We start from the raw sequence: 121,950 nt of genomic DNA on the forward strand, positions 1-121,950 counted from the left end.
TTTTGAAACATGGCCTCGCCAAGTTGTTGAGGCTAGCCTTGAACCAGTGATCCTCTTGTCTCAACCTCCAGAGTAATGGGATTGCAGACAAGCACCAGCACACCCGGCTACTATCTTAACCGTTTCTAAGTGGACATGTCGGTAGTACTGGTAGAACTGGGTGTGGTGGTGCACACCTATAATTCCAGTACTTGGGGGGCTGAGACAGAAGGATCGCAGGTTCAAGGGCAGCCTCAGCAACTTAGTGAGCCCTTATTTCAAAATAAAAAATAAAAATAGCAGGGGGGGTAGCTTGGAGGAAGAACATCCCTGGGTTCAATCCCCAGCACCTCCCCCCAAATTCAGACTGTAAAAAAGACTTTTCCATATTCCCAAACTGAAATTTTAATCCTATTAACAACAAAAGCCCATTCCTCCTCCCCCACACCTGAGAGCCACTTCTGTTGCTCCGTTTCTACGGATTTGATTCCTCTAGGGACCTCACATAAAGTGCTGCTGGACAACAGGTGCCTTTGGTAACTGGTTTATTTCACTCAGAAGCCAGTCTTCATTGTATATCTACACTGTAGCCTCCTCCCCCTCCTCCTCCTCCCCCTCCTCCTCTTTCTCCTCCTCCTCCTCCTCCCCCTCCTCCTCCCCTTCTCCTCCCCCTCCCCCTTCTTTCTCTCCTCCTCCCCCTCCTCTTTCCTTTCTTCCTCCATACTGGGGATTGGCCCAGGGGCATTTTACCTCCCAGCTACATCTCCAGCTTTATTTTATTTTTATTTATTTATTTTTGTGGGTCTGTCTGGGGATGGAACCCAGGGGCATTAGACCACTGAGCTACACCCCCAGCACTATTTTTTATTCTTTATTTTGAAACAGGGTCTCACTGAGTTGCAGAGGGCCTCACTAAGTAGCTGAGGCTGTCTGCGAACCACGATCCTTCCGTTTCAGTCTCCCAAATGCTGGGATGACAAGCGTGTGCCACCACGCCCGGCTTATTTTTATTTTAAAATAGAGTCTCACTAAGTTGCTGAAGGTCTCACGAAATTGCCGAGGCTGGTCTCAAACCCACGATCCCCCTGAATCAGCCTCCCAAATACTGGGATTACTGTCACATGCCAGTGCGCCTGGCAGAATTTCCTTTTAAAGGCTAACGTTCCATCCTGTGGATAGACCCTGGCTGTTTATTTGTTCGTCCGCTGCTGGGCACTTGGGTTGTGCCCATACCCTGGGGATTATAACAACATTGCTGGGAGCTTGGGGAAGAGAGATACTATTTCAAACAGCTAGTAGCAAGCGGAGGCTGCTGACCTGGGTGTCCGCTCTGTGCTGAGCCCGGCACAGGCCCTGGAGGTGGGGAGGTTTAGAGACCGCGGCTGGGAGCACACGGCCTCCCTCCTCTCGCACACAGCCCCTCCCTGCTTGGCGCACACCCATCCACAAGCGCTCCGCCCAAGGACGCCCGTGCAGCCCCGCTCTGCTCACGCGCGTCCGTGGGGCCTCCTCCGTTCCGGGCTGCCATTCCGTTGGCACCAGAGGATTTTCCTGCCGCCCAAACAGCAGATGGGCAGGAAGCAAGGCTCGAGCGCCAGCCAGACGAACGCTCATCTGCCGGGCACAGAGACGGGCAGGAGAGCCCGTCACCGATGTGCGCCACCTTCTTCAGACATCACCCTCCTCCCGCGCAGGACCGGGAACCTGGGCCACGCACCCACAGCCGGTGGGGCCAGGGTCAGGGCCGAGTGGGATTTTGTGATTTCTTCTTAGTTTCTCTCCCAGCTCCCAGGAGCCTTGGGTTCGGGGCCTGGGTTAGCTCTGCCCAGCCCTGGTGGTCACAGCTGCGTCCTGAGGTGGGCAGCCTGGCCTGGGCGGCAGGTCCACGTTCTTAGGAGCACGGTTTTGTCTTCTCTTCCTGGGCTACCAATTCTCAACTTGTGACTGCTGCCTCACAGCCACAGATAGTTGCTTTTGTTCCGGCCATCAAACTTGCATCCCAGCCAACAGGGCTGGCAATGCAACCCAGGGCCTCTCGTGCTAGGCAAGTGCTTTACACTGAGATTCACACTCAGCCGTCTCTCTCCATGCATACCAGCTGTGCCGAGACACAAGCCACCTTAGCCACTTGCTGAGGACCTGTTTCAAAATAAAAATTTAAATGGGCTGGGAGAATAGCTTAGAGGTAGAACGCCCCTGAGTTCAATAACCAGTACCACAGGAAGAAAGAAAGAAAGAAAGAAAGAAAGAAAGAAAGAAAGAAAGAAAGAAAGAAAGGGAAGGAAAGAAAGAAGGAAGAAGGAAGACATTGATTTCCAGTGGCACCTGTCCAGTGGTTTTGGTTTGCTCACAGAGCTCAGTATCTCTTGCCACAATTTTAGAACATTTTCAGTGTATCTTTTTCTTTTAATTTTTTTTTTTTGTACTGGGGATTGAACACAGGGGTGCTCTGCCTTTGAGCTATGCCCCCAGCTCTATTTTATTATTTTTAGTTAGAAACAGGGCCTCACTAAGTTGCAGAGGGCCTCACTAAGTAACTGAGGTTGGCTTCGAACCTGCCATCCTCCTGTCTCAGTCTCCCCAAGTGCTGGGATTAAAGCATGCACCGCCACGCCCGGCTTCTTTTAAATTTTGAATCGCTGTATTAACTGACTGGTCACATTGTTTTTTCGGTGAACTCCCCAGGGCGGCAGACCTCCTCCACCCAGCCAGGCTCTGTGCAGGGTGCCACACGCTTGCTAACCCATCAGATGAGTCACTGGGTCCCCGCAGTCACTGTGGCACCTGGGCATCCGCGGGGCTTCCCTGCGCCTTGGGCTCCTCCTCTGTAGAATGAGGACAGGAATCTTTGCATCCCAGTTGGGGTCAGAAGGAGCCGAGCAGTGGTCCGTGGTTAGCAGTGTCTGGCACTGGGGACTCAATCATTTCTCTTTCCTCCCCCTCCCTTGCAGAGCATGCTTCCACGCGCGTAGGATTCCTGACTTGGCTCCCTCTAGATCCCACGGTGGCAGGTGCTGCCGGAGGGTCTGCGATGCCTGGAGCTGCCAGCAGGAGTCGCCCCACGACCACGACAGGCTCAGAGAACCGGGAGCTAGAGATGGCCAGCTGAGCGGAAGAGCTGGAGGCTTGTTGAAAGAGTGGGCAATCTAGTCAAAAGGATTCCTTTCCTGGCACAAGCAACCAAAGAGGAAGATACACTAAACTTCATCACAATTTGAACCTTTTGCCTAGTATGGTGGCACATGCGTATAAGCCTAGTACTTGGGAGGCTGGGACAGGAGGATCACAGATTGGAGGACAGCCTCAGCAATGTAGCGAGACTCTCAGCAACCTAGGGAGACCCTGTCCCTGTTTCACAACAACAACAACAACAACAACAACAACAACAACAACACAACAACAACAATAGCAACAACAACAACAAGTTCTGGAGTGTAGCTCAGAGGTAGAACACCCTTGGTCCAGTACTGAAAATAAAATAAAATAAAACCTTTTAGCTGGGTGTGGTGGCGCACTCTTGTAATCTCAGCACATGGGAGGCTGAGACGAGAGGATCGCAGGTTCACAGCCAGCTGCGGCTACTTAGTGAGGCCCTCCTCAACTTAGTGAGGCCCTGTTTCAAAATAAAGAATGAAAAATAGGGCTGGGGGTGTAGCTCGGAGGTAAAATGCCCCTGGTTTGATTCCCAGTACCAAAAGAAACAAAACAGAACAAAACAAAAAAACGTTTTGAGAAGACAACCCACAGAATAGGAGGCAATATTTGCAATCACATAAGGCATTAGTAGTGGTGCAGGCCTGAATCCCATACTGAGGAGGCTTTGCCGGGAGGGTCGCAGGTTTGAAGCCAGCCTTGGCAACTCAGAGAGATCCTGTTTCAAAATAAAAAATAAAAAGGGCTGGAGGTGCCGGGCATGGTGGCGCACGCTTGTAATCCCAGCATTCCGGAGGCTGAGACCGGAGGATCTGGGTTCGCGGACAGCCTCAGCTACATAAAGGCTCTTTGCAACTCAGTGAGACCCGGTTTCAAAATAAATAATAAAAAATAAAGTTGAGGGTGGGGTCAGGTTCAAGCCGGGTGTGGTGGCACATGCTTGTAATCCCAGTACTTGGGAGGCTGACACAGGAGGATCTGGGTTCGTGGACAGCCTCAGCTACTTAGGCCCTCTACAACCTAGTGAGACCCTGTTTCAAAAATAAAGAATAAGCCGGGTGTGGTGGCGCACGCTTGTAATCCCAGCATCTGGGAGGCTGAGACCGGAGGATTGCGGTTCACGGACAGCCTCAGCTACTACTTAGTGAGGTCCTCTGCAACTTAATGAGACCTTATTTCAAAATAAAGAATAAAGAAAAAATAGGGCAGGGGGTGTGGCTCGGAGGTCGATTACCTCTGGGTTCCATCCCCAGAACTGCAAAAAAAAAAAAAAAAAAAAAAAACACAAACTGGGCTGGGGGTGTAGCTTGGAGGTAGAACGGCCCTGAGTTCAATTCCCAGTACCACAAAAAACAAACAAAAAAGAATAGCCTGGGTTCCGTCCCCCGCCCGCCTCACAACCCCTCCTGGGCCTTGGAAAGCGCTGTCGCAAGTTCATCGCCGTGACTTGCCATATACAGCCGTGGCCGGGGAACGTCGGAATCGCTCGGAGGGGAAAACAGAAGTCGCTCCAGCAGAGGCAGGCCGATGCTCAGTGTCTTCTCCTCTCTGAAGTCATGCCTTCACCTGCTCTTCTGACGTGTCTTCACTAGGCTTCTGGCCCTTGCCAGCTCTACCGTATGTTAGAACAAGTGGGCTGAACACCGGGCCTGGTGGCACGCACCCGCGATCCCAGCGCTTGGGAGGCTGACATGGAAAATCACAGGCTCGAGACCAGCCTCAGCAACCCAGCGAGACCCTGTTCCAGAAGGAAAAATGAAACAGGGCCTGGGGAGGAGCTCAGAGGTAGAATGCTCCTGGGTTCAATCCCCAGTACCGCAAAAAATTAAAATAAAATAAAAACGTAAAATCAGCTAGGGTGCTGCTCTTCTGGATTCTACCCCCCCCCCCACACACACACATACATGCACACACAGTAGCAATGCTGCCCTTGGGGTTCAACCCTTTTTCTTTTTTGGTAGTGGGGATTAAGTTGCGGATGGTCTCGCCAAGTAGCTGAGGCTGATCTCAAACCTGCAATCCTCCTGTCTCAGCCTCCCCGGCACTGGGATCGCAGGCGTGTGCTGCTGGGTGTGGCTGTTTCCACACCCTTTTCTCAGCTAGATGCCTGCCTTTTAATCTTGTGTCTTAAACTGATTATTTATTTACTTTGTGGCGGGGTCTTGCTTAATTTCTTTTTTTTGAAGCAAGGACTTGCTAAGTTGCTGAGGCTGGCCTCGAACCTGTGATCCTTCTTTCTCAGAAGGATATGAAGTGGAACCTCTGGGCTATACTCCCAGACCTATTTTATACTTTATTTGGGAACAGGGTCTCACTGAGTTGCTGAGAGCCTCACTAAGTAGCTGAGGCTGGCTTCGAACCTGCGCGATCCTCCTGTCTCAGCCTCCCAAGCGCGGGGATTACAAGCGTGCGCCACCACGCCTGGCCTCACTTTGTTTTATTGGGCCAGTCTTCCCTTCCCACATCCTGTACCACGCCTGCTCTCCTGTACTCGTGTTCAGAAACCCACCTACAAATCTGGACAAGGCTCACAGGCAACCAAGTCCCACGGGCCAAACTACGGCCTGTCAGATGGAACTGAGTCTGCCATGAACCACCGCTCACGTGGGCAGCGAGCCGCTCCCTTCCTCCTCTGGGCCTCAGTTGTCCCACCCAGTAAGAGGGCAAAAGGTCCAGGTGGGGACCCGAGGCGCTCCCGGGAGAGATGCGCTGAGCCCCTCCGCACCGGCCAGCTTGCTCTCCACGGCGTCCGACCTGGCCTGGCCTGGGCTCTGCCTACCAGCCTTAGGCCCAACCTCCAGGTCCTCAGCCGCAGGAGCAAAACCACTTCCTGATGGGAAAACAACCAAGGTGGGGGGTGCTGTGGGCTGGGGACCCGGAAACCCGGTCCTTCAGTTCTTTATTTAAAACAAAGTATGCAGAAGCCGGCGTGGTGGGCACGCTTGTCATCCCAGCATTCGGGAGGCTGAGACAGGAGGATCGCGGTTCGCGGACAGCCTCGGCTACTACTTAGTGAGGCCCTCTGCAACTCAGTGAGACCCTGTTTCAAAATAAAGAATTAAAAGTAAGGCTGGGGGCCGGGCGTGGTGGCGCACGCTTGTAATCCCAGCGCTTGGGAGGCTGAGACAGGAGGATCGCACAGGTTCGAAGCCAGCCTCAGCTACTTAGTGAGGCTCTCAGCAACTTAGTGAGACCCTGTTTCCAAAAAAAAAAAAAAAAAAAAAGATCTGGGAGTATAGCCCAGAGGTGGAAAGCTTCTGGGTTCCACCCCCCGCCCCCAGTACCACCAAAAAAACAAAAACAAACAAACAAAAAAGTAAGGCTGGGGGTGTTGCTCGGTGGTAGAATGCCCCTGGATTCCATCCCCAGCGTCGCAATAAATAAATAAATAAATAAATAAATAAATAAATAAATAAATAGAAGAAAAGGACTAAGGGTGTAGCTCACCCCTGAATTCAATCACCAGTACCCAAAGGGTCACTGCTGCGGTTTGTTGATCATAACTTCCTTCTTGGATCTGCTGTTCACGTGGAATCTCCAGGAGTGGAGGTTCCTATTCCCACGACCCTGCCTCAGCGGGTGAGTGTTGACTGAGCGTGAGGGCTACAGATAGCACGTAGCGGCGCTTCTGGCGTGCCAGGTCGTCCGGGGGTCTCCCGGGGCCCTGTGTGGGGAGCTGTTCACGGAGGAGCAGCCCGAGGCTGGGAAGGGAAGGCCGGCGGGTGACTCAGGCAGCCTCCGCAGGACAGCCAGCGCCCCTCTTCTGAGACCAACCCCCAGCCCCGGCCTGCTTATCAGACAGCTCAGGGCCGTCCCCGGAAACGAGACCCCGGGACTCTGGAAGCACAGAACTCAAAGGAGGGAACGGTAACAGAATGTCATTTGTGATGAAACGCTCTGGCCCTAAGGACACACACACAGACACACAGACACACACAGACACACACACACACACACACATGCACAGGCAAATGCTCCGGTGTGCATTCCAGAGCACACTCCTGAAGGGATGGGGGAGAGAGAGCCCCTGGGATTAACCCAGAGGCTTCTTACCTCCGAGCTCTCCACCCAGCTCTTTTTAAATGTTTTTATTTTGGATTAGGGCCTTGCCAAGTTGCTGAGGGCCTCACTAAGCTGCCTAGGCTAGCCTCAGACCTGTGATCCTCCTGTCTCAGCCTCCCAAGTACTGAGACCCCAGTACTCACTGTGTTTAGCTGCCTTTGTGACTTTCCACATCAACAGGTGACTGGGCCTCTGCCCCTGGCGAGCTCTGACACAGCTCTGGACACAGGTTTAAGTTCTCTCCCGCCATTGTCCCGACAGGAGCTGGCTGGCAAGCCGAGGGCTCCCAGTGTGCCTTTAGTCCCCGATTTTTTTTTTTTTTCCACGAACAAAGCTGCACCTTTTTTCATGTGTTGGAGCCACGAGTGTCTTTCTCGCCTGTCGAGTCCCTCCTTCTCTCCTTGTCTCTGGTTTGCTGGTTTCTTGTGCCCTATTTTTATTTATGTATTTATTTTTTGCGGTAGTGAGAATGGAACCCAGGGGCATCCTACCTCCAAGCTACACCCACAGCCCTATATTTTATTCTTTATTTTGAAACAGGGTCTCACTGAGTTGCAGAGGGCCTCACTAAGTAGCTGAGGCTGGCCGCGAACCGCGATCCCCTGGTCTCCGCCTCCCGAATGCTGGGATGACAAGCGTGCGCCCCACGCCCGGCTTCTTGTGTTTTATTTACTACCACCCTTCTGTGCTTTATCGGTGGTGTCACCGTGAGGCAGAGTCCAAGTGGGCTGCGGGCTAACTTTGGGAGCAAATATGTGTGAAGTAAACTTTGATCGGGCGCGAGTTCTGTGCTGCTGGCTGTGAGATCCATGTTAATGAGCCGTTCAGAAAGGACAAGAGGAATTGGCCGGTCTGCAGAGGAGGCTGATGGAGGCCCCTCCCCCGTAGAGGCCCCTCCCCCGGAACAGTGGCTCTGTGTGTGCCGCAGTGAAAGATAAGAACAGACAGGAGCTGGGCGTGGTGGCGCACGCTTGTCATCCCAGCATTCGGGAGGCTGAGACCAGGGGATCGCGGTTCGCGGACAGCCTCAGCTACTTAGTGAGGCCCTCTGCAACTCAGTGAGACCCGGTTTCAAAATAAAGAATAAAAAATAGGGCTAGGAGTATAGCTCAGAGGTCCAATGCTCCTGGGTTCCATCCACAAAACCAAACACACACACACACACACACACACACACACACACACACTCAGATCAGACTACATACATTGTATAGAAAGATAGAACTCGCTTGGGAACCATGTGTCATTCTTAAAAGTCTTGCCTAGCTGGGCGTGGGGCATGCACCTATAATTCTAGTACTTGGGAGGCTGAGACAGGATTACAGGTTCAAGGCCAGCTTCAGCAACTAAAAGAGGCCTGCAGCTTAGTGAAACCCTGTTTCAACATAAGGTGAGCGTGGTGTAGCTCACAGGACTAGAAAACCAAACAAAACCCCAAAAACAATAAAAAAAAAAAAAAGGCCGAGGGTATAGCTCAGACGAATAATGCTTCTGGTGCAATCCACAGCACCACAAAACAAAATAACAAAACCAAAAATAAGAGAAAGGGCTGGGATAAGCTCAGAGATAGAATGCTGTATAAAAAGAAGGAAGGAAGGAAGGAAACGAAATTAGAAATTAAGCTGGGTGTGGTGGCTCATGCCTGTAATCCCAGTACTTGGGAGGTTGAGAAAAGAGGATTGCGAGTTCAAGACCAGCCTCAGCAACCTCGTGAGACTTTGTTTCAAAATAAAAAATAAAAAATGGGGTTGTAGCTTAGTGGTGGAGCAACAACAGGTTCAACCCCCAGAATCTCCCCCCACTGCACACACAAAGGCCTCCCTACTTAGATTTAGAAATTGACACACTTTTTTTTTTTCAGTACTGAAGATGAAACCCAGGGGCATTCTACCTCCAAGTGACACCCCCAGCCCTGTTTTTGTATTCTTTACTTTGAAACAGGGTCTCACTGAGTTGCAAAGAGCCTCACTAAGTAGCTGAGGCCGGCCATGAATTGCAATCCTCCTGTCTCAGGCTGTAATGCTGGGATTACAAGGGTATGCAATCATGCCCAGCTAAATTGACACTTTTTTTTTTTTTTTTGGTGGTACCAGGGGTGGAACCCAGAGGCTTTCTATCTCCGGGCTATACTCCCAGACCTATTTTATATTTTATTTGGAAACAGAGTCTCACTAAGTTGCTGAGAGCCTCACTAAGTAGCTGAGGCTGGCTTTGAACCTGTGCGATCCTCCTGTCTCAGCCTCCCAAGCGCAGGGATTACAAGCGTGCGCCACCACGCCCAGCTTAAATTGACACTTTTTCAGTGATGTGGGTACTAGGGATTGAACTCAGGGGCATTCTACTTTCAAGCTATATCCCTAGCTTTTTATTTTTTGTTTTTAATTAATTGATTTGTGTGTGTGTGTGTGTGTGTGTGTGTGTGTGTGTGTGTGTGTGATACTGGAGATTAAACCCAAGGGCATTCTACCTCTGAGCTACATCCCCAATCCTATTTTAATTTTTTGGTGCTAGGGATTGAATCCACAGGTGTTCTACCTCTGAGCTACACCCCTAGCCCTATTAAATTTTGAAACAGGGTCTCACTAAGTTGGGGAGGGCCTTACTTAGTTGCTGAGGCTGGTTCTGAACCATGATCCACCTGTCTCAGCCTCCCAGTTACTGGTATTATAGGTGTGTGCTAAGGGCCCCACTGGGTTGCCAAGGCTGTTCTGGAGCCTGCAACTTCCCAACAGAAATAGAGACTTTTGAGGGGGGGCGTGGTGGCGCACACTTGTAATCCCAGCATTCGGGAGGTTAAAGGATCGAGGTTCGCGGCCAGCCTCAGCTACTGAGTGAGGCCCTCCGCAACTCAGTAAGACCCTGTTTCAAAAATAAAGAATAAAGATAGAAAAGATAGGGCTCAGAGGTAGAATGCCCTGGGTCCCATCCCCAGTACTGAAAAAAAAGAAAGAAGAAAAGGAAAAAATTAAAAAAGAAATAGAGATGTTTGTTTCATCTCCTAATCCCTGGCCCCAAGATCTCTGTATAGCTTCCTGCCCACCATGCTGTATTTTTTTTTTTTTTGCAGGTCTGGGGATAGAACCCAGGGGCATTCGACTTCCGAGCTACACCCTGCCCTATTTTTTATTTATTTTTGAAACCGGGTCTCACTGAGTTGCAGAGGGCCTCACTCAGTAGCTGAGGCTGTCCACAAACTGCGATCCTCTGGTCTCAGCCTCCTGAATGCTGGAATTACAAGCGTGCGTCACCACGCCCAGCTAGCACCATGCTATCTTGACCACAGTAGGTCCAACAGGTGTCTGGCCAGGCAATGATGGCTGAACCTGCTGGAAAGAAAGCCCGAAGGCAGGCCGCGGTCTCTGCTGAGAGGAAACGCCTTTCTTGCATTCACATGAAGGGAGATTCGCCCCGTGGGCTCTCCTGGGGATCTGATGCTCCAACTGCCAGCTGGCAGGGCCCGCTGGGTGCAAATTAGAAACTCTGGGCAGAGAGGGCGCTGCCAATCTAGAGCTAAGTCAGCCCCCTGGGCTGGAGGGCGAGCCGGCGAGCGTGCTAGGCAGTGCCCCGGGGTGGGGGGAGTGTGGGCGCTGCTCAGGCGCCCCCTGTCACTGCCGCTCCCTTGGGGACCACCCTCGCGGGCCTCTCACTGACCTCCACAGCTCCCCCTGCAGTGGGGAGCCCAGATCCCGTGTCTGGTGGAGGCCATGGACTTGCACTTGGTGGCCGTCCCCCTCTTTATGGGCAGAGTGAGGGCGAGGAGACTGGGGTGTTCCTGCAAAAGTAAGAGTTTTCTCAGGGTGACCCGCAGAAGTTAAGAGGTCTCCAGAGCTTCTGGGCTGCTGAGGTCTTGCAGGGACTGGTCGGCCGTTCTCTCAGGGTCCTGGGAGGTGGGTCCATCTGTTGTCCCGTTCACTGGTGGGAAAACCGTAGGTCAGAAAAATCAAGAAACCTGTCAAAAGCCACAGCCTGAGGGCAGTGCTGGGCTGGGATCAGATCCAGGAGCCTCCCGCTGACCCCTGCAGCAGCCCACTGTTGGGGACTTGTCAGCGCCCCTTTTTCCAAAGACACAGGCCGGGGTCCAGCTGGCCGCCTCTCTCCCAAAGCATAGAGAGGGCACCAGGCGGAAGTGAGCAGGGTGGCCGCGGGCGAGCCTCTCTCCGGCCTGATCTGCCACGCTGGGTGCCCTGCGCTGTGGCAGGAGCTAGAAACAGCACCTGTCTGGCCAAAGATGACCCGCTGTGTGGAGCTAACATGGTTGGCTTCCTTTTCCCGTTGCTGAATGCTTAGGCGGGTTATAAGGCGCCTTGTGGATGACCCTTCGTGGATGTCTTCCTGTGTCACTCTCTGCACAGCAGGTCAACGCATTTGTGCTGTTTCTCCAGAAGGAATTCCTCACTTCAACAGGACGAGCAACGTCGACTCTCGCTCCAGTTACAGGCTGCCTTTCAGAGAGCCTGTGCCAGCCTGCGTCGCTGCTTCCAATTAAGGGCAGCGGGATAAGAGGGTGGCTGTGTGTTGAGCCAGACTGCAGGCGTTCTCGGAGCCGGGAGGAGAACTTCCACTGAGATCAGCACGTGAGCCAAGCCGGGCTTGAGGGAAACTGTGACTCACCTGTGGGTCCACAGGACAGACCCTGGAGAGAAGCCTCCCAGGACCCGGAGCTGGCCAGGAGGCCTGCGGACGCCCGGCCAGCTTCAGGCTGAAGACCCTCCGGGGCTCACACTTGCTGGGTGTGGCCCCTCTGTAGCACATTCCCACCTGCTACGCCCTCAGGGTGATGCTTCAGGCCCTCAGGAGGTGTTTCTCCAGACTCAGCTCAGCACCGTGCCTGGGAAGTGTTGGCTATACTTTTTACCACTATCATGGTGAGCAGCAGGACGTGGCAGGGCTCCACCTCTCCCCAGACCAGCACACACTTCAGAGTCTTGAAATCCCGGCTGCAAGGCCTGGGCAGGAGCTACCTGTGAGGTTTGAGGGGGCTGGTCTGTAGAAGCCAGGGCAATGGTGTCCTCCGTGAGAATCTCAAACACCTGCTCATCCCAGGGCATATGAAGCAAAAGAGCCAGGTCCAACTTGAAATAGGATCTATGATATTATATCCCACGTGTACTTCACCAGGCAAAACGAAATAATAACTCCATGCTCAGGAGAAAAAGATCGGAAGTACATCATGGTTTAAAAAAATTAATACGAGCCAGGCGTGGTGATGGCGCATGCTTGTAATCCCAGCATTCGGGAAGCTGAGACCAAAGGATCGTGGTTCATGGACAGCCTCAGCTACTCAGGGAGGCCCTCTGCAACTCAGTGAGACCGTTTCAAAATAAAGAATAAAAAATAGGGCAGGGGATATAGCTCAGAGGTAGAATGTCCCTGGGTTCCATCCCCAGACCCGCAAAATAAATAAATAGATAAATTAATTAAATTAAAAAAATAAAAAAATAAAAAATAAAAATTATATACGTTGGCTGGGGACAGTGGCATATGCCTGTAATCCCAGTACTTGGGAGGCTGAGACAGGAGGATCACAGGTTCGTGGCCAGCCTCAGCAACTCAGTGATGCCCTTCCCTTTACTATTTAGTGAGACCCTATTTCAAAATAAACAAATAAATAATGCCGGGCGTGGTGGCGCACGCTTGTAATCCCCGCGCTTGGGAGGCAGAGACAGGAGGATCGCGCAGGTTTGAAGCCAGCCGTGCTGGCTTAAGAGACCCTGTTTCCAAAAATAAAATAGGTCTGGGAGTGTAGCCTGGAGGTAGAAGGGCTTCCAGGAACCCCAGTACCACCAAAAAAAATAAAAATAAAAAATAATAAACGAATAAATAGAGCTGAGGCATAGCTCAGAGGTAGAATGCCCCTGGGTTCTATTTCCAGTACCACCCACCCCCAACACACACACACACACACACACACACACACACACACACACACACACAAAGTGAATGTAGCTCGGCGTGGTGGTGCACGCTTGTAATCCTAGTACTTAGGAGGTTAAGTAAGAAGAATTGCAGATTCGAGGCTAGCCTCAGCAACTAAGCCAGACCTGTCTCAAAATAAAAAATCAGAGATGAGAGTGGATCTCAGATACAGAATGCCCCTGGGTTCAACCCCCAGTTGCCCCTCCCTTCAAAAGTAACTGTCTAGTATGAGGGGGCTCCGGCACCCTAGAAGTGGTGTCTCCTCCTGTGCCATCCAGCCCGCCTGCCCCAGGCCGGCCAGTGGGCAGCTCCCATTCCAGTGGGGAGGGAGACCCAGGGCTGGAAAACGCTCTGACCTGGGTGAACCATCCACCTCCAGGGCACAGAAGCCCCAGCACTAGAGCCCCCGGCCCCCGAGGTGCCCTCTGCTCTTGGCCACCCGTGTTATCGGTCCTTGGTCTTGCTCCATCCTTCCTCGGGGCTCAGAGGGGCCTCCCCATGGCCCCTGGAGCGCCCTCCCCTGGACTCTGTTCTCCCAGTAATGACCTCACCTATCTAATGGCTCCACCTGCTGGAATCCCAGAGCCTGCTCCCCAGGAATCGCCCCAGGCCAGAAAGATTCCTGGTCCAGTAGCCCCTTTGTGTGGACTCTAGGGCTGGCCTAGAGAGTGAGTTCCCTATCCTGGGAGGCAAGCAAGCAGGCCTGTGTGCCACCCGCCAGCCTGGGGGGCCCTGATTTGTGGGTTCAGCCATCCTCTGTGCACACGCACGAGTGCGGGTGGACAGTAGCTTTGGGCATTGGTGAGAATGGCTGGTCGTCTCCTCTGTCACCAGGCTGCCGAGGTGCCACCTGCCTGGCCAGGTCTGGACAAGGGTGCCCTTTATGGAACTGACCAAGCCCAGGAACAGTCGGCAGCTTGTATCTGTGGCTCTTTTCTGCTTGGGCGGGTTCTGTTCAAACCCATCCGCAAGGGAGATGTGGGATTCGGTGGTATAAATGGGCAGGGTGCCAAAGGCCCTGCTCAGCACTGCTCAGCCACCTCTGGAGGGAAAGTCCTGCTTTGAGATGTTTGCCAATTTCCTTAGTGTAAACAATCCCAGAGCTGACCACTTCAGCGGCACCGCAGGCTAGCATCACGGAGCTGGGGGCTGGGAAGAGCCGGGTGCGCTGGCCTCGGTAAGCCACCTTCAGTGTGCACGGGAGTGGTCTGCCAGCACCAGCGGGGCCAGAGGAATCGTTGGGTTGGGGTGGCACCTCTTCCTTCTAACGGGGGCATGGGGTCTGCTCAGCCAGCTCTGGCACATGAGTGGCTTTGTTCCAAGGGCCTCAGGGCCCAGAGCCCATGGACACCCCTTCATCTCTGCGGATTGAGCAGCTGGGGTCTCCCCTGGGCCCTGGTTCCTCCTGTGGAAGTGGGTCTGGTGACTGTGTCATAGGGCAGTGGAGACTTGGGTGAGGGTGGGGCGTTGGCTCAAAGCAGTGCGTGGGGCAGGACTCACACGTGAGGACAGTGGTGGACGTGGTCCAGCCCTAAATGGGGTGTAGAGATGCCCACCTGTAAAAGCTGAGATGTGCGAGGGGACGCTCCCCAGGAGGGGTGGCAGGAGAAAACTGGTCCAGGGGTTTCTGGACGCCTCTTGTGACCCATGCAAGCCACCCCGGCAGAGCCTGCTTTCCACCGGAGCTCTGGGCTTTGGGGGGATTTGCTTAACTGAGGTTGGGATGTGCGGATCACTGCCTCTGCCTCCCTGGGTGAGGCCAGGCTTCGGGGATCCCCTGGACGCAGCAGGCAAGAGGGACACTCCAGTCCCACCTGTGCGTAGCCAGGAGCTGGGTTCCTTCTAGCCTGTGCATTCTGTCCTGGCACGGGTTCCCAGGTCTGACGCCCGGCTCCAGCACGGTGAGGCCAGGAGGCTGCGGCCACCTCCAGGGACGGGCAGCGGGGGTCCCCAGGTGGCCGCGCCAGGTGGGCGTGCCAGGCCCCGCCCCGCGCCGGCCCAGGGGCGGGGCGAGCGCAGGCCACACCTCCCCGCGGCCCGGGGGGCGGGGCGAGCGCAGGCCACACCTCCCGCGCGCCGGGCCGGAGCCGGTGCGGGAGCGGAGGCGCGCGGAGCCGGCAGGATCTTGCACGCGGGAGCGCGGTCCCGCAGAGGGAGGCCCGGCCCGAGGGAGCCGCGCGCGGGAGCCAGCCGAGCAGCACCGCGACCCCCGCCCTCGCGCGGACCCCGCCCCGGCGCGGATCCCGGCGCGATCGGGGACCCCGGCCCCGGAGCTGGGCCTCGCCCGCCTCGCCCGCCCCGGCCACCGGGCCGCGGGCATGGACGGCGCCCGCTGGCCCTGTGAGTGCGGGCCCGCCCGCCGCCTTTGTGTGCGCGCCGAGCCGCCGCCGCCCCCTCCCCGCGCCCCCCGCGCCCCGGCCCGCGTCCTTTGTGGCCCTGCCCGGGGCAGCGCCAGCCCCCAGCCCCCCTCCCGGCGGCCTCGCTCCCGGCGGCGCCCCCCCCGCGGGCCCTCTCCCGGGCGCGGTGACAGCCCGGCCGCCCCCCCGGGCGGGCCGAGCCTGCGGCCCGGCGGCGGGGCAGGTGCGGGCCGGGCTGACGCGGCCCGTGTGTCCTTGGCCCGCAGAGATGGACGGCGATGGCGGCCGCGGAGACGCCCCCGGCGCGCTGATGGAGGCGGGCATGGCGGAGCCGCGGGCGCGGGCGGCGCGGCCGGGGCCCCAGCGCTTCCTGCGGCGCAGCGTGGTGGAGTCGGACCAGGAGGAGCCGCCCGGCCTGGAGGCGGCGGACGCGCCGGGCGCGCAGCCCCCGCAGCCCCTGCAGCGCCGGGTGCTGCTGCTCTGCAAGACGCGCCGCCTGATCGCCCGGCCCGCCGCCCCCGCCGCGCCCGCGCCCGGCCCCCGCCCCGCCGCCCCCGACGGCGGCGCCCCCCCGGCGCAGGAGCCCGCGGCCGCCGGCCCCGCGGACGCCGCGGACCCCGGGGCCCAGCCCGAGCCGGGGCGCGCGCGCCGGGATGCGCCGGAGGGGGAGGACGACGACGAGGACGACCTCAAGGCCGTGGCCACCTCCCTGGACGGCCGCTTCCTCAAGTTCGACATCGAGCTGGGCCGCGGCTCCTTCAAGACGGTCTACAAAGGGCTGGACACCGAGACCTGGGTGGAGGTGGCCTGGTGCGAGCTGCAGGTGAGCCGGCCCGCAGGTGGGCTCCGGCCGCGTCCTTGGGCGCGTCCTTGCGCGGGCCGGGGCGCTGCCCGGTGGGTCCCTCCTGCCGTGCGGGTGGGCGGCGCCCGGCGGGCCAGGTGTATGGACTGGGCGCCATTCTGTGTCTGCGCAGGTGAGGGCGGCTGTGATGGTTCCTACTAAATACCCTAGGGGTGTGTGTGTGTGTGTGTGTGTGTGTGCGCGCGCGCGCACGCGGCTGCTGGGGAGGGGCTCTGGAGCCTAGTGGTCTGTCGGGACTCCGTTCCTTGCTGAGTTCTCCTAACCCACCTTACGGGTCCAGGGGACCCCGGGCTGTGCAGGTGGCCGCCTTGTGCAGGCTCTCTGGGGTAGTTTGGAAGCTCCCAGCGGCCCTTAAATTAGCACCTCCCTGTGTCCTGCAGGGTGCAGGTGTGGCGGCCTGCAGGTGTTACAGGGGCGTCCTCTGACCCAGGCGTCTGTAACCCAGGGCTGGTGCGGGGGACCTCGGGCCCTCTGGACAGGCCCGTTGCCTGGTGAATAGCCAGCCTGCCCAGGGCCCAGTTTGTTGGTAAATGGGACGAGAGGAGTCTTAAAACCAAGTGGTGCGCAGTGCCGGTGGGTTTTTCCTTTCCGTCTCTCTAGATGCGGAGGTTCTGGGCTTGCATTTTTCATAACCTTGCCCTCCGCCTGCACTAGCTGTATCAGCCTTGGCCCTGGGGGATTATATAAACGGCAACGCTAGTCGTCCGGGCGGCCAGCCTCGGGAGAGGAGGCAGCTCCTGTCGCAGGGGGTGTTCACAGGCCCCCCCCTGGTCGGGAGGGGCAGCTGTCTGGCAGAGAGTGCTGGCTGGAGGTGTAAACCTACCCCGCTGGCCTGTAAAGTTAGCCGGCCTTCCAGGGCTGACGCAGGCTGGGCGAGCTGGGGCAAGCTGGGTGCCAGGGCCGCAGGCCACTCCGCAGGATGCCTGTGCTTTTGGCCCAGCCATGGGATTCGGTTGCTGCGTCCTCCAGCCCCCGCGGGGCGACCTGCGTGTGCGCAGGCTGGGCTTATTTGGTGTCATCAGTCCTTCTGTGAAGACAAAGAGCTCCAGATATCTCGCTTTCCCCCGTCCTTGCCTCTGCCGCGGAGATGTGGCTTCATGGGGCTGGGCAAGTCCTCTGGGGTCCTTCAGGAGGGGCAGAGGTGCCCCACGAGGAGCGCCCCTCCCTCCCTCCCTCCTGCCCACAGGTTCCAGGCCTAGAATGGGCAGGTGGGTGGGGCAGGGGCTGTGGACCTGAGCCGGCGGGTGGGAGAGAGGGCCCTGGCAGGGAAGGTGGTTCTCGGTTCTGGAGAGTGGCGGGCGCTCTTGCCAGAGGACCCGCATGGCTCTCTGAGCCCACGCTGGTGCTGTGGCCTCGAAGTGGCACTGTGGCAGGGGGGTCCAGGAGGAGGGCTGCCGCAGACCCAGGTGACTGAGACCTCAGCGTCTGGAGCCTCTGGGTCTGGGGGGCGTGGCGGCTGCACAGGACTCTGGGAGTTGTTAGCGCTCCTTTCCTTTAGGGAAAGCAGTCTTTTGCTGTGGGGCTGCTGTGGTGGGCAGGGCTGGCCTCCGTTCTGGGGCTCTAGCGGGGAGTGAGAGGGTCGGGCTAGATTCTGGCAGGGAAATGTTCCCCATGCCTCCCCCAACAAGAGATACTGTGAATGGCGCCCTCGGCTGGGTCCTTCCCCTGCCCAAGCTGGTCTGAAGGGTTTCACATGACAATCATTCTGGGCCGGCTGAAGAGATGCCCCTCTATTGGGAATCTAGTGGGGACCCTCCTGATGCACTAAGAGGAGGTGGCAGGGGCATGCCTGGCGTGGGGTGGTGCCCGGGCCAGTTTTGTGTGAAGGAACCCCCCCAAGGGGCACCTGGGTGGTGCGGGCTGCAGGGACCCTACAATAGACCTCCCTGGGTCTGGATCAGGGCCTGGGAGGGGACGTGGGGTCCCTAAGGGAGTGGCCGTCCAGGTGGGGTGCAGGGCCGGGCCTCATCAGCTTCCATGATGCAGAGAGACTCCTGGGTGGTGGAGGGGTCAGATGGGCACCCTTGGCCAGGTGTGTTGGCTTCGTGCCTGGGGTGGGGGTCTTCTTTGTGCACAGTGGGAATATTTCTGGGCATTGGGCAGGGAGCTCCTGGGGACCCTGTGTGGCAGAGGGAGGGGCCGCCAGGCTGCTGTTTTTAGTCGGGGAGCTTCGCGGAATTCCGACACCCAGAATGCTTTGCAGCGATGGCCTCCTCTGTTTACCCAGATGCCCGGCGGGCAGCTGCGCCCTATTCCCGCCCTGGGGGCTGGGGGCTTCAGGCCCCGTGGCCCCCTGGAGATGGTTCTCTGCCAAGGGGTGACAGGGTGACAGGTGCCGGCGGTAGGCCTAGTAACTGTGGCTCAGGGCCATCTGATTTCCTTCAGTGACTTGTGTTGAAAGGAGGGCAGCGCGTGCTTACCTGCACCCTAGGGCAGCTGGGCGTCCCACCTTCGAATTCTCCAGGGTCCAGAACTGACACCTGAACTGGCTTTTCCCTGGGAGGACGCCCCCGAAGAGTCTTACCTTGCTGCCAGTTATCTTCTTTTTTTTTTCTTTTGCGGGTCTGGGGATGGAACTCAGGGGCATTTGACCTCTGAGCTACACCCCCTGCCCTATTTTATATTCTTTATTTTGAAACCGGGTCTCACTGAGTTGCAGAGGGCCTCACTAAGTAGCTGAGGCTGTCCGCGAACCGCGATCCTCCAGGTCTCAGCCTCCCAAATGCTGGGATTACAAGTGTGCGCCACCACGCCCGGCTCACCAGTTATCTTCTGAATGAACTTTTAGTCCTCACGCCAGAACACTTGACAGCGGTAGTGAATTGAAGTTAAAGCACTCGGAATCCCGTACCCTGTCCTTCCTCCCACCTGGGGGCCTCTGGGGCTCCCTGTTGGCTCTGGGCGTGACTGCCTGCCTTACACAGCAAGCCTAGCTCCTCTGAGGATAGACTGGGCCCTGCCTGGGCCTTGCCCTGCCCACCTCCTCCACTTTTATTTTTATTTATTTATATTTATTTACTTATTTTTTGTGGTACTAGGGATTGAACCCAGAGCATTCTGCCTCCAAGCTATGTCCCCCGCCTTTCTATATTTTTTTTATGTTTGAATGGGGTCTTCCTAAGTTTCTGAGGGTCTCACTAAGTGACCTGTGATCCTCCTGTTTCAGCCTCCCAAGTAGTGGGATTCCGGGTGCTCCCCTGCCCTGCTTGCAGTGGGGGGTGGAGCGGTTGGGATATGGTCTGGCTTGAGGACAGCGCGGGGCTGGTGCGGGGGGCCACAGGGCAGTGGGCGAGTGGCCAGGCTCCCGCTTCCCGTCACTGCCCTCCTGTGTGCTGTTACACTTCCTGGTCTTCCTCGCCCCTCCTGGCTCTCTAGGTAGCCGATCGGCCCCCCATGTGGCTCAGAGCCTCCTTTTCCACTTGCTGGACTGGGGTCCCCGAGAAATCAGCCAGCCAGAGCCGTTGTCTGGGAGTCTGTGGGCAGTGGCCGCGGCCTTTCCTGGTCCTCTCTGCTCCGGTCGTGTCTCCTGGCACTGGGGAGGTGTTGGTACTAGCCCCTTTCCTCAGCATCCCGGTACACAGGTCTAAGCCCCCTCCTCCCGCATCCCTGCCTCCCACAGAACTCTGCTTTGTGCTCCCATTGTAGGGCTGGGACCTATGTCTGCCAGATGGCCGCTGGGGCCCTGTGTGGGCACGCAGTCCATCTGCCTCTAGAGCCGTGTGGTCCCTGACCCTCGCTCAGCTCAGAGCATTTGCCACTGTAGGAGGTGGGGGTGGGGGGCTTCTCATCCCACCCCTGCCCCGGGCACCTGGTCCCAAGGGCTGAGGGGTGGCGAAGGCCATCTCAAACAGCCTCGTGTTCCCAGCGCACGCCCCAGCCCCATACCTCAGCCCCTCTGTGGTGCGGAGAAGCAGGCTGTCCTGTGTGGCCTCAGAGGACGGCCCTGCGCCCCACAACCCTTCCCAGGCAGCCGGGCTCTGTGGCTCCATGGCCCTCGCAGGGAGGCAGCAGAGTCCTGGGCCTCTGGGCCTGCGAGTAGCACTGTAGCACTGCCGGCCTTGTTCAGGAGGCCCGGCTGCTGCTGGCCTGCTTTCAGCCCTGCTCCTGCCGCTGTGGGGACGGGAGGGGGAGGTGATGGCACTCCCTCCCAGGGACAGGACGCTCTGAGAAGGCTCAGCACGATTTGGCTGCAGTCACCTCCCTTAAAAAAAACAAAACAAAAAAAAAACCTCGTAGCTAGGTGTGGTGGCGCACGCTTGTAATCCTGGCATTTGGGAGGCTGAGACAGAAGGATCACCGTTCACAGCCAGCCTCGTCTATTTAGTGAGGCCCCTTGCAACTCAGTGAGACCCTGCTTCAAAATAAAGAATAAAAAATAGTGCTGGGGGTGTAGCTTGAAGGTTCCACCCTCAGTACCACACACACACACACAAAAGTATCTAAGCACTAAGTACTGCCGGGTGCTGTAATTTGAAGCCACCGCACGGCGGCCGGAGCCCGTGTTCTGGGGAAGAGGCTTCTGCTCTGCGCGTTTTGGGTTTGGCGAGGAAGGTTGGCACTGGCCGCTCTCCGGGCCGAGGAGTTGGCTCTTCCGCCAGGTGCAGGGCTGTGTGTGCCCAAGCTGGCCAGCGAGGATGGCCAGCAGCCCGAGCTGCACCTCCCTCCTGGATGCACAGGGAGGCCGGGCTCTGTCCCTGTTGGAAGCCCCTGCCCCCGGCAGGTGGCCGCGGGGTGTCCATGAGGCCAGCCCTGCCTCACATGGGAGGGCCACGCGGCTCGTGCCGCATTTTGGCCTGCCGTCCCAGGCTGGTGTTGTCTCAGGCCTGTGACCTGGGAGGACAGCTGGACAGGCCTCCTGCAGCACTGGCCGGAATGTTCCGTGACCACGGCCTGTCTGTCCCCAGATGTGGCCAGGGCAGCTGAGGAGCCATGTCCTTGATTTTACTTACAGGACGCCTGGGCAAGAGGGCCAGGGGATAGCCTGAGACCAGGCGGCCTGGACATGGTCACAGGAAGGCCGGATGGGCCAGAGACGGGGACCCGCGGCTGGGGACATGCCAGGCGCGTGAGGCCGAGGCCAGGAGCACTGGGCCAGGCGTGGCTGAGGCATCGTTGTGTGGTCAATCGAAGGGTGGGCAGTCCCTGAGGCTCTTGACCCCAGGTTTGTTACTCTAGGTGGGCCAGGCTTTGAGGATGAACTGCCGGCCAGACGAGAGTGTCGAGGGGAGGGAGGGAAGCCAGGCGTGGCCGCACATGCCTGTCGTCCCAGTACTTGGGGGACGCAGGCAAGAGGATCACGGGTCCGAGGCCAGACTCAGTAGCTCAGACCCTGTTTCAAAAAAAAAAAAAGAGCCAGCGTGGTGGCGCACGCTTGTAATCCCCGCGCTTGGGAGGCTGAGACAGGAGGATTGCTCAGGTTCGAAGCCAGCCTCAGCTACTTAGTGAGGCTCTCAGCAACTTAGTGAGACCCCATTTCCAAATAAAATATAAAAAAAATAGGTCTGGGAGTGTAGCCTAGAGGTAGAAGGCCTCTGGGTTCTATCCCCAGTATCAAAATAAAATAAATAAAATAGGGCCGGGCCTGGTGACTCGTGCTTATAATTCTAGTACTTGGGAGGAGGCTGAGACAGAAGGATCATCGATTTTGAGGACAGCCTCAGTAAGTAGGAAGACTCTCGGTAACCTGGTAATATCTTATTTCAGAAGCAAAAATACAGGGAGAGGTGAGGGTGAAGCTCAGAGGAGGAATGTCTCCGAGTTCAATCCCAATACCACAAAAATAAAATAAAATAAAATAAAATAATATAATATAGGGTGGGGGTGAAGGTCAGAGGTAGAACGCCCTTGGGTTCAATACCCAGTACAAAAAAGGAAGGAGAGGGAGCCTTGTTCTGGAAAGTTCAGTGGCCAGGCGGGGCAGGATGGTGTGCTTACTGACTCAGTGGGTATTTATGGAGCCTGCCTCTAGCTCCAGGCCTGGGGTGCCCCAGGGAACAGGCCCTGATCCCAGGAGACAGAGGAGGAGAGCATGTCAGGGGTCCCTGGGACGCCAGGGTGGCCGGAGCCTCCCTGCAGGGGGAGGGTGAGCTGCTGGCGCAGGAGGCAGAGGAGCCCGGTGGGGAGGGGCGCTGGGGTGCCGGCCTCACAGGGGGGCCGCACGTGGCAGGACCTGAGCGTCTGAGCAGAGGCGGGCGCAAGCGGGCAGGTTGTGGCAGGGCTCCGTGGCTGCTGTGGGGACAGCCGGAGGGTGGGGAGGGAGGGGCAGGGCCAGGAAGGCCAGACAGACTCTACGTGGGGGGTCTGGGGTGTGCTACAGGTTGGATGCAAACCAGAGAAGTCCGGAGGCGGGGCGACAGATGTGGACTAAAGCTGGCCATCCTGTAGGGAGCCGTGGTCCTTGTGGGGCAGGGCCTCGCTGGCAGAGCCTGCTCCTGGGAGTCTGCGTGGGCAGCCTGGGAGCAAGAGGAGGTCCGGGCAGGAGGGAGGACCTGCCCAGAGGGAGTGCCTGGGTGCAGGAGGGCGCCCTATGGGGCCACACTGCTTCAAAGAGGACCCATACAGGTGGGGAAACAGCCCGTTTTAGGTGCTAAGTCAAAGTGGGGCAACGGGCTGCCCACAGGGACTGTGCCCTCCTCTGAAGTCATCTCTGTCCTCACCCCCTGCGCCCTGCTGGCCGCAGTGAGCACAGAGTCTGGGCAGGGCTGGCCCTCTGGGCTTGTCCTCAGTCTGTCAATCGCCTTTCAAAGCACTTGGACACTTCTGCCCCCGTGGGTGTCTCTTGCAGCCAGGCCGGAGCTGAGGTCCCCAGGGTCACAGCGCTGGCTTCCACCAGCACCATACTGTCTCGTACAGGTTACTTACTGACTTGATGGAGGAGGTCTGGGTCTGCTTTGCGGTCCGCTTTGGTTCCATGGTGGTGGCAGGACACTGGTGTCTGCCTGCGGTGCTAGAAGGGGGCCTGGGAGCCTTGCAGCCAGGCAGCGCCCCCCCCCCCCAAAACTCCTGACCACCTGGGCCCTGCACACACAGCACGGGCCTCGGGGCCTCCTGCATTCCCAGTGGCAGCCTTGGGGAGGTGTGTGCTTTTTTTTTTTTAATTGGGGATGGAACCCAGGGACATTCTACCTCTAAGCTGCACCTCCAACCCTTTTTATTTTTATTATTTATTTACTAATTTTCTGCGGTACTGGGGATGGAACCCAGGGACATTGTACTTCTGAGCTACACCCCCAGCCCTATTTTTATTCTTTATTTTTGAAACGGGGGTCTCACTGAGTTGCGAAGTGCCTCACCAAGTAGCTGAGGGCGTCCCTCCGTGATCCTCCCGTCTCCGCCTCCGGAATGCTGGGATTACAAGTGTGCACCACCACGCCCGGCTATTTTTAAATTTTGAAGCAGGGTCTTGCTAAGTTGCTGAGTCTGGCCTTGAGCCTGCGATCCTCCCTAGGATTGCGGTGTGCACAGCACGCCCGGCGAGGTGCCAGTCTTTGTTTACCTGTGAGTGCAGGGTGGGGGTGCTGGCCAGCTCTACGGCTGTGAGGACTGTTAAGAAAAGCCTTCCGCTGGAGACATGGTGGCCTGCGTATCGCTCTCCTCTCCCCTCCTGCAGCGTAAGCACTCCTAAGTGGTGCCCAAGGGAAACCAAGAGCAGGTTGGACCTGCAGGGCTGGCTGCGGAGCTCCCAGGAGCCCCTGCGCTGGCCCTGGCTGCACCTCCCTCTTGGCAGCAGAGCCTCCCGACCTGGGTGCTGTCTTCTTATCGCTTCAGCTGCAGATAAGGGAAGGGGTGTGAATGGCAGCAGCTGGGATTTTTGCAAAGCAGGTTAGGATCTGCCTGTGACCACTGACAGCTGGGCTCCTGCCTGGGTGGAGAAGCCCTAAGCGGGGAGGTGCTGAGGTTGACCCCCTGACACCATTGCAGGTGTGCCTGTTTCAAATCCAGTGGTTTCTGGAGGGCTGAATTCTAAGGATTTCCTGGAGTATTTGGTCACTACCTCTAATTTAAGTTAGTTTTAATTAAATATATATTAAGGCTTTTTTGGGAAAAAGAATAAGAGTAATTGAGACAGTGTGGTGCTGGCGGAAGAGCAGACAGATAGATGAATAGCACAGAATAGAGAGACCAGAAATAGACACATGCAGTCAACTGATGTGTAATAAAGGAGCAAAGATATTTCAGTGGCGCCAGGACAGTCTTTTCAACAAACGGTGCTGAAAGAACTGGACACCACATGCGGACACCGGAGCAGGGTTGGTGTGTGGCAGGCGGTAGAGCACTTGCCTAGTGTGCACGAGGCCCCGGACTCAGTCCCTGGCACGTGGGGTGGGGGTCTAGACACATACCTCCACCCTTCACAAGTTAATTTGAAATGGGTCGCAGACCTCAGTGCAAAAGGTAAAGCCACAAAACTGCTGGAGGATAGGATGGGAGAAGCCCTAGCAGACCTTGGGTTTGGCCTGTTAGCTACAGCGCCAAAGGCACAATTATTCATAAAAGAAATCACTGATAAGCTGGACCTCAATAAGACGACAAACCTGTCTATGAAAGACACTGCTAGGGGAATGCGAAGCAGGCCACAGCCTGGGAGAAAGTGTTTCAGAAGACATGCCTGAGAAAAGACTCCTTTCCAAAACACACGAGGGACTCTTGAAACTCCACACTAAGAAACAACCAAATAGCGAAAAGTAAGCCAAAGATGGGAAGACACCTCACCGAAGATGTATCCAAATCGCCAGTGGCACCTGGAAGGATGCTGGACATCAGATGTCGCAGTGAGATACCTCTAGATTTCTGTTAGGATGGTCAAAGCCCACGGCACTGGCAGCATCCAGTGCTGGTAGGGACGCATCAGAGCATGGAGCCCCAGGGTGTGGAGCACTGTAGTGGAGCACCAGAGCATAGAACACTGGGGTGCAGCACCAGGACGTGGAGCACCAGAGCATGGAACACTAGGGTGGAGCATCAAGACATGGAGCACCAGGGCACAGAGCCCAGGATGTGGAGCACCAGGACATGGAGCACCAGGGTGTGGAGCACCTGATGCTCTTGTCAAGGCTGGTGGGGATGCAGAATGATACACTGTTTCTCACAGAATGAAATGTTAAGCTGGTCATGGTGGTGCACACCTGTAATCCTAGTGCTTGGGAGGCTGAGCTAGGAGGAGCGCAGGTTTGAGGCCAGTCTTGGCAACTTAGCAAGACCTTATTTCACAATAAAAATTAAAATGGAGCTGAAAGTGTAACTCAGAGGTAGAGCTTCCTAGTACCCCCCCACGTCCATATCGAGATGTAATTCACATACTGTGTGTGTGTGGGTGTGCGTGTGCGAGGGATTGAGCCCAGGGGCATTCTACATCTGAGTTACACTCTCAACCCTATTTTATTTTTCATCTGGAAACAGGGTTTCACCTAGTTGACACCAGACTCACTGAGTTGCTGAGGCTGGTTTTGAACCTGCCATCTTCCTTTCTTAGCCTTTCAAGTACTGAGATTACAGGCGTGTGTACTGTGCCCAGCTGATATGCATTTTAATATATCTAGCTGGATGTGGTGGCACTTACCTGTAATTCTGCTATTTGGGAGGTGGAGACAGGAGGATCAGAGGTTCAAGGCCAGCCTCAGCAATTTACCAAGACCTCCAGCAATATCACAAAACCCTGTTTCAAACTAAAAAGGATTGGGGGCAGAGCTCAGTGGTAGAACACCCCTGGGTTCAACCCAGCACCAAAAAAATGAGTTTTTTTTTTTTTTTTTTTTTTTTACCAAACAGTCCAGCAATCTCCCTCCTTGATATTTACCCCAACAAGAAACATTGAAAATATGTTCACATAAAAAACCTACACATGGATGTTTATAGCGGCTTTATTCATAATTGTCAAAACTTGGAAGCAACCAAGATGTCCTTCAGAAGAGAAACCCATCCAGACAGCGCTAAAAAAGAGAGGCGATCTCAAACAGAAGGGCGGAGGAATCATAATGCAGATGAAAGGGGCCAGTCTGAAAAGGCCCCTACGGTAAGGTTCAACCAGGCGACATTCTATAATCGGCAGAATCACGGAGGGAGAGGAAGAGCCGCGGCTGCCTTGGGGAAGGGAGGACAGAGGGAGGAAGGGAGGACCCCGGCTCGTAAAGGCAGGGCGAGTATCCTGTTTGGTGCTTTACTTGAGACTGTGTGCCATTTTCATTTGTAGGTATATAACAGCAAGAGTAATCCTAATGTAAACTATGGACTTCAGCAAATAATAACTGTTATCTACCTGGCGTTGGTTGTAATAAATGCGCCTCTGCAGGCAAGCCGTTAACAGCAGGGGGCGGGGGTGTGGGACTGTGGGGAGCCCTACGATCTGGTCAACCCTCCCCTAACCTAGAGCTTCCCTTCAACTGCTGGACTAAAATAAATAAATAAAGAGTACGGCCACACCAAAGAAATTTGCAGAAATGAGAAAGTACCGCCTATAATCCGAGTGATTGTGATTGCTTTTATTTTTGCATTATCACCTTCTAGTTCCTGTCCTCACGTATGTATAACTTCTAGAAACACAGTTGCAGTCGGGCTTGGTGGCACAGCTGTAATCCTGGGACTTGGGAGGCTGAGACAGGAAGATCGCAGGTTCAAGTCCTGCCTCAGCAACTTAGTGAGGCCTTGTTTTAAAATAAAAAATAAGGGCCGGGCGTGGTGGCGCACGCTTGTAATCCCTGCGCTTGGGAGGCAGAGACAGGAGGATCACGCAGGTTCGAAGCCAGCCACGCACGCTGGCTTAGGAGACCCTGTTTCCAAATAAAAATGTAAAAATAGGTCTGGGAGTATAGCCCAAAGGTAGAAGGGCTTCCAGGAACCCCAGTACCACCAAAAAAACAAAACAAAACAAAAACAAAAAAATAAAATAAAATAAAAAATAGGCCAGGCATGGTGGCTCACACTTGTAATGCCAGCATTTGGGAGGCTGAAACAGGAAGGATTGTGATTTGCAGACAGCCTCAGCTACTTAGCGAGGCCCTCCACAACTCAGTGAGAGACCCTATTTCAAAATAAAGAATAAAAAATAGGGCTGGGGGTATAGCTTGGAGGCAGAATGCCCCTGGGTTCCATTCCCAGTACTGCAAAACAAACAAACAAACAAACAAATAAAAAAATATATATGTAAGATAAAGAGAGCTGGGGTATAGTTGAGATGGGAGGATCGCAGGTTCACGGCCAGTCTCAGCAACTTAGCGAGGCTCTCAACAACTTAGCAAGATTCTGTTTCCAAAATAAATAAATAAATAAATAAATAAAATAGGGCTGGGGGTGTAGCTCAGAGGTAGAATGCCCCTGGGTTCCATCCCTAACATTACCAAAACAAAGCAACAACAAACCCAGCTATGGTTATGAGGTATCACAGCTTTTAAAAATCTACCTTTTTAAAGCTGCTGGCTTCGGGGGGAGGCTGGTTTGGGGGCACTGGCCCGGCTCTCTGGATTCTCTGCAGAGACGCCAGCTTGCCCCTGCTTTGGGAGCCTGGCAGAGTGGAGGAGCCCCCTGGCCACAGCAAGGAGGCCTTGGGTCAAGGCCCCCTTGGGGTTTCTGGGGCCTCTGTGTCCAGTGGTGTTGGTGCTGTCGTGAAATGGGCCTGGCGTGCGCCGGGCCGAGGTTTGGCCATGTGGCGGGCAGGAGCGTGGTCCAGACAGGAGCATGGGGCGTGCTCATAGCGAGGCGAAGGCTCAGGCCACGGAGGGGAAGCTAGGTTCTGAGTCCCGTGGGTGCAGCCCCGGCTCCAGGAGGCAGGGAGGCCCAGGGCCAGACCTCTGGGAGGCTGAGGTGTCAGCCAGGGCAGGGGCAGGGAGGGAGCTCCAGTTTGATGGAGAATCTGGGTGCTGACACCCATGGATGAGCCCATGGACCTCAAGACTGTTTTCAGAAAGGAGAAAAGAGACCCAGAGGGGTGGCTCATGTCCAAAGCCGTGTAGCCAAACAGTGGCGGGAGGCACAACCTATGGCTTCTCTCTCCCCTGTGCTGTTGTGTGCTAAGCGTTCAAGGGTGGCTGTAGAAAGAAGGGGTGGTCACTAGAGAGGTCAGAGGAGAGCAGACCAGACAGGCATGTGCTTTAAACCGCCCATGCTGTGAAGCTCGGGGCGGGGGGAGGCACTGGGTCTCCCCCACCTTTCCTTCAGTGCGCATGTGTCCTGTGGGGCCTCGCTGGACCCTGAGGAGGAGCGTGTCTGTGGAGAGTTGCTGTCGGTAAAGATACTCTCAGCCGCGTGCTGTGGTACACGCCTGTAATCCCAGTGCTTGGGAGGCTGAGAGAGGAGGATTGCAAGTGTGAGGACAGCCTCAGCCACTTAGCAAGATCCCAAGATTCTGTTTCAAAATAAAAAGGGCTTGGCGGTAGAGTGCCCTTGGGTCCAATCCCTGGCATCAAAACAAAAGCTTCCCACGAGGCCTCTTGGCACCATTGCAGTGAATGGGCCGCTGCAGCGGGGCCCGTTGTCTTGGTCTCGGGACCCCACCCGTCTCGAGCCCCATCTGCCCTCCCCAGGTCTTTGTGCCCCTGTTCATGGTGGATGAACCAGTGAGCCAGCTGTGCTGAGCGGTGCCAGCCTTTGATGCCACAAATCTCGAGGACCCTGGAGGCTGCACAGCAATGCCCGTCTCTTCCTCTCTCTCTTAAACTCTCCTTACCTGTGTGGACGGTGTGTCCCCAGTCTTGCTTGATGCCTCATGGCAGCCGCAGCCTCAGGCACCGACCAAACCAGAGGCAGGGTGCAGGTGAGCAGTTGGTTAGGTAGGAACCCAGCGGCCAAAGGCCCATTTCTCCAGCACCCCCGTCCATATGTCATTCCATAAAGGAAGGAATTTTCCAGCGGCCCTAGGTCTGTAGTCAGAGCAGGAGCCTGTGGCCTTCCCAGCTGCGGGGTATCCGGGACAGCTCTGCTGGGATAGCTGGTTCTCATCTGCGCTGGGCACTGTGGTTCCTGCTGGTAGAGGGGTGGCAGAAGCCAGGCGTGGTGGCGCACTCTTGTAATCCCAGCATTTGGGAGGCTGAGACAGGAGGTTCGCGGGTCGCGGACAGCCTCAGCTACTTAGTGAGGCCCTCTGCAACTCAGTGAGACCCTGTTTCACAATAAGGAATAAAAGTAGGGCTGGGGGTGTAGCTCCGAGGAAGAATGCTCCTGGGTTTCATCCCCAGCACCACAAAAAAAGAAGGGGTGGCAGGCTGCGGGCGTGGGTGGCCTGCTGTGTCTGTCTTGGATAACTCCTTCCTCTGGACTTGCTGTCCATGTGCAAAGGAGCCCGCCTCTGCCTGCGCCTGCCGCCCAGACAGCACGGTGGGTGTGCCTGGTGTTCCTCCCGCCCTCGCCCGGAGCCCCCGGAGCCCCGGCTTGGCCCTTCCCTCCTGGGTGGCCTGCTCTCGGCTCTGCCCCCACCGCCCCTGCCCCGAGCAAGCTCCCTCCTCCCTCCAGTGTCCCTCCTTGGATAACTCCTCCCTCAGGTTGCATACCCCAAAACTGTGTGTGTGTGTGTGTGTGTGTGTGTGTGTGTGTGTGTGTGTGTGTGTTTTACTGGGGATGGAACTCAGGGGCATCCTACCTCTGAGCTACACGCCCAGCATGTGTGTGTGTGTGTGTGTGTGTGTGTGTGTGTGTTTTACTGGGGATGGAACTCAGGGGCATCCTACCTCTGAGCTACACGCCCAGCATGTGTGTGTGTGTGTGTGTGTGTGTGTGTGTGTGTTTTACTGGGGATGGAACTCAGGGGCATCCTACCTCTGAGCTACACCCCCAGCATGTGTGTGTGTGTGTGTGTGTGTGTGTGTGTGTGTTTTACTGGGGATGGAACTCAGGGGCATCCTACCTCTGAGCTACACGCCCAGCATGTGTGTGTGTGTGTGTGTGTGTGTGTGTGTGTGTGTGTGTGTGTTTTACTGGGGATGGAACTCAGGGGCATCCTACCTCTGAGCTACACCCCCAGCATGTGTGTGTGTGTGTGTGTGTGTGTGTGTGTGTGTGTGTGTGTGTGTGTGTTTTACTGGGGATGGAACTCAGGGGCATCCTACCTCTGAGCTACACGCCCAGCATGTGTGTGTGTGTGTGTGTGTGTGTGTGTGTGTGTGTGTGTGTGTTTTACTGGGGATGGAACTCAGGGGCATCCTACCTCTGAGCTACACCCCCAGCCCTATTTTCTTTCCTTTTTTGGGGACGGGGTACTGGAGATGGAACCCAGGGCCATTCTACCTCCAGGTATACTCCCAGACCTATTTTATATTTTTATTTGGAAACAGGGTCTCGATAAGTTGCTCAGAGCTTCATTAAGTAGCTGAGGCTGGCTTCAAACCTGCGCGATCCTCCTGTCTCAGCCTCCCAAGCGTGGGGATTACGAGTGTGGGCCACCACGCCCAGCTCACCAGCCCTATTTTCTTTTTTTGGTGGGGGGGTTCTGGGGATGGAACTCAGGGACATTCGACCTCAAGCTACACCCCCTGTCCTATTTTTTATTCTTTATTTTGAAACAGAGTCTCACTAAGTTGCAGAGGGCCTCACTAAGTAGCTGAGGCTGTCTGTGAACCGTGATCCTCCTGTCTCAGCCTCTCGAATGCTGGGATTATAAGCGTGCGCCACCACGCCCGGCTCACCAGCTCTATTTTCTATTCTTTATTTTGAAACAGGGTCTCACTGAGTTGCAAAGGGCCTCGCTAAGTAGCTGAGGCTGGCCGCAAACCATGATCCTCCTGTCTCAGCCTCTTGAATGTTGGGATTGTAAGTGTGTGCCACCACACCTGGCTATATTGGTGGTACTGGGGATGAAACCCTTCTACCACTGGGCTACACTCCCAGACCTATTTTATATTTTATTTGGAAACAGGGTCTCTTAAGCCAGCAAGACTGGCTTCGAACCTGCACGATTCTCTTGTCTCTGCCTCCCAAGTGTGGGGATTACAAGTGTGGGCCACCATGCCCGGCACCCCTGGCTATATTAATTAATTAATTATTTTTTCAGTACTGGGGATGGAACCCAGGGGCATTCTACCTCTGAGCTACACCCCCAGCCCTATTTTTATTATTTATTTTGAAGCAGGGTCTTGAACCTGCAATCTTCCTGTCTCCGCTTCCCAAGTACTGGGTTATAGGCACGTGCCACCCCCTGGCTTTCCCCAGTGTTTTTATTTTGAAAAACTTAGCCCGACGGAGCAGCCAGAGTTGCTGGCTGTGTCTGCCTCACCACGTCTCCATCGTGGTCACGCCAGTTCTGACCGTTCCTCTGTCCCCGAGTCCCGGAGCAGGCTCTCCCGACAGGACGAGGACACAGCGCTGCGCTCAGGACGAGCGGTGAAGTCCCGTCGGCGTGTCGGCGCCGGGCTGTTCTTCCCAGTTGCCTGTCGTCATTTGAATCCCGGGTCAAACTCGCCAGCCGTCCGCTTTTTATTGTTGTGTTTTAACTGTTCTGCTCTGTCTTCTGAGGGCGCGGTCTCTTCCCATCGGGGACCCTGTGTGGGCCTGTCTGACATCCGTCCCGCCACGCCAGTCTGTGCCTGTCTGGTGCCAGGGCTGCAGAGGTGTGGTGCGTGCTGGTGGCAGAGGTGAGCCGCCCGCCCCTGCAGGGCCAGAAACAGCTGGGCTAGTCCTGTGTGCGCTCGCTAAGTTGCTGAGGCTGACCTCGAACCCGCAGTGCTTCCATCTCAACCTCCCGAGTACTAGCATGACGAGTGTGCCACCACACTCATTGGCCCTTTCTGAGGGAGCGCAGGCCGTGTGCAGTGGCCAGCCCCACTGGTGCAGGGCCACAGCCAGCCTGAGGAGGCTGTCCTGGTTCCAGCCTTAACCTCGGGCTCAGCTGTTTCAAGCTCACCTGTTGGCGCTGCCAGGACTGTGTCCCTGGGTGCTCTGAGCTGCTGGCTGGAAGACTTTGGCAGAGGGACCATCACCACGTGTCCCTGTGGGGGCTCTGTGGCTTTCTCAAGCCTCCGGGGGGTGGGGAGTGTCTGCAGTGTGCACCCACCTGCTAACGTGGGCCCATCATAGAGGAGGAAGCTTAGGCTCTCGGAGCCCAGGGCTACCCTGGGAGCTGTCCTGTGTCTTCACATCACAAAGCCATCTTGCCAGCAGGTCCGCTGACATCTGTCCAGACAGGTCTGGGAATTTATTCTCTTTACGAGGCTTGAAGCTTGGCAGGGTGGCACCTGCCTGTAATCCTAGTACTTGGGAGGCTGAGACAGGAAGATCACAGGGTAGAGGCCAGCCTCAGCAACTTAGTGACACCCTCAGCAAATTCACAAGCTTGCCTGCCTCCCCCTCCTTTCCCCTTCCCCTTCCTTCCTTTTCTAGAGATTGGAACCTGGGGTGTTCTACCTGGAAGCTATACTTCCAGCCCTTTTTATTTATTTATTTATTTATTTATTTTGGTGGTACTGGGGATGTAACCCTTCTACCTCCGGGCTACACTCTCAGATCTATTTTATATTTTTATTTGGAAACAGGGTCTCTTAAGCCAGCGCGGCTGGCTTCGAACTTGCGCGATCCTCCTGTCTCCGCCTCCCACGTGCGGGGATTACAAGCGTGCGCCACCACGCGAGGCTTTATTCTTTATTTTGAAACAGAATCTCAGAGTCTCTGTCCTTGCCAAGGTACACCCTCTTCCTGTTTCAGCCTCCCAAGCACTGGGATTACAGGTGTCGACCCCACGCCTGGGTGAGACCCTGTTTCAAAATCAAAAGGGCTAGGGATGTAGCTTTGAGGTACGGATGCCCTGGGTTCCAACATGCCCTGTACCAAAAAACAGACCACCCAGAACAGAACAGGCTTGAGCAAGATTGTAGGCTGGCATCCCTGGAGGGAGCATGGCGAGGTGGAGAGCGAGGAGGAGCAGGTCCCCGCCCCCTTCAGCCGGGAACACCGTGGTAGGGTCCCGGACGCCTGTGCTTGTCCCCCGCCCCTACCTCAGAGCCGTCAGGCCCTTGCTGGGCGAGGTCCCCACTGCTGCTCAAAGAGCCCCGGAGGTGACAGAGGCAGAGGGGGTGTGGCCAGCAGCTTGAGCCCTGGGCCTGGCTGGATCTGCCTCCCACTCCATGCAGGGCCGCCTTTGCCCGTGTCATCGGTGTTTGGAGACAGGCCTGGCCCGGTCCTCCTTTCCGTGGCTGGGTGGCCTCTGCCTAGTGTGCCGTCCCTGTGAGAGTGGTGGGGAGCGGGGGGCGCTGCCCATCTTAGCCCCTGGCCCCCAGCAGTAGGCCATGCTGTACCCATAGATGGTCTCATGGGGACCATGTAGACAGTGCGGGCTACGGGGACAAGTCCCTGCCCCGATGTCTCAGAGCCGAAGGCTCATTCTGCCCGCCATGCCTGTGGCCTCCTGGACCCAGAGATGGTGTTGGGGCCAGCAGCTGGGGCTGCCGGCGCCATGTGCCATCTGGCTAAACGGCCTTTGCAGCCAGGTAATCCCAACATCCAGGAGGTTGAGACTGGAAGGATCGGGATTCACTGACAGCCTCAGCTACTACTTAGTGAGGCCCTTTGCAACTCAATGAGACCCTGTTTCTGAGCGAGGACACGGTTGCTCCAGGCCTCTGTCCTCTTGGGCCTGCCCTGGGTGGGCGTGGACAGGACATTCCAGTTGCCCCTGGCATGCTGTGGGCCTCGGTGCCCTGGGCCCTGGCCTGTGTAGGGCAGGCATGCTGCCGGAGCTCTCCCTGGGCTGCGCTGGGCTCCTCTCCCTGTCCTGGGGCTCTGGGCTCCTGTGGGCTGGGCACTCACTTCTGTGCTCCCAGGAGGCTGAGCATGGAGGCTGGCCTCTGCTCACCCGCTGGGGCCATCTCAGGGCAACAGGGCCAGGGTCTCTGGCTGGCCCCGCCCTGCCCTGGTGGGATGTGGAGTTCTGCACCACCTCGTGGGAAGGAGCCTCACCTCCTTGGGCAGCCTCCTACCTAGCTGGCTCACCTGCGCCTCCCCCTCTGGCGTCTGAGCGGCCTGTCAGCCTCTGTAAATATTTGATGCCAGCAGTGATAGGAAGACAAAGGCCACCCTGTCTCCAGGGCGGTGAGGTGGTGACACTGCGGCATCCCAGCCCTGCCAGCTGCTTCCGGGGCCAGCAGGAGAGATGGGTTTTCAGGTGGCCCTTTGTGCTGGCCTGTGTGGGGCCTGGCGGGGCTGAGCCGCAGGCGCCAGGTCGAGCGGTGAGGTCTCAGCAGGCTGTTTTCCTTCCGACTCCTCCTGGCATGCAGCTGTGCCCCCAGGCGCAGGGAGGAAGGGGAGATGGGGCAGTCCCGGCCCTGCCAGCTAGGCTGTCCTGCGGACCCTGTGTGCCTGTGGAGAGCCCCTCGAGGGGGCTTGTGGAGGGGCCCCTTGTCCCCTGGGCCCAGGACACTGGCCTTGGGAGGGCAGGCATGTGTAGTGGAGGGCCTGGCGGGTGGTGCTGGTATGGTTCTTGCTGGAGGCTGGACTCCAGGGTCCGGAGTGATTAATGGTCATTGCGGTGGGCAAGACCTCCACAGTTGAGCGGCTGTCAGCAGCGTTCCCTGGGGGCTTGGGGACACCCAGGCACAGGGAGGTCCTGTCTGCTGCACATGGTAGGGCAGCTCGTGGGAGCAGGCTAGGCTGCCCTTGAGCTGCGGGAGTTCCTCACGGGTGCCCTGGGCCGAAACGGCTTTGCCCACAGGACCACGTTTGATGACCTTTGTGGAGCTGGCCTCCCAGTGGCGGCTGTTGGGGTTGGGGACAGGGCCCTTTGGGGTTTCTGTCCGCATGGGCACCCTCGAGCCTGGCCATGGGGTGGCGATGCCCCTGCTGGAGGGGTTGGGGCTTCACGGGGGCCGCGGTCTCACCAGGCTGGAGCCTGTGCTGTCTTCGACTAGACTTGAATTAGGACCTGAGGGGCCTGGCCGCCGAGTGTTTGGCCCAGGGAGAGGTGCGTGGTCAGGGGCTGCGTGGAGAGGTGCCCGGCGAAGGCAGTGTGGAGGGGCTGGGGGTGAGCAAGGGAGGCAGCCTGTCCTTGAGACCTCGTGCAGGGAAGGGGCCTCTGCCCTGTGGGAGGTAAGGACCCTGAGGTGGGGGCGTTGTCCTGGGACTCCCTGGGTATGTCCCATGCCATCCCAGCGGTCCTGGTTTTTGGGGGCCTGGAGGGCAGAGTCAGGAGGGGGTGTGTGCCTGGGGGAGTTAGGGTGAGGGCACTTCGAGCCCCCGTGTCGGAGGCGGCTGGGAGGAGCAGAGTGCGGCCCCTTGGGCTTGGGCTTCCCCCCAGCGCACTTGTCCTAGGTAAGCGGCCCCTCACTCTGGCCCGGAGAGCTGAGTGTGCGTCTGGAAGGCCACTGTGCAGTGGGGAAGGCAGGACAGCCTGCAGGCTGCGGACAGAGGCCCAGCAGGGGAAGGTCTGGAGCCGTGTGGCTTAGGACGCACGCTGGGATGGGTGTTGGGATGGCCGACCGCTTTGGAAGTGTTCTGCTGTGCGCTGGAGAGGCGGGCCAGGTCTTCCTGGTCAGGGGTAGAAGGCTCTTGGGGAAGGCATAGAAACACAGCACTCTAGAGCGGGAGAGGCAGAAGTCAGGGGACCCGCTCCCCCTCCCCAGCTGGGCACTCGGAAAAGTAGAGACGGAAGTCAAGGCCCTCTTGGCCTTGTACGATGGAGCACACAGCTGCTCGCTGTGGCGCCTGGGCAGGGTGGCTTCCGAGGGCCGGGGCTCAGTGTCTGAGGCAGCGCCTGGCTCGGATTGGAGGCAGGAGCTCCTGGGGCTGGGCTCTGGAGACTCAGGCTCCATTCTGTACGTGAAGCTCCATTTTTCCAGCCAACTGCGGGGCCTGGTGTGGGGTGGCCACAGGAGCCAGCTCCGAGCCCCCAGAGGCAGGTGAGAAAGGTGAGGTTGGGCCATGGGCGGTGCCCGGAGCATGGGCTGGCATGCTCCTGAGGCCAGTGAGAAGACTGCGGGAAGGTCTGCGCCACCCGGAGTCAGGAGGCCAGCGGGGTGGGTGCGGGGAACCCCGGCTGGGCTCTGGCTGGGTCAGGAAGGGCGGGTGGGGTGCAGGGGACCCTGTGCTGGGCTTTGGCCGGGGTGTGAAGCAAACTCTGACAGGTGGGGGCGGGGTCCCGGTGGGCTGCCTCTCCTGCGCCCTGGGAGACAAGCAGACCAGCTTTTCCCAGACCAGGAGGTGTGGCCTTGCGGGACCTCCCCTTCCCAGGCTCAGCACAGACCTGTCCCTGAGCAGATGGCCGCTGTATCCCCAGTCAGCCGTGAGGCTGGGCTGGCAGAGCCCCAGCTCTCAAGGGCAGTTGCCTGTAGACAGGGCCTAGGGCCTGGGTCACCTGCCCCACACCCGCCTGCCCCCTGGCTCAGGCTGGCTCCTCTGTGCCCCCCTCCGCACTATCCCCTCTGACCTCTGCCCCCACCCACCAGCCAGCCCCCTGGCCCTCCCTGGCTCTGGCTGGAGCCCCATCTCCTTGGCAACCATTGCTGCTGCGGCCGCAGTCCTGCGGGGAGGTATTTTTGGCGCTGCGACGGATCGTACTTTATCTTTGGTGTTGACTTTTCCTCTTACAGTGACACAGAGCTGGTCAGCTGGAGCGGCCTCGCCTGGGGCCCTTTTCCGTGGTACCCGTGGATGCGCGGGCTCCGATAGGACGCCGGTGCTTTCTGGTGGTGGGTCTCAAGCCCCGTGGTGCCAGAGGCCCTGGGCAGCTCTAGGCAGGGGTGGGCTGGTGAACCATGGCTGTGCAGTGACGGTGGACCAGGCTGAGCGGCGGGCTGTAACTCTGCCCACGACCCATATTCTAGAGGAGGAGGCTGGTGTGCAGGTGTCCCCACGGCACGGCACACAGGCCCCAGGCTTCTCTGGTGTCGCCTGCTCACGGCTGCCACGGGCACAGTCTGTGTTCCCCCCTACCTGGGGCCACTCCTCAGGGCTGGTGGTGGGGTTCAGTGGATGACCAGGAGGGAGGGGTGCGGCCTGGCGCTTCTGAGTCACCTTCAGGGACTGGGTGTTCATGGCCCGGGTGGCCAGGGGATGCCTGCCGAGGCCCGGGGTGTGCAGCTGCCTAAGTGCTGGCCACAGCACCCCTGCGTCCTCCTGCAGCAGGGCCGGGAGGAACGGTGGTCTCTCAGAGGTGTCTGGCGTCGGGCCTGGGCAACAGCTGTTTCCCTAAGGCCGACTTGCCTCCCGCCTGGCTTTTCCTTGGGGCAGGGTGGGGTGCGGGGCAGTGAGCCCCATGTCCAGGGAGGGCGGTGCTGCACTCTGGAAAGGAGGCCCTCACCCTCCCCTTTGCCTCGTCTGTGCAGGGTGCTGACTCCTGTCTTGCAGGGGCCACGGAGCTGCTCAGAGCCCACTCCTGCCCCTGGATAACCCGGCCTGGGAAGCCCTAGGCACCCGCCCAGCAGTGCCTAGGGCTTCCCAGGCCGGGTTATCCAGGGGCATCCCCAACACACCGGGAAGCAGAGGTGCCAGACACACCTCCCACCTGCCCTTAAGTACCCGGGTCTGCCACCCCCGCCCCTGGCAGGAGACGGACCTCCCCGGGGGGCATGTGGCTGCTGCTGTCCAGGCCCCGCCCAAGGCTGCGGTGATTACAGGGCAGGCTCTTCAGTGGCCCCTGGAGCAGCCGCAGGAGGCGGCAGGTAGTGGACGCCGGGGGGAAGCGTGCAGGCTTTGACTTTTACGGAATTGGTTATTCTGTCTCTAGTGAGCGTATTGGTGCGAAGCCGAAGCCATTTATAGAGCAGATGCCAGAGGGAGTACTTGAGGAATTAAACTCCATGGTAACCTCGCCGTGGAAACGCAAACAGCCTCTCGCCGCCTGCCCGCGGACACTGGCTAGTGTTCTGTGGTCCTGGCCGGTCAGGCGCCTGCGCGGCCCCGGAGGATGCATGCTGGCGGCTTGCCAGGCGCCGGCGGCTCTGGGTTTCACCGAGTTCAGCAGATTGCAAAGAATTCAGGAAAGAGAGGAAGGAGAAAAGCCCCGGGGAACAGGGGCCCCGTCCTCGCCCGCAGGCAGCTCACCCTCAGGTGGGGTTTGGGTGTGGAAAGCGCCCGGCTCTGCCCACAGCGCACCTCAGTGTCCACGGCCTGTCCAGGCCTCCGGCACTGCTGGGGACCCTCCCCCACCTTTTCTTGCTGTTACACAGCCCCGCCGTGATGACGCTCAGACGCTTGTACAAGCAGCGCGGTCTTGGATGGCTCTCCCCAGAGGAGCCCAAGGTGCCACTACCAGGTGAGCGCAGGCTGCTGGGATGTGCGTCCTTGTCCTGGAGCCCCATCAGAAGAGGTTCTTTCTGCCGGAAGTGGCATTTTTGGGTTAGCATGTGCTGGTGTGGGGCCAGCTCCCTCCCGGGTGGCACAGGGTCCACAGGGGCCTTGACGGGGGCTGGGCAGGCTTTGGCATCCTAGTCGTGCCAGGCTCTTGGAAGAGGCTGGATCTGGCCGAGGGTGGGGCGTGCTGGTCCCTGCGCCCACTGGCTCGCCTGCCAGGCGTGGGACAGGATGGCCTGAGGAGATGCAGGCCGCCCCCAGGCCTCCCTCCCGGCACCTTCGTGTGGAACACCCTGGGATTCCTGGTGTTGGGGAAATCTGTAGGCTTGGGTGGCCTTACTGCGGAGGATAGCTCCGCGCAGGTGGTGGCCCCCAGGGCTCATGGGCTCGCTCAGGCGCCCCCCATCCCTGACCCACTCGCTCGCCCATTTGCTCCTGGTCTCTCTTCCTCACCCCCTTTGCCTGCGGTCACCCGCTCACCACTCACTGGCTCATCGTGCTCTCGTCCGTCACACGTCCATTCACTGACTCCTCCTCGCTCACACGGTACGCCCTCACGCATTGTCATCTCCTTCGTCCGCGGGTCTCCCCCGCTCCCCCACTCATCGTCTCCCCCGCTCCCCCACTCATCGTCTGTGACCCGGCCTTACTCCTGCCTCGGCCTTGCCACTCTGTCTCCCCAGTCATTAATTCCCAGGGAGCCCACTGACCCGCTCACTCGTTCACCCTATTGTTCGCCTGTTCCCGCTGTGACCCGCATCCCGCTGTTCTGGAGAGGCTGGCCTCTGCCTGACAGACACCCCACCCTCTGTGGAACCTCCCCACCTGGGGGGCGGTGGAGAAGCACCTCACAGGGAGGGCACCAGCCCAGGCTCTTGGAGCGTGGAGGTGGCTCCGGCATCAGCTGTCCCTAACGCGTCCTTTCAGGGAGAGTGCTGGGTGCTGAGTGCTGTGCCACGAGCCTCTTCTGTTCTTGGGAAGGGTGCCGGTGCTGCCCTCTTGGGGGTGACCACAGTGGCCGGGGCTGTGGGGAATGGCCTCAGACCTGCACAGCCCCGCGGCCCCGCTGTGTTTGCAGATGTATCTGCTCTGGATGAAACGAGCCCTCTCGGACCCTGGGCTTCGGGCATTTCAAGTTTCCACTTAGAAAGTGTGTTGTGAGCTGGGCGTGGTGGGCACGCTTGTAATCCCTGCACTTGGGAGGCGGAGACAGGAGGATCGCGCAGGTTCAAAGCCAGCCTCGCTGGCATAAGAAACCCTGTTTCAAAAATATAAAATAGGACTGGGAGTGTAGCCCGGAGGTAGAAGGGCTTCCAGGAACCCCAGTACCACCAAAAGAAGAAGAAAAAAAGAAAGCGTGTTGTGCATTCTTTCGCGACGTTTTCAGAGCAGTTGGAGATTACAACGTGCGTCCTTGACTTACTAAAGTTTGATGTGAACTAGCACATCTGCCAGGCCCTGGGTGATGACGTCGCAGGACACATGGACTCTGCCTGCTCCGTCCTTCACGCTTTTTGTTGTGTGGTAGGAAACTTAATCCTCCATCTGTTCTATACACCACGTGACGTTATTGTCCTTTCATATAGACAGTGTGAGAATAGCCAAGCCTTTGTCCTTCCCATCGCCTGCTTGCTTTATTTTTTCACTGTGTGTATGTATGTATTTCTTAACTCTGCTTGTGATTGAACAACCCAGGGGTATTCTCCCTCTGTGCTATATACACCCTCAGCCCCTTTAATTTTTTTTTTTTTTCAGTACTGAGGACTGAACCCAGGGCTATTCTACCTCTGAGCTACACCCCTAGTCCTATTTCTTATTCTCTATTTTAAAACAGGTTCTCACTAGGTTGTGGAGGGCCTCACTAAGTAGCTGAGGCTAGCTGCAAACTTGCAGTCCTCCTATCTCAGACTCCCAAGTGCTGGGATTATAAGTATCTGCCACCATGCCCGGCTCCTTTTAATATTTTAAAGTTTTGAAACAGAGTCTCAGTAAGTTGCTGAGATTGGCCTTGAACCCTTCATCCTCCTGTCGCAGCCTCCCAAGTACTGGGATTACAAGCGTAAGCCACAGTACCCAGCTTTTATTTTATTTTATTTTATTTTGGTGCTGGAGGTTGAACTCAGGGACATCTATTTCTAAGCTACTTTCTCAGGCCTTCTTATATGTATAAAATTTGGTGGTACTGGGGTTCCTGGAAGCCCTTCTACCTCTGGGCTACACTCCCAGACCCATTTTTTACATTTTTATTTGGAAACAGGGTCTCCTAAGCCAGCGCGCACGGCTGGCTTCAAACCTGCATGATTCTCCTGTCTCTGCCTCCCAAGCGTGGGGATTACAAGCGTGTGCCACCACGCCCGGCCTATTTTTTATTTTTTATTTTTTTATTTTTTTTTATTTTTTATTTTTTGGTGGTACTGGGGTTCCTGGAAGCCCTTCTACCTCTGGGCTACACTCCCAGACCTATTTTTATATTTTTATTTAGAAACAGGGTCTCCTAAGCCAGCGCGCGCGGCTGGCTTCGAACCTGCGCGATCCTCCTGTCTCCGCCTCCCAAGCGCGGGGATTACAAGCGTGCGCCACCACGCCCGGCCCTATTTTTTATTTTGAAACAGGGTCTTGCTAAGTTGCCAAGGCTGGCCTTGAACCTGCAATCCTCCTGCCTCAGCCTCCCAAGTCCCAGGATTATAGGCGTGCATAAGCATGCAACGCTCCGTAGTATTTTTCTGAGCTTTCTATTGAAGTCAGCGGCCAGTCTACTTGGTGTTCCTTTGAAGGCAGTATGTTGCCCCGTCCTCTGGCTGCTTTTAAGATTCTGGCTTTGTGTTCAGTTTCACAGAACTTTTAGTTGTAACATGTCCAGGTATGGTTTTCTTTGTATTTAATCTACTTGGGGTTTGTAGTATTTTTTAAATCTATAGATATCTTTCGTTAGTTTTAGTAATGGGGACTTTTTGTTTTTATTTTTAAATTATTTATTATTATTATTATTATTATTATTATTATTATTATTATGGTACTGGGGATGGAACCCCAGGGGCACTCTGCCTTCGAGCTACACCCACGGACCTATTTTTTTAGCCTTTTTATTTTTGAAATAGGGTCTCACTGAGTTGCGAAGGGCCTTGTTAGTAGCTGAGGCTGTCTGTGAACCGCGATCTTCTGGTCTCCACCTCCCAAATGCTGGGTTTACAAGCGTGTGCCACCACGCCCGGCTAGTTTTTTTAGTTTTTGAAACAGGGTCTCACTGAGATGCGAAGGGCTTCGCTAAGTAGCCGAGGCTGTCCACGAACTGGGATCCTCTGGTCTCCGCCTCCCCCCCAATGCTAGAATTACAAGCGTGTGCCACCGTGCCCAGCTTGCGAGTTTTTATTTATTTATTTTTGATACTAGGAATTGAATCCAGGGAAATTTTACCTCTGAGCTACAGTCCAGACCCTTTTTATTTTGAAACAGGGTCTTGTTAAGTTGCTTGATTCTATGATCCTCCTGTCTCAGCCTCCCAAGGGCTGGGATTACAGGTTTGTGCCACCATACCTGGTAGGGAATTATTTTTTTAATATTGCTTTGGAGTCAGTGTGGTGGTACGGTACATACCTGTAATCCCAGTATTTGGGAGGCTGAGACAGAGGATTGTACGTTTGAGGACAGCCTCGATAACTTTGCAAGATTCTCAGTAACCTAGGGAGGCCCTATTTCAAAACAAAACATGAAAAGGGCTGGGGCTGTGGGGATGTAGCTTGGAGGTAGAATGCCCCTGAGTTCAATTCCCATTACACCATACACCATACACACACACACACACACACACACACACACACACACACGCACACACACACACACACACACTGATGTATGTATACACACATGCATAAATGTGTGTGTGTGTGTGTGTGTGTGTGTGTGTGTGTGTGTGTGTGTGTGTGTATTGCTTTGCTAACATTATTTATACCCTCTTTTTCCAGATCTCTTTTTACACACAGGTAGAACTTTCCCCACTGTCCTCTATAAGACTCTTACTATCTTTTATGTATTCATTAGTTTGTGTTTCAAGCTGGGTATTTTTTATGGCCTATCTTTCAGTTTGCTAATCTTCAACTATGTGTACTCTGATAATACACCTATATACCTAATTTTCTTTTCTTTTCCTTTCTTTTTTTTTTTTTTTTTTGGTGGTACTGGGGTTCCTGGAAACCCTTCTACCTCCGGGCTACACTCCCAACCTATTTTATACTTTATTTGGAAACAGGGTCTCTTAAGCCAGCGCGGCCGGCTTCGAACCTGCGCCATCCTCCTGTCTCCGCCTCCCAAGCGCGGGGATTATAAGCGTGGGCCACCATGCCCGGCATTATACCTAGTTTTTAATTTTAGTTTTTAGTTCTGAATTTCCATTTCAATCTTTTACTTCATAGATTTCAGTTCTGGTGAAATAATTCTTCTTGCTATCTCTTTTCTTTCTTTTTTGAGAGGGTACTGGGGATTGAACCCAGGGGCATTCTACCTCTGAGCGACGTCCAGTCCTTGTTGTTGTTGTTCAGAAACAGGGTCTTGCTAGGTTGTTGAGGGTCTTGCTGCATTGCTGAGGCTGTGCTTGAGTCTGCGATCCTCCTGTCTCAGCCTCCCGAGTATTAGAATAACAGGCATGTGTCATCACACCTGACAGCTATCTATTCTTTTGACCGTATTCATTCTAATTATTTAAATGTCAGTGTTTGATAACCATCATAATTGAATCATCTAGGAATTTGTTGTTATTGGGTGTTTTTTTCTTCTTAGGTTTTTGCCATTTGGTCTCATCTCCTTGTCTGCTTGGTCATTTTTTACTCATATGTTTAAAACTTATTAAGATGTTTGAGACTAGGTGATTTTATTTTTCTATAGAGGTTTACGTTTGTTTCTAGGAGTTAGAATAAGAGCAGGTCATCCTAGTCTTGTCTGGAACTGAGCTGACGCGCAGCTGTGCTTCACCTTTCCGAGGACTGCTTTGCTCTCTTTTAACCTCGTCTCCTAGTGCTTAGGTTTTCTGTAAGATTTGATCTGAAGGCCCGCGTGCTCCCTAGGCCGCTCTTCTTTGATAGACTGTGGTCTCTGGTTTTTGACTCCCCAGACCTGTTAGGGGGTTGACGTTTTGCCCAGCTTCTGCTCTGCTGCTTAGCGCCAGTGCTCCAAGGTAGGCCATCCTCTAGAAGTGGAATGTGAACCACATGTATAATTTTCAGCTTAACAGCCACATTAAAAGCATAAAAAGACCAGGTGGAATTAGTTTTAATTATATTATCCCAAACATTTTCTGCCAAACATGGAGTCAGCGTAAAATTTTCAGTGATATCTAAGAAATTCTTTGTAAGCGACACTATGTCTTTGAAACCTAGTGCGTGCTCAAGGCGCACCCCGCTTGGACCAGCCTCGTCAAGCATGCACTAGCCACGGGTGCGGTGCTGTTTGGGGCCGTACACTGTAGGGGGGCAGCAGCATTGAGTGTGGGGCTTCTGTGTTGCTAGGAGGGTCCGAACCGCGACAGCAAGATGAGCGGAAGCCAGGTGTGATGGTCATGGGTCGGGGCCCAGTAATCCCAGTACTTGAGAGGCTGAGTCAGGAAGAGTGCAGGTTTGAGGCCAGTCTTTCTGCATCAGCTGAATGCAGGCATACAGGGTGCCCCCACCGGCACCCGGGCCCCACGCAGGCCCCGCTCTGCCCAGCACCCAGTTCTTCGTGGTTAGGGTGTCATACGCTACCACCTGGTGTTGAAGGGATGGGCCCAAGGGGTGTTGCTGTCACCCTCCAGGGCTGAGGTTCAGGCTGCAGGGCTGAGGGGTCTCAGTGGTTTACAGCGGCTCCCCAGGGGTAAATGAGCAGCTCAGGCCTTGCAGGGGCAGCCAGGATGTGAGGGCCAGGCATCCTCCTTCCCGTGTTCTGGACCCTCAGCAGAGAGCGCGGTGACGACGCATGTACACTTGTTCATAAGAAAGGCAGCTGGGCTGCTGGAGCCCATGTGAGCCTTGGACGTGGCCTGGCCGGCTGCGTGGCCTCCACCCGCCACCCGGTGCCACACCGGCGGGGCCTTGCAGGGCGCTCCGAGGACGAGCCCCTCGCCAGCCATGCACGCAGGTAGATCACAGTGAAGCAAGCAGCCGGGCCCTGCAGCACCTTCCGGCCTCGCTGGGCAGTGCCGGGGCCCTGTCCTGGCCACAGAAGGTGGCCTCGGCTGGCTTCCCTCCTCACCGCCCAGGCAGGGCCCGTCCTGTTCCTTCGGGGAAGGCTGTGGTCCTGTGGACACCCAGGAAAGCGCTGTGCGTAGCTGCGCCCTCCTCAGCGGCCGGCTGCTCACAAGCATCTCCCCACACCCCTGCGACACCGCGAGGCCGGGGGACGGAGCGGGCTGAGCCCCCTCCCTGGTCCCCTGTCACCCCAGCCCTCTTCTGTCTCGGCCTTCAAGTCCCATGCCCTGGGCCTGCCTCTTGGCCACAGCTGCCCGGGTCCTGATGCGGCGTGAGGGATGAAGGCTGCGACCTCTGTGTGCTTGGAAGGAGAGCAGGGGGCCATGCGGTGGTCCAGACTTTCTGTGCACTCTGCTTGCGACCGTAAAGGTGTTCTTAGAGGCACTGAGCGCGAGCCAGAAGGTGGCAGGCCGCGGGGCTCTTCTCTCTCGAGATGGTTACGATCTGCCTGTAACTGGGAAAGAGCTTCACGCAGCTTTTTAATTTTTTTTTTTTCCAGAATTGGGGATGAAACCCAGGGACATTTATTCTACCTCTGCCTCTAAGTTACACCTCCCAGCCCTATTTTTTTATCCTTTATTTTGAAACAGGATCTCACTGAGTTGCGGAAGGCCTCTCTAAGAGGCAGCCTTGCTCATTTATTTATGAAATGGCTGACGGGTGGCGTTTGGATTCCATGGGACACGTTTCAGAAGCACTGAAAGTCAACACTGCCACATGCTGGAAATGGAGAGGGGCCTGGACCAGGCTGCTCCTGGCGTCTGAACCCCTGGACTTACTGTTGCCCTAAACCCAGAAGTCATTTACAGTAATTAAGGCAGGATGAGTTAGTGCTTTGGGGTCACATTAGAAGTCAACATAAATGACTTACACCGCAGCCCAGGCGGTCCTCCTGTGTGGGGCACCTGGCTCTGTCTGTGTACGGCTGACTGGGGCCCCTGGGTGTGGGGCTCCGGGGACGTCAGTCCCTTGTGGCTTTTGAGAAAGCAAAACCTTGAGTCATCCGACTCCTGTCTCCTCCCTCCCCTTTGGAGCAAACAGTATTACTTACGAGAGCCGTGAGGGGCCAGATACAAGTTTCAGTTTCCGCCTCGGAGAAGCATAAACCTCCTGGCACTCTTGACAGAGAAGAGTGAGAGTCGGAAGTGCCCAGCTGGCGACTCGCCAGTGAGCCCCGTCCTCGGCCGCGCCCCCTGTGGCGGCAGCATCCTGCCCTGCGATGGTGCCGGGCGCGTGGCGCCTGTCTGCGGCTCCTCAGGGCCACGTCCGGGTTCCACTGCTCTGATGTGGGGCAGTGGGAAGCCCTCTGTCTGCTCAGGGTGCCTTCTCTAAAACGAGGGCATAGAGCCAGGTGTGGTGGTGCACATCTGTAATCCCAGTGCTCAGGAGGCCGAGGCAGGTTGCAGGATTGAGGCCAGCCTCAGTGACTTAGCGAGATGCTGTTTCAAAATAAAAAATGAAAGGGCTGGGTGTAGCTCAGTGGTAAAGCATCCTTGGGTTCAGTCCCAGCATTGGGCACGCGCGCGCGCGCACATACACACACACACACACGCGCTCACGCACACCACTGGTTGGAACCACGTGGCCAGCTCTGCTGTGGTGTGGGAACTCCTAGGACAGCGCAGCAGACAACGCCGGGTTCCACCCACAGTGAGGGTTTCAGTCTCGGGTGCTTTGGCGTCTCCTCTGTGGCCATGCTGGTGTAGGGCAGGCCTTGAACGCCAGAGCGTGGCCAGCCGGCCTGCTGCCCCAGCCTGAGGCACCCATCGTGAGGCACCAGGGAGGCCTGAACTCCTGCCTTCCCAGAGGCCCCACAAGCCGCGGCCCTGCCCCGGCCCTGCGCCCCCTGTCGCTGGCTTGCCTGCTTCCTCGGCTGTCCTCTGTCCCCTGAGGTTCCTTCACAGAGCTTTACCCAGCAGCTTGCTGTCCCCGCCCCCCGCCCAGCACCCTTGCCCTGCCTGGGCTTCCAGACCCCAGAGAGCAGTGAGTGGCTTGCAGACTCCCAGCCGGGGTGCGCCCTGTTCACATCCTCAGGACTGAGCCGGCACAGTGGCATGCGCCTGTAATCCCGGTACAGAGGAGGCTGAGATAGGAGGCTGGCAGGATGAGGCCAGCCTTAACAACTTAGCAAAACACTGTTTTGAAAATAAAAAATAAGAAGCCGGGCGTGGTGGCACACGCTTGTAATCCCCGCGCTGGGGAGGCAGAGACAGGAGGATCGCGCAGGTTCAAAGCCAGCTGGGCGCACTGGCTTAGGAGACCCTGTTTCCAAATATAAAAAATGTAAAAAGAGGTCTGGGAGTGTAGCCCGGAGGTAGAAGGCCCCTGGGTTCCATCCCCAGTACCACCAAATAAATAGATAAATAATAAAATAAAATATAAGAAAGGCAGGAGTGTAGCTCCGAGTAGATTGCCCCTGGGTCCATTCCCAGTCTCTCCCACACATGGAAGCACGGCCTGAGGCGTGTGCCTACAGGGCTGCTGGGCCCCGGGGAACAGCGGCATGCCCAGGAGGGGCGCAGAGGAGGCGGCTCTGTGCGCACTCACCCTGGCTGCCGACCCTGGCTGTCTCCTGTCCCGGGGAGGTTGGGACTTTCGGAGTCAACACGTAATGGCGCGACTACAGCGGAGAGGCCTTGGGGCCACAGCCCCTCCGGCCGGGGCGCAGCACCCCAGGACCAGGAAGTGTGACCGTGGCGGCCCTACCGTCCGAGCACCGCCAGTGGGGCTGCTCCGGCAGCACTGTGGCCCCGGGTGCGGCAGGAGCCAGCAGCAACCCCTGGTCCTCGACTGCCGGCCGGCACCAAAAGCAGCCTGCCGGATGGGACTCAGGACCAGGGCTGTCCTGACCGCCTGGCCATGTGGCTGAGCAGCCCCTGCCCGCCCAGCAGCTGCTGTCCTGACCCGCCTTGGGGTGCTGCCTTTAACTGTCTGACTGTCTGTCACCATCAACAGGGAGCAGGGCTTTGTGGATCCGGCCATCGAGGTGGGCAGAGGTCTGCACGGCCCCAGGCCCCTGGGGGCGGCTCCACCGAGAGGTGGGAGATCAGGTGCTTCTGAACCTCCCAGTAGAGGACTCACCTGCCGTGGGGGCAGAGGACGGACAGCAGGGTGTCATTTCGTCTTGGGGCTGACCCTTGGACCAAGATGTAGGGTGATTGGGCAAGCCTTGGGAGGGCCCAGTTGCCGCTTTGAGGACGCACTAACTCACCCTTAATGACCAAGCAGCAGCCAGGCATGGGGGAGCATGCCTGCAGTTCCAGAACTTGGGAGGCTGAGGCAGGGGGATCGCAGATTTGAGGACAGCCTCAGCAACTTAGACTCTCATCAACCTAGCGAGAACCTGTTTCCAAAATAAAAATAAAATAGGGCTGGGGGTGTAGCTCAGAGGTAGAAGGCCCCTGCCCTGGTTCAATCCCTGGTCACACACACACACACACACACACACACACACACACACACACACTGGCAGAAGTGGCTCTGGCTGTAGGTGACCTCCGAGTCTCCTTCCAGGCTCATTGTACTTTGAGCTGGGTATAGAATTTCCAGTGGGCACTTGAGGAGGCCTCCCCGCCTCGTCAACTCAGCGTCCTCAGAGAGGCGTTCTTCTCGGCTGGCTCGCTCTTCTGCACACAGGACTTGCTGTCAGGCCTGAGGACCCCAGAGTTTCCTTGGCACAAGCTTGGGGGCCTTTGGTATTTCCCCTTAGCTGGCCTTGGCAGGCCCTTTTCCCACGTGGTTCTTCCAGTCTGGGGAAACCCTGTTCCGCTCCGTGTCCTAAGGTGATTCTTTCTGCCTCGAATGTTCCACTTTTGTTTTGTTTTTTTCTCTTATTTGGTCTTTGTTTTTGCTTTTATTCTGTTTTACATTTGAGAAATTAGAATATAACTTCCATCTAGTGAAACACACATGCTATTTTTTTCTTCTTTTGGTACTAGGGATTGAGTCCAGAAGCAATCTGTCTCTGAGCTATACCCCCAACCCCTTTCTTTCTTTCTTTCTTTCTTTCTTTCTTTCTTTCTTTCTTTCTTTCTTTCTTTCTTTCTTTCTTTCTTTCGATGAAACCCAGGGGCATTCTACCTCCGAGTTATACCCTCTGCCCTAATTTTTATTCTTTATTTTGTTTATTTATTTATTGTGGTACTGGGGATGGAACCCAGGGGCTTTCTACCTCTGGGCTATACCCTCAGCCCTATTTTATACTTTATTTGGAAACCAAGTCTCACTAAGTTGCTGAGAGCCTCACTAAGTAGAGGAGGCTGGCTTCGAAACTGTGCAATTCTCCTGTCTCCGCCTCCCAAGCTCTGGGATTACAAGCATGCGCCACCACGCCCCGCCTTTTATTATTTCTTTCTTTCTTTCTTTATTTTGGTGGTACTGGGGTTCCTGGAAGCCCTTCTACCTCCGGGCTACACTCCCAGACCTATTTTTTATAATTTTTTATTTGGAAACAGGGTCTCCTAAGCCAGCACGCGCGGCTGGCTTCGAACCTGCGCGATCCTCCTGTCTCTGCCTCCCAAGCGCGAGGATTACAAGCGTGCGCCACCTTTTATTCTTTATTTTGAAACAGGGTCTCACTGAGTTGCAGAGGCCTCACTAGGTAGCTGAGGCTGTCTGAACCGCGATCCTCCGGTCTCTGCCTCCCGAGTGCCGAGTGCCGGGATTACAAGCGTGCGCCACCACGCCTGGCCCCTTTTATTTTTGAAACAGGGGTCTTGCTGAGTTCCCAAGGATCTGGCTAAGTTGCTGAGGCTGCTCCCACCCTGCAGTCCTCCTGTCTCAGCCTCCCGAGTGCTGGGGTTTCTCATGTGCGTCATTCTGCCCAGCTGGCATAGGTCTTCAGTGTGGAAGCTGATGGCTTTTATAAACGCACACGCAGGTGTGGGCCAAGTTCTTGGCACTGGCTTCTTCCACTCCAGAGGCAGCCACTGGCCCTTGGGCATCCTCGGCCTCTTCCCAGTCCCACGTGTCGGGGGTCGCCCTGGACTCGCTCCTCTCTGGCTTCCTCCGTTCAGCTTGGTGCTTGGGGTTCACCGCGCACTGTGGGCGTCGGGTTTTCCTCGCACGGTGGAGTTGTAATCCCTCGAGGCTGGGGCACCACGGCTTGGTTTGCGTTCACCTGGCCACAGTGTTTCATGTCCTTGCAGGTGGGGCTGTGCCTGTCTTCCTAGACCTGTTCCCTTTCTCTCAGCTGGGCCTCGGAGCGGATGCTGGGTGCAGGGCAGGTGTGAACCGGCCAGGGCGCCTCCCAGCAGCAGTGTGTGTGCTGGGCTCTGTGGATCTCAGCAGGGCAGGAGACGCAACGATCAGCCTTTCAAATTAAGCCGTCAGAGCCGGGCGTGGTGGGCACGCTTGCGATCCCAGCATTCGGGAGGCGGAGACTGGAGGATCGCAGTTCACGGACAGCCTCAGCCATAGTGAGGCCCTCTGCAACTCAGACCCTGTTTCAAGACAATCTAAATGAGGGGATGGGACGGGGGAAGGGAGGGGCGGGGAGGGAAGGGGGTGGGAATTGGGTAGGGGTTAAATCGGTGATGTGTACATGTATGTCCACACAAGTTTTTTACCCCAATATGATGTATGAACATAATGCACCAATAAAAAATTAAAATAAAATGAAAAAAAAAGACTAAAAAAAATAGAGCTGGGGGTGTAGCTCAGAGGTACAATGCCCCCGGGTTCCGTCTCTAGTACCACACACACACACACACACACACACACACACACACACAATTAGCCCTTCAGGGTGGGTGTGAAGGGGTATTCCACTGTGCTTTTATATTATATTGGTATTATTTTTCTGGTACTAGGAATGGAACCCAGGAGCACTCTACCTTCAGGTTACACCCCCAGCCCTATTTTTTATTCTTTTTTTGTTTTGGTGGTACTGGGGTTCCTGGAAACCCTTCTACCTCCGGGCTACACTCCCAGACCTATTATATATATATGTATATATATATATATTTTTTTTTAATTTTATTTATTTTTTTTTTGGAAATAGGGTCTCTTACGCCAGTGAGGCTGGCTTCGGAACCTGCGCAATCCTTCTGTCTCCACCTCCCAAGCGCAGGGATTACAAGTGTGCACCACCATGCCCAGCTTTATTTTTTATTATTTATTTTGAAACAGGGCCTTACAGAGTTGCAAAGGCCCTTACTAAGTAGCTGAGGCTGTCCACGATCCATGATTCTCCTGTCTCAGCTTCCCAAATGCTGGGATTACAAGTGTGTACCACCACGCCTGACTTTATATTATTAGTAGTTTTTTTAAATTTTGATTTTTTAAATTTTTAATTTTTTGGTGTTAAGGATTGAACCCAGGCACATTCTCCCTCTGAGTCACACCCCCAGCCCTATTTTAATTTATTGACTTAGAAACAGGGTCTCCTTCTGTCTTAGCCTCCCAAGAACTGGGATTGCAGACGTGGGCCACGGGGCCAGGGTTCAGGGTGGTGTGGTCATTTCCCCAGGGACTGAGGGTGCTCGGCACCTTCTCTGTGCCATCTGCCAGTCTGTATCTTTTTTTTTGTTGAAGTGTCTGTTCACATTGTATGTTATTGTTGAGTTATGGAATTTTCTAGATTTAGGGTCAGAGTCCTTTCTCAGAGATGTATAGGAAGAATGTTTTTTTTTTTTTTCCTCAGCTTGTGGCTTGGCTTTTATTCTCTTAGATAAATAACCATATTAAGGAGAGGACCATGTTTCCATTTAATTATCTCCATTAAAATTAACTTTTCTGAGCTGGGCGTGGTGGCACATGCTTGTAATCCCAGCATTCGGGAGGCTGAGACAGGAGGATTACAGGTTGGAGGCCAGCCTCAGCTACTTAGTGAGGGCCTCTACAACTTAGTGAGACCCTGTTTCAAAATAAAGTTTAAAAAATAGGGCTGGGGGTGGAGTTTGGAGGTAGAATACTTCTGGGTTCCATCACTAGTACTGCAAAAAAAAAAAAAAAAAAAAGCCTTTTTGAGGAAGGTGAACCTAGTTTTAATTTACAAGAACTCTTTGCCTGTTTATCTGTGTGCGTGTTGGGGGTGGCATTGGGGATGGAGCCCAGCGGTGTTCTACCTCTGAGCTACAGCCCCAGCCCTTTCGATTTTTAATTTTGAAATGAAGTCTCACTAAGTTGCTGAGGCTGGCCTTGAACCTGCAGTCCTCCTGTCTCAGCCTCCCAAGTCTTGGGATCCCAGGCGTGTACCCCTGTGCTCGGCTGGACGGTTCCTTTTTAAACAGGAGCGTGCCAAGTTCTTGGGTCTTTTGGGCTCATTAACTAGAGGGGCTCTGGGCGCTGCTGCTTGGTCCAGGCTGGCTCTGTATTGGCTCTGTAGGTAGTGTCTGAGCTCCAGGGCGGAGCTGGAGGTTGCTGGGAGAAGGGCCCAATGGGCGCGGCCACCGGCTGGGATGGACCTCCCTACCAGAGGGCTCCTGTCATGACCCTACAAGCGGCTCTCCTCTCCAGATTGGGGTGTGGCCTGCTGTCCTTCTGGAAGGGTCTTGGTCTGTGGTCCCTTTCGTCCCAACTCTCCCACCATCTACCCAGATCCCCGGCCTCTGCCTCCCTGGATTCCGACGCTGCGTCCTGTGTTCTGGGTGCTTACGGTTTCCTGCTGAATGCAGTGTCTGTTTTCTCACGGTCGTGGCGGGAGGAGGACGGCATCGCCTCGCGGGCCTCTTGGACCAGGGCCAGAGGTGGAGACCTGTGAGCCGTGCTCGTCCTGAGCGCCCGGCGCTAGGAAGCCATGGAGGGTTTGGGGAGGGGAGGGCCAGGCCCCGTGGGCTGGCGGCAGCAGGGGTGAGGCAGGGCCGGGCGTAGGGCGGCGGTGGGGCTGGGCGAGCTGCCCAGCCCACACACCTGCTTGGGGCCTGCGTGGTGCTGTTGGCTTGCTCCTGTTTTGAACTTCGGGCCGCTGGGTTAGTTCTGCCCACCGGAGGCGGGCCCGCCCTCCCGCCTGGAGGCCCAGGTCGGGTGTGGAGACTTCTCCTCCTGCCTCCCAGCTCTGGCCCCTCACCAGCTCCTCTGGCTCAGTCCCCGGCCTCGAGTGCTTCCTCGGGGCTGTGTACATTTGCAGCAAAGTGACACTTCGCTATTTTAACCAACTCAGAAAGTAAGATCGCCGAGGACGTGAAGGCCTCTGAGGAGTTTTTCTGGAAAGAGTGCATAGAATTTGGCCATGTGGACTGTGGGTGTCTCTGGCTTCCAGGACTCTCTGCAGGGGTCCCCGTGCGGAGGCTGCGCCCACCAGGCTGTGGGATCCGAGGGGTCCTGGTCCACCTGTCGCTCTGTGGGGAGGGAGGAAGGTCTGGTACTCTGGCGGGGTGTTGCCGGGATGTGCGGCCTCCCCGAAGCCTCATCCCTCAGCCATCCCCAGCCCAGGCACCTGCTGTCCTTCCTGTCAAAGAAAGACGCAGAGCAAGGGCCGGAGCTGCCCACCTCCCCGCCTGTCTCCCGCTCCAGGACCGGAAGCTCACCAAGCTGGAGCGACAGCGGTTCAAGGAGGAGGCGGAGATGCTCAAAGGCCTGCAGCACCCCAACATCGTCCGCTTCTACGACTTCTGGGAGTCCAGCGCCAAGGGCAAGCGGTGCATCGTGCTGGTGACAGAGCTCATGACCTCGGGGACGCTGAAGACGTAAGTCCACGCCCCGGGGCCCGAGTGGGGTCGTGTGGCCAGGGGGCAGTGGAGCCATGGGCTGCCTGGGGCTGGCCCAGCTGACACTGCTTCAGCCCCCTGCCTGTTGGAAGTGTCCTGTGGGTGACAAGCCTGTGCCCTCGGGCCCAAGGGCAGCCCCTCTCCTAAATGAGAAGAAGCAAAAGAAGCCCCTCTGGCTTCCTGGGATGCAGGGAACCATCTCTTCTCGGACAGGACCCCCAGCGAGGTGGCTCGGCTGTCGGCCCTGTCTGGGGCCTCGCTCTGGCTGCAGGGCTGTTTCTGCCTGGGCACAGGCCTGCCATGTTCCCTTGGCTCAGAAGCAGGCTGGGCGGCACCGGGCAGAGTGTGGTGAGGGGTCAGGAGTTTGGTGGCCGGGCCAGCCTGCCAGCCCTCCCCGAGGCCTCGGTCTGCACTGTGCGGACGCAGGACCTCCCTGCTGGGTGACCACAGGCTGGGCTTGGCTCGTCTTCTGACCGCGTGGCCTCAGGCAGGAGCCCCGTGCCCCCCCCCCCCCCTCCCGTCTCACGGGGCAGTCTCACGGAGGCGTGCCTGGCCTCGCCTGCTGCTGCCGTGGGGGACACCTCGGAGCCTGGCTCGCAGGCAGCAGTGGCGGGAGCCTGGCCTTGACCTCGGCCCTGTTGTTCCTCACCCTCGTCCAAAGCCCGGCAGGCTGGGGCCCTGTCCTGCCGCAGGACTTCTCTGCTGACCGGACACCGTTTCGGGGTGAGGTCAGGACTGCGCTGGGCACAGCTCCTTCCCGTATTGGGGGATGCAGTGCGGGGAGTGAGTGGAGGGCCCGGCCTACTGCCTGCTCGGGACTGAACCCGGCTGACTGGCCCCGGCCTTCCTCTCTCCCCGCCGCCCCGCTGAGCGTGTGTGCTCCGCCCTCCAGGTACCTGAAGCGGTTCAAGGTGATGAAGCCCAAGGTGCTGCGCAGCTGGTGCCGGCAGATCCTGAAGGGCCTGCTGTTCCTGCACACCAGGACGCCGCCCATCATCCACCGGGACCTCAAGTGTGACAACATCTTCATCACCGGGCCCACCGGCTCCGTCAAGATCGGCGACCTGGGCCTGGCCACCCTCAAGAGAGCGTCCTTCGCCAAGAGTGTGATAGGTGAGCCGCGGGGTGCCCCGTGGCCTCGGCGCGGGGCCTCGGGCCGGGCGTCCTGGCTGGCCCTCCCGGCCTCACCAGGCCTCGGGCTTTGGAAGGTGATGTGAGGAGGGGCTTGCGCAGGGCACAGCGTGGCTCTGCACGCCGGGACAGGAGGGGGGGTTAGTGAGGCCGTGGTAACGGGCACAGCAGCACGGTGGGCGCTTGGTCTTGGGCTTGGTGAATCCACGCTCTTGGGCATGTCTGGGGCAGGTCTTCTTGGAGGCGAGCAGGCCCTGGCGTCTCCAGGAGCCGCTTTGGCTGAGAGGTGTTTTTAGAAAGCGGTATCGGCAGTGGCCCTTTGCACACGGGTCTCTGGCGGCCCCGGGGTGGGGGTGTCGGGCAGGCATCAAGCTCCTTCCTAGTGGAGTGGGTGGTACAGGTGGGGAGAGCGGGCCAGGCTGCCAGTGGCCCTGGGCAATGTCTGGGCAGGCTTGCAGGGTTTCCCCTGGGAAGTGACTCCTGACCTCAGAAAGCGGTCAGCTTGCCTCAGACACGAGCCTCGGGGCAAAGTACAGCCACTGCGGGAGCCGGGGCCTCCCCTAGAAAGAGGCAGGATGTGGGGTGGGGCGAGGGGTGGGTGGAGCGAGGCATCCCCTGCGGGCTGCGCTCAGCCAGCCGTGGGCTCTCCGTCCTGCATCACCCAGCTCTGCTCAGCAGGGCCCAGGAGGCCTGGATTGGAGGGGCTGGGGCCACTCTCGGCGCAGGCTCCCGGGGTGCTGAGCGACTGGCTTGTCGTCCGCAGCAGGGCCAGGGGCTGGGGAGGGGTGTGGGCAGGTAGGCCCCCAGGCCTGCTCCCAAGTGGCCCGGAGTCCTGGGAATGGTCATCTCCCCAGGTGTGTTAGCTGTGGTGGCATCTGCCATCTGTCCTGCTGGAAGATGCCCCAGGTACTGCGGGGCACTATTTCTGCCGGGGCCACGTGGCCGTGTGAGGGGTCAGTGGCCCCCGGCTGGTCTGGAAGGGGAGTGTCCCAGCAGCCCCCACTGCTGTTACCCGGGTGTGGCCGCGTGAGTCTCACGCTCTTGCCCTGCGTGTCGCTGGTTTGCGTGTGTTTCCCTGGAGCTGCCGGGGGCCTGATGGGATGGGGATGTGGTCTGTGCCTGCAGAGGTGGTCATGGTAGCAAGCAGAGCCCACCCAGAGGGCTTCCTGGAGGTGGTGATGGTGCAGCCAGGCCCAGTGGGGAGTGAGCAGAGAGAGGTCTGGGTGGGCTAGAGTCATTCTACGGAGGGCTGCGGGCTGGCCCTGGCTGGGCTGGGTGTGCCTGGCGGAGGGGGCAGGGGAGGGTTGTGGATACTTTGTGGCGCTTACAGGCAAGCATGCTGGGGTTCACCTTGCTGGGAGAGAGGGAGGAGGCTCCGCCTGTCCAGTAAGACGTGGGCCAGGCCCAACCGTGTTGGTTAAGTTTTGCTCTAACATAAACCATGACCACAGCTGGGGCTAGGAGAGAGGCTTTGATTCCATAAAAGAAGTCATGTATCTTTCAGTCCAGACCCAGAACTAGGCAGATCCTAACAGGGCACTGTCACAGCTATAGGAAACTTTAACGGCAGGGCAGGGACCCGCTCACAGCTGCTAGGTCCAGGTCCCAGCCCTGCTCACCAGGGAACCAAGACGCCTCAGAGCCACACAGCCACCCCACTTCTGTCAAAAAGCAGAAGAAAGGCCCGGGCGGCCCCTCTGGGCACTAGCCGGCCCTCGGCAGGTGCCCAGTGTCTGACACCACGGCTGCAGGGACGGGCGGGGAGCTGGGGTCTGGAATCGCCACCTGGACCTGTGGCTTGTCTGTAAGGAGCTGGGTGCAGGGGGCAGGGCGGGGCCCCTGTGGGCAGCCCTGTGGCAGATGGTGGCCCACACGGCAGGACAGTGGGTGGGACTGTCCACTGGACACACACGGTCTACACTGAATATGAAATCATTGAATATCTTCACCGGATATGAAATCAGATTCAGTGACCACAGAGGGAGAGGAGAGCAGAGTGCTTCAGCACCTGAGTGTAGGATCGAGCATTATCGGGGTCTACTGGGGTCTCTCTGCCAGGCCCGGAGCTGGCTTGGCCCCGCCAGAGCCCACCCCCCAGATCCAGGTCTGGTCGACCTTGGGGTATTTCTTACAGAGCACAATCCTCAATCCCTGTAGGTCTATCCCAGAAGACATGGAGCCTGGAGACCCTGTTGCCTTCGCCGGGCCCTAATGCCCAGATGATGGGGGGGGGGTTCCTGCAGGGGCCAGGGAGTGGCAGCTCCACTTCTAGTTTCTAGTCCAGCAGCCCTGGGGGCTGGGCTGTCTCCAGACTCCTCCCCATGGTGGGCGTGGCCAGGACACGGAGGATACGCCCCCCAAGACTCTTGGCCTCCAGCAGGAAAGGGCTTTGCTTTGGAGGGCTGTCATGACTGTGTGTTGTTCCACAGCGCTCCTGCAGGTGGGCTCATGGGGCTCCGCCACTGGTGGAATTGAGGTGACCCTGGGAGGCAAACTTTCTGTAGCTCGGAGCCACGGAGTCCTGCATCTCACTGTGTGCTGATTGGCCCCTGGCGGGCCCTCCTTAGTGGTGTGTGTGTGTGTGTGTGTGTGTGTGAAAGCGTGTGTTGCATTGCCACCAGTCCAGACTCTGAGCCATCATCTGTGTCTTTTGTGACTGCGTCCAGCCCAGCCTAGGCAGGACAGTCTGTGCCAAGTTCTGGGATGGAAAGAAGCTGAAAGATGTTAACTTAAGAATTACTTTAGTTGTGCGTGGTGGTGCACACCTGTGATCCCAGTACTTGGGAGGCTGAGACCGGAGAATCGCACTCTGCGGCCAGCCTCAGCTACTTAGTGAGGCTCTCTGTAACTTAGTGAGAGCCTGTTTCAAAATGGAGACTAAAAAAATAGGGCTGGGGGTGTAGCTCAGAGGTAGAGTGCCCTTGGGTTCCATCCCCAGTACCGCAAAAATAAATAAATAATAATAATAAATACTGGTGCAAAGCGGGCGTGGCTTCATGCCTGTAATCTCAGTATTCAGGAGGCTGAGACAAGAGGATCACAGTTGCGAGGACAGCCTCTGTAACATAGCAAAGACTCTCAGCAATCTAGTGAGATCCTGCTTCAAAAAAATCAAAAAATGAAAAGGGCTGGGGGTGTCGCTCACAAGTAGAAAGCCCCTGGGTTCAATTCCCAGCACCACCCTCATAAAAACAAATTATCAGCGTAAAACACTGCAACATGATCACGCGGTACAAAAACACAAGCGGACAGAAATCCCTGGTGCCAGGAACCTGTGGCTCGACTCGGCCGCTGAGGCGCCTGATCGATCCTTCTGAGTTCTGCATTCCCGCACAGGAACTCCTCCGCCCTTGAGCCCTCTTCACCCACACGTTTCTGGTTAAACGCATGCTGTGTGTTCGAGTGAACGGATGAGTTAGAGAAACCCCGGTGCATTCTTTTTATAGTGATTCATTGATTTGTCTGATTTTTGCATCTGGTTTTTGAAAAAGCTGGAACGTTTTAATAAGTCTTCTAAAGGCAACAAACACACAGCTCTCATAAGCAAGCAGACTCACCCTGAAGCCTCTGATCTTCCTTCATTGCCTTCGGCTCAACATTCATTGGACCCATTTTAATAAAAGATGGGTGTGATCACTAAAGTGAAAACCTATAGCCGGGCGTGGTGGCGCACGCTTGTAATCCCCGTGCTTGGGAGGTGGAGACAGGAGGATCGCGCAGGTTCGAAGCCAGCCGCACTGGCTTAAGAGACCCTGTTTCCAAATAAAGATATAAAAATAGGTCTGGGAGTGTAGCTCGGAGGTAGAAGGGCTTCCAGGAACCCCAGTACCACCAAAAAAAAAAAAAAAAAAAAAAAAAACCTATAGAAAAAACGTAAACTCAGAAGGCAAGGAAGTAAATGCCAAGGAGATCGGCTGTCGGGGTGGAGGCCCGTGGCTGGTGTGGGGCTTTGCACAGAAGGCCTAGAGCAGTTTTTATTGTTAATTTTCAAGCCTGTCGTGAGTTCTGCGTCCTTTGGGATTCCGTGCAAGCGCCGTTTGGCGCCGCGTGGCCAGCTCGCCATGCCCGTCAGGGTCTCTTTGGGTCTTCCCGCGCTTCTGCAGCTCCGGGCAGCTCTGGGTGACCACAGGTTTTGTCTGCTCTGGAGTGTCCGAATGCTGGCCGGTCCTCAGGGGCCGAGAGCCCCGCAGCAGTGAAGACAGTGTGCAGGGAACGGACGTGGCCCCTGGGGAGCCCCGAACTCAGCCCTGGTACTGTGAGGTGCAGGTGGAGGAAGTTTTGGGAACTCCTCGGGGTAGAGCACACCTGAGCCCCAGGAGCGGCGCTGTGGGGCCACAGGACAGACGGGCGGGGCTGTGAGGGGCTGGCGTCCTGGGCACAGGCTCCCGGCATTCTGAGCCCGCGTCTGTTGCTCCTGGTACAGGTACGCCTGAGTTCATGGCGCCTGAGATGTACGAGGAACACTACGACGAGTCAGTCGACGTCTACGCCTTCGGCATGTGCATGCTGGAGATGGCCACGTCGGAGTACCCCTACTCGGAGTGCCAGAACGCCGCGCAGATCTACCGCAAGGTCACCTGTGTGAGTGTCCCCGCCGCGCCTCTGGGAAGCGGCCCGGGGAGGGTGTGGGCGGTCCTTCGAAGTTAAGGCTCTTACAGGACAGGAGGGCAGGTGGCCACCTCGCGCGTGGGGAAACTGGGGCTTGGCCGGGTCTGAAGGTCTCTTAGCAGAGGCGGTGCTAATTACCAGGCTCCCTGGGTGTGCTTAGCCTCGGAGGCCTGGGATGCCAGGGAGACTGAGGCTCAGGGCTGTGGTCCCTCCAGAGCCCCCTGCCAGGCGGAGCTCAGGTGCCCGTCCCCTGAGGACCGGCTCTGGGCTGCCCGGGGCTGCTGGCTTCCCCATCTTCGTCTTCCTTATTTTGGAACCACGGTCTGTTTTCCCTTTCACCAAACCCTCACTACCAGCCAGGCATGGCTCTAGGCGGGTGTCAGCGCTGGACAACAGCCTGGGACCTTAATCCCTGTTTTGGTGTCACTGCAATTTCTGAGTTGATCCGACAGCTTCAGCTGTACAAACAGATCGGCCTCGTCTACCCTCTGCGATGGCCCCACCAAGAGGGGAACGAGAGAGAGCAGACAGGCCGAGTCTGCGCCGCCTCTCCTTGGCTCTGGGGGGGCCAGGAGGCCTGCCTGCAGAGTGGTCCCTGACCTTGGCCCAGTGTCGCAATCCCCGGAGTCCTCCTGGCCCCTGCCAGCCAGGGAGCACTCCCCTGCCTGGGCGTGGTGCTGCTAGCTCGGTTCTGTTCCGGGTATCCGTGTGTCTGGAGGTGACTTCTGCAGGGAGCCGTGGGCTGGGCCCCACAGTTTCGCCCTGAGCCCGTCTCCAGCTGAGCCCTCTTTGTAGAAGTGGCTGGCTGTGAGTTCTAGGCTGCCAGTCACCTGGGTGTCCTGAGCGACTTCTGTATGGAGGACAGGGCTGGGTGGGGGCAGAGTCCTTGGCTGGCAGCTCGGAAGCGCCCCTATGGGAACAGAGTTCCCCACGGGCAGCCGGGGAGGTCTGCAGAGGAAGAATGTGGGACTCAAGGGGTGTAGGCTGATCTCAGGGAGCACTGGTGTGGTGTGAGAGATCACTGGATTTCTGGTGCTGTCTGTTCACTGGGCTGTGGGACTGGAGATTGCCCAGGGTCAGGGCTAGGCCTGCTCCTGGCTCTGGACAGTTGATGCTGCTGGGCCAGAGCCTCTGTCCCCAGCCAGGGACCCAGCAACTGGACTTGGTGGGCACCTTGCCTTTCCTCTATCTCTTTGGAAAAATAGAAACTTTGTTTCTTAAGATACAAAAAAAAAAAAAAAAAAAAAACAGGGCATGATGGCACACAGATCTGTAATCCCAGTACTTGTCAGACTGACACAGGAGGATGCAGGTTTGAGGTCAGCCTCAGCAACTTAACAAGACCCCTAAGCAATTTAGTGAGACCCTATTTCAAAACAAAAAGGGCCCCATGACTCAGAGGCAGAATATCCCTGGGTTCAATCCCTAGTACCAAAACAAAACAAAAACAGGCCAAGGCTTTTGAAGCGAGCCTTGTTGAAGAAGGAAGAATATGGGTGATTCCCTCAGTGAGCATAAATATTTTAAAATGAATTTCCTCCCCTATCCTCCACCACGCCCCGCCCCCAGCAGATTGCACACGGGCCTGGCTGGGCCCTGCTCTGAGATGCTGCGCCCGCTGTGGCCTGTGTCTGTGGTCCCTCTGCATGTGGCCACTGGCTGGCTGAGGAGTGTCTGGCCTCAGACTGGCATCAACTTCCCTTGGCTGGCAGTGGTGACCACAAATAGTACCCTTGCTCCTGGAGGAGGGGGTGTGGGGAGGAGCCCAGGGGTGGCTAGAAGGATCTGGCTCTGTGGGAAGCGTCAGGTTGGCCTGACTTCTTCCCTGAAGACAGGCAGGCTGGCGGGCTCTGCAGCTAAGCTCTGTTCCACCCCTGTCCAGAACCTGATTGCTATATTTGAGGTGTCAACCCCAGGATCAAATTCTGCAGCACACCCAGGGAGGCTGCCTCCTGTGTTGTTGCCAGGGTGACAGTTGTCATGGAGACGGGGACTGGGGGCCTCAGCCCTGGTGGCTGCCGCATGCTTTGACAGGGGCAGGGTAACCCGAGCAGGTGCCCTCCATTGAGAGGCCTCAGTGGCAGGAAAGCGGGCCACGGCTTCACACAGCGAGGAAGGAGATGAAAGGTGGCGGCGGCGGCACCACACAGCTGCCCGTTCAGTCCCCCGCGTCGTCCTGCTCGGGGCTGAGCACGCCGCCTGGGTGGGCAGCGTTCATCAGCGCTGGGAAATCTCCCGCCAGCGTTTCCTCCGGTCTTTTTTTCTGTCCCTCCCTCCATCCTGCCCTCCTGGTTTTAAGTGTGTCATGTGCTTATTATAACCTTGACGGTGTCCCACATTCTAAAGAAGCGGAGCGGAGCCTCGGTGGCCATTTCGCCCTCTGTGCCTCGTGTCCAGCAGATCTCACACTGCAGCCACGGAGCCTGTCCTCCCCTGTGATCTGCGGCTCGTTCGCTCCAGGGGAGCTCTCAGACCTCCTGGTTTTCATTTCTAGTACAACTCACTCTTTTTTTTTTTTCTTTTGTATTGCCGAATTGAACCCAGGGGCATTCTACCTCAGAGCTATAACTCCAATCTCTCTCTTTTTTTTTCTTTTTTTTTTTTTTTTTTGCAATACTGGGGATGGAACCCAGGGGTATTCTATCTGCAAGCTACACCCCAAGCCCTATTTTTAATCTTTCTGTCTTTCTTTTTTTGTGGGTCTGGGGATGGAATTCAGGGGCATTCGACCTCCGAGCTACACCCCCTGCCCTATTTTTGATTCTTTATTTTGAAACAGGGTCTCACTAAGTTGCAAAAGGCCTCACTAAGTAGCTGAGACAGTCCACGAACCTCGATCCTCCAGTCTCAGCCTCCCAAATGCTGGGATTACAAGTGTGCTATTTGTTTTTTGTTTTGGTCTGTGTGTGTGTGTGTGTGTGTGTGTGTGTGTGTGTGTGTTTTGGTGGTACTGGGGTTCCTGGAAACCCTTCTACCTCAGGGCTACACTCCAAGACCTATTTTATACATTTTAATTTTTTATTTGGAAACAGGGTCTCTTAAGCCAGCAAGGCTGGCTTCGAACCAGCGCAATCCTCCTGTCTCCGCCTCCCAAGTGCAGGGATGACAAGCGTGCGCCACCATGCCCGGCTTTATTCTTTATTTTTTTAAACAGAGTCTCACTGAGTTGTAAAGGGCTTCACTAAGTAGCTGAGGCTGTCTGAGAACCGTGATCCTCCAGTCTCAGCCTCCCGAATGCTGGGATTACAAGCGTGCGCCACCATGCCTGGCTCCAGTCTCCCTTTTTAAATTTTTTATTTTGAAACAGAGTCTTACTAGGTTGCTGGGGCTGCCCTCAAACCTGTGATCCTCCTGTCTCAGCTTCCTAAGAACCAGGGGTGTACCACCATACCCGGCTTGACTATATAAATGTGTGTGTATATGTATATGTGTGTGTGTGTGTGTGTGTGTGTGTGTGTATTTAAAATCCATTATTCCTGTTCCTTGCTGTGTGCACAACTATAGCCCATTCCAACCTACCCAACCTGCACGCTGTTCCAGCTCTTGTCTCAGTTGACTGGTCCGAGGCCATATTCTCCTCCCTTCCAGGGCTGTCTATTAAGTTTTTTTTTTTTTTTTGGTGGTACTGGGGTTCCTGGAAGCCCTTCTACCTCTGGGCTACACTCCCAGACCTATTTTTACATTTTTATTTGGAAACAGGGTCTCCTAAGCCAGCGTGCGCAGCTGGCTTTGAACCTACGCCATCCTCCTGTCTCTGCCTCCCAAGCGCGGGGATTACAAGCGTGCGCCACCATGCCCAGCTGTCTATTAAGTTTTTTTAAATTTTTTTTTATTGGTGCATTGTAGTCATATATCTTAATGGGACGCAAGATGGTGGGGACATACATGCACACACCGCCCAGTTAGCCCTTGCCCAGCTCCCACCCCGTTCCCTGCCCTCCTGATTACTAAGTTGGCTGGGTGCTGCGCACTGGACACCTGCATCACTCCCGCTCTGCGTCCACTCTGGGAATGGCTCTGCCTGCGGCTCCCGCTGGTTCATGCTCCACCTGTGACACTGACTCCGCCCTCACGGTGTGGTCGAAAGCAAAGACCGGAGAGGCCCACGGCAGGCATCTGGGCTTTTATTCTGCGATGCTTCTTCATGTCCAGAACGCTGCCTGTTCAACTCCACCCTCAGCTCCTGGAGACCCAGGCTCCGCTGGCATCTGTGCGTCACTCTGGGACCTGCCCCAGCCAGTGAGCTGGACCGGGGGGACCGCCACACAGCCCCTTCCTCGGAGCCCACGTCCTCCACGACCCAGTGTCCATTCACTATATTTTGTCCAGTTTCTTTCTGGTTTGTCCAGTGTCAACCCAAAGTTAGTTCTTCTCTCGTGCCTGGAGCGGGTTTCTCTGTGCCAGGGAGGACATGATGCCTGCCAGCTCCCAAGTGGCACCTGGTGACTCTCTCTTTCTCTCTCAGGGCATCAAGCCAGCCAGCTTCGAGAAAGTGCATGACCCTGAAATCAAGGAGATCATTGGGGAGTGCATCTGCAAGAATAAGGAGGAAAGGTGAGTCCCGGGGCCGTGCTGGGCACGGGGTGTTTCTCCAGCTGAAATCAATCCAGCTGGCGCTTCGAGCCGCATTCCGGGTGAGGAGAACTTCCCAGGCCAGACGGGCTGGGCCGGGCCATCTCGACACCAGGCCAGCGAGGCCAGGTGGGCAGTGCTTAGCCCCACATCCTTCTCTGCCATCTGAGAGCACATTCCTGCCCCATCCTGCAGTGTGCAAGTGCCAGGGCCTCCCTCGGCCCTTCTTTTCTTTTTCTCTCTTTGTCCCTAGAAGTTTTACACTTTTCTAGGATCTTAGTGGATGCCTCCATGCCTGGGCCCCCCAGGTTCGCCTTGGCCTGCCCTCTCTTCTTAACTCCAGGCTGTAAAGTTTACACAACTCGCTGTCCAACCCATCTGTACGCAGCATGTCTACCTCAATCACCCCGCAAGGCCAGCTCCCCATCTCTGCAGGTTGGACAGCCAGAAAGTTGGGGTGCCTCTTCAGCTTTCTTCTGCCCAAACTAACTGGGTTGCACCCACCCACCCAGTAAAGAGGAAGGGGCTGACGCTCAGACCCACACAGTGTCTCTGCAGACGGGGTGCCCGGGAAGCCAGACACGGCGCTGTGCCGTGGGGGCCCCTGTGGGAGGATGGCGCAGGGTCAGCGCTTGGAGATGCTTGATGGGCGGCCCAGCCTGTAGCGTGCCAGATGGCTGCTCCCTGGGGAGCACCTTCTTCAGCGGGGGCCTGGCCTGGCCCCTTCCTCACCTCGCGGCCTGGCCCCTGCTCGGCTCCAACAGACTCCTCCTCCTACAGGGCACCTCTGCGGACCTTGCCACTGCAGGGAGGCCCGAGACCCGAGGGTGGGAGAGTGGAGGGGTGGCTTCTGCCTGGGATTCCACCCAGAGCCAGGTCTCTCTTGCGAATGGCATCTGTAATCCCAGTACTTGGGAGGCCGAGACGGGGGGGATTTTAGGTTTAAAGCCAACTCACTGATGTTCTCAGCAACTTAGAAGATCCTGTTTCAAAATATTTAAAAACAAACATGATTCGGGAAGATCGGCTCAGATCTTATGTGTTAATTCCCTCTCATCGTCTTGGAATTGAGGAACGCTATTGGGTGCTGCTTTTGGGGCAAAGCCAGCCGCGGGTAGTGAAGTGAGAGCCGCGTCCAGCACGGCAGCGTCCGTGCTGAGGTGTGCTGCTGGGCTCGCACGGCCCCTGGAAGCCTGGGGGATGGAGGCCTATTGTGCTGAGCTGCCGCCCTGGGCGGCTGTCCCCCAGGTACGAGATCAAGGACCTGCTGAGCCATGCCTTCTTTGCGGAGGACACGGGCGTCCGGGTGGAGCTGGCGGAGGAGGACCATGGCAGGAAGTCCACCATCGCCCTCCGGCTCTGGGTGGAAGATCCCAAAAAGCTGAAGGGCAAGCCCAAGGACAACGGTGCCATTGAGTTCACCTTCGACCTGGAGAAGGAGACCCCGGACGAGGTGGCCCAGGAAATGGTAATGCCCATGCGTGTGTCTGCAGCCTGCCGTGCCGGTAACGGGGCTCAGAGAGGCTGTGGGCCAGTCTGGGTGCAGGTTAGGGACCACGTGGCTTCTCAAGGTGGGAAGGTGTCCAGAAGGGGTTCTTCCAGCAGGGCTGAGCCACACTGGCCGGGGCTGGGGGTGTGGGCAGCACGTGAGGGAGGGTCTGGGGCCTGTGAACCGTGGGGGAGCCTTGCTCGCCCTGGCCGAGCTCCTGCCAGTTTGTTCCAGTGTGGTGCCTTTGAGTTTGGGGTCTTTGCATCTTCTTTCTGGGGGAGGAACTCTGTGGGGTTGTTGGTACTTTCCACCTGGATGGTGCGGGGAGGGCTGGGCCCTTTCCTTCTCTCCTGCCCCACCCCGCCCCACCTGTCTCTGCCTGTGGGCGAGGAGGGAGTCTGGGCTCCACGGGAGTGACTCCTGTCTGCCTAGGGTGTTGGGCTGTGCTGGGCCTCAGGAGTGAGCCTGGAGCCTGCTCCAGGGTCAGGGACGGAGCCAACCAGCACCGATGGGGAAAGGCGCAGTCTAGGCAGGCCCAGGTGAGAGCAGGGTCCATGCTGCCTGCAGGTAGTGAGGAGAGGTAATAATTGTGCAGGGTGCATGGTGGGGGCTGAGGGGCGGGACCCTTTCTAGACCTTCAAGTGCTGGGCTAAACCATTCTGACTTAGTTCTCTAGGACGACACTGTCCCAGATGGCAGCCCCAACACACATGTGGCTACTGAGATTTAATTAGTTTAATTAAAATGTACAGCACTTCAAGTACCTACTGCCGCAGAGGGCTACTGGCTCATGTCTTGAACAACACAGAATCTCTGCCATCACCGTGCCCCGTCAGGGGCACAGCCTTTGGCCAAAGCGGGTTAAGGGGGCTCTGTGGACAGGAGAAGGGGGTCACAGCCTGGCCAGGTTAGGGCTTGTTTGCTGGGCCCTGTGGGCACTCGATGCCCCCAGAGGCACAAACACGGAGCCTTGACTGGGGAGGGCCTGTGTAGGACCCAGAGACGGACAGATGTCTGCGATGTAAGTGACGAAAATGAACCAATTTAGACATCATTCTGGTCAGCATTCTTGCAGCTATAATCTAAAAGATTGACCATGCAACTTAGAGGAAAGATTTATTTTCTTGCAGTTTGGGGCTCAGTCCACGTGAGGCTGGGGACCTCGGATCACAGGACATGGTGGTGGTGGGAAGCGGAGGGGAGGAGGGGAGCACAGGGGCTGAGCTCTCACATCATGGAGGCTGGGAGCCAGAGCGAGCAGGGAGAGGAGGAAACATTGTTCTAATCCCCAAGGCCACACCCAGGGACCCACCTCCAGCCACACCCTACTGGCCTGGGTCACCACCCAAGTAAATCTATTCCAATGAATTTATCTACTGCTGCTATTACAACCCTAAGACTCAATACATCAGCTCCAACATTAATAAATGAGCTCCTTAGGGGGCATTTTATATCTAACTATAACAGACATAAACAGATGGACGAGAAGGACATGAGCGGCAGGGAAGTCATCGCGGGGCAGGCCCCACGGTCAGGAGTCCACAAAGACCTCTGGTGCTGTGGGTCTAAACTGCAGATTAGAAAAGACTAAAAAATAGGTCTGGGGTGTAGCTCGGAGGTAGAATGCCCCTGGGTAAATAAATAAATAAATAAATAAATAATCAAGCCACTCAGATTTTGTGGGAAAATGGAGCAGTAGCTTGGCGTGGGTGCCATCAGCTTGGCCTTTTTTTTTTTTTTTTGCCACAAAGGTGTCTGTCCCTTTTTCCCTTTTAATTCCTTTTTTTTTTTTTTTTTTTTGGTGGTGGTACTGGGGTTCCTGGGCTACACTCCCCGACCTATTTTATATTTTTATTTGGAAACAGGGTCTCTTAAGCCAGCGAGGCTGGCTTCGAACCTGCGTGATCCTGCTGTCTCTGCCTCCCTAGTGCGGGATTACAAGTGTGTACCACCACGCCTGGCCTTTTTAATTCCTTTTAAAATAAGCTTCTCACTGAACATAGCCCATCTGTTGAGAATGTCCATAAGTCATGGGTGCCCCGAATTGGAAAAGCGGCTGTACCCCTGAATGGGGTTAGGAAGGCGGTTGGGGGCACCCTGCGGGGCTGAGTGCTGTGGTCACCCCAGCTCCACGAGGCTCCGATGGAGACGCTGCCTCGCAGTGGCACCATGGCGGGAGTGTGGGCCCCAGGAGCTCCTGCTCATCCACCCGAGGGCGATTCCTCTCACCCCTCAGTGGGCACATGTGCAGGAGGAGTCTAGGTCATGCATGGAGGTCAGGCTCCTGCAGCCTTGAGGCAGGGAGGGGAGTGGGTGGGATGGAGTTGTCCTGGGCTATTGCTCAGGCTGAAGGGCTGTGCTAAGTTAAGGGCTGTGGGGTGAGCTAAGGTCCTGCTGGGAGCATGCCTCATGCCGTAGCTGCAGCTGCAGGCTAGGGTGCTCCTGGTGCACCAGGGCCAGGAGCAAAGAGACACCTCCCGGACGGCTCCGCCTACCCCCTGACGATGGCTGAGATCACAGTGAGGGTGGGTGATGTCCCACTTTGGGATGGAGCCCAGCCTAGTATTCTGGGGGAACTGGCCACCCTATCCCTCTCAGATGCTGTGAGTGGCCACCTGTGTCCCTGAACCAGCCCACCCCACCTGGCTCACCTCTGGTCACATCCGTTGCTGTGTTTAGATCTGAGGGGACCTGTTAACTCTGGGCTTCCTGGAGCCCGCCATGCTGCGGTCTGCGCCAACCATATGTGGTACACAGAGGCATGTGTTCAGTATGGCCAGGCAGAGTCACTACGCACCTGGTTCAAGGGATCGCACGCATAGCCATCCGTGTCTCCAGGAGCTCCTTGCTGCTCACCAATGCAACAGAGCTGTCCCCCAGGCTGGCGTGGGGGCACACACTTGTAATCACAATACTTGGGAGGCGGAGACAGGAGGATCGCAGGTTCAAGGCCAGCCTCAGCCACTTAGGTCCTCAGCAACTTAGATCCTATCTCAAAATAAAAAAATAAAAGGGTTAGACTGGGGGTGTAGCATACAGGTAGAATACAACCTAGGTTCAATTCCCAGCACCACCAAACAAGTAAATGAAAAAATAAAAAGGAGGTGCAGAAGTTAATTTTGTTTCTTTTACAAACTTGTCCGTTGCCTGTTTGTCCTGAGAGACTTGGAATAGAGCCTTGGCCCTGCGATCCTCCTGTCTTAGCCTCCCAAGCCTGCGATTGCATGCGTGCACCAACACATTCACACGCCTGCTTCCCTGAGTCTGCTGTGTCACATTCGAGCCAGGGCATTTAGTCACAGTCCCCGTTCCTGTCACCCACAGCCCGACAGAGTCTCCCTGAAAGGCCAGGACTGTGTCTGTTCCGTGTGAGGGATTCGGGAGTCAGGTGCCGCAAGACAGCCTGGCATGAGAGGGGACGCCAGGCTCAGCACAGAGGCTCAGGGTGGGCCGTGCACCCCGAGAACCCAGCAAGTGCATCCTGAATGCCTGGGCCCTGGCCAGACCTCAGCCCCCGGCTTGGCTTGGATTCCCTTGTAGAAGGGCCATGCCCCAGCCCAGATGGGCCGGGCCTTCCTCCCCGGCTCTGCACCTCCCTCCTGCTGCTCTTCCAAGTAGAGAGCACTGTGGATGGAGCCGGCACCTCAGCTGGTCGCTGGACTCGCAGGCCATGCCCCTGTGTCAGTCCCAGGGGGACCTGGCCCAGGACCTCTCCTCCCCCTCCGTCTCCTAATACGCCCTCCCATCATGAGACATGCAGTCCGTGAAGTAGCTCGACCCTGCACAGGGGCGCAGGTGTCCAGGATCCCAGAACATCCTTGACACCTCACACTCGTGTAAGGGGCTGCCCGCATACGGCACACTGCTCCCAGGGAGGGGTTAAAGGCAAGACTCCAGGGACAGGGACCCCAGAGGCGACTCTGAGTCCCCCATGGGCATCTCCAGGAGGGGAGAGGATGAAGAGCAGAGAGAGGCCAAGGGAGGGTGGGCCTTGCGGGGTCCCGGGCAGCCTTTGGCCTGCAGCGACCTCCAGGAGGCCCCTGAGTGTGGGTAAGCTCTCCAGCCACCCTTCCTGGACCTTTAGAACTCTCAGTAATGGGACATGCCACACAAGGCCCAGAACATGGCCGCATCCTTCCCCACTGGGGGTGGTAAATAGCAGTGTCTTGAGAGGAGAGAAAGGCCGGGCCACACAGAGGTGGCATGACCAATAGGCTCCAGCTGTGGTGGTACAGAAGAGACCACCAGGGGTGAGTTATTTGTTCTGGCAGCTTCCAGCCAGGTGGGCTGTGCATGCACAGAGGCGGGCCGTCTGCCCGGTATGACCCAAGCTTCCCTGGGACTCCCCTGGCACCTGCCCCAGGCCTCAGCAAGCAGGTGGCCCCAGCTGCGGGGGCTGCCACTCTACCCACACTGGTATCCCTCAGGCCCGTCGCTCTTCAGCCCCTGTGAAGGGCCTGCGGTTGGAGCCTGGGGTCCCTGACAACAGCCATTCCTGCCCTGAGCCTGGCCCCTCCACCAGAGCAGATGGCCCGCTCCCCGGGAGCTGTCTTCCCAGGTGGGCCGGGGCCGTCCAGCTTCCCAGTACTTATTTCTCTGCCTCCAAGGATGCAGCCCAGTGCTCTCTATTCAGCAGGCGTTCCTCCACGGATGAGCTGCCTACTGCTTCCTAACAGATGACCCCAAATATCGTGTTTGAAATGTTCTAGCCAGCACGGCCCCCAGGTCGGAGTTCAGGAGGCTCAGAACCCCTGTGAGCACAGGCGGGCTAGCCAGGGCTGTGGGCTCAGCCCCGACTGGCTCTCATAGTAGGGGATCCCAGTCACCTGCTGGGGGCACTCTGCAGGGAGCAGCTTATGACGGGGCTTCACCTGGAGAGGGAGGGAGACCATCCCACCCACGGCCCTCCATACTGGCAGGGCAGCGGTCCCACAGTACCCACAGTGGCGCGCGCGCGCGCACACACACACACACACACACACACACACACTTAGCTGAAGCCTGTTTCAGCGTGACTCCCAATTCGCCCCGAAGCTGGGTGATCACTGGTGAGCTGGCCGTCACATGCTGAGCGGGACCACCTGCGGGGTTCCTGAGGAGAGCCCCCCACCCCAGTGCAGGCAGTACAGGCGTGTGGGGACAGCCCGTCCTCACACTGACGACACACTGCCTTTGCAGATCGACTCTGGCTTCTTCCACGAGAGCGACGTGAAGATTGTGGCCAAGTCCATCCGCGACCGCGTGGCACTAATCCAGTGGCGGCGTGAGCGGATCTGGCCGGCGCTGCAGTCCCAGGAGCCCAAGGATTCGGGCAGTCCTGACAAGGCCAGGGTTCCGCCCGTGCCCCTGCAGGTCCAGGTGACCTACCACGCGCAGGCCGGCCAGCCTGGGCCGCCAGAGTCGGACGAGCCCGAGGCCGACCCGCACCTCCTGCCGCCCACGCTGCCAACCAGCGCCACCTCCCTGGCCTGTGAGTATGAGGAGCGGGGCCTGCTGCCAGCATGCCCCAGCGCCCCATGGGGGCCACCTGGAGGGCAAAGCCCAAGTCCCTTCTTAGGGGCCCCGGGCTTGCGCTCTGCGCTGTCCTCCTGTAGCCGGGCGTCGCTCCTCCCTGCTGGTGGTCCCGGGCTCCGACTTGAACCGTGGCTTGCTTTCCGTGGGGCCCCCGGGCACATCGTGATATTGGGAAGAGAGTACGTCCCGGGGCAGTGGGGCTGGCAGAGCCACCAAGTCCTTGAGTGTGAGGGTGGTAGGTGGGGTGCAGGGAGGTAGGCTCTCCCTTGCCTCCCAGCGAACCATGACCAGAAAGCTCCCTGGGCGTCCAGCTTCGCAGGCCAGGGGAGTTAAACTCGCCCTGCCCGGGGGTTCCAGCGAAGGAGGACAGTCCCCGCTTTCTGGGGGGATGTAGGGTGGGCAAGGTGCTGTCACCCACTCCCCAGCAGGGACGTCTGTGAGTGCTGCCATGTGGCTCAGGGTGTTGGCCACCAGGATTATCCATCCCTGATGTCTCTGTTTCGGTGGGGTAATCTTTGAGATCTTTGTACGTCTTCAAGGGGACGTTACCAATGAATCGGGAGTCACTTTATCACTTTAGATCAGGCTTCAACTAATACTTCTGTGTGTGCGCGTGTGTGTGTTTCTGAGGACGAACCCAGGGATGTCCCATACCCCAGCCCTATTTTATTTTTTTACTTAGAAACAGAGTCTTGCTAAATTCCTGCATGCTGGCCTCAAACCTGCAATCCTCCTGTGTCAGCCTCCCAGGTACTGGGACTGTAGATGCATGCCATTGCTCCTGTCTTATTTTTAGGACCATTTGAGAGGATCTGGTGTATTTCTGCATGGTAGGCAGAAAGCCGCTCTGTGTTTCTGTCAGTGCCTAACAGCTCAGCAGTGAGCCCGGCCCGCTGTGTGAACCAGCCGAAACAGACGGTAGCCCAGCCCTGCCCAGGCCGGTACTCGGGGCCGTTCTTGCAGAAACACTGAAACTCTGTTTAATTTCCTTAATACACACATCCTCGTTTTCCACAGTTGCTGTTTAAGCAGAGGCCCAGCCAGCCCTTCAGCCACTGTTCCATTTGCTGATAAATCTAAAAAGCTAATTAAAGACCACAGGGGTTTTTTTGTGTGTGGGTGTGGAGAAAATTTCTCATCTGACACACCACCCACACTTTAGGGCTGCAGTTGTTGGTTAAGTCATTCATAGGATGGGAAATAAAAGACCTCCATTTGTTTGTTTGTGTGTTGTACTGGGGATGGACCCCAGGAGGATTCTGCCTCTGAGCTGCACCCTCAGTCCTACTTGATTTTATTTTGAAAGAGGGTCTTGCTAGGTCGATGAGTCTCACCCCTTGCGGAGGCTGTCCTCAAACCTGTGATTCCCCCGTTTCAGCCTCCCACGTACTGAGATGACAGGTGTGTGCCACCACGCCCAGCCACCATAATTTCTTTTCAAAAGGTGGTATTCAGGATATAGAACTAAAAATGTCCAAAAAGGTACCTACTAAGTTACTTAACGGCCCTCCCAGAGGCGGAGAAGCTACATATTTATTAAGTGCCCTTCCAGAGATATTCTACACACGTAACCCAGCATCCACAGGTGGGCACACATACATGTGCTGACACAGGCAGACACGTACAAGTGTGTATGCACAGACACGTACTCTCATCTGTATACACATATGCACAGAGTGCTTGAGTGCACACAGACATATGCACACCCCACACACGCACATGGCCACGTGTACACACAAACAGGCGCACACCACCCTGCTCAGACACATGTGTGCACACGTGTGAATAAGTGGGCACCCTCCCATGTGTATGTATATGCTCACATGTGAACACGTGCCCGCATGTGCTTATGAGCATACTTGTGTACTTCATATGTCTGCCCTCTGTTCTGCGGATGGCACCCCTCTAATGCCCTTCTGCTCTCTGTTCTGCGGATGGCACCCTCTAATGCCCTTCTGCCCTCTGCTCCGGGCCGTGCTGTCTTCATTCGCCCATCTGGTCATAGAATGCCCACAGGGCCGGCCGTGCTGGGCCTCGAGGGGAGCTGATGGGGCTTTCTAAAGGTAAAGACCCGGCCAGGCGTGGTGGCGCACGCTTGTGATCCCAGCATTCGGGAGGCTGAGACCGGAGGATCATGGTTCGCGGACAGCCTCAGCTACTTAGTGAGGCCGTTGTAACTCAGTGAGACCCTGTTTCCAAATAAAGAATAAAAAATGCCGGGCGTGGTGGCGCACGCTTGTAATCCCTGCGCTTGGGAGGCAGAGACAGGAGGATCGCGCAGGTTCGAAGCCAGCCGCGCGCGCTGGCTTAGGAGACCCTGTTTCCAAATAAAAATGCAAAAATAGGTCTGGGAGTGTAGCCCGGAGGTAGAAGGGCTTCCACGAACCCCAGTACCACCAAAAAAAAAAAACAAAAAAGAATTAAAAAAAAAAGCTGGGAGTATAGCTCAGAGGCAGAATGCTCCTGGATTCCATTCCCAGTACTGAAAAAAAATAAAAGCAATGACTCAAGTCATAAACAGTCCCCTCTGCATCTAGAATGCTTCAGAGCGGGTGGACGCCGCTCTCCTGGAAACTATTCGGGCCGCGAGTGCCGCTGTCTCTTCTCTCCCTTCCTAAGAGAAAATGACCATTAGTGAGTGCCCCGTCGGCTCGCTAAAACCCAGAGTGGCTTGCTAGTGGGCATGTGCCCAATTAAACCTCAGTGGTCCTTCTGTCTTCCTAGTTAAAATAGGTCCTGACCACCCCGGGGGAAGTTGTCTTCAGGCCAAGCCAACAGACTCGCCCTTAGCGTTGCTGACGCTGCTGGTGGGCCTGGTTGCTGTGGTTGTTGTCATTGCTGGTGGCCTGCACCCGGAGGTGGCCAGGCCTGAGGTTCCTGTGGTTCTTGGCGTTGGGACGCAGGGACCCCCAGGGCCGTCCAGCAGGCTGCGGCGTCGACTGCTCCCCCGCACATCTTGGTGAGATGTGCTCCTGGGCCATGGGGCTCCTGGCCCTGCTTGGGCAGCTCTGTCTGCTGTGTCCAGGGTTGACCAGACCGTGTCAGCCAGACCCAGGTGAAGGCAGCCTCTGGGGCCGTGCTCGCTCCGCGCTGGCCTGTGCCTTCTGCATGGCGGGCACGACCTCCCTTTAGGGGCTGGGGCATATCTAGCCCATTTTCCAAGCAGGTTGGAGAGGGACTGTGACCCCTTTGCCACGTGTGAAAGTGTTTGGAGTCTGAGCACTTACAAAACACAGAGACGGTTTCCATTCACGAGGGAAACGCCAGCTCTTCTTACCGGTGCCGTTGCTTCATTCAGCGCCCAAGCCCCCTCCTGCCTCTAAGAGGACAGGTGCACCGAGGTCTGCGTCCAGGAAGGGGCGGGGACCAGAGCTCTCTGCTTGGCAGGAGGGTCAGTGAGGGCCAGGGAGATGTGCCAGGCCACACCTGGCCAGGGCTGCAGGAACAGCCCCTCCCCACAGTGCTCCGGGGCAGTTGATTGTTTAAACAATTGCATGTATTAAGAATTTTTTTTTTTTTTTTTAGTACTAGAGGTTGAACCTAGAGATAGTCTACCTCTGAGATATACCCCGGCCCTTTTGAGTTTTTATTTTGAAACAGGGTCTCCTTAAGTTGCCGAGGCTGGCCTTGAACCTGCAATCCTCCCATCTCAGCCCCTCAAGTACTTGGATAACAGGCGGGCGCCACCAGGCCCAGCTGACTTGCGTATATTATTTGTGTAACCCAGAAAAACAGGACAGCCTTTGTGTTGCAGAAGAGAATGCATGGACAAGCCACCGCCTCCGCGTACGGTGCCGTGGTGGGGGGGGGTAGGATTTGGAGGCGTCCCCGCTAAGCCCTGCCTTTCCTCCCCAGCGGACAGCACCTTTGACAGCGGCCAGGGCTCCACGGTGTACTCAGACTCGCAGAGCAGCCAGCAGAGCGTGTTGCTGGGCTCCCTCGTGGACGCCGCCGCACCCTTGGCCCCGTGCGTGTGCAGCCCCCCTGTGAGCGAGGGGCCCGGCCTGCCACACAGTCTGCCTTCGCTGGGAGCCTTCCAGCCAGCCGCCGCCACCGTGAGTCCGAGGGCCTCCCTGCCTGCCTCTTGGCCTCCTGGCCCCGGGTCCTGGGCGCTCAGAGTCTGCGAGGGCTGTCCGGGCCTTGCTGACGGTGGTCAGTTCCTGGCCATGCTGGCCCAGGGGACCCCTGCTGAAGTGGCCCATGGAGAGCCCCATCTTTGCTAAGAGCTACGAAAGCAGAGGCTAACTAGCCTGGGCGTTTCTGATTATAGAGACCCACCGGACAGGAAATAAACACTCAGGAAACAGGCTCAAGTGTAGGGCGCTGTGATAAGACCCACTGGGCCCCACTTGGGGCAGACGGTAACAGTGCTAGCATGACATGCACCTGGGTGACCCCACTGGGAATAGAGCTGATTTTTCTTTTCATTATGGGATCGAACTCAGGGTGCATCTACCTCTAAGCTACACTCCTAGCCCTGTTTTTTTATTCTTAATTTTTTTTCCGGTACTGGGGATGGAACCCAGGGGCATTCTACCTCCAATCTATACCTCCAGCCCTATATTTTATTCTTTATTTTGAAACAGGGTCTCACGAGTTGCAAAAGGCCTCACTTAAGTAGGTGAGGCTGTCCTCGAACTACGATCCTCCTGTCTCAGCCTCCCAATGCTGGGATTACAAGCGTGTGCCACCACGCCCAGCTATATCCTTAATTTTAAAATAGGGTCTCACTAAGTTGCAGACGGCCTAAGTTGCTGAGGCTGGCTGTGAACCTGTCTCAGCCTCCTAAATACTGGGATTATAATAACATGCGCCACCACACCCGGCATCCTGGAGCTGTTTAAAGGACTCACGTTATGCCGGGCGTGGTGGCGCACCCTTGTAATCCCCGCGCTTGGGAGGCAGAGACAGGAGGATCGCGCAGGTTCGAAGCCAGCCGCGCGCGCTGGCTTAGGAGACCCTGTTTCCAAATAAAAATGTAAAAATAGGCCTGGGAGTGTAGCCCAGAGGTAGAAGGGCTTCCAGGAACCCCAGTACCGCCAAAAAAATAAAATAAAAAAATAAAGGACTCACGTGTATAAGGAAACTTTTTTTTTTTGGGGGGGGGTTACTGGAGGTTGAACCCAACGGTGTTCTACCCCCAGACCTATTTTATTTTTTGAGTCAGGGGTATTGGAAACAGGCATGTCCGGAACGTTATTTCAGTCTCAGAGATGACAGGAATTCACCATTTGCAGTAATAAAACCCTAACTTTGACCTCAGCAGCCAACCTCCCATGACGCCCCGCAGTGTCTGGCTCACCTCCCTCAGGGCAGCAGCCTCCCATGATGCCCCGCAGTGCCTGGCTCACCTCCCTCAGGGCAGCAGCCTCCCATGATGCCCCGCAGTGCCTGGCTCACCTCCCTCAGGGCGGCAGCAGTTGAGGCAAGGGGAAGGTTTTTAGTGAGAGCCTTTGGAGGAGGCGGGGTGAGCCTCGGGCAGTGAGGATGCTCTGAGGCGACCTGTAAGACCCGGGAGAGCCGGAGGTGGGGTCACACTGGGTGTTGACTGTTTCATTTTGAATTTTTATTTATTTATTTGGTACTGAGGATTGAACTTAGGGATGTTCTACATCCCCATTTTATTTTTTATTTTGGAAACAGAGCCCTGCTAAGTTGCCAAGGCTGTCCTTGAACCTATAATCCTCCCGTCTCAGCCTCCCAGGCACTGCGATCACAGGAGTGCCCGCCACTCCGGCATGTTCTGAACGTTTTCGCATTGAAGCAAGCAGATTGCAGTTTCATTTAAGAAAAGGCTGCAGGCTCCGGGTCTGGTCATGCACGCCTCGAGCCTCAGCACTTGCGAGGCTGAGACAGGAGGATCGCAGGTTTGAGGCCAGCCTCAGCAACCTAGCAAGGCCCTCGGTGTCTTAGGGAGACCCTATTTTAGTAGAAAAAGGGCTGGAGGTGTTGCTTAGAGCTAGAACACCCCTGGGTTCAATCACTGGGACCAAAAGGGGGGCTGCCTGCTGCTCCAGAGGGTGGTTCCTGTGAGGACTGGCGGAGCTGGGCTGAGTCGGATGTCCCACCCAGCCCCCAGCCCGTCCTGTCCCCTTTAGGACTTCGCATGGCCGTAGGATACGCTGCTGGCCACGTCCCTGCTAGGCTGTGTGTCTGCGTGTCCTTGGGGCCCTGAGTGAGGTCACAGCTGTGGACCTGGGCCCGAGCTCTTTGTCCGGCTCCCTTTCTCTTGCTGCAGGGGCAGCTTAGGTGAACGGGGCTTTTCCGGGGAGGATTGCTATCCCCCTGGGAGGCAGCGCAGGAGAACAGAGAGGAGGAGGAAGGCAGGGCTCCAGGCCCAGGGGCTGCCCGCTCTCCAAGGCCACTGGGCTCCGTGGCTTCAGATCAGTCCAGAGTTGAGGCTCTGGATCCCAAACACACCTCCTCTTCCCACCGCATCCCCCACCGCCCTGCACAAGCATTGCCCAGGAAAGGTGCAGCTGGGGCTGGCAGCTCAGAAGGCTGCCTTTGCGTTGTCCAGAGAAGCCGAGGGGGTGGGTGTGCAGAGGAGCGGGCGCCGGGAGCGCTGCCCCAGAAGCCAGGACTCGCACCCTGGGCTCGCGCTCTTTGTAGCCCACCTCCTTCTCATATTCAGCTCATCAGGATTGCAGGCTGTCTCTGCATAATAAGGACTTTCAGAATGAAATGAAACATAAGACAGTTATTGTGTCCTTATTACAGTAGCAGTTACGTGCAGGCACGCTGCACACAGTACAGTCACCAGCCATTCCTTAATTCTGCCACCCCCGCTCGGTGGCCGGCCACTGGCTGGGCAGCTGCCATCCAGTGGGCACCCGGCTTCTCGCCCCCGGACTGAGCCTCAGAGGCTCCCGCGGGCCGCCCTGCGGCCTGCACCCCATGGCTCCAGCGCCAGGCCGCGAGCCCTGTCTGAATCCTCCACACCAATCCTCTTGCTCTGAGTCCTGCAGATGCCACGCTTCTCCCAGCCATCCACAGCTCTTCAGTACTGTGAATGACACCGTGGGGCACCGTGCCCGGCTTCTGCTGAGTCAGTCACCTTCCTGGGGACAGGGTGCCCCGTGGGCCCGGGGCACAGGGATGGGAGAGGGGGCAGCCGCTGAGTGTGGCCTGCACTCTCCACAGCCCGGCCTGTCAGTGGGCTCCATCCCGCCCCCCGCCCACCCTCCACTCCTCCAGCAGCGCTTCCCAGAGCCCGCGATGAGCTTCGCCCCGGTGCTGCCGCCGCCCGGCACCCCCCTGGCCATGGGCCCAGGCCAGCCAGCACCCCTGGCCCACCAGGTGAGTGTGGCGCTTCCTGATGCCCCCACCCCGGGGCCTGGAAGCAGCTGGTGGGGCCTGTGAGCCTGCAGCCCCTTGCGCACACTCAGCTTGGTTCCCAGGGCCTATGATTTGGGTGGGGGGCATGTTCTCTGTGGTGGGGGGTTCAGGTCTGCAGCTTGTAACATGGGGTCTGCACACAGAAGGCTCTGCTTATGCCGCAGGTTTCTACCGGGCCAGCTGGGATCTGGTCATGGTGAATGTGTGCATGCATAGATGTTCAAGTGTGTGTGTGTGTGTGTGTGTGTGTGTGTGTGTGTGTGTGTGTGTATGTATGTGTGTGTGTACAGAAGCTTGTGTGTGAGCACCTGTGTATGCAAATCTGTGCATGCCTGTAGAGCGTGCGTGTAAGTGAGCGTGCCTGGGTGTGCGAGCGTGCATGCAGGAGCTGAGTGGGTTTCTGGTGTGTCCCCTTCTCTCTCTCCAGCCATCACCCCTGCCACAGGTCCTGGCTCCGCAGCCCCTGGGCGCCATGCAGCCCGTGCCGCCACACCTGCCTCCGTACCTGGCTCCAGCCCCCCAGGTGGTGGCCCCCACCCAGCTGAAGCCCCTCCAGATGGCTCAGCCGCCCCTGCAGCCGCTCACTCAAGTCCCTCCGCAGGTAGCTCTGGGCCACCATCTGGTAGCCTGGGACCCGCTGCCCCCCCGGGGGAACTCGGGCCAGTGGGTGCGTGTGACGTGGGGTGCTAGGCTGGAGACAGGTCACCAGGACAGACCTGGCGTGTGGAGGCCACGGGCGGCCTTGCCCTCTGCTGGCCTCAGGCCTCAGTTGCACACTGTCAGGCCTTCCCCCTCGCCTGAGCTGCCTCTGGACTGTGAGTGGCAGGTATGGGGTCCCTTGGGGAGTGGGAGGCCCCTCTCCCCGCACACGCCCAGGCCCAGGTGTTTGCAGGATGGGGAAAGGTTGAGTCCCAGGTCTAGGATGGCGCTGCATATGGCTGTTCCACGGGCACAGAAAGCAGGCAGGTGTACTCCGGTGGTGGGAGGGTGGGGAACGGCTTCCATTCTGAAGGCGATGGGTTCCCAGGGTGAGGAGCTGTCCTGCGATTCGTGTCCCCCGCCCAAGATTCTTTGCACCAGCCACCACCCTCTGACCGGGCCGTGCCCTTGTGACACCCCTAGTTGGCTAGAGGGCTGCTTTAGTGATCCTCCTGCTTAGTGGTGGTGATGGGATTTAGCTGCTTTTCTAGTCAACAGAGCTTGTGGTGGAACATGCCTGTAGTCCCAGCGCCTGGGAAGCTAAGAAATGAGGGTCACAGGTTTGAGACCAGCCTCAGCAGCTCAGCGAGACCCTATTTCAAAATAAAAAATAAAAAATAGGGCCAGGGGTGTAGGTCGGAGGTAGAATGCCCCTGGGTTCCATCCCCGGTATCAAAATATTAAAATAAAATAATAAATTTAAAAGTGTATAAAAGGCTGGGGTTGTGGCTTGGAGATTCAATCTCCAGTCCCCAAACAGAACAAATTGAGGTCAATTTGTGCACCTTTGCCGCCTTATGATCTTACAAAGGTGCATGTCACGTGGCACTCAAGGGCACACCCAAGGAAGCGCTGTTCTAGACAGCCGTTAGCTGCTGCAGGCTGAGTCCCCAAGGTCAGACCTGCTGTCAGCCGTGGGGGCCAAGGAAGCGGTCCCCTGCGAACCATCCAAGAAGTGAGGTTTCGGCTGGAGTTTGTACAGGTTGAGGCAGCAGGCTGATGTGATCCCGATGTTTGGAGCTAGTCTGGTGGCCCTGATGGTGTCAGCCCTTCTGAGTGTCCCCCGCTCCCTTGGCGCGCCCATGTGGGCGCAGGAAGTTCCCTTGGGGCCAGAGCGGAGGCTGCCAGTGTCCTTTGCTATCGGAAGAGTTCCACAGGCTGGTGTTTCCCATTCCAGTGGAGTTATGTTTGGATTCCCTCAAAGGCAGCTGCACAGGGCCCTGAGAGGCAGAGTCCTCTCCCTGGGCCCACCGTCCCAGCCAGCTGGGGGGAGGGTTCCTGGCGGCCGCAACTCACACACAGCTGTCTCTTTCAGATGCCTCCCCTGCCTGTGGCTCCCCCCATCACGCCCATGGCGGGGATCGACAGCCTCCCCCAGGCCCTCACTGACCTCCCAGCTGCAAACGTGGCTCCCGGGCCGCCACCTCAGTACTTCTCTCCCGCGGTCATCTTGCCAAGTCTCACCACCCCCCTGCCTGCGTCCCCGGCCCTGCCTCTGCAAGCCGGGGCAACCATGGCTGTGCCGTGCCAGACCATAGTGCCAAACGCGCCGACCGCCATCCCGCTGCTGGCTGTGGCTCCCCAGGGCGTGGCCGCGGTGTCCATCCACCCTGCAGTGGCCCAGCTCCCGGCGCAGCTCCCGGCGCCGGCGGTATACCCCGCGGCCTTCCCCCATCTGGCGCCTGGAGACATCCCGCCTTCGCCCCTGCATACGGTGCAGAGCTTACGGGCCACCCCTCCACAGCCGCCGGCGCTCCAGCCCGGCATTGTCCACCTGCCGGAGCACGCTGCTCCAGCGGCTGCACCCGGGAGCCAGGTAATGCACCCGCGGGCCTGTCTCGGTGCCTGAGCGCTCAGACCCAGGTTCAGGGGAGTCTATGGCTAGGGATACCTATTCACTGAGCCACACTCCCCTCTGGGCCAGTGGGGTGAGGAGGCACTCCGCCCTGGGCCTGCGGAAGCCAGCAGACAGCGTGGTCAGCTGGTGAGGCCCCTGCCTGGAGGTGGCCACCTGCTGCCGTTCGCCCCAGGCCCCCCACCTTGACAGTCCCCCGGCCTTCCTCAGGCCCTCTACACACGCCAAGGCTTACATCCCCCTGTGGCTGCTTCCTCCCAGGACAACTTGTCAGAGTGAGAAAGGGTACACACCCTCATCTTAGAAAACTAGGCAGAGGGAGGCGTGGGGCCTGGGGGCTGTGGCCAGACAGTGGGCAGGACGAGACGGTGGGCAGGATGGGACCATGCTGGCCTGGTGCCACCTGGGATGCTGTGGTGCACAGCGCTGCCCGCCCGGCCCACTGTGTCCTGGGTGGCTCCACAGGCTGTCCAGCATGCTTGCTTGGGCGTTTTAGGGCTGTTCTGCTCAAATCCAAGTGCGGGGAAGAGCTGACAGGGACACCGCCCACCTGGGCACCCTCACCAGGCAGCACTCCACGGTGGAGCCCCACCTGGGCACCTCCCTCTCCAGGGCATCCTGACCTAGGTACCCTCTGGGCCCGTCTCCTCCTGGCCTTGCCGCTTGACTGCTCTGTGGCTGGGGCCTGTCCTCTGCCTTTGAGTTGTGGGCTTCTATAATGCACGGCCATCGCTCTTGTGGCCTTGTTGGTAGATTCGCCCAGGCGCCATTGGAAGGAGCCGGGGATAAAGTATCCCCAGGGCCAGGTGCTGCCTGGCCCAGTGTGTGCTGACCTGGCTGGGAGCAGGACCCTGCATTCTGGGTGTACATGGACTCCCCGGGCACTCCTTCTGGCACCTTATTTCAAGAAAGCTCTGAGCTTGCAGATGAAAAGGATACGTATTTCATGGCCAGCAGGACAGCGTTTGTCTAAGAAACCAGCATACATGACAGGCACTGTAGTGCACACCTGCAATCCTAGTGCTTGGGAGGCTGAGATGGGGGGATCATAGGTTCAAGGTCATGGTGAGCCCCTCAGTGACTTAGTGAGATCCTGTTTCAAAATAAAAAGTAAAGAAGTTCTGAGGATAGAGCTCAGAGGTAGAGCGCCCCAAGGCTCAACTCCTAGGAGGAGGGCGGGAGAGCCAGGGGACAGCAGCACATCGGTCCTCCAGCCGTGCTGAGTGAGTGACCATCTGGCCTGGTGGTCCTGGGTCGAGGGGGAGGCCAGGGAGCAGGAGGCCCGGGCCAGGGGCAGTGCGCTTGGGCCTTGCTGCCTGGCTCTGGCCCTTGCTGCATGATCGGGGGCCCTCCCTACCGCTGGCTGGGAGAGGGTCTAGATATCTGCTGATGAGCTGGGCTGGTCACTCCCAAGGCGCCTCCGCCTGGGTCTGTCCAGGAGAGAAGGGCCCATCTGCTGGGCTGCAGTGCGGGCTGGCCAGCAGGCCCAAGCAAGCGGGGCTGTCCCCATTCCTGGGAGATGGAGAAGTTGCTGGGGGTGGAGAACCGATTGTCCTGGCACTTTGAATTCCAGGGACCCCTCTTCCCTTTCCTGCCTTGTACCGTTGAGGAGCTTTTAGAGAGAGACAAGAAGGGAGGAGCATAAACTCCAAGTCCCCCTGCGGGGGTGGCAGGTGGCAGCGAGCCCGCTCAGGGTTGGGGACTGCTGCCAGGGCACTGGAGGCCGCGGGAAGCCGCAGGGGCCCAGCTCTGAGGCTGGGAGTCTAGCTACTCCTAGAGACAGGTGCTCAGGTAGAAAGGGAGGTGCCCATCCCTCCTCGCTCCTGCTAAATGCAGCCTTGCTGCCCTGGGGGAGCGTGTGCCTCAGAGACAGAGGTTCCCAGGCCCCCCCCCCCCGCTGCAAGTGCCTGCCCCAGCATCCGACCTGGCCCCGTCCCCATCCCCAGGTCCTGCTGGGCCCCTCGCCTCCTCATAGCTCCGATGTTGCTGGTCCGGTCCCCACCGTGCCTCTGCCGCCTGCTGCCCTCTCTCCACCTCTGCCAGACGCTCTGCCTCCGACTGCTCCCGAGCTCCTGTCTAAGTTCCCCGGCTCCCTGGCCCCCGCCGTGGTGGCAGGCACTCAGAACGTGACCACTCAGACCGCCACGCTCCTGCCGCCAGCAAACCCGCCAGCACCCACGGAGCCTGGGGCGGCCGGTCCCTGCCCAGCCGTGCAGCTGACAGTGGAGCCAGCTCAGGAGGTGTGTGTCCTGCCCTCACGGTGCAGCCACCTGGGGTCAGGCCAGAGGGACGCTCCTGGGAAGCAGAGGGGGCAGGGCGGGGACGTCCCTGTCCCCGTCTTGCACGCAGTCTGTAAGCCCGAGTCAAGATGAGTTTTGTAAGTGGGTTTGGAGGACGCTCTCCCCTGGAGAGGATGTAGAAGCTTGTAAAATGCTTTTACAGAACCCTCGTGTCCTCTTAGAGGGATGATCAAAGTGGGTTAACAGTTTCGGAAAGGAAGCAACCCTCAGCTTTTAGGAATCCGTTGGGCTCCAGGCCTTTCAACCAGATAAAAACCTCCCTGCGAGGTGCCCTCCTGCAGGCAGAGAGGAGGCAGGGACGGGAGGCCGGCGTGTGCGCGTGCGTGTGTGTGCGCCGCAGGGAGGCAGGAGCCGGGCTGGTCTCTGGACTCTGGTTTTATTTCAGGAGCAGGCCTCTCAGGACAAGCCGCCCGGCCTCCCACAGAGCTCTGAGAGGTACGGCCCAGCCTTGGTCTTGGGACGGGATGGACGCGGGCATCCCTGCTGCTACTTTATGGACCCTGACCCAGTTTGCCCTGATGCCACCCCTTCTTCAAACCTGACCCAGCAGGTGTTCTCGGGGACCCTTGTCAGGGACTCTGTCTGCCCTGGGAGAAGTCTGGTTGCTGGAGGCTCCTCACTGTGTTCTCTGCTGAGTTTGGGGTCCCCGTGTTTGTCTGTGTGCCAAGGATATTCCAGAAGGGCAAGGCTGTGGGCAGAGAGCCGGCAGGGCAGAGACCCTGTGGGCGGCGCGGAGTCCAGCCTAGACTCGGGTCTCCCTGGTTGTCGCCTCCTCCTTGTATTCTGGGGAGATGGCCCCGTCCACACTGCGGGCCTGGCGCTGCGCCACGGGTGTGCCCGAGGCTTTGCAGAGTCCGCCGCAGTCCTCACAACAGCTCCCAGTGTCTGCCACATTCCTGTCGCACAAATGGGGAAACTGAGGCAAGAGGCCATTTCACAGCCTGGGAGGCCAGGCACGGACATAGGGAGGCCGCCCGGGGCAGAGGCCGTAGGAGAAGGGGGTCTCGGGAGCCCTCGCAGGTTGCCACCACCTCTGCAGCACGCGCTCAGGCCCCGGAGTTTCAAGCCCCTGGGCCCGGATGGTGCGGGGACTTGCTAGCCTCGCGTGGGCCCCATCAACGTTTCTGGTTTTTACTCAGCTATGGAGGCTCTGATGTCCCTTCGGGGAAGGAGCTTAGCGACAGCTGCGAAGGGGCCTTCGGCGGGGGCCGGCTGGAGGGCAGGGCCGCCCGCAAGCACCACCGCAGGTCCACGCGCGCCCGCTCCCGGCAGGAGAGGGCCAGCCGGCCCCGGCTGACCATCCTGAACGTGAGTGGCCGGGGCGCGGGCGTGGGGCCCGGGGCGCGGGGCCCCGCGGTCTCACTGTCCGCCTCCTGCAGGTATGCAACACCGGGGACAAGATGGTGGAGTGCCAGCTGGAGACGCACAACCACAAGATGGTGACCTTCAAGTTCGACCTGGACGGGGATGCGCCCGACGAGATCGCCACGTACATGGTGAGAGCGGCCTGGCTGTGCGGCGCGCCCCTTGGGCTTCATACACCAGTAGCCCAGCCCTGCACTCTGCCCGACCCTGCCCTGGTCCCCAGGGATCCTACCAGCCAGCCCTGCTAGGAGTGGGGGTCCTGGCCCCCACAAAGGCACAGACTCTGCTGAAGGACACCCTCTTATTCACCGCACATGCCCATCCACGCCCACGCCCCAGGGCACACGCTGCCAAGACCGCGCATGCGCAGGGGCAGCACAGGAGGCTGTTGCCACAGGTGCAGCCCCAGTGGCGGGTGCTACGGCCCCTCGCTCCAAACAGCCACGACGCGCAGGAGATTGGGCTAAGGGGACTAGGAATAGAATATGAAGAATCCCTTAATCCAGTCGCACAGCCTGCCATATGGCTAGGGGCTCAGCCATTCAGCAGCCCGGCTTCCTCTGGGCTGTGCCCTGGATTCATTGCATTCAGATGCAGGGCTCAGAATTTCTGACGGGGAAGCCCCAGCTATCTGCTCTTGGTCTTCAGTGAGACCTCAGATGCGCCCTTCCTGGGCCCCAGGGTGCCCAATGTCTGAGATGCCTGGGAGACCTCACCTGGGATGGCTTCAGGAGGAGGGGGCAGGCTGCGGCTCGGAAGCAGCAAGGCGCGCGGGGTGATGCGCGCAGTGGGTGGTAGTGCTGTGGGTGGGTGAACTAAGCGGTTGAGCGGGAGCTGAATCCAGTCAGCCAGCCAGACCGCAGAGGACGCCATGCCCCAGGCCCCGCCTCGTGGCCAGGATGGCCTGCCCCACTGGGGACTGGAGTGTGACCTGTGATGGGGCTGTCCTGCCCGCTAGCCCACCCTTCTGAAAGCACCTTCAGAGCAGTCACTCCGTGTCTTCTAGAAGTGACATCAGAGCCTCTGCAGTCCAGCGCAGCTCCCTGAGGGCAGGAAGGCCTCCAAAGAATTCCCTGAGTGGCTGGGCACCCAGAATCCCCGCTCTAGCTAGGCACGCTGCAGGTGTGAGGGCAGGGCGCCTGGCTGCCCTGAGGCCAGTGGCCGCCTCCTTGCATGGAGCAAACACCAGGCTTCACCTGCTGCCCAGACAGTGAAGCCGTAAAACATCTCTTCTGTCATCTGTGTTTTTAACATGTGTCTTGTGTAATATACACACATATGTTGATATATCTTTTGACAGGGGTACCAGGGATTGAAACCTGGGGTATTCCAAGCTATACCCCTAGCCCTTTTATATATATATATCTATTTATGTTTTGTGGTACTGGGTACTGGGGATGGAACCTAGGGGTTTTTCTACTTCTAGGCTATACTCCCAGACCTATTTTTTAATATTTTATTTGGAAACAGTTTCTCACTAAGCTGCTGAGAGCCTCACTAAGTAGCTGAAGCTGGCTTCAAATCTATGCGATCCTCCTGTCTCAGCCTCCCAAGTATTGAGATTACAAGTGTGCGCCACCATGCCTGGCCTTTTATTAATGTTTTGAAACAAGGTCTCACTAGGTTGCTGAGAATCTCACTAAGTGGCTGAAGCTAGTCTCAAACCTGTGATCCTTTTGTCTCAGGCTCCCAGTGCCAGGATTACAGGTGTGCATCACCACACTTTTGCTAGGTGTATTTTTTTTTTCATGAAAGAGGTTAAAGTAAACTTAAAAACAAAACAGAGAAACACCTAAACACACAAGGCCCAGGTATGAGGTAACCCAGTCACCCACAGCACCCTGTCCTGTGGGTGGCAGGGGAGAACTCACGGGCTGGCAGGATTGCTCAGGGGTGCTTGCTGGGTTTTGCGCCGCGCGGGCCCCTGGCGTGCCTGCCCCGCCCTGAGTCATGGTGGGAGGCCACAGAGGCCTGTAGTGGGCGCCACTTAGGCCACGGCCCTCAGCTAAGGGAGCACACCTATGATCCCAGTACTTGGGAGGCTGAGACAGGAGGATCGCAGGTGTGTGGACAGCCAGCTACTTAGCGAGGCCCCGCTTCAAAACGAAAGATAAAAGGGCTGGGGGTGTATCTTGAGGTTAGAACACCCCTGGGTTCAGCCTACAGTACAAAAATAACAAAGCATAGCCAGGGCCTTGGCTGGCTTTGGAGACGCTCCCTCTGGTCTTGGCTCTGGACAGAGCCACTTTGCTGGGGGGTGAGTTGGACATGACCCTTGAGGAGACAGATCACTAGAAATTCTGGTGAAAAATAGGCTTGGCTCGTGGACACAGCCTCCTGCTCGAGATGGGGGAGAGGTTTGGGTGGCAGATTCCCTGGGCCCCCCAGGGGAGGAGATGCCAGGAGCACTGGCGGGGCCACTTGCTGGGCACTGTGCCACCCCCACCTTCACACCAGGGCCAAGGCTGGCCCCGAGCGTGCCCCTTCCTCTCCCCTGGTCCAGTCCAGGCCCCCTTGACTATGCACCACCAGCCCTGCAGGTAGCTGGTCCAGTGTGACTCTGGTGGGCAGGGCCTTGGGGGCTGTCCCTCTGGGACCATCTTCTCTGACCCAAGCCGCTCTCATCCGCCTTTCCCATGTGCAGCCCCATGCTGAGGTGGGCCCCTTCCCCACTTCATACTCGGGCCAGGCACAGGGGAGAGGGGCGTGCACCCGCAGCAGCCTGGGCAGGTCCTCACTCCGTGGCCCTTGCAGGTCGAGCATGACTTCATCCTGCTGGCCGAGCGCGAGGCGTTCATTGAGCAGATGAAGGAGGTCATGGACAAGGCGGAGGACATGCTTAGCGAGGACGCGGATTCCGGCCGCAGCTCTGATGCGGGGGCCGGCCCACCACACGTGGGCACCTGCGGCCCCGCCGCAGGAGAGGTGAGTGCGGAGGGCCCCAGCGGGCAGGGGGCCATGGCAGGTGGCTGCGGAGGAGGCTCGCTGACCTCCGCTCCCTGTCCCTCATGCAGGAGAGCGGACAGTCCCCAGCAAACGCGCCTGTGTACCAGCAGAACGGTGAGTCTCCCTCTGCTCAGTGGCAGGTGCTTGCAAGAAACCCCAGTCAAGCAGTGGCCACAGCACTGGGGGGATCGCCAGAGTGTGTCCCCTCTGGGGATGGCCTCTGGCCAGCATAGCTGGCACGGCGGGCCTCTCAGGACCTAGACCCACACCCGAGGCCTAGACCCGCACCCGGGGCCCTCCTGTTTAGGAACATGGGTTCCTTGCCCGTGCCCTTCAGGAGAGTCTCAGAGGTCTCACCAAGCCCTGCCAGTCTGGTGTGGCGGTGGGGGTCACCTGGCCCACAGAACCTCGCTTCCTCTCAGCATGCTGTCTGTGTTCTGCTTCTAGTCCTGCACACGGGGAAGAGGTGGTTTATCATCTGTCCGGTGGCCGAGCACCCTGCGGCTGATGCCCCCAAGTTGTCGCCCCCACTGCCTCTACATTCCCTCCAGCCTGAAGCCGGCCAAGGTAGGAGGAAGCACATCCCCAGCCCCTGCCTCGGTTCCCCAGACCTTCCTTCTGCGCATGTGCACAGGTGTGCGCGGGGCTGCCCTGCGGTCACCCCACAGCTCAGGGCGTCCTGTGCAGCTCTGTCCCTCGGTCTCAGAATCAGCCAGCGGGTGCGGATGCTCAGGTGTGCCTGCCTGTCCGGGGCTAGCCAGTGACTTCTCAGCTTCCCCGCCTGCTTCAGGACCACCTGGGCACACTCGCCCTGCAGGTCTCTCTGTGCCCGGGGTGGGGTGAGAAAGACTGATTTTAAATTGTCCACACGGGTCGTGGTCATCGTTACTGTGTATGGGCAGGGGCCTGTGCCTGCCCGTACAGATGGCAGTAAGCTTGCCCTTGGGGCTCTCGGTAAAATCTTAATTTTGGGGGGATCCATTGGAAGGCCAGAATAGTCATTTTGGGTTTAAATTTAAGACTTAACTTCCTATCACTTGGCAGGAAAAGAGTTGCTAATTAAGTAACTTGAAATAACATTGTGTGTTCATGAAAAATGTTGTAAACCAATTTTGGTTTCCTGTGGTGTTTCCAGTGACTTTCATCATTCTTTTGAAGATTATCCCCCATGGGGAAAGGCCAGCCTGGTAGCAAAACCCCCAAGAAGCCATCCTCTGAGACAGGTGCTCCCTGGAGAAGGGGTTGGCCAGCCTGGACTGGTTGAAGAATCAGACACCAGCAGCCTTATTTAAAAGACTCTTAGACCAGGAATAGGTTCACACATCACCTTCTGATCATACTGTGTACACTCCCAGGCACGAGAGAGGTCTTTATAAAGAGAAGCCGGGCACGGTGGCACGCGCCTGTAATCCCAGTAATTGGGACGCTGAGACAGGAGGATCGCAGGTTCACCGCCAGCCTCAGCAACTTAGTGAGGCCCTGTTTTAAAATAAAAAAATAAAATAAAATGGGGAGGGGCTATAGGTCAGAGGTAGGATGCCCTGGGTTTAATCCCCAGCCACAACAACAACAACAACACACACACATGCGGATAAATTACAGTGTGGCATAGGGTTAAAGGTCAGGGAGGTGTGGGGTCGAGTTTGCAGTTTCGAGCCTTCTCCCTTCGTCTACACTCTGAGTGGCCTCTGGAAACCTTCCAGAGCCAGCATCCCCCTCAGTGAGGACAAAGGCAAACCAGGTGACGGGCGTGCTAATCTGGACTGACCATCCCCTGAGGATGACCACAAAAGTTGGACAGGCTCTGGAAGTCAGCTGCTTGAAGGCTGTGGACGTCTGAAGAGGGTGCAAGTTACCCGGCTGCCCTGGGGCATCTCCATCCCGCAGGAGAGGCTGGTGTGGCTGTGGCCGCCTCACCCGCTGGCAGGAGGGATGTGGAATCGGTGGCCCCAGCGTGGCCCTGCTGAGGGCGTGCACCCTGGGAAGAGATGGGCCCGCAGAGCAGAGCCTAGGCCAGACCCCACACCTGCACAGGCAAAAGCAATGATGCCTTTTCTGCGGGAAAGGAGCGTCCTTTTGGATTTCATGTGACTTGTACAGACAATTTTTTTTTAGTACAATATCCGGTGTATAATAAAAAGTAACGACACAGGGAGCTGGGCTCTGGACACGATGGAGCAGGCGCACCCCCATCTCTGTCATCGCCGCACTGAGCTGCCAATCCCGGCCAGATGTCTGACACAGCTACCCAGGTGTGCGGGAAGTGCAGCAGCAGGAAGACTGGAGAATACCTGCGAGCCAGCAGTGAGCTCAGCACTTTTCCATCTGGTGTGTCCCGGCCTCCAGACCAGAGCTGAGCTTCATGGTACCGATGGGGAACGTTCTCGGAGAGAGAAGAGGGGTCCAGCTCTCTCTCCAGAACAGGAAAGAGGATTCCTGAAGCTTGGGTCTTTCTTGCTGACCCGAGCCAGTGGATAACACCCTCCCCTCCGCCCTGGTTCTGGACTGGCCCTTAAGTGACGAATACCAAATCAGTCCTGCAAAAGTGCTCACTACGGAATTAACTTGCAGCCCCAGCCCACAGAAAGCCGGCTGCAACGTGTAGTCTGCATCTGACCAGGTCAGTCGCCTGCTAAGGCAAAAATATCAACATTTTCCATGGGATATAAATAAGACTCAGGATTTCTTAACATCATTCAGTGTGCTCAGAACAGGATCCAAAGTTCTGTGGCAAGGGGAAAACCACGAAAGTGTCCACTTGCATGGGAAAAGCCAAAGCAGCGCATGATAAAATCACACGGACGTCAGATGACAGGTCCATGTCAGAGACGTGCCTGGGCCAGCAACCACAATCACTCCCGAAGCCAGTGCTAGAGTGAAAGTGTCATCAGAGAAACAGAAGATACGAAGAAAAAAATAAAGGGCAGTACCTGAGACTATCCAGCTGGAGCATTGGGAAAAAAGACAGAAAAAAATGGAGAGAGCGCTAAAGACCTCTGAACAATAACAGTTTAACATTTGTGTCTGCCCAGGAGGTCTCTCACAAATGAGGAAGGGCAGTGCTGGAAGGAGCCGAAGAAGTTGTTTGTGAGAGGCGTAAGCCTAGAGATCGAAGAAGCCAAACAAGCCAGTTAAACCATTAAACCAGTTAAACTGAAAGAACCTGTACCTGTGCGCGGCATTGCCATGGCAAAACTGAAGACGGAGAGGAGGCTTGTGGAAGCTGGCAGGAACGGCGGCACATCGTCTAGAAGAAACAGTCCTCGGAATGGCTGCGGATTCCTCACCAGGAACCAAGGTGTCTGGAAGGGAGCCGCACGGGACTTCAAAAGCACTGAACGAAATGCCCGACGGTCCAGAATGCTGTATTCAAAAATGAAACTGAAACACTGCCATTCTCAAAAAAAGAAAGTGGAGAGAATTGGTAACCAGCGCACCTGCTCAGAAAGAATTATGAAAGAACTTTAGACAGAAGGGAAACGGTGCCAAGAGGTACCAGGTTGGAACAGCAGGACTGAAGGTAGATCAACTGGAGAGGGAAATATTGGTGAATAGAGGCCTGTAAAAACAGTTCTTTGGAGGCTGAGACAGGAGGATCACAAGTTTGAGGCCAGCATCAGCTATTTAGCAAGACCCTTAGCAACTTAGTGAGACCCTGCTTCAAAATTAAAAACAAAAATTAACTTAAAAAGTTCTGGTGCCGTAACTCAGTAGACTGCCCCTGGGTTCAGTCATCATTTCCCCTCAACATACATGCATACATAATACATGTATACATACATATATGTTGTGTATATTAAACTGTTCTTCTCCCCTTGAGTTCTTTAAAACACGTATAGCAGTTGAAATTTAAAATTGTATTGCCTGCCAGGCGTGGTGGTGCACGCTTGTAATCCCAGCATTTGGGAGGCTGAGACAGGAGGATCCAGGTTCACAGCCAGCCTCAGCCACTTAGTGAGATCCTCTGCAACTAAGTGAGACTCTATTTCAAAATAAAAAATAAAACAGGGCTGGCAGTGTAGCTTTGAAGTAGAATGCCCTGGGTTCAATTCCCAGTACCAATAAATAAATAAATAAATAATAAAAAGGCCATCAATTCAGGAAAATTTTCTCCAGAAAATAGACAATGAAAAAACACTTGTTACATCATCTACTGGGCTAACATTACCTTGGCTTAAAACCAAAGAAGTACAAAAAGAGAATGATAGACCAAAATCTCTTATGAACATAAAGGAGAAACCTTCTCAATAAAATATTTGCAGGTCAAATCCAGCAACCTATCAAAAGGACAATACACCATGAGAAAGTGTGTGCAACCTAGAGAAGCAATAGTTAAAGTCAGTTCATTCACCGTATTAATAGTCTTTGTCGGTGGGGTGGGGGGTACTGAGGACTTAACCCAAGGGCATTCACCTCTCCACTACACCCCCAGTCCTATTTTATTTATTTATTTATTTATTTATTTATTTATTTATTTTCAGGTCTGGGGATGGAACCCAGGGGCATTTAACCTCCAAGCTACACCTCCTGCCCTGTTTTTTTATTCTTTATTTGAAACAGGGTCTCACTAAGTTGTGGAGAGCCTCACTAAGTAGCTGAGGCTGTCTGCGAACTGCGATCCTCCAGTCTCAGCCTCCCAAATGTTGGGATTACAAACGTGCGCCACCATGCCCGGCTTGCCCAATCCTATTTTATTTTGAAACGGTCTGAGCCTCACCACTTGCTGAACCTGTGATCCTCCTGTCTCAGCCTCCCAAGTACTGGGATTACAAGCGTGCACCACCACGCTGGCTATATTAAGAGTCTATGAGGGGAAACCATGTAATCATATATAGCAGAAGCATTTAACCAAATGTCCACTTGTAATAAAAATTCTCAGGAATCTAGGAAAAGAAAGAAGCTTCCTCAACCTAATAAAGATCATCAAGACAAAAACAAAAATTAAAAAAAAAACTACAGCTAACATCATATTTTGTGGGGAAAGACTGAATGTGTTCTCCCTAAGGCTGAAAACAAAGCATGGGTGTCCATTTTCACCATTCTTATTCAACACTGAGGTCTTGGCTAGATTTTAAGAAGCAAATAAAACCCCAGGGAGGTGAAGAGGCAGACAGAGCTGCTGCTGTCGGCAGGCAATATGGTTTCATCTTTAGACCATCACATAAGTTCTACAGCGCCGACAGCAAACATCTCCTCAAACGAGTTTAGCAAGACCACAGCGTACATGGCCAGTGTACACACATAGCTATATTTCTCTCTGCCGGCAATGAGCAGTTGAAACCCAAAATTTGAAAGCATACCATTTTCAGTAACAATAAACAAAGGAGGGGAAGGAGAAGACGCACCAGCATACAATAAACAAAGGAGGGGAAGGAGAAGATGCACACAAAATCCACGAAGTCCTGACGGGATAATCGACGATGGCCTAAATAACTGAAGACACACACTGTGCACATGGCCTGGAAGATTTGACATATTAAAAATGTCAATTCGCTTCCGATTGGTCTATGGATTTAGTGTAACACCAATAAAAAATTAAAGCAGGATATTTTTGCAGAAATAGACAAGCCGATGATTAAGTTTAAATAGATAAATAAAGGACACAAATAGCAAAAAACGTTTTTAAAAAGAGGAGTCAAGTTGGAAGGTAAGACTACCCAATATTGAGATTTCCTACAAGCTGTGGTACTCCAGACTGGATGGTCTTGCAAGCTGGCACATAAATAGAGCAGAACAGAGAGCCCCAACACAGACCCGCACATTTGATTTCATTTTTAAAAGTGGTTCAATGGAAGGCCGGGCGTGGTGGCGCACGCTTGTAATCCCCGCGCTTGGGAGGCGGAGACAGGAGGATCGCGCAGGTTCGAAGCCAGCCGTGCAGGAGGATCGCGCAGGTTCGAAGCCAGCCGCGCTGGCGTAAGAGACCCTGTTTCAGAAATATAAAATAGGTCTGGGAGTGTAGCCCGGAGGTAGAAGGGCTTCCAGGAACCCCAGTACCACAAAAAAAAAAAAAAAAAAAAAAAAAGTGGTTCAATGGAGAAAGATAGTTTTCTCAATAATAATATATGGTGTCAAATAGTAGCTTATTCACATGCAAAAATAAAACTTGATCCTACGCCTCCCATCTTATGCAAATATTAGTTCAATTTAGGTAAAATGTCCCAGCACTTGGGAGGCTGAGACAGAAGGATCGTGATTCGCAGACAGCCTCAGCTACTTAGTGAGGCCCTCTGCAACTTAGTAAGATCCTGTTTCAAAATAAAGAACAAAAAATAGGGGCTGGGGATGTAGCTCAGAGGTAGAATGTTCCTGGGTTCAATCCCCCAGTACCCTCCCTACACACACACACTACACACACACACACACACACACACACACACACACACACACACATATATAGGTAAAATGTAAGCTGGGTGTGGTGGCATACACCTTTAATCTTGGTTTTGGGGGGACTGAGATAGGAGGATCACAGGTTCAAGGACAGCATCAGCAATTCAGTGAGTTCAGTGAGGCCCTCTCTCTGCAAGTTAGTGAGACCCTGTTTCAAAAATAATAAATAAAATGGGGTTGGGGGTGTACCTAAGAAGTAGAAGGCCTCTGAATTCAATCCTCAGTACCCCCCCCAACAAAGATCAAATGTATAATGCAAAGTGATGTGACTTTTAGGGGGAAAAACACAAAATTTTTGTCTCCTGTGCCAGATGTGATAGCAGAGGTACACCCCAAGTCGCATGTGGTGGCACACGCTTGTGATCCCAGCATTCCGGAGGCTGAGACCAGAGGATCGCGGTTCGCAGACAGCCTCAGCTACTTAGTGAGGCCTTCTGCAATTCAATGAGACCCCTTTTTCAAAAATAAAAAAGACTAAAAAATAGGGCTGGGGGTGTTGCTCAGAGGTAGAATGCTCCTGGATTCATCCCCAGTACTGCAAAAAAGTACACCCCATAAAAGAAAAATGGATAAAGCTGGGCGTGGTGGCACACGCTTGTAATCCTAGTACTTGGGAGGCTGAGACAGGAGGATTACGCAGGTTCAAAACCAGCTTAGTGAGGCTCTCAGCAACTTAGTGAGACCCTGTTTTCAAACAAAATATAAAATAGGCCTGGAGGTTGAAGGCCCCTGGATTCTATCCCCAGTATCACAAAAAAAAAAAAAAGGAAGAAAGAAAAAGAAAAATGGATAAATAAAATGTTATCCAAGCCAGGTGTGTTGTACATGCCTGTAATCCCAGTACTTTGGAGAATGTAAGACAGGAGAATTGCAGGTTTAAGACCAGCCTCAATAACTTAACAATACTCTCGATAACCTAGCAAGACCCTGTTTCAAAACAAAATAATAAAAATTAAAAAGGGCTGGGGGTATAGCCCAGAGGTAGAATGCTTCTGCATTCAATCCCCAGTATCACAAAAGAGGAAGAGGTGGGGGGGGGGGTTGGAGGAGGAGGAGGAGGAGAGGGAGAGAAAGGAGGAGAAGAAGAAATCGCCCAGATTAAAATATTTTACTTTGTGAAAACCACTGTCGAGAGAAAGAAAAGATGACCCATAGCCTGGGAGAAAATAATTACAAATTAGATATTTAACCTAGTATTTGTACCGAGAATATATAAGGAATTCTTAAAACTCATCAATAAGTAAACAATTCAATTAAAATATTAGTTAAACACCAGGCACATGGCATGCTCCTGTAATCTTAGCATTTGGGAGGCTGAGATAGAAGGATCCTGGGGCCCTCCGCAACTCAATGAGACACTGTTTCAAAATAAAGAATAAAAAATCGTGCTGGAGGTGTAGCCCAGAGGTGGAATGCCCCTGGGTTCTATCCCATTAAAACTTCAGAGTCATGAGGCAAGATAGCATGAAGGAAAATCAGCAGAAACAACAGACAATAAGAGTAACCCTCATACTTCTTACTTAGGGCAAGATGTAAGAATAGGCACTAGATTTATTTTCCTTCAGAAAACAGAAAGCATGTAAAATATATGAAACAGTGATTTTCCAAGCTTGAATATTAGGCAGTGCAGGACAGTGATCCCTGCAAGACTGAAGAGAACTCTGAGGTCCTCTCAACTTACTGAGCTCTATGCCAAAAACTATACCACATTAGCAAAAAATTTTTAAAAAATGAGTGAAGCCAGGCATGGTGGCACACGCTTGTAATCCCAGCGTTTGGGAGGCTAAGACAGGAGGATCGCGATTTGCGGACAGCCTCAGCTGCTTAGTGAGGCCATTTGCAACTAACTCAGTGAGACCCTGTTTCAAAGTAGAGGATGAAAAATAGGGCTGGGGGTATAGTTCGGAGGTAGAATGCCCCTGGGTTCCATCCCAGTCCTGCAAAAAAAAAAAAAAAGAAAGAAAGAAAGGAAGGAGTAGAAAGATATATACCATGTTCATAGACTGAAAGATTCAATATTATAAACACTTAATTCTCCCTCAGATGAATCCATAGGCTGAATTCTAATCAAACTATTTTTAATGGGCACCAGCAAACTGATTATATAGTATTCTTAGAAAAAAAAGAAAGGCCAGGAAAAATCAAGGAAGCCTCTAAGAGAAGGGTATTGTGCTGCTGAACCATGTGACCATCACATAAGCCTACAATCATGGAAACAGCCTGGTCCTGGAACAAGGAGATTAAGGCCAGGATACAAAGTAGGAGAGATTCCAGAGGTAGCCAAGTCTTTGGACAGACAGGTGATTGGCAAGAAGAGCCCACTGCCCAGCAGTGGGCTCAGGACTGTCTTGCAATCAAAGGAGTGAATGGGCGGCGGGAGAGTAATCCTTGCTTCTAACTTCATACCATACGCACAACTCAGTAACAAGTGGATTGGGAATCTCAGTGTAGAGGTGTTAAGGCCCAGCCCCCAGAAGAAAGAAAGGAAAGTATCTTCTTGGGACCAGTGTAGGGGACATGCCACAGTCCAACAAAGAACGCTTAAAAAGACTGCCTTAAAAGTTGGTTAAATGTGACTACTTGAAAATAAAGAGCTACTGTTCATCCAGAGATGCCACTGATTCCCTGAGGCCGGTGGCGCACACCTGTAACCCCAGTACTTGGAGGCCAAGACAGGAGGATCACAGGTTCAGGACAAGCCTTGGCAATTTGGCAAGACCTTGTTTCAAAATAAGGAATAAAAAGGGTTGGAGATGGAGCTTGAAGGTAAAGTGCCCGTTGGGTTCAATCTCCAGTACCAAAAAAATAGAAATTAAAAACCATTTGATGGAGCAGATAGGCAAATTACAGAGTGGGATGTTTGCTCTACATATAAACAAATGATTCTGAGCCAGAAAAGCCCTCTTACAGACTAAAAAGAATGTCGACTCAACAGGAAAATATCTGAGTACAGGAGACTTGGATATATGTGTCATAAAAGAAGGTGCCCAAGCCAGGTGTGGTGGCACACACTTTTAATCCCAGCTATTGAGGAGGCTGAGGTGGGAGGATCACAAGTTTGAAGCCAATCTGGGCAATTTAGTGAGACCCTGTCTCAAAGAATAGAAAGGGATGGTGTGCTTTTTAAAAACCACAAGGGGTGGCGCGCCCTACCGCTGAGCTACACCCAGGTCAGTAGCACGCCTCTTACCTCGTGGGAGGCCCTGGGTTCCATCCCCAGTTAGAAGAGGTATTAGAGGATGATGAAGATGACCAGGAAACTACGAAAGAGATGCAAGTCCTCTGTGCGCAGTGGCACGTGCCTGCAATCCCGTACTTGGGAGACTGAGAAACAGGAGGATCACAAGTTCAAGGCCAGCCTGGGCAACTTAGACCCTGTCTCAAAGAAAGTTTTAGCCAGGCCTGATGGGGTACATCTGTAATCTCAGTACCTGGGAGGCTGCCACAGGAGGATCACAGGTTCGGATCAGCTTCAGCAACTTAGTGAGACTTTTTTTTAGGGGGTGCCAGGGATGGAACCCAGGGGCCTTCTACCTCCAAGCTACACCCCCAGCCCTACTTTTTTTTATTCTTTATTTTGAAACAGGGTCTCACTGAGTTGCAAAGGGCCTCACTGAGTAGCTGAGGCTGGCCTTGAACCATGATCCTCCTGTCTCAGCCTCCTGAATGCTGGGATTACAAGCGTGTGCCACCACGCCCAGCTTAGTGAGACTCTTAATAACCTAGCAAGACCCTGTTTCAAAACAAAAATTAGAGCCCGGAGTGGTGGCGCACGCTTGTAATCCCAGCATTTGGGAGGCTGAGACCGGAGGATCACGGTTTGCAGACAGCCTCAGCTACTTAGTGAGGCTCTCTGCAACTTAATGAGACCCTGTTTCAAAATAAAGAATACAAAAAATAGGGCAGAGGATGTAGCTTGGAGGTCAAATGCCCTTGGGTTCCATCCCCAGACCCGCAAAAAAAAAAAAAAAAGAAAAAAATTAGAAAAAGCGCTGGCAGTATATGTAGCTCAGAGTTAGAATGACCCTGGGCTCAATCCCCAGTACCATACACATAAAATAATAAAAATAAATTTCAAAGGCTGGGGATGTATTTCAACAGTAGACCACCCTTGGGTTCAATCCCGAGTATCACAAAAAAGAGAAAAAAAGGCAAATCAAAACCACAACGAGATACCACCTCATGTTTATTAAGATGGCTTTATCTAAAAACAAGACAGCAGGTATTGGGAAGGCCGTGGAGAAATGGGAGTGCTTGCATACAGTCGGAGGAAATTCAGCCGTTGCGGAGGTTCCCAGAGGGCGAATGCAGAAGTGCCATAGGATCCCAGTTCTGGGTGTGCGTCCAGGAGAGTGGAGAGCAGCGTCTAGAAGGAGGAGCTGCTCTCCCCGTCCACCGCGGGAGCATCCACAGCGGCCCCAACGTGGAAACAAACTCCACAGAGGAGCGGCTCGAGCCACACACATATACACAGCTGAACACTATTCAGCCAGGAAAAAGGGAATCCCGTCACGTGCAACGACATGGTGGAGAGTGGGCCAAGCAAAATCCGCCAGTCACAGCAGGACAGGTCGTTGCAGGAGTGCACGCCCACGACAAGGCCAAATAGACTCAGAGTAGAGCGCAGGTCACCGGGGCTGCGGGAGTGGCTCTTCGGTGTCTGTTCCGCAAGTGGAGTTCCAGATCTGGCACGCAGGGGCATTGCTGGAGTTGGAGTGGGCACCGTACCCACCTGTGCAGAGGGTAGGCCTCTTGTGCTGTTCTTACAAACAAACCACAGTGGAACCCTGGCACGCTCCTCGGGATGGACAGGCGCCCGGGAGCACTCCGAGACCGCGGAGGGGAGGATGCCGGCCCCCACCGGGGGCAGCCTCGCACTCCCACTGAAGGCTGGAGGCGCGCCAGCCTCGCTTGCCCTGGGCACACACCTGGCACAGGCGGAGGTGTGTGTCTCAACACCACGGCGGGGGCCTAGCTCGTGTGCAGAGCGGAGAGAGACAGAGCAATAGATGGACGTCAGAGATGAACGCATCACTGTGGCGTCCAGGCCGGACAGGACTGCGGCAAAGCCGGCCACACAGGCCCGGAGCCCTCCTCACGGCTCTGCCCTGGGGCAGGCGTGCGGCGTGCTGTGAGTCTGGAGGGCTGAGGGCAGCTGCAGGGTCCTGGTAACCCCCCGCCACTGCGTTATTTTTTATCGTTATTGTTTAGTGAATTTCATTCATCTTTTTAAGATAGAGGATTTGTTTTTATTAAATAAAAGAAAAACCGGCTAACAGCTTTGGGAGCACTGGGCCCTCCACGCTTCTCAGACTGTCACTGTTCCTGGGAGCGAGCTGAAGGTCCCCAAAACTCCTGACACTCTGCTGGACCTCAGTCCCTCTGGTCCAGGTCCCTCGCTCCACACCTCTGCTGGGTCCGCACTCTGACCTTACCAAGGACTGCGCGCCTAGTGGACTGGAAGGTCCAGGCTCCTGGGTGTGAACGGTGTACCACCAGTTACTCAAAACACTTTAGCCGTGTGTGTGTGTGTGTGTGTGTGTGTGTGTGTGTGTGTATGTGTGTGTATGTCTGTGTGTGTGTGTTTGCTGTTGCTGTTTTTTGTAGTACTGGGGATTGAAACCAGAGATAAACATGGAGGCAGATAAGCCACCTCCGTGCTGTACCCCCAGCCCTTTTTTATTTTTTGTTTGTTTTGAAACGGGGTCTTGCTATGTTGCTGAGAGTCCTGCTATGTTGCTGAGCCTGGCCTTGAGCCAGCACTCCTCCTCGTTTCAGCCTCTCAACTGTTAACAGTATATATATATATAACAGCAGTGCACCACCATACCTGACTCAATACCTTACCTTTTAAATCCACCTGTAAGTTTGTGGTGGGCGGGCCAGTGCCAGGTGGACAAGTGCCACATTCTATTGGCGCTCACCTGGCGGGGGCTGGGGTGGGGAACCAATGGGTGATAGAGAACAGGCCATAGCAGGAAGTAGGCAGCGCTGGCTGAGACACGATGGGAGCGGAGCAGGACGTGAGGATTGGCCTCGCAGAGGGAGAGGCCTGTGGAAGGCCGTTCACCAGGCAACAGCTGCTGGGCGCTGTGGCGCACGCCTGTAATCCCAGTACCAGGGAGGTTGAGGCGGGGACTGCAGGTTCGAAGCCAGCCTCTGCAACTTACCAAGACCCTGTTTCAAAATAAAAAGGGCTCAGGATGCATCCCCAAGGTGGAATGCCCCTGGGTTCAATTCCCAGTATCAAAAACAAAACCAAAAGAAAAGAAAAGAAAATATAAGAAAAAAAAAAAGACAAGACAAGAAGGCAGCCACTGGGTGGAGACAGCACAGACAGCCAGGGGCTTGGTGGGTAAAAAACAGGGACCAGAATAGGGACCAGAGTGCTGGGCCAGACAGGCGAGGAAGTGTCTCTGTAAACAGAAGGACCAGGTGGATAGGACAGGTACAAAGGCTGCAGGTACAAAGGCCCTTCTCCCCATTTTTTTCTAGACCCAGCGCCTCACACAGACCAGCCATCCTTGAAGGAGAAGTCTAGCTTCCCAGCTGGCCAGCAGCTCCTGAGCCAGGCAGCCCCCAGAGACCCTTCCGGCGGGGCCCCGGGCCCTGTGGCACCCTCCCCGCCTCCTGTGACCACTGCATCCCCAGACACAGCGGCAGCAGCTGCCAGCTCCGCATCAGAGCCAGCAACAGGGGCAGCTTTGGAGGCAGGGGGCCCAGGGACCGCTCAGGAGCCAACCAGTAAGCACGAGACCCCCCAACCCCCGGCTGAGACTCATGACAGCCTGCTGGCCACACAGCCCCCCGGTGTGGGCCGAGGACCTTGCTCCTCTGTTCCAGAAGCCGCTCCCTGCTCCGCACGCCTGGGGGAGCCCTCCTCAGCCAGGGAGATCAGCGCCGCAGGGGACTCCCTGCCAGCTCAGGCACCAAAGCTTGGCACCCCAGCAGGGGCCCTGCAGCCAACCCCGGCTCAGCCGCCACCCCAGCTTCCCAGTGCCGCCGCTGTGGCTGCCCCCCAGCTCGCCAGCCCGCCTCTGGGGCCCACCGCGCCCCCACCGCAGGCCGCACCCCTGGAGTCCGATGGGGAAGGGCCGCCACCCAGGGTGGGCTTTGTGGACAACACTATCAAGAGTCTGGATGAGAAGCTGCGGACCCTGCTCTACCAGGAGCACACCTCCTCTGCCTCCTTGGGGACCCCCATGGAGGCTAGTGACAGAGACTTCTCCCTGAGAGGAGACCGGCCTCACGGGGAGGCCCTGGCAGGGGACCCCGCCCTGACTGCGTCTGGAGCAGCACCTCCGGACCCTGCCCAGCTGCCCCAGCCCACGGTGAGTGCCCGGCCTGCCCCAGCGAGGCTGTGCTGGACGGGTACCCCAGCTATGCAGGGACGTTCCCGCCAAGGGCCAGGCACAAATGGCCTCTGTTGGGGCCCTGCATGTGAGACTCCATGGGACCTGTTGCCCTTTGTGAGGACAGGCGGTGGGAGGGGAGGCAGATTTGCAGTCAGCGTGGCAGGATGTTCACAAGTCAGGCTCACAGCTCTTCCCTGTTTCTGTTTCTTCCAGCTGGAAAAGTCAGAACCGGCCCCAGCAGGATGGGGCGTGGCAGAGGGGCAGGGGCAGGGTGCCTCCTTACCTGCCACAGGTGAGGATCCCTTGAGGTGCCTCCAGCTTTCCTGGGGCCAGAACCGCCTACACCCGCACCTTCACACTTTATTCTTTAAGAAGTAGGAGAATCTGAGCTGGGCGTGGTGGCGCGTGCTTGTAATCCCAGCATCAGCTCCTTAGTGAGGCGCTTTGCAACTCAGTGAGACCCTGTTTCAAAAATAATAAGTCAGGCGTGGTGGCGCACGCTTGTATTCCCCTCGCTTGGGAGGCGGAGACAGGAGGATCACGCTGGTTCAAAGCCAGCCTCGCTGGCTTAAGAGATCCTGTTTCCAAATAAAAAAATATAAAATAGATCTGGGAGTGTAGCCCAGAGGTAGAAGGGTTCCATCCCCAGTACCATCGGAAGGAAGGAAGGAAGGAAAAGGAATAGGGCTGAGGGTGTAGTTTGGAGGTAGAATGCCCCTGGGTTCCATCCCCAGTACCACAGGAAGAGAAAGGAAGGAAGGGAGGAAGGGAGGGAGGGAGGGAGGGGAGGACCTAGAATCTAGGGAGAGGCACAGCCCAAGACTTAGTTAAGACCCACAATTCTAGAAGGGAGCACGGGCTCACAGTGCAGGGGGGATGGTTCTGTGGAGCCGCCGTGACTGCTGGGCAGTGGGGGCTGGGATGTCATCAGGAGCCTGTCCCAGGCTCCTTAGTCACCAAGTGTCGGGGGGGACGTCCCTGGCCCCTGAGTTTCTGCAGCAAAGCTACCAGATGCTCGCACAATGCCTGTGGTTACTTTGCTGGAATGTGGGGTGGAGCTGGAGCTGGGAGAGGTGTCTCAAGACTTCCTGGGCGTCCTCTGGCTCCTGGCCACTGCACACCTCTGTGGGGACCCTTGTTATCTGAACACCCAAGTCTCCCACCTAAGGCTACTCGTCTGACTTCTGCGGCGTGTGGCTGGCTCTCTGACAGGAGTGTCTGGGCATGCTGGCATCCAGCTGAGCCTGGAGGCAGGGGCAGTCTGTCCGGCAGGAGGGGTGTGGCAGTCCGACCGCAGGACCCGGGAGGGGGTTGGGTTGGTTTCTAAAGGGGCTAGCACTGGGCGCAGATGCGGGGTCAGGGCTGCACTCTGCCACCCAGCAGCTAACTGTGGCCCCACCCAGTGCTGGCCTCCCACTGAGATGGGCACCACAGGCCACCTTTGCAGGTAGGAAGCTCGGCTTCTGTGACCCACAAGTGACGAAGCCTTCCCTCCCAGAGTGCACAGCTCATGGGGGGACTCCAGGAAGCAGAATCTAGATTGGAACAGGTACATGTTTTTGACAATCAGGACTCCAGGGAGTGTAATTGGAGTGTAATTGGTAGTGGGCTCCCCATCCCTGGGGGTATGGAAAAATGTGTGGATGCTGCCCCCGTGGGGATGTGATGTGAGGAGAGTCAAGTGTTGCCCATGGTTTGGGGATGTGTGACAGAGACTAGACTGGGTCTCCCTAGGAGCCTGACAGCCCTACATGGTCTGTGCAAAGCGGATTGTGTGTGTGTGTGTGTGTGTGTGTGTGTGTGTGTGTGTGTGTGTCTAGGGAGGTCCTCTGCTCCCCTGGAGACGCTGTTGGCTTCTGCCACGTCTTCCTGCAGCACATTGGTCTACCCTAGCCTGCCCATGGTTTTCTCTTATTGTGTGGGCCTCTGGGCTGGGACGTGGCCCCCCACATATCAGCTCAGGCTCCTTCTCTTGGCAAAGCCAGGAAAGTTGGCCAGAAATATCTTGCCCAATCCCCCTCGGTCATGGAGCAGGAGCAGCAGGCGTTCCCTGGTGCCCTGGATGCTGTTGGCTCACGCCCTTCCTGCCGCTTCCTTTGCCCCCGGCCCCAGTAACGCTGCCCCGTTCCTCCAGCAGAGTCGTCTTCCAGCAACACGCTGGGCTGTGCCAGCGATGGAGGGCAGGTGGCCTCAGACTCACCTGCAGTGCCCAGCGCGACCCAGGTAAATCCGGGCGACGTTTTCAGCACAGCGCTCTGCCGCTGCGGAGGTTGGCTTGAGGCTGGTATTGTCATAGAATCTCTTCATTTCTGCTGTTTCCCAAGGACGTTCTAGATTCTGCCAGCCCTGCACACAAGGAGCCTACAGACCGGAAGAGCAGGGTCCTCAGGGAAGCCTCGGCCGAGCTCCCGCACAGCCGCCTAGCAGCATCCACAGGGGGCAGCGGGCCCAGCCGCCCCCAGACCCAAGGCGCTCGGGCCTCGGTGTCCCCTCGGAAGTGGCCGGGGCAGGACGGCGGCTCCCCAGCGCAGACTGTGGGCCGCTTCTCAGTGGTTAGCAGCCAGGACGAGTGGACCCTGGCCTCTCCCCACAGCCTGAGGTACTCCGCACCGCCAGATGTCTACCTGGACGAGGCCCCCTCCAGCCCTGAGGTGAAGCTGGCCGTGCGGCGGGTGCAGACAGCCTCTTCCATCGAGGTGGGCGTGGGCGAGCCCGCGTCCAGTGACTCTGGGGATGAGTGCCCACGGAGGAGGCCCCCGGTGCAGAAGCAAGCCTCCCTCCCCAGCGGTGGTGGCGTGGCCAGTGACTTGGTGAAGAAGGCCGCTGCCTTCCTGCACAGGTCCTCGAGGGCTGGCTCCCTGGGCCCCGAGACGCCCAGCAGGGCAGGCGCGAAGGTGCCCACCATTAGCGTCACCTCCTTCCACTCCCAGTCGTCCTACATCAGCAGCGACAACGACTCAGAGTTCGAGGATGCGGACATCAAGAAGGAGTTGCGCAGTCTGCGGGAGAAGTACGTTCATCCCCCTGCCCCGGCTGTGCAGACAGCTGAGGTTCTGGGCAGGCAGCAGCCCCGTAAGACCTGACCCTCTGGTGTGAGGGCAGAGCCCCTGGTGTCCTCCACGCAGGGCGTGCTCCGTCCTGCCTCCTGGCTCCCGGGGGCAGGCTTCCTCCTGGGTGGCCCTGAGAGAGGACACCCCAGGGCATCCTGAGACTCGTGCCTCTCGTTCAGCAGATGTTCATTCTGCCTCCTGATAGCGAGGTGTTACTGCTACCTGAGATTTCTTGTGGGGTGGGAGTGGAGCCCAACAGTATAACTTCTAGGGTGTGGCTAATGGGACTCCACAGGGAGGGCACACAGGCTGTTTCCTGAGCTCTGCCTGGATGGGCTCAGAAGTCTCGGGTATCGTCCAGTGTGGTGGTATATGCCTAAATCCCAGTACTTGGGAAGCCGAGACAGGAGGATCGCAGATTGGAGACCAGCTTCGGCAACTGAGCGAGACGCTATTTCAAAAATAAAATGGGGATTGGGGTGTAGCTGAGAGGTAGAATGCCCCTAGGTTTATTTCCCAGTACCACCAAAGAAGAAGGAGAGAGAGAGAAAAAAAAAGAAAAGAAAAGGAAGAAACCTCAGGTGTGTACGGGAGCCATGTCTGCAGGCCAGTGCAGAGAGGTTTGGAGAGATGACAGATGTGCTCAGAACCCACAGCAGCCAGGTAGGAAAAGGAAGGGCCAGCTGCAGCCTGGGCTGGCAGGAGGGTAGGGGCTTGAAGGGCAGTCCTGGTCTCCCTGAGCGCTATGTCCCCAATGGGCCTTTGTGGCGGTGAAGTGGAGGGCCCTAAGTGGGCGCTAGCTATCTGGAATCTTTGGGGCAGAGGGGCAGGGCTCCTGCGCCTCTCGGGAGACTGCCCCCAGGCAGTCAGAGTGCTGGGGCAAGTTGGGAGGCAGGAAGGCAGCCATGAGGGGCCACCACAGGGGACAGGAGAGTGGAAGAGAGGATGGTGGGGACTGGAGTTGCCCTGAGCTCTGAACTGCACCTTGCGTGAGCAGTCGGGCACTGGGAGGGGTCCTAGAGCCAGGTGTGCAAGGGGCCAGGCTAGAGATGGGTGGAGCCTAGAAACTGAGGGGGAGGCCTAGAGATGGCCCCAGGGAGGGGGAGGCAAGAAGAGGGGCAGGAAGACCCAAGAAGCACCACCGAGGAAGGGATTCAGAGAGGAGGGTAAACAGACCCCGGCAGGCCACGGAGTCCAACAGAAAGGGGTGATCTTCTAGAAAGGGAGTGGGGAAGAAGCGATCCTCAGTCCAGGATGAAGGTGGCATCTGACAGGAAGCAGCCAGTCATTTCAAGCCTTACTTGCAACAGACACCCTGGACACCTTGTGAGGGCACAGGCCTGGGCCACAGGGATCCCAACAGGTGTACTGGGATTTCTCCAGGCCTCAGGACCCCCATTCTCGGTCCGGCCTGAGGTTCAGACGCCTGAGACTCCTGGGCCCTGGGGGAGCAGGCACGGGGCCTGGCACAGGAGGCCCTTGCAGCTGGGCTTTGGGGACACTCGCTCCATCCTTGACATAGAGCTGCTCCCCAAGTCCCAAGTAGGTGGCACCTCTGTCACGTGGCAGCCCTCTGGGCAGCCAGGTGTGCCCTGGGAACAGGCACTCCGTCCCCAAGCAGAGCCACGCAAAGAAACGCTGCACCTCTCTCTGGTGTTTGTAGGGAGAAAGCCACACTGATGTTTCTAAGTATCTAAAGTAACATTCAACAAGTGTTGAAGATGCAGGAGGTGCGGTCTGAACTTGCCTCTTGTTTCCCCACCCATGAAAGCGACCTGTTTTCCCAGCATAAAAAGGCGGAGGAGGGGGATGGGGCCCTTGTGGGGTACCTGGGCCCCGTGGGGCAGGCATCAGGTGACTCCAAAGGTAGTGAGAGAGGTGGCTAGCGGGTCCTGGGAGGTCCAGCAAGGGGGTTGCTGCCTCCCTCCCTTTCTTCAGCTGCCCACGACCAGCGACGGCCGTGACCGTCCCCATTGCAGTAGACCCAGCACGGTGGTGTCCAGCTGGCGCCCCACAGAAATAGTGTCTGGTCCCCTCACTTGGGCAGCGCCGCCCTCCTCTGAGACGCCTTCCCCAGCCCTCGCCGTCCCGCATGGCGCAATAGTGCACGCTGTCCTGGTAGACGGAGGCAGCCTTTCAGTGTAGCACGAGTGAATTCCTCCGCACCTGAGTGGATGCTGGGGGCTTTTACTGAGACACAGGTGTCAGCGTGAGTTGTCTGCTTCCTGGCACCCACACAAGCGGCCGTTAGGTCCTGGATCTTTGACAACTAGAAGCCCGTAACTCCTGTCTCAGTTTAAAAAAAAGCCCCCTCTGTGTGGTCCGGGTGGAAACACGGGCTGGCCACCTCTGGCCCCCTGCTGCAGGAGATGCCCACCCGCCCTGCCGCCTCTCTCCCCCGCCTGCAGGCACCTGAAGGAGATCTCAGAGCTGCAAAGTCAGCAGAAGCAGGAGATCGAGGCCTTGTACCGCCGCCTGGGCAAGCCGCTTCCGCCCAACGCGGGATTCTTCCACACGGCGCCCCCCACTGGCCGCCGGAGGAAAAGCAGCAAGAGCAAGCTGAAGGCGGGCAGGCTGCTCAACCCGCTGGTGCAGCAGCTGAAGGTTGTGGCCTCCAGCACAGGTCGGCCTGCCGGAGGGGCTGTGCGGGTGTGGAGGGGAGGAGCGCGGCGGGGCAGGAGCCTGGGAGCTCGGTACAGCGCAAGGCCTGCAGGCCCGCAAGAGCTTTGGGTTGTTTTTCTCACTTTCTTTCCCTCTGGATCTCCTTCTACTGGAGCAGGAGAGTCTGCGGGTCCTGGAGGCCCCGTCTCTGTGCCAAGGGGCAGAGCTGCAGGGCCTGTTGAGGCAGAGGCTGCTTGGACTAGGCCTCAGCCCCAGGTGAAGGGGTGAGTGCCTCCAGCCACCACCAGGCCGCTCTCCCCGCTGACCCTCCCTGAAGGAGGAAGCGGCCTAGGACAGGCAGAGGCTGCATCCCCATCTGACCCCGTTTGACACACGCCAGCTGTCCTGCTCACCGCTGGCAAGCAGCTGCCTTTGGGGACGGGGAGCATGGCCGTGTCTCCCCAGCATAGCCGTGGTGGTGCCGGTCCCTGGGGCTGCACCGGCTGGCGCAGAGGACTCCTTGGAGGCTTTCTAAGCGGCACCTTGGGGTGTGCACCTGCTGGGAGCCCACCTCCTCGGGCCTGCCAGGCAGGAAGGCACGGCAGGCTGACCCTATGCTCTCCCTAGCACAAGCTACCCACAGATCGCACACATTACACAAGCTCAGTGTCTAGCCCCAACGCTGAGGGCCACTTGTCACGGTGGATGTGCGCGGGCCACTGTCATCGTGCTTAGCCCTGGTCCGACGTGGCGCTGGGAATCAGCAGAGACCCAGGAGATGGGCTGTGTGCCCGTTGTCCCGGGGAGACACAGGACTTCCCCAAGGTCACGGCTAAGAGCAGGGAGCGGCCCCAGCCGGCCCTGCCCAGCGCACCTCATGGTGCCTGTCGCCTCTTCTCCCCCCGCCCAGGTCACTTGTCTGACTCCAGCAGAGGCCCTCCCGCTAAGGACCCTGCCCGCGCTGGCACGCCCCCGTGCGCCAAGGCGGTTCAGACTCAGCAGCCCTGCTCCGTGCGGGCCTCCCTGTCCACAGACATCTGCTCCGGCTTAGCCAGTGACGGAGGCGGAGCGCGTGGCCAAGGTGATTTCCAGCTTGCCTGTCTCCAAGCATGTGCCAGCCTCGTGGGGCCTCAGTGAAGTCCCAGGAGCACGCCCAGATGTGTAGAGGGGCCCAAGCAGCGGCCGGCACTGCAGAGCAGCTCTGTAAAAGGAACAAAAAACGATGTAGTCTTTGGGTGCCAACGATGTCATTGTCCCCCATCACTGGGTCTTGCCATAAGCGGCTCAGAGGCAGGTGATGGCTTTGCTAGAGCGGGCTTCTGGGAACTGGCCAGGACCGGGAGGGGTCAGCCTGATGGCCGAGGAAGGGACAGGGCATGGCATCTTGCTGTGTTGTGCGGTGCCTGTTCCTAGGCATTGGCCGCCCTGTCTCTGCCTGCTCCCCACGGTGCTAAACACCGGGTCCTTCCAAAGTCCACGGGACACCTGGGGTCGAGGGCTCAGCTCTCAAGCTGGGAGGACACGCTGTCTCATCAACGCCGCCATGGGCGGCAGCAGCTACTCAATAAGACGCGCTCCTGGCCTCACCATCCCTGTCCAGAGAAAACATGGCAACCACGTGGTGCCCACCCTCCCCGCCCGCCCTCTTCTCTCTGTTCCCGCCCCGCCTCCTCCCCTCCACGGTCAGTGGCTGGTCAGCAGGCGGAGCCCAGGATGTTAAATTGCAAGGCTGGTGTGGCTGAGGAGGAGGAGGGATGTCAGCGACCTGGGCTTGATAAGTGTCTCTCTGTTTTCTTCCCTTTATATTCATTTGCAGGCTGGACGGTTTCCCACCCAACGTCTGAGAGAGGGGCCTATAAGTCTAGTAGCAAGCCTCGTGCGCGATTCCTCAGTGGACCCGTATCTGTGTCCATCTGTCTGTATTCTTTTGTATTTTCCCACCTCCTGTCCCTCGGCCTCTGCCCTCCCACCCTCGCACCCCGTCTTCATCACCTCTCATGCTTTCAGTAGGGTGCCCCCTGCCCGCCCCTCCTCAGTCTAGAAGGAGGACCCCCACAAGCCCCTCCGTTGAGCACCACTGTCCACACCCGCCCCAGCCCTGGATTCTGTGTGCACGCTCTTGGCTGCAACCCGGCACCAAAAGCATGCGCGGCGGGGGAGCCGCCTCCGCCCCAGGCCCCCGCCCCACACGCCAGGGCACTCTGTGCCATCTCACTTACTTAATTCCTTTCTCTTTTGTTGGATGTCGTTTTCTTTTCTGTTGCAATCATGGCCTATATACGTGTCCGCTGCCCCCCCCCAGTTCCAACAACAGCAAAAAGACACCCCAACCTTCTCTAGCTATATGGACTCTGACGGCATGCACGTAGCAGGCTGATCCAGCCCAAGGTCCCTGAGGGTGGACCTCTGCGCGGGGGCCAAAGCTCTGCCTGGCCCTGCATCTGCCCACCACTAGCTCCTTGCATGTGAGATGCTAATTACACAGGGCAGGGGCTGAAGTGTCACTCAGGGTTAGAGCGCTTGCTTGGCACGCGTTCTGTCCCCAGCCCCGCCAAAAAAAAAAAAAAAAACCTCTCTCTAGCTAGGGCTCCCAAGACCCCCACATGCTCAGATGAGGAGGTCCGCTTCCCTCTGTCTCCGCCCCTACCCTCTCTTCTCCCCAACTCAACAGGAGACTGAAGCCTTTCCCACAGCTCTCCTGTGGGCTGCCCCCCATGGCTCACTTCAGGTGTTTTTTTTTTTTTTTCTTTTTCTTAAGCCCTCACCACGATTGGCACATGAATACAAAGCTGTGGAGTTTTTAGCCTTTTGGGTTTTTGACAGAAGAAAATTGCACTTTTTGAAATTGGATTGGAGATGCTGGTCTGGGGCACGTGCCTTTTTGCTTGTACAATAAAGATACATTGTGCTTGTGGGGACCAGAGGCCATGTCTGTGTAGGGACCGTTACCATTGCCACCCGTCAGAGGTCCGCTTGGGCGGCCACTCCCCGGGCAGGCCCTGAGGAGGGCGCCGGGCGGTGTGGGGATGCCTGGCTTCCTCACGGCTTTCCATCCGCTGGAAATAGGCTGCCCTTTGCAGGTGGAGGCGTTGGCTGGTGGTGTGTCTGTCTGATCTCTGGTCAGGTGCTGGTTGGAGCTGGCAGGGCCGGCACGGGGCCCTGCGCGCCCACTTGGTTCTGGCGGTGCTTGCCCGCTCCCCAGCCTCCCCTGGTCACGCTCCCTGGAGCTCTGCACCGGCATGCTCAGGGTCCCCAGGGTCAAGGGCACCCTGGTCTGGGGTGTCCTGAACAGCTGCCGGCCAGGCTCAGAGGCAGAGGGGAGTGCTGTGTGTGTTGGCGACTGGGTGTGGGGACTGTAGTGAGGTGCTGGGAGGTCCACACCTCTCTGCCAGGCTCCTATTTTTAATGGTTTGACTAGAAATTAGTGGTCTGGAATTTTTTTTTTTTTTCAAATGAGACACAGTATAAACAAAGGCCTCAGGACCGGAGGCAGGCTTGCAGGGCTGGATCCTGGGCGCGTGCCTCCTGCCCAGGCCGGGCAGATGCTGTGACACTGTGGCCCTCAGTCTCTTTCGGGACAGGCGTGGCCAGTCAGTTCTTCCAGGACCAAACCACTCTAGGCCAAGCCCAGATGGGCGCCTGCTCTGGGCACCTCCGGGTGCGGCGCATAGACTGGGGGTGTGGATCCACAGTTGGTGGGATTCTCACCAAGCTCTGCGTCTGTCCGTCCACTGTCCCTTAAAAAGAGGGTGCCTTGAGGTTTGTAAGGACCAGCCCTCCATGCAGGACCCACAGGCCGGGGCACTGGCACCCACAGTCATGGGACTGAGTGGCCCCGGGAGAAGGACAGGCCCTGAGCAGATGACGAGGAACCTGCTGGCGTTGCCCATTCTGAGGGCTGTGGGGTCAGGGGTGACGGTGCAGGGGGAGGGGCCGGGGCGTGGGGACCAGGCGTGGCCAGGGAGAGGGGCTTGGCTGCCCCCTTGCTAGGTAAAGCTAGCAAGTTTGCAGTACTTCCTTGGCACGTGACACCCCGTTTCCTGGAAGAGAAAAGGCACCAGGGAGACAAAACCCATGAGGCCTCAGCTTCTGTGAGGCTCAGCAGAGAGGCCACCGGGCAGAGGGGGCTGGGTCCCCGCCTGGGTAGAGCCGGGCAGGCCAAGAGGGGGGATAGGGAGCGGGTGAGCAAGCACCCCAGGAACACAGGGAGCACAGCCCAGCTGCTCACCCATGGACCGCTCCTCACAGCATGGGGACCTGGGGGCCATGGATGTCCTAAAGGATGGGGCACTGGGGCCAAAGAAAAGGCTACGTGCCTGGTGGCTGTTGTTAGAGCTGTGCTCACAGCCTGTGACCGACCTCCTTTTGGGCCTCCCCTGGGCCAGGCAGAGGCTGAGCCCGCCCCAGCCCCCTCCCGTAGCAGGACCGTGGTCTCACACAGTGTCCTCGTGGCATCCCTCCTCTGTGCCACCTGTGGCTCAGGAGCCCCACTGCTCTCCTAGCCCTACATCAGAATGTCTTCGTCCCTCCCTGGGGGAGAGCGAGCTTTTGGTGAGGTCCCAGCAGAGGACGTCCAGCAAGGAGGGCCTGTGCTCCCCATGGCCACCCCGGGCCGACCTCTGCAGCCTAGGCTTCCGGGCCAAGGGCAGGGCAGCTGGCCACACACCTAGGCCCCAGGACCCCGAGGGACCCGGCGTCCCGAGCTCAGGGCAAAGTCAAAATGTCCCCAAACCACAGGGCAGAAGCCAGGCGCGCCCTGTGACGCTGCGTAAACGGTTGTGGGCTCTTTCCTGGGCTTGAGAATGTGCCTCTTGATGCACACGCGGCCTGTAGGGTGCTCAGGCCAGGCGCCAGCATAGGCCTGATGGTGCTGTTGGAGAGACACGTGAGGGTGGGCGGCCTGGGAGGGCTGGGCCGAGGGCTCCCTGCGGGCACTGCCGCCCCACCGCGGTTCGCGTGCACTTCGTCAGTATTTGAAAACTAGGTTATAAAAAGCGGGTGTGAGGAATGGCTCCAGGCCCAACCTACTTTTAAACCCTCCCTGTCCAGGTTAGACATCCTTGCCCTTGAATCCTCCAGCCTGCGGCCCCCTTCCTGCTGCCAGCGGAGGTCCACAGAAAGGGTGGCCCTCGGCAAGACCAAGAGGAGGCCTGGTTCAACCCATCCTCCCCAGCTGGCTGTGCCTGCCCTTCGTGCCAGGGTGGGGACGGGAGCCCAGGGCTGTCTAGCAGAGCAAGTGCTGGAACTGAGTGGGGACACAGGGTCAGGGCCCAGGCCGGGCGGAGACCTTGTGGCGAGGTGCCCCCAGCAGGAGGTACAGCTCCTGGGATCCATAGCAAGTGCTGCCCAGGAACGTGAGGCCCGCCCTGAGTGGCCCGTCTAGAGGGCAGAAGCTGCTGTGCTTGGGGCTCCAGAGTCCAGGAGGGCCGTGGAGGGCGGGAGCTGTGTGTACTTGGGTCGGCAGGAGCCTGAGCCCAGGAAGGCCAGCAGCTGGCCTGTCTGGTGGTCTTTGCAGTTAACGGTAGCAGAAATGAGCCTGGCACTCGGCTACCAGTGGCCCCAAGTGTTGCCGGGGCACCAGAGTCTCCATAAAAGAGCACACCTCTGTAATCCTGTTTCCAAATAAAAAATATAATAGTGCTGAAGGTGTAGCTTACAGGTAGAATGCTCCTGGGTTCAATCCCTATCAACACACACACACACACACACACACACACACACACACACACACACCACTCCTCACCCGGTACAGTGGGCCATGCCTGTAATCCCAGTACTTGAGAGCCTGAGACAGGAGGATAGGTTCACGGCCAGCAGCCTTGGCAACTTAGTGAGACCCTACTTCAAAATAAAAAATAAAATAGGGCTGGAGGTGTGGCTCAGAGGTAGAATGCCCTGGGTTCCATCCCTGGGACCAAAATAAAGAGCACACTCTGTGGAACCAGGCGTGACTGTTCCGTCCCAGGCTGCCCACATGGATTCTTGCCGCCTAGACAGACCTACAACCTGCAGTAGGTCCGACGGGTGCCAGTGACCTTCTCCTGGCCCTGAGCTCCGGATGTCAGCCCAGGCCGCAGCCCTGGCTCTCAGGGCTCCTCCCAAACACAGGCAGCAGGCTTCTGTTTCTGTCTGTATCCCTCCTGCTTGCCTCGCTCCTCCCACGGGAATGTGATGGACCCCAGCAAAACAGCACCTCCTCTTTTCCCACCGCAGCTTCAGAGATTGTGTAGAACCCGCTAAACATCGAGTCAAGTGCATTTGAGCCCGGCTCTAGGTCCAGTCCCCTCAGACCAGGGAGCTGGGCTGACGTTGGTCCACCTGTCCCCCACACAGAAGGCAGAGCGCTTCTAGAGAAGAGAGGCACCAGGTGCCCCAGGTGTCGTGGACGGGTCAGAGTGTGGCCCCGTCTGGGCCTCCGAGCTAGCGTGGCCTGCCGAGTGACCTTGGGGAAGTCTTGGGCTCTTCTCTGCCAGCGGTGGCTCCCTGGGAGGCCGCCCCGGTACCTCCTGGTGTCGGTCCCCTAGGCCCTGACTGTCGACATTTGGTGTGTCATGGGGACATAATGGTGGGAACAGAGCCCCCTGGTGGAGGTCCAGTAACAAGGGGGCCTCACCCCACCCCTCCAGGAAATGGGCCAGAGCGTCCCCGGAACCAGGCTTAGCCCTGAGACAGACAGACCTTCCTGCTTCCTCAGCCAATCCCCTGTGTAGCCTCCAAGGTGCCACCTGGGATCCCGAACTGGCCTCAAACCTGCAAAACAATGTATCTTTTTGCACTTGGAAAACCTTCAGTGTCCTCCGTGGCCAGCTGGCCCAGGCTGTGCCCAGCTCCCTGCAGGCCCAGGGCTGACTTGTAATGGGGTTTCCTGCCTCTACCAGTGGGGCTTCCAAAAGCCTGGTATTTAAATGCCAAGCGGCGTGCTGTGCTTTTTTTTTTTTTTTTTCATTTTTCTGCCTTTCTTTTTTCCTTTCTCTCTTTTTTTTATTTTTTATTCTCAAATATGCTTCTAGAGACAAACGCTTCTCCCTGAAGTTTGGAGGCTTGCTCCAGCACATCTGCCTCCTCAGCAGAGCCCGTGGGAGCCTGCATACTAACTCTGGGGGCCACCCCTGGCCAGGCCGGGCCGGCCCTCCTCACCCTCCCCGCACACTGACAACTTTTGCTTACGTGTGGCAGCGTGACTGGTGTGTGCTGTTTCGCCTAACCCTGTGGTCTTGTGTCGTTTGTTTTTTCTTTACAGGGTCAGCCCTGAAGCGTCTCTGCCTAGGCAAAGAACACAGCAGTAGTAATTATCCGGGTTTTTTACCCCCTTCGTCCCTCGCATCGCATGGGCTTGATCGTGGCTAGTGCCCCTCAGGGTGTCCCGTGGCTGGCGGCGTGGCCGCTCTGCCCGCCCCGCCGGGCTCCGCTTCGCTTCTGCCTGGAGGAGAGCTGCCCCGCTCCCCTCCGTGTCCCCATGGCTCCTAGAGTTTGTGCCAGTCACATCTAACGGGCTTGTCCTTCTCTGGAACATCTGCTGATCAATCATTAATTGGCTCCCAAAACATAGGAACCAGTGTCTCCTTGAAGTAGCAAGGAGAGACGCCAGGACCCATGGGTACTAGTCTACCCGGGCCATTCATGCCACCTCTCATTACACTCTCTCCCTTTTGAAAATTTATTTTAATTTTGTTTTTTCTTTTCTGGCTGAAACTTTCATGTAGAAATAGCTCCATGTGTATAAAATCTCATCACTGATTGTCAACCCTGTGTCTGTGCTCTGTCCTTGCTAGCCACTAAAGTATACTACATTTTGGAACAGCTTGTTTGAAGAGATGGTCATTAGCTGTTTTTTTTTTTTTTCCTTAAGTGCAGAACAATTTTAAATTGGCTTCTTCAAAATTGCTGGCTGGAAATTATGTGTGTAGGGGAGAAGAGAAGGCGACACAATTTTAAAAGTCCCATGTTGGTCATTTAAAAAGAAAATCTCAATAAAGCTGCCAGCTTCCTGGCAGCTCATGAGCTCCGAGCACCACCTCGCAACATCAGCCCAGTCGTGGCTGGCTCGGAGCAGGTGGGGTCCGTGTCAGGGGGCTCTAGGTATCAGCACCTTTTATTCATAACTTCTCTGAAGGCTCTAGTAATGAAAGATGCCATTTCTTTGTCTTGAATTGTAAACAATCAAGCCATTAAGAGGTGTGGGAATATCTGGGCGTGGTGGCACACGCCTACGATCCCCATACTTGAGAGGCTGAGACAGGAGGATCCTAGGCTTGAAGTCAGCCTCAGCAACTTAGTGAGAACCTGTTTAAAACTAAAAAGGGCTGGAGTATAACTCAGAGATAGAACGCCCCTGGGGTCAATCCCCAGTACCAAAAATGAATAAAAATAGAATGCACAGGAATGCAAGCTGATGGCGCAGGTCCCGGCCTCCTTTGTGAGCCTACATCACACTGAGGCCCCGAGGCAGGCCAGAGGAATCTGAGCCTTGGTCCCGCGCCGCCGGGAGCCTCCCGTGCGCTCCCACGAGTCTGGTGGGACAGGCAGCAGAGGTCAGAGCGGACCCTACACGGAGGCCTCCAGCCATGCACCGGCCTGTCCCCTGGCCTGGCCTGAGGCCGGTGACAGTCTTGCAATCTGCCATGTCTAGGAGTGGGCCCGGAGCCCCAGGATCCAGACCGCCTCTTGAAGCAAGGTGTGGCCTGGCTAAAGCGAGGCCGCCGTGCTGGCCGGGCGTGTAGGAACGACCGCACCCTCCCACCAGTGGGCTGGGCGCGGGTGGCGGCTCCAACCCTGGCCTGTGTGTGACTCCCCAGGGTCCTCCACCAGCAGCCTGGCCCCAGGCCCCGAGCCGGGCCCCCAGCCCGCCCTGCATGTCCAGGCACAGTCCAACAACAGCAACAACAAGAAGGCCACCTTCACGGACGACCTGCACAAGCTGGTGGACGAGTGGACCACCAAGACGGCGGGCGCGGCGCAGCTGAAGCCCACACTCAACCAGCTGAAGCAGACGCAGAAGGTGCAGGACATGGAGGCCCCCAGCAAGACACTGGCCGTGAGTGGGCGCAGGCCCGGGCGGGTGGCCGGTGGTCAGCGGTCGTAGCTCGAGCATTTGCCCACTGTAGAGAGAGGGATGCAGGCGACTTACTTGGCAGAGACAGGATGGGCCGCCTCATGCCGCACACCGCGGAGCCCAGGGGTGCAGCCCCGGCTCAGCGGGCAGACTGGCCCCCGCCTGCATCCTGTTCACCCCGGTCACCCACGTGACCGCCCTGGCTTCAGCTCACAGGCACCTGGGCCGGCGAGGGGCACTTAGAAGTATTTCAGACACACAGAAGTGTTGCGAAGTCTGCAGTGAGCCCCTGGCCCACGGCCACGCACTAATCAGACTTCCGATACTTTGGATTTTTACAGTCTTCGGGATATACAGCAGCGCCCTGTTCTTCGTTCCTGAGATTGGCTCTTACTTTTCTCCTCTTCCTCCCTCCTTTCTTTATCTCCTTAGGGATTTCTAAATTGTAGCGGCTTTCCGAAGGAATGCATTCTGTCTTTGACAATATTCTTTATTGTAAGCGTCATTAATTTCTGCCCTTTATTATTTCCTTCCTTCCGTCTTCCCCAGTTGTATTCTAGAAGTTTCTGAACATGCAGGTCATGGGTTTCCAGATGTTCTTTTACGGCATTTGAGGCATTTGAGGCTGTGACGTCTCCCCTAGCAGTTCTGGCTGCGTCCCCCAAAGTTTGGGGATGTTGCAGGTTCGTTCGCCTTCATTTCAAAATGATCTCCAGTTTGTAATTTCCAGTGGTGTTTAGGTAAGCACAGTTAGCACTTTCCTAGTGACCTCTTCCCTCAGGTCTGAGTATCACAGCGCTGTGACTTGGGCTTGAGTTCTTTGAAGCTTTCTGGGGCTTCTGCCCCTAATGCCAACCACTGCCACCATTCCTCAGACACATGGGCTGAACCTGGTTGTTTTCTCCTCCAGACCCATCCTGCCAGGCTTTTTCTTTGTCGATGGCTGCAGAGCCATCAGACAGGTGCCCCTCCATCAGACTGACTCCTCCAACCCGCTCTCTGTGGAATCCCTTTGATCCAGGACAAAGTCAACAGTCCTGAGCCCGACTGAGTCCTCGAGGACTGGAGGAGCCCGAGCCCTGCACCCGCTGGCCGCCTGGGCTCCAGCCATGCAGGCTAACCCTGTTGCCCACACATTTCAGAGTTTGATTCAGTTTTTAGAAATCTATGTTAAAACACACAGAATGCAAAATTCACCACTTTGTCCATGTTTAAGTGCACCGAGGGCTCGAGCAGCACAGAGTATATTTACATTGCTGTCCATGGAACCCTTCACCTTGCCAAACTTAAATTCCATCCCAGCGAATGGCACCTCCCAGCGTCCCTCCTCAGCCCCCAGCGCCCACACTGCACTGGCCTTCCATGGCGACAGTGCCGCCAGGGACCTCGCAGAGCACCTGGCTCCCGTGTGGCTTGTTCACTCTGTGTGTCTTCAAGGTACATCTCCAAAGCAGTACACACCAGCACGTCATCCTTTTGTGTGTGTGTGTGTGTGTGTGAAACTTCGTGTGACCACCACCACCGTCTGCCTCCAGAATTCTTTCCATCTTCCCAAACTGGAAATCCTGTCCCCAGTAAACTGACTGCTTAGTGAGCCCGTCCCACCCTGAAGCTGCCGTTCTGCTTTTCACCTTCAGGACTTCGACGACTGCCAATGCCTCACTCGCGCGCGGCCGCAGGGTCCCGGACTTGGGCCGCCCTGTGCACACGGCGTGATGTCCGTGTTGTAGCATTGTCCGAGCTGCTGGCCCTTCCGAGGCTGGATCACGCCCTCTCCTAGGGCCGGCAACGCTTTGTGTGTCTGTTCACGCACTGATGGACCCACCCTTCAGGGGCCCTCACGTGCTGGCTCTTGCGAGGAATCCTGCCATGAAGAACTCCCCTCCCAGTCCCCGCTTCCGATGCTCCTAAGTCAGTGCCCAGAAGGAAAATTGCTAGGTCCTATGACAAATGTTTAATTTTTTGAGAAACCTCCATACTCATTTTCAACAACAGCGGTATCATTCCCATCCATAGTACATAGGGTTCGGTTTTCCCACATTTGGACCAACAGTAGTTATTTTCTGTTTTTTTTTTTTTTTAAGGTAACATATCCGGGAAATCATTACCAAGTCTGCATGGTGAAGCCCTTTGTTTTCTTTTAAGAGATGTGTAATTTCATCTTGCCGTTTAGATCTCTGGTTCACTCTGAGTCGATTTGGGGGTATGGTCAGGGTCCAGCTCTAGCCTTATACACGTGAATATCCAGTTTTCCCGGTAGCATTTGCTGAAAAACATGCTCAAAAGTTTCATTGAATAGGATGGCTCCCCTTGTCAAAAACCACTTGACGTAACCCCAGTACGGAGGCTGAGACAATACAGAGGAGGCTGAGACAGAAGGATCCCAGGTTTGAGGGCAGCTTCCGTGACTTAGCCACGTCTTCCGCAACTCAGTGAGACCCTGTTTCAAAATAAAACATAAAATAGGTCTGGGGAGTATCTCCGAGGCAGAATGCCCCCGGGTTCAATCTCTGGTACCCCCATGTACATCATTTGAGGGCTGGGGTTACAGCTCCGTGGAATGCTTATGTATCATATGCAAGGCCCTGGGTTCCATACCAAAACAAATTTGACTATACATGCAAGAATTTATTTCTGAGCTTCCCGTTCTCTTCCATTGTCTGTCTGTCCATCTTTCTGCCAATTTCACACTGTTTTGATTACTCTCCCTTTGTAGTAAGTTTTGAAATTAGGAAACGTGAGTCCTCCCACTGTATTCTAAGATTGATTGAGATTTGGACTTGAAGGTTCTGTAGGAAGTCTAGGATGGATTTTTTCTATTTCTGAACAAAAGGATCATTGAAATTTTGATAGGGATCGCATTGAACCTGTAGATCATTTTAGGTAGGTTTTTTTTTTTTTTTTTCTTTCCTGTGCTGGGGATTGAACCCAGAGGCATTCTACTTCTGAGCCACACTCCCAGCCCTATTTTTTATTCTTTTGTTTGTGTGTGTGGGGGGGGGGTACTGGGGATGGAACCCTTCTACCTCTGGGCTACACTCCCAGACCTATTTTATATTTTATTTGGAAACAGAGTCTCTTAAGCCAGCTGAGGCTGGCTTCGAACCTGCGCGATCCTCCTGTCTCCGCCTCCCAAGCTCGGGGATTACAAGCGTGCGCCACCACGCCCGGCCTCCTTTCATCTTGAAGGATTGTTTTTCTGGAGATAGAATTCTTGGTTCACAGTTTGTTATACACTAAGTATGTCTGCCCTCTGCATCTAGCCCCATGGTTTCTATCGAGAAATCCACTGTTAACTTTGTTGAGGGTCCCCGGTAAGTGGCAGATTTCTTCTCTCTTGCTGCTTTCAAGATTCCCTATTTCTCTCTGGCTTTTGATAATTTGACCATAATGTATCTCGATGTGAAGTTTCCTGAGCTTCTGGGGTGTATAGGTTCACATCTTTATGAAATTTGGGAGGTTTTTGGCCATTATTTCTTCAAAATTTTGAACACCCCTCCCTCTCCCTGTGACTCCCATAACGCGCCCCCTCTTTCCCTCAGTGGAGCACGATTTAAGATTCCTTGCCTCTGCTCACTTTTCCTTACTCTGTTTATCTTTCTGCTCCTCACACTTGGTCATTTTAACTGGGCAGTTTTGTAGTGTCTTGAATTCACAAGTTCTCTTTTCTGCTAGTTCAGATTCTGTTGTGCCCCTCCAGTGAATTTTTAGAATTTGTTTATACTCTTCAGCTCTTAGGTTCTATTTGACTTCTATTTGATTTTATAATTTCTATCCACAAATATTCTCATTTCGTTTACACATTATTTTCCTATTTCCTTTAGCCCTCTCCATGGTCTCTTGAGCTCTTTTTGTGAGCATATTTAAGACAGTTTATTTAAAGTCTCTTTCTAGGAAGTCCAATGTCTGGACTTCCTTGGGGACAGTTTCTATCAATTTTTCCCTCTAAATGGACCATTTTTTCTTGTCTTTTCTTCTTCTTCTTCTTTTTGGTGGAAGCCAGGGGCTTTCTACCTCTGGGCTATACTCCCAGACTTATTTTATACTTTATTTGGAAATAGGGTCTCACTAAGTTGCTGAGAGCCTCACTAAGTAGCCGAGGCTGGCTTCGAACCTGTGATCCTCCTGTCTCAGCCTCCCAACGCGGGGATTGCAAGCGTGCGCCACCACGCCTGGCTTATTTTCTTCATTTTTTAGTTTACTAAATTTCTCTTTGTGCCTAAATTATTTAGTTACCATATTTTTCAAAGAATTTCTATGTGATTTTCTCCTCCAAAATGTTTTTCTTTTTTAACAAAAAGTTTCAATTCTGACAAGATTCTCAATATTATTATTCTTCACATTTAATCTTGTAGCTTTTATTTTCCTTTTCCCTTAGTTTTTTTTTAACATAGTACCTTGTCTCTTTTTTTTTTCTTTCATTTTTTTAGCGAGTTTTTAAACATTGTGCATAGGATAGTTTTTTTGTTGTTTTTTGTTGTTGTTGTTTTTTTGTTTGTTTTTTGTTTTGTTTTGTTTTGCTTTTTGGTGTTACTGGGGTTCCTGGAAGCCCTTCTGCCTCCGGGCTACACTCCCAGACCTATTTTATTTTTGGAAACAGGGTCTCTTAAGCCAGCGCGGCTGGCTTCAAACCTGCGCGATCCGCCTGTCTCCGCCTCCCAAGCGCGGGGATTACAAGCGTGCGCCACCACGCCCGGCTGTGCATAGGATAGTTTTTGAAAATTTATTTGCAAAAAGAGTTTGAGGCCCAGTAGTAGTCTTCTCATGATTTTTTAAATTTACTTTTGAGCACCTTTTGATAGCCTTAGTAACTATCTCCTGTAAAGAGCTTGATCAAGGAACTTTGTGGCACCCTCCCTGTGAGCATCTAGTGGGTTTGGTTTTGTGGTTTGCTCTGTCTTGGCATGCTGGGGCTGGCCCCCAGACCCAGGGATGCCCATGGAACCCTCCACCCCTGAGCCCTGTCTCCAGCCCCTCCGGTGGGTTTCTTATTGGTTTAGGTAGAATTCCCCGTGGTCGTGTCCTTGCGTTCCCGGGGTGAACTCCACTGGGTAATGATGTTTTGTGTCTTATTGTTGCTGGATTTCATTTGACAGCTTTGGGTAGGATGTGTTTGCCTTTTGTCCGATAACCTTGTCGGATTCCTGCTTGCGGCGTGCTGGTCTTGCAAGCAGTTGGCCGCTCCTCTCCCTCTCCACCCAACACTTCTCTGAGAGGCTGAGAGCACGGGGCTCTCCTGCCACTGCAAGCCTCCTCACACAGTTCTGCCCTGGCCCTGGAGCGCCCATGCCCGCACAGCTCCTGGGCTGGGCTGGTCTCTCATACATCACCCCATCAAACAGGATACTGTGGTGTCTGCTGGTGCAGGGGCATGGCTCGCGCCTGTCTCTTTAGGGGCCAGGCCCCACATGTCCAACCCCAAGTCCCATGGATAGCGGGGGCTTAAAAGGGCCAGAGGTGTCAGGACTCAGCTCTGGGTGATGAGGGGAGGGCAGCAGCGTCCTGCTGCTGTGCCTGTCTTAGCGGGTGCCTGTCTATGGCAAGTCTGGGCACCGCTCTCAGCTGAGGATGGAGACACCCCAAGGACCCGGAGCCACAACCGCATCCTCACTGCGTCCTCTTCTTGTCTCTGTGCCTCTCAGCTGAGCGCGTCTCGAGCAGGAGTGGTGGTGCCACGTCTGGCCCCAGCGACCGGCCCTCTGTCCACCTCAGCCATCCCTGGAGCTACCCTGGTCTTGCCTGTGCCAACACCAGGTACTGCCCGCGCCCGCTGCCCGGCTCCACCCTGTGCGCTGCCCTCGGGTCAGCATGGAGGTCTGCTCCCGGCTCCTGTGTCCTGGGGGCCCTGGGCAGCTCAGAGGGGCCGGCTAGGGATCTGGGGCAGCCGGAGCCCCAGCCAGGTTCCAGTGCTGCCAGTGCTCCTGGGGCCGCCTGCCGTCAGCATGCCGGGACCGCTGCTGCACATCACGTAGCCTAAGACCTGCCCTGGGCGGGAGGAGCTTGTCCTGGAGGAATCTGATGGTGACTGGGCCTCTCCTCCTCCCTGCGGAGAACACGGAGCGTGGCCCCAGGGCCCGCTCATGATGGCCAGATGGGCTTCCCCTGCGCTTCAGCCCCTGCGCTCACAGGTGCCCTGTGGGCTAGCCTCACACACCTGGCCCTGCATGGAAGCGCAGAACCTTTCCTCACCCTGCAGAATCGATACCTCCGATTCCAGCTTTCCTGTTCCCCTAATGGGAAGAGTTTTTTTTTTAAATCAATTTATCAAAAAAGGTGTACTTCATTTACAACTG

At 56.3% G+C, this 121,950-nt stretch overlaps 1 protein-coding gene across 1 annotated transcript; it reads left to right on the forward strand.

Annotated features, from left to right (window-relative positions):
- Positions 1 to 15,735: 15,735 nt before the first annotated feature.
- On the forward strand, positions 15,736 to 121,629 carry WNK2 (WNK lysine deficient protein kinase 2; the record flags this gene model as incomplete). The annotated part of the gene is made up of 28 exons (XM_080709037.1): positions 15,736 to 16,290; positions 53,196 to 53,368; positions 54,282 to 54,502; positions 58,944 to 59,101; positions 63,594 to 63,682; positions 64,949 to 65,168; positions 70,368 to 70,659; positions 74,559 to 74,758; positions 77,847 to 78,002; positions 78,451 to 78,642; positions 80,056 to 80,556; positions 82,542 to 82,835; positions 83,281 to 83,330; positions 84,035 to 84,203; positions 84,275 to 84,391; positions 87,015 to 87,185; positions 87,275 to 87,320; positions 87,654 to 87,773; positions 100,095 to 100,930; positions 101,168 to 101,246; positions 103,089 to 103,177; positions 103,279 to 103,964; positions 106,413 to 106,627; positions 107,516 to 107,686; positions 108,422 to 108,520; positions 113,846 to 113,890; positions 115,401 to 115,639; positions 121,300 to 121,629. 28 exons carry the CDS (start codon positions 15,736 to 15,738, stop codon positions 121,627 to 121,629), a joined length of 6,513 nt encoding a protein of 2,170 aa, XP_080565163.1.
- Positions 121,630 to 121,950: the final 321 nt, after the last annotated feature.

The sequence above is a fragment of the Muscardinus avellanarius genome (genome assembly GCF_963383645.1).
Source record: "Muscardinus avellanarius genome assembly, chromosome: 13".
Taxonomy (NCBI): Eukaryota; Metazoa; Chordata; class Mammalia; order Rodentia; family Gliridae; genus Muscardinus; species Muscardinus avellanarius.